At 40.4% G+C, this 144,179-nt stretch overlaps 3 protein-coding genes, 2 long non-coding RNA genes and 1 pseudogene across 6 annotated transcripts; 5 read left to right on the top strand and 1 right to left on the bottom strand.

Annotated features, from left to right (window-relative positions):
• The first annotated feature begins 39,172 nt into the window (after nt 1–39,172).
• Nucleotides 39,173–44,071, top strand: LOC105922484 (high choriolytic enzyme 1). The gene is made up of 10 exons (XM_021314086.2): nt 39,173–39,217; nt 39,342–39,436; nt 39,588–39,615; nt 39,701–39,751; nt 41,068–41,199; nt 41,794–41,911; nt 41,991–42,169; nt 42,656–42,737; nt 42,875–43,001; nt 43,084–44,071. Exons 2-9 carry the CDS (start codon nt 39,383–39,385, stop codon nt 42,999–43,001), a joined length of 771 nt encoding a protein of 256 aa, XP_021169761.2. The 5' UTR covers nt 39,173–39,217; nt 39,342–39,382; the 3' UTR covers nt 43,084–44,071.
• Nucleotides 44,072–46,017: 1,946 nt separating this feature from the next.
• On the top strand, nt 46,018–55,097 carry LOC118562871 (high choriolytic enzyme 1-like). Of its 2 annotated transcripts, none has more exons than XM_036135916.1 (9): nt 46,018–46,343; nt 46,442–46,511; nt 46,788–46,818; nt 46,904–46,954; nt 47,087–47,224; nt 47,313–47,439; nt 53,846–54,024; nt 54,144–54,221; nt 54,341–55,097. In XM_036135916.1, the coding sequence occupies exons 1-9, from the start codon at nt 46,339–46,341 to the stop codon at nt 54,421–54,423; spliced, it is 762 nt and encodes a 253-aa protein (XP_035991809.1). In that variant the 5' UTR covers nt 46,018–46,338; the 3' UTR covers nt 54,424–55,097. The 2 variants fall into 2 exon arrangements, with proteins under 2 accessions (XP_035991809.1, XP_035991808.1); XM_036135915.1 differs by having other exon boundaries at nt 46,022–46,343; nt 54,144–54,225; nt 54,341–55,095.
• Nucleotides 55,098–62,782: 7,685 nt separating this feature from the next.
• On the top strand, nt 62,783–68,022 carry LOC105923889 (high choriolytic enzyme 1). Its single transcript, XM_036135917.1, has 9 exons — nt 62,783–62,990; nt 63,327–63,357; nt 63,443–63,484; nt 64,246–64,383; nt 64,500–64,626; nt 65,162–65,340; nt 65,451–65,532; nt 67,193–67,317; nt 67,431–68,022. The coding sequence occupies exons 1-9, from the start codon at nt 62,934–62,936 to the stop codon at nt 67,478–67,480; spliced, it is 831 nt and encodes a 276-aa protein (XP_035991810.1). The 5' UTR covers nt 62,783–62,933; the 3' UTR covers nt 67,481–68,022.
• Nucleotides 68,023–73,544: 5,522 nt separating this feature from the next.
• On the top strand, nt 73,545–74,897 carry LOC118562872. The gene is made up of 2 exons (XR_004930850.1): nt 73,545–73,623; nt 74,404–74,897. It is a non-coding gene; the product is annotated as an uncharacterized LOC118562872 (long non-coding RNA).
• A 29,410-nt stretch (nt 74,898–104,307) lies between these two features.
• On the bottom strand, nt 104,308–105,217 carry LOC118562873. Its single transcript, XR_004930851.1, has 2 exons — nt 104,842–105,217; nt 104,308–104,698 (listed from the first exon to the last, which is right to left on the bottom strand). It is a non-coding gene; the product is annotated as an uncharacterized LOC118562873 (long non-coding RNA).
• A 5,522-nt stretch (nt 105,218–110,739) lies between these two features.
• On the top strand, nt 110,740–121,278 carry LOC105923654 (annotated as a pseudogene).
• Nucleotides 121,279–144,179: the final 22,901 nt, after the last annotated feature.

Below are 144,179 nucleotides of genomic sequence, written 5' to 3'. Positions count from 1 at the left end.
TTTGACTCAATGTACCACATAATAAACATTGACTGAAGTAGCCTAATAAGGTTTAGCAGAACCAGCTTAGGCACAAGATATTTACAAGGTTTTTGGAAATATGTAGACATGACTGAGCACTTTTGAGGATATGCATTCCATCATATTTTATGACACTTACCCATTTCTCATTTATACCTTAAGTATTATCAGATACCAATGAAAAACAAATATACCTAAACATTAAGGAAAGAAACCTTACCTCCTGCAGAAGCTTTGAGCTTCCTTCCAGCTGAGAACAAATTTAAAGTGTGTGTATCCTTTTTTTACCACAGATCCAAGGCCAAATGCAACACTGCTGCTGAGGAGGATGAGCAGCAGGGGTCCAACAACGCTGCTCTTCATCGTCAAAACCCTGTTATTAAAAATGTGCTTTTAATTATGCAGTGCATTAGTTCAGCTGTGAATCCCATAAAACAGAGACCACATGTATTTATTATTAGCAAAGGTGGATTCCAATACACATATAAAAAAATAGTAAAAAATAGTAAAACTGTTGACCACTCTAATTAATCTAACCCTGCTCCCCAAGGGTGATGGGTTAAAAGCAGAGAACAAATGTTGTTGTAATGTATGTTTCAATGTATGTTTCAATGACGATAAAGATGATATTACTATTACTATTACTAATTACGTGAAGAACTAGTGGATCTTAATTGTGCAGTTACCTGTCGATTCTTTTAGATGTCTCTTCTTGAGGAGCCACCAGCTTCTACTAAGCCTCCTGGCTAATGCGCTACATGTCAGAAGAATCACATGCTTATCACAGATGCTTAAAATTATCATTACGCCCATCTTAATCCAGCTTTGCTACCAATCATTTGACTTCTGGCAAATGAAGGAAAGATTTACATGCAAGCCTAACCTACAAAAACATTTCACAGAGGTTTAAACAAAAAAGTATAAAATTTTAATAACTTTGACAACAAGCTAGGACAAACCCAGTGTTCCTCCTCATAATAAATTACCTTTAATTTTGCAATAGCATGTATGAAAAATGGAAATTTTTCATATATGCTGCATATGCCATTTAACATTTTAGAATAGAATTGCCTTCATTGTTCCACAATGGGGAAGTAAGGTGTGGTTGATCTCGTTGTCAGGTGTGAGACAAGAAGAAAATAAAAAAAATCATGAAAACTAGCAAAACATTGTCACACAGCATCAAATGTTTTAAAGCACCTTATTTTGATCCTCATTATTTTGGTTTGTTTATTTTTACTCGCTATTTATTTATTTATATATTAATGCACACTTACTTGTCAGTATTTTACTGGGAAAGCTTGCTTGTTAAAGCGGTAAGATTTGGCAAAATAACAGACATGAAATGGAGGGAGAATATGGAAAACCCCGTCCAGTTATCTCAGAGAAGGAGAGTTGAAAGTTAAATAGGTCCCAGGATCAGGGCACAAACACAGAGTTTAAAGCAGGGGTGTAAAACATACGGCCAGCCGAACAATTTAGTCCGGCCCGGTGGCTAAATGCATTATCTTTATAAATAAATATATATATATATATATATATATATATATATATATATATATATATATATATATATATATATATATATATATTATTTTATTTTTTTTTTTTTTCTTCATTGTCCTGTCTGGAAATGTGGCAATAAGAATTGTTGTCTTAATGCCAAAAAAAAGCTCATCAGATTTGACTTCGACAAGTGGAGCAGAACTGCTTTTGCCATAGTGCTCCGCTTGATTTATGAATGTGAATAGTTTTATTATGACTCATGCGGGGAATATCTCAAATGATATGGACACTACAATGGGAAAGTAGGAAAGGAAAGGAAGAACAAGAAGAAAAAAGAAAAGGTGAAAGAAAGAGGAGATAAAATGAAGAGAATGATAAAACAATTATTGAAAAAAACATGTACTTTGTTTAATTGAAAATCTGCAGTTCCTATATTGTCCACGAGGGGCGCTGTGTTTTAATCAGCAGATGGTTGCACTGAGCTTCAGATGTGGAAAATTGATTTTAAATCATTTCTTAATTTTTATCTGTTTGATGTATTTTGTCATGCAAGACAGTGTTTTTAAGTTCCATAAAATGTGAATAAATGTTTTTCAACATTGTATAATCACTGTGATCAGTTCTTATGCATAATGCACAAGTAAATGTATTGTAAAATGTAAAAGTATTGTTGAAATTGCACATACTTTTCTTAAAAACGCTGAGGTTATTCATAATATATTGTGTAAAAGTGAAATTCATTTAATATAAAAATCAACAACAAGTCCACTTTTATTAGTTGTATTTAATCTTGCAATGAGTTTACTCGTGTGGCCCTCTTGAGATCAAGCTATATGCGGCCCCTAAACCAAAATGAGTTTGAGACCCCTGCTCTAGCCCACTAAGGTCGTCTGGCTCCAGCCTACTCCGCATACCTAGAACCAGAACCAAACATGGAGAAGCAGCATTTAGTTCCTATGCTCCACTTATCTGGAACAAACTTCCAGAAAACAGTGAAAGTGCGGAAAGCCTGAGTTCTTTTAAATCAAGATTAAAAACACATCCCATCATCTGATTTTACTCTTATACAAACATAAAATTTTTATCCATCCATCATGTATGCCAGCTTATCCATGTAGGGTCACAGGGGTGCTGGTATCCATTCTCAAGTGGTCACTGGGTGAGAAGCGGGGTACACCCTGGAAAGGTCTCCAGTCCATCATAGGGCAACGCAGACTCGGGTTAATATTTGGCGCCCTGTTGACCAGCCTTGGAGTTAGCCATCTCAAATTCTCCTGGATGTTATGCAAACAAGACACTTTACCCCCACCAGGACTCGCTCATGACACCTGTGAACTTGAACAGAGCCCTTCTTGAACTTCTGATAAAATACTATTTAAGACTATGGCTGGAGGGGGGTGGCTGGGGAGTCATGGGCCCATACTGACACACACACACACACACACACACACACACACACACACACACACACACACACACACACACACACACACACACACACACAAATACACCCCCTTGTGTATTTGGCAATAAATAAAGGCAGCAGTTCCTCCTGATGAGGACATATTGGTGGATCCTGTTTCTCAGGCAACTGGTGAGCAGGTTCAGGCTGCTGATCAGCATCATTCTGGATATATTCGATTGGACAGACGATGTTGGGATTCACCCAAAGCCACGGGTTTGGTTTAACAAACCTATCTAACAGAGAGGGAGATAAAAACAAAACATTGCACAATGAGTCAATGAGCTGCAAAGGTTTTTATTTTTGTGCTCATTCAAAATTATCTGCAGGTTTCAGAGGAACAAGAGTGACCAAAAAAGGGAGCAATGGCTGTACCATTTTTAATCAGTGGCTGAGTGACAATTGTTTATTTAATATTTTCAGTTCTTGTTATTTTTCACCAGTTTCAGCTCTTTATCCATGTCCCAGTCTGACATTTGCATTAACAACATTCTTACCAGTTATTGGTAAAACTCTAAGTTAAAGCTCATTACTTTAAACTGGACTTTCAAGGAAACATCAAAAGCTCTACAGGCTCTCTGAAGGTCTTCTGTAGATTTGCTTTGGACTTACAGTTTTCTCACCTCAATCCAATATCCAACCATTTCAATAACTTTATATACAGACAAAATAGAGGTGCTGCTTCTCTGCTCCCAAAAGGAGTCTGTTGAGGTTGTTCTGATCAGGATTCCCTCAGGGTGTTTCTCTTTGAAGGGTTTCTGGGCACGTCCCACACGTCTGTGTTTCCCGTCTGGCCTGGTAACGCATTAGAATCTCCCAGAACTCACTGGAGGAACCCCTGCGACTAAATCTTGATGATGCATAAAGAAAAACCAGAAACAGCTATTGATCAAGATCACTGCTCAGAAGTGTTATTTTTAACTTTTGCAGTGTTGTGCAAATCAAATGTTTATACAAGTGTTTTGCTGAAGTATACTTTACTTTTTGAATTGTTGATATAGCTTTGACCAGAGAGTTGTTTCAAATCCACTCAGCATAACGTATACAGGTAAACGTGTTCAGCATGTGAATCAGCACAAATGTAAAAGTTTTAATTATCAAGTTAAAGTTGAATTTGCAAAAGCTCTTGTCTCCAAGTGTTAAAGATAAAATGCAAGCAACTCTATACTGCTTTCAATGTAGCGCAATTAGCACCATCACAGTGTATCTAAAAACCTTGTATACTGACACTAAAAATATTTTGTTGTACAACACTAGAAGTTTCACTCTACAGCCAATAAAATCCAACATCTGACCCAACTAGCATGGTTTTAATTTGCTGGAAGGACGGAGAACGTGGAGAAAACCAACCCAGGTTTAACCTAAAATGCACATTCTAATCTGGGGGTCACCGCCCATTTAGAAATGTAATTTTAAATTAAGTCAAATTTAAACCGGATTGCAGTTTTTAATCTTTCCAGCAACATTGTCAAAATTAAAATGTTTGAAAAAGTCGGGTGTTAACCTGGTGATGAACATGATTGATTTGAATATATCATTAACTCTGGTTCAACTGCTTAAAACATTTTCAGTGAATATCCTGAGTCCTGACCGCATAAATCTGGCAGCTGAATAATGACTTCAAGCCGTTTCATTTCTTCAGACCACAGCTTTTCAGTCTGTTTATTGTCACATTTACAATGCACATTTCACAACAGATCCAAACATTAATAAATCAACTTTTATACAGCATTAGAACACAAAATCATTTCGTCAAATATCTATATATATCTTGTAAAGTTTAAACATTTTTTATACCCACAAGACGGTTTAATCCAGAAACACAGGAGGGAGGAGTGACAGCGACGACTTAAGCTACAGCTCAGCTCTTATTTTAATATTTTCAAAATCTATATCGTGACATTCGTAGGCAGTATTGCATGATATATGCTCAGGCTAATATTTTGATCAGAAAGTTTGGTATGTGTTCATCCTCTGTGAAGGTAGCTCTTTTTAAAGCTTTTTGCACTTCGTTTTACACAGCCCATCTATGGCAAAGATATAAAAAAAGTAGCCTGCACAAACTTTATGTGGCATACAATGATGGCCTGAGGCTCCTACTTAAAGTGCCTAGATGGAGCAGTGCTAGCCACATGTTTGTACATACCACTGTTCCCACATGTGCAGCTGCACTCAGGAATCTCATGTATAAATGTATGTGTAGATTATGTGTCATACAATAGTAATTTTAGTGAACCCTGTTTTTAGTACAGTGAGATTTTTCTCAAGATTGTGGAAACATTGGCGTCATTTATTTGTGGCTCAGTGACTGTCATATTATTCTCTGTTTGTCTTTTTATTTTTCTTTATCATTTGTTTTTACTATGGACCTCTTTTGTGTCTGAAATAAAGATTGATTGATATTTGAACAGTTAATCAGACTCATTCCTGTCACTCATTATTTCTGTTAGGGAAAGACAGTAATTACCAGACATGCGAACATACAGAAAATAAATAACAGAGTAAAGGAATGCTTCCATGTACATCTGCTTTGAGCTGAATAAGGATTCAGCTTTGTGTATAATATTTTCTTTTTCTGTCAAGGTTTTGTTTACCGATGAACTCAGGACAAACACACGGAACTAAAAGTTTGAGACTTTATTGAAAGAAGTGTGCTGGATGATGAGTGATGAAGACCGGAGGTTCAGGACTGCAGAAAGTCAGGGATGTAGATGATGGCAGGAGCTGACGGCCCGGAGACAGAGAGTCCACACTTGCTAGGTGCTGCTCGGCTAGCAGGCCGCAGCATAGCACTCAGGTTAGCAGTTCATTGGAGACACCAGGGCACAGAGCTGAGCTTCACCAGGGCGGCTAGTCAGGTTAGCAGAACTTGAGAGACACCAGGGCACAGAGCTGAGTTTCACCAGGGCGGCTAGTCAGGTTAGCAGAACTTGAGAGACACCAGGGCTCAGAGCAGAGCCTTTCCAGGATGGCTAGTCCAGTTAGCAGTTCTCTGGAGACACCAGGACACAGAGCAGAACCTCTCCAGGAACAAACAGTGAATGAACAGTCTTAGAGTGACTGACAGGACTAACCTTAACAGGAGCAAAACAAAGCTTCCAAGGCAAAACGGGGACTGGCATGGAGAGGTGTGGAATGATGACGGCCCAGTGCTGAACTGAAGGCAGAGGCAGGTTTAAATAGAACACTTCACAGGTGGAAACAGGGTCTGGCTAATTGACTGGTAAATGATAACAGGTGTGACTGACTGCTGAGGAGGTGAAGTGAAAAATGACAGAAAATAACTGATGACTGAAAACTAACAATAAATAAAGTCAAACCTAACCCAAAAGAGATGAAAAAATGAAAATAACAGAAAAACAAAGCCAAACCAAAACTCAACCATGACATTTTCTTTATAATGTTATGAGATGGAAGGTGAAAACTTTCAGTAGTCATTGGTTAACTTGAAGAAATCAAAAGCTTCCCCAAGCTCAAGTGTGCCAGTTTGATCCTGGTTTAAATAAATTGCAAATATCAGCTTGAGTTTATTTTACCAGATGAAGGATCAGGAGGACATGGCGTGCCGTCTGGAGCACCCAGAGCTCGGAAAAGTGTAAACAATCACACGAGTGTTTGAAAGTCAAATGGGTTCAAAACAAGGACTGAACGCCTCTGCCGAACAACTCAGGTGATTCTTTGAAGCACAGAATTCACCACATAGAAAACCGACTGAGAGCCAATTCTGGATCCAGGTTTTAGGTTCTTCAGGGTTTATACAGGAATGAGTAACCCTAATTTAATGCTTTTTAATGATCTTTTAATGCTCGTAGAAATAATTTAATGCCATCAACAAGTAACCATGACTTGTATATAAGTTCTCTCTCTCTCTCTCTCTCTCTCTCTCTCTCTCTCTCTCTCTCTATATATATATATATATATATATATATATATATATATATATATATATATATATATATATATATATATATATATATAGTACTCATTGATGGCTGTGTTCAGACAACAGAGCACCTCCACATGCAGTGTTGCATTGGATCCAAATGTTGCTCGTAGACCGTCCAATTTCCCGACGTTAGTGGCAGTAAAGCTTGCTCCAGCTGCTGCTGTGGTGTTTGCAGTAGCTAATGCGAACATGACTGCGTTGGTTACAGAAAAGTAACTTGACATTGTTAGCTGTTGTCTGCCTTGCAGCTGATCTGCGGCTGTCCCCAGCAGTGTAGTGGTCCCTGGAGAAGTGGGTATACTCTCAATGTTTGCCCTTTTAGACGCAGCTCAGAAAAATGCTGTTGTAGAAACAATGACATGTAATGCTGCTCTATTTAGTTTACCCAAAAATCCATCAGTAGGGTTTACTCATTTTAGCCTAAAATATTTAGCCTAAAACATGAGGTGTGAAAATACTGTTGTCTCTTTTTAAAGATTTTATCCAGCTTCTGGCAGGTAATGTAAAAATTTATTTGGTTTATATGGAAGGAATTCCTACACTACATCCAGAATCAACATTTCATTCATGCCGAATCAGTTATATCTGACGAAACTGTTTTTAATGAACATATTTTTTTTTTGAAAAAAATAAGGCATTTTTACTTCCACAGATAATCACATTTAATGACTTTTAATGCCAACTGAGGCCTTGGTTTTAAAAAAATTCATTAAATGACTTTAATTGATTTTTAATGCCCCGTGGAAACCCTGTTCTTTACCACCAGACAATGACTAGAGACAAGAGACTGCATGAAATGATAGAGGGAAGAAGGTGGGAAGAGCGCGTGGAACGACAAGCTTAGGATATTGGAATGTAGTTGTCGATTTTGGCGCGGTGCCGCTGGGCGATGCACTCTGCGATCCACACGATGTTCCTGCACTCCTGCTCCTTCAGCTTGACGTAGGCGTAGAAGACACTGAAGTGGAACTGGTTGAGCAAGACGACAAAAAGGAGGAAATGGTGATCACGTAGGAGACAGCAGAACAAACATTTTAAAACAGCGACTGTGTTCCAGATTGAACTTATTTTGCATATTCAAAACAAACACTGAAAAAGAAAAATCCACATAACCCATCAGAATCAGAGGCTCGAACTCAAGAGGTCATCACCATTTGACTAAACTAAATTGGCTCTCTCTGAGTTGAGTCTAAAGGGCCCAGATAGACAAAAAACAAAAGTTTTTTGTCTTTCTGGGATTTTGCTGACATACCTGATCCTTCTGACTTATTTAATCAGATTACTACTATGCTTGTATATGACGTAATTTTATTAGCAATTCCTAATTATTTAAATAATAACTTTTGTGACTTCTTTAGTAAATGTTTGCCATTGTGTTCACCATAAATAGGTTCACATGTTCTTTTAGTTAACTCTCAGGTCAAAGAGATCCCGGTCTTTGTTTTAAGGTAAAGTGTACCATCTGAATAGATTCTTTGGTAAAATCCACTGCACCACATTATAATGCCTGCACCATTAAAAATCAGAATGGTAAGTGCAACACTTGTATGTATGGGGCTTCTCTAGTACTTATGGGTACTCATTGAGTGTTTTCACTGTAAACCACATTCACTGTTTAACAGTAATAACATTGTGTCTAGTTGGTAAACAACATAGACATAGACATAGCGTATGCGCTTAGCCGCTGCTCGGAAGCGCAGCCGGAAGTCTTGTCAAACAAGGTTTCACTGGTAATCTTTAATAGTGTACATTTAAAGGAGCAATATGCACAATATTTACAGTAGAATTAACCTAAATCATTCTTATTTGTCACCTGGTATGGAAGTAACATTCCCTACAAACAGCTGTTTTTCTCCATTAACAATTTCTAAGTCAAGTTTTTCTCCTTTCAAAATTAGAGCTCCAATGAGCAACTACTTCGGTACAATGTGTAGCCCGTGTTTACCTTCTGGTTCCTGAGCCAATCATGAGACTTCTCATGATTCACGCTGCATTTCATATTTTATGTTAGAAAAAGAGCCTCAGCCTGCAAACATGGAATCCATTTAGAGAAGTGAACAAACTAAAACATCATATACCTATCACGTGTAAGTAAAAATTTACTGTGGTTTCACAGTAGCAATTGACCGTTTAAAAATGACAGACTGAGTGTATGTGTTGTTCTGATTCTAACCACTAGGTGTCATTATTAATTAATGTTCCTTTAACAACATGTTTTGAATTCAGCAACAAACCATTTAATGTGCAATGCACAGTGTTACCCACCAGAGAGCAGCGATTTCCACCTCATTATAGAAGCACCAGTTTAGATTGCAGTCAATCAAATTTTCCGCTTATTCCAAACAGCAAAGATTTAACACCGCTTCTATGTCAGAATAATTTTCTTTTGCAGTTTTTTTTTTTTAAATACCATAATCTATAAGTCACAGAACTATTTTAACGTTCAGACATTTATGTTTTATGTGGTGACCCAGTGGTTAGGAAGCTGGGCCTCAAAGATTTCTGTTTAAAAACTCAGTCTGTCAGTCTGGGAACCTGAACAAGACTCTTGACCATAAACTGCTTCCCATGCACCATTCAGTGAGTGTGGCAGCACACTGCTCCCTAAGGCATGGGTAAAACACAGAGACAAATTTCCACTCTCTGGGTGTATAAAGAAATTATTTTACTGTCCCACAAGTGGGATATTCGGGCATGACAGTGGCAAAGACACAGAGTTATAGTGTATAGTAGTGAAAAACAATCTAATCTAAAGTTAGTTCTGAAGCAGCAGAGGATGAGCTTTATCAGAAACGCCAAAATAAATAGTGAAAAATAGATGCCAGAGAAAATGTTGCACAATTACTGATTATATGGGGTACTCAGGTGAAAAAGATGAAATATTCAAGTTAACAGTGGAAAAACAGTAGAAAATAAAAGAATACCAACCTATTTTCAATTCAATTCAATTCAATTATATTTATATAGCGCCAAATCATGAAACATGTCATCTCAAGGCACTTTACAAAATCAAGTTCAATCATATAATACAGATTGGGTCAGATTATACAGATTGGTCAAAATGTCCTATATAAGGAAACCAGTTGATTGCATCAAAGTCCCGACAAGCAGCATTTACTGCTGGGGAACCGTAGAGCCACAGGGAGAGTCGTCTGCATTGTACATGGCTTTGCTGCAATCCCTCATACTGAGCAAGCATGAAGCGACAGTGGGAAGAAAAACTCCCAATTAACGGGAAGGAAAACCTCCGGCAGAACCGGGCTCAGTATGAACGGTCATCTGCCTCGACCCACTGGGGGTTAAAGAAGACAGAGCAGAGACAAAACAAGAGAGACAAAAAAGCACAGAAGCACACATTGATCTAGTAATCTGTTCTACATTAGATGGTAGTAGCGGGTGAGCCGTCTTCTCTGGATGATGTCACAGTTAAGAGAACGCCAGACCAGGTGTACCTACTATGAAGAAAAAGAGAGAGAGCAAAAAGTTAAAAGCTGAAATGACGACAGTCATTTCAATGTAATACAATGCAAAACTGGAGAACAGTAGAAATCAGTAGAGTGAGAAAATTAGACCCTGATGTCCTCCAGTAGCCTATGCCTATCACAGCACAACTATAGAGATAGCTCAGGGTAACATGAGCCACTCTAACTAGAAGCTTTGTCAAAAAGGAAAGTTTTAACATTAGTCTTAAAAATAGATAGGGTGTCTGCCTCACGGACCAAAACTGGGAGTTGGTTCCACAGGAGAGGAGCCTGATAGCTAAAGGATCTGCCTCCCATTCTACTTTTAGAGACTCTAGGAACCACCAGCAGACCTGCAGTCTGAGAGCGAAGTGCTCTGTTAGGAACATACGGGGTAATCAGAGCTCTGATATATGATGGAGCTTGATTATTAAGGGCTTTATACGTTAGAAGGAGAATTTTAAATTCTATTCTTGATTTAACAGGAAGCCAACGAAGGGAAGCTAAAATTGGAGAAATATGATCCCTCTTGTTGATTTTCATCAGAACTCTTGCCGCAGCATTTTGGATCAGCTGAAGACTTCGAACTGCATTTTGTGGACTTCCTGATAGTAAAGAATTACAATAGTCCAGCCTTGAAGTAACAAATGCATGGACTAGTTTTTCAGCATCACCCCTGGACAGAATGTTTCTAATTTTGGTGATATTCCGGAGGTGAAAAAAGGCAACTCTGGAAACCTGTTTAATATTTAATATTTAAATGACATGTCTTGGTCGAAAACAACACCAACATTTTTAACTTTATTACCAGAGGCCAAGTTAATGCCATCCAGATTAAGGGATTGATTAAGAACTTTATTTTTTGAAGACTCTGGCCCAAAGATTACAACTTCTGTCTTGTCAGAATTTAAATGCAGGAAATTTAAAGTCATCCAGCTTTCAATGTCATCAAGACATGACTGCAGTCGAAATAGTTGATTGGATTCATCAGGATTTATGGATAAATATAGCTGAGTGTCATCAGCATAACAGTGGAAATTAATCCCATGCTGTCTGATAATTTTGCCAATCGGAAGCATATATATAGTAAATAGAACTGGTCCAAGGACTGAACCCTGTGGTACTCCACAGGTGACCCTAGAGTTTGAAGAAGATTTATTATTAACATTTACAGAATAATGTGAAATAATGATAGTACAGCAGCATTTCGAAGTAGCTAGGCATGTGCAAGTGTACCTTAGCAGTGTAAACGATTTGTGATCAGATTAGAAGAAACTGCGCAACCATTTGCATGTTGTAAACAGTTACTGAGTAAAAGGGGCAAATGGAAATATTTATTTTCTTTTTAAAAAAATGTATCTAACACCAAGACCGGTATGGACTTTTGTTCACACTGTAAAATAACTTTAGATTAAACGTAATTGTGAAAACATGCATTCAAAAATAAAACAGAAAAATAAATAATTAGAATCAACAATCGATCAATTGTCTTTTGCTTATCCCAGATCGGGTTGCAAAGATAATGAATCCAGGAGATAAATCCAGCCCCTCCAGCTCATTCTGGTGGCATTCCCAGTCCAGACTGGATTTATAGTCCCATCAGATTTTGTGTTAGCAAAATCCCAGATAGACAAAAAACTCTATATGATTAAACTTGACCTTATGGACCGATTGTATGTGGTACAATGTGCTCAAAAATCAGTACAAATTTGTAAGTACAACTTTGTTTAGCAAAGAAGCCGCTCCGCTCAATGGATATTCGGAGCATTACGGTACTGTGCCACTACCTGATCAGACCCCTGAGCTGTCTACAAGACTGCGTGACTGTAATGTCGAAACTAGAAGTGCATTCATGGAAGGCATCCCGCGCCCAGAGTACTCATTAGCAACAAGAAACCTAGTAAGTTAATTAAATATAACAGCTTATCTTGGCCTTGTGTTAGAAACAGGGCATTACGAAGGAAGACACTCCATTAAAACCTTTTACACGCCTCAAAAAGTATTAATAATTATGTATTGAAGCACGGTAAACCTTAGGCAGCTGCAACAGGTGAGTAATTTCTCTGAGAAACAGTACAGTGTTGTTTAAACACATCTTCCCATAAACCTCAAGTCAAGACTTCATCCATCACACGACAAAGGACAAAGAATACAATGTCAAAAAGCAGTGAGAAATGTTATTTACAGTAATAATCCCCACAACTGATGGGAAACAGGTATTAAATATCCCTTGATGCTATATTATTTACAATGAATAGTTTTATTACAAGGCACATTTTTTAATATAGCACAATTAATTAATAGATAAGGAAAATTATTAAAATACCAACAAGCATTGCAGAAAATTAAACAAATGTTAAAACATTTATACAATTTTAAATCTCGTGCTGTAGTGGCTTATCAGTGATTGGACAACCAGTTTATTAGAGAGATTGTGCTGATGGAAAAAAAAACCCTGATGGCTGTTAAATAGGGAAGCAAATGAAACTGGTTGAACGTGAAATGTAGCCTGAAGATCAAAATAGACTCCAGGCTGTTTAAAACATTGGAGCCATTAGGGTATAAAATCCTTCACTGGTGTGACCCATGAACAGTCAAAGAGTAATTTTCCATAAGAGTATTTGTCTTGATCTTCAACTAGCTTTTAACAATAATAATAATAATAATAATAATAATAATAATAATAATAATAACTAGAATCGTTCAACTTCTGAAGAAGTTGAAGAAGGCGCCCGCCTGGTGGTGGGCGTGACCGTCAAAGGCAAAGCTTCCGAGTTCCTTGGTCGTAGGCTCTCATCGCTTGGGGATTTTAAATCAAACCTTCTGAGTGAAAAGGATTTGTCTTCATCAAAACCTGCCGACCAGGAAAACTTTGCGTCTGCAGAGCTGCAAACTGTGATATCGATCTGAGACGCAGCTAATGAGCTAATTGGCGACAGCCGGCGGTCAACGATTCCCATTCATTTGCTACGGTAGTCCTAAATCACTACTGACATAATACACTTTTTGGCCACAAGTGTCATTTTGGGGGCGTTGTTTCCACCTCTTCTCTTAGAGCCGTTTTTAATAGAAAGAAGAAAAGGCAAAAACGGTCCAAACAAAAGGTCGTAACGTTTACATTTGTTACCTCTGCCTTACATAAAAACTAGAATTAAATCTTAATAAATAAAAGTATAGACAATTATTTTAGTAACTCAATTCAGTAAGTGAAATACACTATATACAGGAGTTTGACAATGAAACTGAAACACCTCTCATTTTAGTGTGGGAGGTTTCATGGCTAAATTGGACCAGCCTGGTGGCTATTCTTCATTAATTGCACATTGAACCAATAAGAGCAGAGTGTGAAGGTCCAATTAGCAGGGTAAAAGCACAGTTTTGCTCAAAAGATTGCAATGCACACAACATTATGGGTGACATGGGTGAGTTCAAAGGAGGACAAATTGTTGGTGCACATCTTGCTGGATGTGTCAAAGCTTTCTTCAATTGAATAAAAACAAAACTGAAGTAATAATATTTGGACCAATAGAGGAGAGATCAAAAGTTAGCACACAGCTTCAGTCACTTCAGCTAAAAACCACCAATCAGGCCCGAAACCTTGGTGTAGTGATGGACTCAGACCTGAACCTCCAAAAGCATCTAAAGACAGTTACAAGGTCGGCTTTCTATCACCTGAGGAACTTTTCCAGGATTAAAGGACTAATGTCTCAAAAGGATCTGGAAAAACTAATCCATGCGTTTATATTTAGTAGAATTGATTACTGCAACGGTGTTTTCACAGGTCTGCCTAAAAAGTGGACCATACAGCTGCAGCTGATCCAGAACGCTGCTGCACGCGTCCTCACTAAGACTAAGAAAGTAGAGAACATCACCCCAGTTCTAAAGTCCTTACACTGGCTCCCTGTATCTCAGAGAATAGACTTTAAAATACTTCTGTTAGTTTATAAATCCCTAAATGGCTTAGCACCTAAATACATCACAGACTTGTTATCAGTGTATCAATCATCCAGACCACTAAGGTCTTCTGGCTTCAGCCTACTCTGCATACCTAGAACCAGAACTAAACAAGGAGAAGCAGCATTTAGTTCCTATGCTCCGCTTATCTGGAACAAACTTCCAGAAAACTGTAAAAGTGCTGAAATCCTGAGTTATTTTAAATCAAGATTACAAACACATTTGTTTAAAATTGCCTTTGACTGTTCTAGTTAAACGGTTTTACTGTTTTTAATGTTCTTCTTTGTTTCTACATTCTATCTCTACTTGCTTTTATTCTATTTTCTATCTACATTTTATTCCTACTTGCATTTATTTTGTCCGTCCGTCCGTCCGTTGTCTTCCGCTTATCCGGGGTCGGGTCGCGGGGGTAGCAGCTTCAGTAGGGAGGCCCAGACGTCCCTCTCCCCAGCCACTTGGGCCAGCTCCTCAGGAGGAACCCCAAGGTGTTCCCAGGCCAGCCGGGAGACATAGTCCCTCCAGCGTGTCCTGGGTCTTCCCCTGGGCCTCCTCCCGGTGGGACGTGCCCGGAACACCTCTCCAGGGAGGCGTCCAGGAGGCATCCTGACCAGATGCCCGAGCCACCTCAACTGGCTCCTCTTGACGTGGAGGAGCAGCGGCTCTACTCTGAGTCCTCCCCGGATGACTGAGCTTCTCACCCTATCTCTAAGGGAGAGCCCAGACAGACTACGGAGAAAACTCATTTCAGCCGCTTGTATCCGGGATCTCGTTCTTTCGGTCACGACCCAAAGCTCGTGACCATAGATGAGGGTAGGAACGTAGATCGACCGGTAAATCGAGAGCTTCGCCTTTTGGCTCAGCTCTCTCTTCACCACAACGGATCGGTACAGCGCCCGCTTCACAGCAGACGCTGCACCAATCCGCCTGTCCATCTCCCGCTCCATCTTCCCCTCATTCGTGAACAAGACCCCAAGATACTTGAACTCCTCCACTAGGGGCAGGACATCCTCCCCAACCCGGAGAAGGCACTCTACCCTTTTCCGGTTCAAGACCATGGTCTCGGATTTGGAGGCACTGATTTTCATCCCGGCCGCTTCGCACTTGGCTGCGAACCGCTCCAGTGAGAGCTGTAGATCACGTCCTGATGAAGCCAATAGGACCACGTCATCCGCGAATAGCAGAGACGCAATCCTAAGGCCACCAAAGTGGATCCCCTCAACACCTTGGCTGCGCCTAGAAATTCTGTCCATAAAAGTTATGAACAGAATCGGTGACAAAGGGCAGCCTTGGCGGAGTCCAACTCTCACCGGAAATGAGTCCGACTTACTGCCGGCAATGCGGACCAGACTCTGACACCGGTCGTACAGAGACCTGACAGCCCTTATTAAAGGGTCCGGTACTCCATACTCCCGGAGTACCCCCCACAGGATCCCCCGGGGGACACGGTCGAATGCCTTCTCCAGATCCACAAAGCACATGTAGACTGGTTGGGCAAACTCCCATGCCCCCTCAAGAATCCTGCTGAGGGTATAGAGCTGGTCCAGTGTTCCACGGCCAGGATGAAAACCACACTGCTCTTCCTGAATCCGAGATTCGACTATCCGACGGACCCTCCTTTCCAGAACCCCTGAATAGACCTTACCAGGGAGGCTTAAGAGTGTGATTCCTCTGTAGTTGGAACACACCCTCCGGTCCCCCTTTTTAAATAGGGGGACCACCACCCCAGTCTGCCAATCCAGGGGAACTGCCCCCGATGTCCACGCAATGTTGCAGAGCCGCGTTAACCAACACAGCCCCACAACATCCAGAGCCTTAAGGTACTCAGGGCGAATCTCATCCACCCCCGGAGCCTTGCCACCGAGGAGCTTTTTAACAACCTCGGCAACCTCAGCACCAGAGATGGGAGAACCCGACCCAGAGTCCTCAGGCTCTGCTTCCTCAATGGAAGACGTGTTGGTGGGATTAAGGAGGTCTTCGAAGTATTCCACCCACCGACGCACGACGTCCCGAGTCGAGGTCAGCAGCACACCACCCCCACTGTAAACAGTGTTGGTACTGCACTGCTTCCCCCTCCTGAGACGCCGGATGGTGGACCAGAATCGCTTCGAAGCCGTACCGAAGTCTTTCTCCATGGCCTCTCCGAACTCTTCCCATGCCCGAGTTTTTGCCTCGCCGACCAGCCGAGCCGCCTGCCGCTTCGACTGCCAGTACACATCAGCTGCTTCCGGAGTCCCACAGGCCAAAAAAGCCCGATAGGACTCCTTCTTCAGCTTGACGGCTTCCCTCACCGCTGGTGTCCACCAGCGGGTTCGAGGGTTGCCGCCGCGACATGCACCGACAACCTTGCGGCCACAGCTCCGACTAGCCGCCTCAGCAATAGAGGCGTGGAACATGGTCCATTCAGACTCAATGTCCCCCGCCTCCCTCGGGACGTGTTTAAAGTTCTCCCGGAGGTGGGAGTTAAAGCTCCGCCTCACAGGGGACTCCGCCAGACGTTCCCAGCAAACCCTCACAGTGCGTTTGGGCCTGCCCGGTCGGACCGGCTTCCTCCCCCACCATCGGAGCCAACTCACCACCAGGTAGTGGTCGGTGGAGAGCTCCGCCCCTCTCTTCACCCGAGTGTCCAAGACATGCGGCCGCAGGTCAGATGAAACGACAACAAAGTCGATCATTGAACTGCGACCTAGGGTGTCCTGGTGCCAAGAGCACATATGGACACCCTTATGCTTGAACATGGTGTTTGTGATGGACAATCCATGACGAGCACAGAAGTCCAACAACAAAACACCACTCGAGTTCAGATCAGGTGGGCCATTCCTCCCAACCACGCCCCTCCAGGTCCCACTGTCATTGCCCACGTGAGCGTTGAAGTCCCCCAGCAAAACGAGGGAGTCCCCAGGAGGGGCACTCTCCAGTACCCCTTCCAAGGACTCCAAAAAGGGTGGGTAATCTGAACTGCTGTTCGGCGCATAAGCGCAAACAACAGTCAGAACCCGTCCCCCCACACGAATGCAGAGGGAGGCCACCCTCTCGTTCACCCGGGAAAACCCCAACGTGCAGGCACCGAGATGGGGGGCAACAAGTATGCCAACCCCAGCTCGGCGCCTCTCACCATGGGCAACTCCAGAGTGGAAGAATGTCCAGCCCCTCTCAAGGAGACTGGTTCCGGAGCCAGAGCGGTGCGTCGAGGTGAGTCCGACTATCTCTAGTCTGAACCTCTCAACCTCGCGCACAAGCTCAGGCTCCTTCCCCACCAGAGAGGTGACATTCCACGTCCCAAGAGCCAGCTTCTGCAGCCGAGGATCGGAACGCCAAGGTCCCCAACGCATTTATTTTGCTATATTTTAATCATGTAAAGCACTTTGCATTGTATCTGTACTGAATTGTGCTGTATAAATAAATTTCCCTTGCCTTGCATCTGTGACCAAGACAGCAAGTGTTTGTGATGTATCAAGAGCCACGGTGTCCAGGGTAATGTCAGCATATCACCAAGAAGGATGAACCACATCCAACAGGATTAACTGTGGACGCACGAGGAAGCTGTCTGAAAGGGATGTTCGGGTGCTAACCCGGATTGTATCCAAAAAACATAAAACCACATAACTCTACTTATAACTAACTTTCTGAAATATAAACTAAAGGTCACCAATCAGTTCTAAAACATCTTTAGATGAACTCTTGTTGAGCCCTGGAGTATGGAGGACCAAGTCTTCCATATTTAAAAATAAATACAGAAATAAATAAATAATTTAATGTTTTCTTAAAACTTCTGAATACAAAATAAATTAAATAAATTAAACAAATTCATTTATCATCATTCATTTATATCAATTGTTCAAGTTATTTAATTGTTACTTGTATAAAAAAAAAAAAAAAAAAAAAAATTTGAGGCCCCCCATTACACCAGAGGGCCCAAGCGGCCCCTTAGTACGCCTATGGCTTTGACCGGCCCTGGCTGGCTCTCTGCTGCATGGAAAAATCCCAACAACTACAGCTCAATATGGGGAGGGTTTGGGGTTGTTGCCGGTCTGAGGTGATTTGCAAAAAATCTATAAATCGTACACCAATGAGGGCTACATTTCCTGAATCCAGACAAAAAGACCTACATTTTGATGTATAATTTGTCTACGTAGAGTGAAAATTGAGCGAGTAGGCTGAAGTTGTTCGGTCTTTTTTACATAACTTTGACTTTGGGGTTGTTGCCGGTCTGAGGTGATTTGCGAAAAATCTATAAATCGTACACCAGACAGAAATACCTACGTTTTGATGTATAATTTGTGCACGTAGATCGAAAATTGAGCGAGTATGCTAAAGTTGTTTGTTGTTTTTTAGACAATTTTGTCACCACGGTAGGTGAAAATGGCGTGATGAAAAAAATCTATAAGTCCTACACCAATGAGGTTTACATTTTCTGAATCCAGACAAAAAGACCTACGTTTTGATGTATAATTTGTCTACGTAGAGTGAAAATTGAGCGAGTAGGCTGAAGTTGTTCGGTCTTTTTCGCATAAGTTTCACTTTGGGGTTGTTGCCGGTCTGAGGTGATTTGCAAGAAATCTAAAAGACCTACACCAATGAGGGTTACATTTCCTGAATCCAGACAGAAATAGCTACGTGTTGATGTATAATTTGTGCACGTAGAGTGAAAATTGAGCGAGTAGTTTGGTGTTTTTTGGAGAATTTTGTCACCATGGTAACTGAAAATGGCGTGATGAGAAAACGATAAAAGATACGCACATTCCGTTTTCACTTCTGAATAGTTCAAAAATATATCTACAAACTGGAAGTTAAACGATGTTCGTAGGTGAAAGCATGACGACACAGTAGAGGGTTGAAAATGACCATTTTTCGGTGGTTTTTTGTGAATTTTGTTCCAACCGTAAGTCGAAATGGCGTCAAGTACAAAAAGCCCTGATCGCGGCATCGAGACGAACGTTTCGATATATAGTATGTGGGGGTAGACCCTACGGTTCGGGCTGTATTAACGGTGACGGAATATTAATAAACAATAATAATAAAGAAATCCTTATTAGGTGCATAACATAAGGCCTCCGCCATGCATTTTCAATGCATAGGCGGGCGCCTAATAATAATAATAATAATAATAATAATAATATATTTTATTTATAGGCGCCTATCTCAACACTCAAGGTCACCATACAGAATCAACACTCAATCCAATAAACATTTAATCAACAAAGAGCAGGAATAAAATAAATAATAGGAGAAAGGATGGGATCCTTACAATCAAATAAAATTTCAAAGTTATAGAGAGTACGCCTGTCTGAAAAGATAGGTTTTTAAGTGAGTTTTAAAAGTAGTTATGGACGTGGAGTGTTGAATGTAGTGGGGCAGAGAGTTCCAAAGATATGGGGCTGAATGACTGAAAGCTCTAAAGCCCATGGTAACCACACGAGCATGTGGAAGGATGAGCTGAATGGAAGAAAAGGACCTGAGAGAGCGAGTAGGTATCTTGATATGAAGGAGCTCAGTGAGATACTCGGGGGCAAGATTATTGATAGCTTTAAATGTAAGTAGAAGAATTTTATAAATTATGCAATATTTAAAGGGTATCCAATGAAGTTGCTGCAGGACAGGTGTTATGTGACTGATAAAGGGGGTTCTGGTAATGATACGGGCAGTAGAATTTTGGAGTAGTTGTATTTTATGAATGGATTTGTCAGGTAGCCCATAGAGGAGAGAATTGCAATAATCTAAGCGGGAGGTAACGAGTGTTTGTGAACCAGAATTTGAGCACTGTTAGCAGAGAGAGTTGGATGTAAGCGAGATATGTTACATAAATGAAAGTATGCTGACCAAGTGATATTATTAATGTGGGACTGAAATCACAGAGTGCTATCTAGGATGACATCCAGACTCTTAACTTCAGGGGAGGGAGACACAGATGAATTATCGATGGAGATGGAGAAGTCATTTATTTTGGAGAGGATGGATTTGGTGCCAATAAGAAGGAGTTCAGTTTTGTCACTATCAAGTTTGAGAAAGTTTAACGAGAACCAGGATCAATTTTATAGGGAGGTGGGAGGGAGGGATGTAGTGGGTTTGGTGGATATGTAGATCTGGGTGTCATCTGCACAGCAATGGAACTGGATGTTATGTTTACAAAAAATATGGCCAAGAGGCAAAAGGTAAATAATGAACAAAAGGGGCCCAAGGGCCAAGCTTCTGGGAACACCAGAGGAAAAGGGGACAAAGTGGGAATCTGAAATTTCTCAGATGTACAAACTGAGTACAGCCAGAGAGATATGATTTAAACTAGTGCAAGGGTGTATCCGATAATCCAAAGGAAGCTAATCAGTCGATGAGGATGGTGTGGGAGATGGTGTCACAAGCCGTACTCAGGTCCAGCAGGATGAGGATCGTTAGTAATCCAGAATCTGCAGCCATGAGGAGGTCACTGGTTATTTTAAAAAGAGCTGTTTCAGTGCTATGAAGGGGACGGAAACCAGTGTTTGCTGTAAAAGTTGTGAATTGATGATATGAGAATTTTAAAGCCCTTTAAATTAATGTTACCTTTCTTTAATTTACTTTAACTTCTATGTGATATCACTGCTGTAGTGCCAAAAAGAATGTAAGTAATTATTTTTTGAAATATTTAATTCCTATTAAAACAGTAAGTTCTGGCTTGTTCACAGGAGAGAAGATGGATAGAAAAACTTTGCTCAGACATTTAGGAGGCTTTAATTTAGTTGGTCAGTTTGTTCTTAATGTTGATGAAATGACACTTTGCAATATTTTATTCTTATTTGCCTTTTTAAATGGTCAGAGCTTTCCATTTTAGCATTCTTGGGAATTTTTCTAACCAGCATTGAATAGCTTGTTTAAAGTCATGCTACAGTAGCTTAGGTTGAATTAAGTTTGAACTTTGACTAGGCCACTTTGTGACCTTGATTTTTTGTTTTTTAGCCATTTGGATGTAGACTTGCTGATGTGCTTCAGCTAATTGCACTGCTCCATAATTATTGTGAGCGCAAACCCCACATCACCAATTGAAAGGTAACAGCATCTGTCTTAATTTGTAGCAAGACATAACAGGACACTTAACTAAAATCGGTCAAAATAATATATTGTCCCAAATCGAGTTTGGGACAATATATTATTTTGACGTTTTTTAGGAAAATGTAACAATGCCTTTTTTGTTCTTTTGGTTCACTAGGGGTTTTTGGCCATGGAAGTCTCACAAGGAGGTCTTTTGTTGCCAGGTCCTTTTTCTATAGTTGAATCATGAACTCTGAACTTAACAGGAGAAAGTAAGATCTGCAGTGCTAAACATTTTCTACGCCTTTTTTGTGGCCTGTTGGATAAGTTGTTGATGCTCTTTTGGAATAATTCAGGTAGGTAGGCGACTACAGGGAAGGTTCACCACCGTTTCTCCCTTTGTGGATGACGGCTGTCACTAAAGTCACTCTGGAGTCCAAAATCCTCAGAATTGCTACTGTGACTCCGTCCATACTGATATATATCAATATGTTTTGTTACCATGTTTTGTTACTAGTCAGTGTTACTATGTTCTACTATGTGAGAGAAAGAGAGAGAGAGAGAGAGAGAGAGAGAGAGAGAGAGAGAGAGAGAGACATGTTGGAACAGAACATACTGTACAAGAGCATCCAGAAAGACTTGTCCAACCAGCGAATGAAACACAATATGTCTCTGTTTAATATTCTTTTTTCCTTCCGTGAAAAAGACATACTAAGCCTTTTTATGTAAAGAAACTATGAAGCTTTCATACCTGCTGACAGCCAGTATCCTATGTCAATGAACATGTCCAAAGGGAGTACAAAATACTCACATAGCGGTATTACAGATTTTATTTATTTAAAAAGACCATTATTCCACTCATCTAAAGTAAATAATAATTGTTTCTTCATTATCTTTGGTCTTTCTCCACTTGGGTTTTTCTGCTTCAAGCCTACTCCAGACCACTCAGGTCTTCTGGCTCCAGCCTTCTCTGCATACCTAGAACACGAACCAAACATGGAGAAGCAGCATTTAGTTCCTATGCTACACTGATCTGGAACAAACTTCCAGAAAACTGTAAAAGTGCTGAAAGCCTGAGTTCCTTTAAATCGAGATTAAAAACACATTTGTTTAAAATTGCCTTTGACTGTTCAAGTTAAAATGTTTTACTGTTTTCAAATGTTCTTTTTTTGTTTCTACACTATCCCTACTTGCTTTGATTCTGCTTTATTTTCCTATATTTTAATCATGTAAAGCACTTTGCATTGTCTCTGTACTGAATTGTGCTATATAACACACCTAGAACCAGAACCAAACATAGAGAAGCAGGATTCAGTTTTTATGCTCCACTTATATGCAGTGCTGGGTAAGTGTTAAGGTAAGTTACTTACTAGTTACTTCTCCCAAAACCTGGTAAGAATAAGCAGGTGCAGACAGTGGATGGGTGAAGGTGTTCATTCAGACCAGTTCGTAAACAAGGGTCATCCCTTGCATTTTCACGACCTGACAATGAAAGACGAAAATGTAATCAAGAAATAAGAACAATGGCATTGTACATCAAATCAGACTTTCTGGTGCCAAATAATGTCAGAAGTGATCTGATGAGCTGTAAACTTGCTGTAATAAAACGGGGGTGCACCAGACTACTAGGAAGAGCAGGGGGGAAAAAACAAGCATGCTAATATTACTTAAAATATTACGACCAGGTGTTCAAAAGAAGACATGAACAAATACATACCTTTTGCTTTATACATACACATATACATGAATATATGTTATAGGAATTTTATGTGAAGGACCAACACAAAGTGGTATACAACTATGAAGTAGAAAAGTATACATTATTTATTTTGTGCCCCCCCCCCCCCATTCTTTAGTCAGATTGGATGGAGAGCGTTTGTAAACAGCAGTTTTCAGATCTTGCACAGATTCACAAATGCAGCTTAAGCGAAAATTCAGACTGAAGAAACTCTATTGCCTACCTCCATCAATCAGAGACTCATCCGTCTCCGACACAAGCTAATCAGCTTTGAACTGCTCCTCCTCGAAGCCAATCAGCATCCTGGGTTCATCTTAAAAGAATTCCACATCCTCGTCTCGGCCTTCTCCTCAGCAAGCAAGCGGTGGCTGCGCCGTGTCTGGTTTGGACTCTGATGACTGAATTTAAACCCACCTCCATCCCCTTCTCCACCATCGTACCAAGCTCCGCCTGGCTTTCCTACGGTCCTCCTTCAACCTCGTCCCTATCAGAGTGTAATTCCTCCTGGACTCTCATGGAATTCCCAGTCACTCCTTAAAACGGTCCGGCAGAAGACCGCCATGCTGAGCCTGGTTCTGCCAGAGGTTTCTTCCCAAGGGGGAGTTTTTTCTCTCCACAGTCGCTTCATGCTTGCTCATCATGGACAGTTCATGCAAACCTGTGTTTATCAAGTTGGACATCTAGCTCAAACAATTCAGCATATGGACTGAACAAACTTTATGTATCTCCACTCCACCACCAGTTTCAGACCTGGGGGGAAAAATCCCTATTCTCATACGCCTGCTTATGCATATTGAAGTATAATTCAGCGTGAATTTTTCCTGCCGAGGTCTGAGCGCCAAACTCTTAAAATATTGTATCAATAAAATTCTTCTAATTGCCTTTTCTTTCTGTGTGAGTTTTTCAGATTGAATTGGGTTTAGGTCTAGACATTGACCAGGCCATTCTAACACATTAATGTGCTTTTTTTAAATTGTTAAATTGTAGCCCTGGCTTTATGTTTAGGGTCGTTGTCTTGCTGGGAGATGAACCTCACCCCAGTCTCAATTCTTTTACAGACACCAACAGTTTTCCTCCACCAACAGATTGCCCTGTAGGCTCCAACCATTTTCCATCAACTCTGACCATCTTCCCTCTTCCTGCTGAAGAGAAGCACCCCAAGAGCATGATGCTGCCACCACAATATCTGATAGTGGGGATGGTGTTCAGAATGATGTGAATTGTTAGTTCTCCGCCACAAATAGCATTGTGCATGTTGGCCAGAATGTTCAATTTTGGTCTTGTCTGACCAAAGCAACTTCTTCAACATGTTTGCTGTGTCCCCAACATGGCTTCTCACAAACTACATACAGGACTTCTTAAGATTTTCTTTTATCAATGGCATTCTTCTTGCCACTCTTCCATAGAGTCCACATATATGCATGACTAATAGTTGTCCAGTGGACAGATTTCCCCACCTTGGCTATGGATGCAGTTAATCCAGAGTCACCATGGGCCTCTTGGCTGCATCTCTGATCAGGGCTCTCTTTTTCTGCCTGTAGGTGTAGGTGGACGGCCATGTTTTGGTAGATTTATAGTTGTGCCATACTTTTTCTGTTTCCAGATGATGGATTGAACAGTGCTTGGTGAAAAGTTTGGGAAATCTTTTTATAGTCTAACTAGTGGCGTATTTAGGCCATTTTTAGGGGTGCTCAAGCACCACGGTGTCATTTCAACGCTGCTGTGCGCAGCTCCACTGCCTGCTTTTTCTTTCCTGTCCGTTTAAATCTGCAGCCCAAGTGACTGTGCTGTGTGCTGTTTACCTCTACTCTCATTGGTTTTACTGCCTTCATTTCCGCCTTACCTCTTCCTGATTGACTGTTTTCTATTGCGTGTGTGTGTGTGCATGTACGTGCTTGCTTTGAGTGCGAAAGTTAGGTTTTGATTCATATTGGGATACTGCGGTTACCACAATTAATATCAGGCTACTAAACTAGTCCCAGTTAAGAAACTATATATTATCTGCACTAAAATAGGTGAAAGCTGCTGAGTGCAGTTCTGAACAGGAGCAGGGGAGAGTTTCGATTTGTTGAACTTGAGAAATGTAAATAACCCACGTTAGCATCTCAAAATAGCATTTATTTCTGAAGTATAATACATTTTATCAACAAAAACCTAATCACTTTTATAAAACTAAATATTCTGTGCCAGGCAGGAGTTCTGAAGACTGTTGGAAAGATGGAAAAGCAAAGACTGAAGGCTATTAAAAATTAAGATTCTTAGCTACAGCTGCCTGAAAAAGAAAAGGTGAGGGTTTCCCTTTTACCAATATTTTGTTGCTATTATTGCTTTAATTTTTTGTCGACCCTTCAAAGCAGTTCAGGTATGAATAACTGAACTTTTACATAATATACACTATAAGAACAGTAGATGCCGCCTAAACAACTATTTTTGTTTATACATTTGCTTAGTTAGAATAGCATGATTAGTATTCCACAAAATGATAGTGCTATTTATTTGACTATTTTTACTTCTACAATTAGGATAAAGACAAATGAAACAGAGATACATTGTTTACATTGGTTTTACTGTACATAGATTTCCACACTGTCCATTTGTAAATTAGTACAAACCAGGGGCAGAGCTAGACATTGATCATCATCAGGGGCTTAGCCCATAAAATATTACTTCATTATAAGGGTAATTTGGTACACCAAAAAGTAAGAAATTATTTAATCTGTTGATGGGGTCGCAAATTTTATTTAATATAGGCATTTACATATCTTAAAGTTTAATCTGCTGTCATACTCTTATATACCAATAGTATATTAATATGTTCTCATTTCAACGATGAAATGGAAAACCACTTATGTAACAGTTCAGTCTTGGGGTCACCCATATTACTCAAAGTACAGTAATGGGTCCTCCATGCTGCTTATGTATAAAGGTTTACTGGACATTTAAACATTATTGACAACTCACGATTGTTAGGGAAATAATTGGTTGTCTGAGAGGATGTAGGTAAGGAGAAGCTGTTATCTACACTTCAGATATATGATGTATGAAATGTGTTTGGCATGTTAAGATAAATTACATGAAATGGGCTAAAGAGAGTAACTACAGCCCAGTTGTACATTTGTTGTTTAAATTTAATATTTGAAATGCTGTTAGTATCAGTTACACTTCTACTTCCAGTGCAGAGTAAATTCACTTCACTTCAATCTTATTCATATAGCGCCAATTCATGAAACATGTCATCTCGAGGCACTTTACAAAGTCAAAATCAATCATATTATACAGATTGGTCAAAAATATCCTATATAAGGGAACCAGTTGATTGCTTCAAAGTCCCAACAAGCAGCTTTCACTCCTGGAGAAACGTAGAGCTACAGGGAGAGTCATCTGCATTGTCCATGGCTTTGCAGCAATCCCTCATACTGAGCAAGCATGAAGCGACAGTGGAAAGAAAAACTCCCCTCTGGGAAGGAAAAACCTCCAGCAGAACCGGGCTCAGTATGAACGGTCATCTGCCTCGACCGACTGGGGGTTACAGAAGACAGAGCAGAGACACAACATGAAATACATGACATTTATTTGCAGTGCCTTGAATGTATAATTGTGCTGTGTTTTATGATGCAGACAGAGTATCTTAGATAAAAACATAAGGTGGGGTTTATCTCTGCACATTTCTATATCTTCAAAAGAAAATACAGGATAGGCAATAGACATATTGTGACTATATTTGGTTTAATAGGCACATATTTACCGTCTGTCTCTGTTGCTGTTCGTTCAGATGGAAAAAACGTCCCAATTCGACAGTCACCAGATGTTGTGATGCTTTAAACATCAACAAACAGGATCTAGTGTGTGTCATGGTTATAACATTTTGCAAGAAATACTGCTTTTCTCTTTAGACAGACGAAACGCACCTTGACGCTCAAGTCAAGCATCAAAAAATAGGAGCATGCATATTGCGTAGGACCAATGACGTCAGACCAGGGAAGGTTTGTTTGTAGGTGTCCCTACCAAAGTTTAAATCAAACCTATGCCCTTGCATCTTTGGTTCATAATCAGACCATGATGGGACCACAGATATTTTTAGTTGCTAAAAAAAGCAGAGTGCATCTATTCTTGCTATTTGGATCAAATTTCTATTCAAACATTTTACATCTGCAACTATATTCTTTTCTGCAAATGTGGCATCTGTGTCTGAAGCTCTTCAGCTGTTCTAATGAATTGTTTCTAAACATGAGCTCAGTAGATGCAGTCGTGGATTCAGAATGCCTGTCTGAAAAGTTAAATCTGAACTGTATGTTTTTTTTTTTCCTAGTAAGGAAACTATTTCTCTTAATCTGAGCTTTAAAAAGACAAAGTTCAGTATGCAAAATCATAAAGTAAATGTGCAGGGATTTATTAACTTATTAGCAATTTGCTTGACAGAAGACATGGACTGATCATTAGACCGCCATAATATATGGCAGGCTTATGTCTTATATGAGACCACATATCTAATATATATATATATATATATATATATATATATATATATATATATATATATATATATATATATATATATATATATATATATATGCCTCTCCACAACTGGGTATATATCCAAACTGATAAATGTGTCTCTCTTGTAAGCAAAGCAATATGACAATAAGGAAAGTGTACTAATAGCAGCCCTTTTTTCAGCCAGCTGACAAACACTGTGCAGCAAAAGGTTTTTGTGGGCTACCATGTTTTGCTCTGTTGAGCTGAGAACATTAAATTTCAAGAAAGCCAAGTTAGTTTTTTGTCTTTAGGGAAATTATTCCTCACTTTTCAGTATAGCTAGTCTAACTATTGCCATCATGTAGGTTTTACAAATGCACAAGGTTTTATCGCGTGAAAACATTTCAATCTGTTTGTCACTGCCTTTGGATGGGCCTATATATTAGCTTGTTTACGAGCTGTAGCTCAAAATTTAGTCAACTCTGAGAATCTTACATCTGGACTCAAAATGGACAGCCTGTTGTTCATGCCAAGAATCACAGTCAACACTGGGGGCTGAGCACCCATTAAGTTCAGATCCTAGAATCGCCCCTGAGTCTAAGCCTGCTTTAAACTCCTCCACAATTTTATCCCTGACCTGTCTCGTCTGTTCTTTGGACTTCATGGTGCTGATTGCTCCCCAATATTTTCTTAACAAACCTCTGAGGCCGTCACAGAACAGCTGTATTTGTACTGAGAATAGATCACATACAAGTGGACTGTATTCAGACATTAGCAGTCATCAGGCAACTTCTGAACACAATTGGTTACACCCAGAGAGAAGGGGGCCGAATACTTTTGCACACCACATTTTTCAGTTTTCTGCAAAAAAAAAAAAAATTAATCATGTTTACTTTTATCTTTACAAGTGTATACCGCTTTATGTTGTTCTTTCACATAAATAAGATTGCAATAAAATATATTGATGTTTGTGGTTGTAATGTGAAAAAATGTGGAAAGGATCAAGGGGTATGAACGCTTTTGCAAGTCACTGTTTGTGTAGGTGTACAATGATGAGCTTCTTACCACACGTGTACCTGAGATCAAACATGTTTTAGTCATTCTGCAGGCACACTAAACCTTTTGTGTAAAGTTTTTCCTCATACCAACCACCTCATGCTAACAGGGTTTTGGTTCTCAACAAACACACCTGTCTCCATCTCACGCCACTCAGAAACCTTTTGTTCCTGAAATAACTCAAGTCAAAGAGAGTTTTATGTGCTTAATATAGTAAACACTTGATTGTGAAATACTTCAGTAGTTTGTTTCTTAAAGCCGGCTCCTGGGTTAAAGATTAACTGTGCTTCCTTGTGAACTTTACAAGAGCAATGTTTTTCAAGAGGATGTCTGAGTCATATTAAGTGATATAGTGTTAAAACCACATACACAATGAGCCTGACACAAAATTATAATAAATATATATATATCTATATATATCTATATATATATATATATATATATATATATATATATATATATATATATATATATATATATATATATAGATAGATAGATAGATAGATAGATAGATAGATAGATAGATAGATAGATAGATAGATAGATAGATAGATAGATAGATAGATAGAGTTGAGGTTTATCTGTTGTTTATTCATATGCTGTCCTTTTTTCACAGAATAGAAAATGTTAGATGGCAAAGGTTTTGCACCTGACCTGTTTAGATGAAATCTGTCTTGCTTAAAAATGGTTTCTCTTTTCCTGGAAAATGTTGAAATTGTCAATACAACTCTGAAGTTGTCTCACATGCAGTTTGCGGCCATTCGCTGAGCATCAGGACTCCATATTTAGATCTCCAGCTATTTAGATCTCCAGCATCAGGACTCCATATTTAGATCTCCAGCTATTTAGATCTCCAGCATCAGGACTCCATATTTAGATCTCCAGCTTTATTTAGCATATGAATCAGATCCTCCTTTAATATTTCTGACTTTCTCTTAGCATGAATATTCATTCCTCCAATGTGAATTATGAGGACCTTCATAGTTGGATATAATTCTGTGACCTGTGTTATACTACTTGATATCTCAGACACCATGTGACAGCTCATGTTCATTATTTCAGTATTTTTCTTGTTGCAGTTGTCTTTAATCTCTCTCTGCATCATCAGTTACATTGTCACATGTGATTGGTCGTAACTTTGGCTGGCATGAGACCATTTTACTTGTATCATAAATTTTTCCTTCACCTCAAGTAAAGTGGAACACAACTAGTTGTAAAGATGTTATTAAGAGTAATTATACTGAGAGATTGCTTTAATAACAGGGAGATTAATGTTCCTGCTTACCTCAAGTAAAGTTTAACAAGTAGGACTAATTGCAAATATGTTAAGTGTTATTATAGTGACACATGCTTTAATAACAGAGTCGTTGTTAGTGCAACATCTTCCTTGATCTTAGTTACAATAAAAAATTTTAGACTTATAATTAAGCAGTAATAAAACTGGTAATTGCTTTTAAATAGCCTAACAAATCGTAGTGAGCGGATGACTGAGGCAGAGTTGACTTTAATTAGTGGAGCAGGTGGATCTAATTAAGAGCAGCGTGTTGGCTGAAAGGAGACTGAGCTGGTTGGATGGTGGCTGAGAGGTGACAGGCTGCTACTAAAAAAAAGTCCAAAACAAGCAAACAAAAATCTAAATCAAGACATCCCTGGAGGGAGCTCATCCTGTGAGCCCACGTTACAAGACACAAATAATGTTGGTTACCTCAGTCTATATGGAAAGAAATATTTGACTACTTTGTTTAAACAAAATCTCTCATGGGAGTTTAAAATTTCTTTTGAAACATTTATACAATTTTAAATCTTGTGCTGTGGTTGCTCATCAGCGATTGGACAATAACTTTATTAGAGAGATCGTGCTGGTGGAAAAAAAACTTGATTGCTGTTAAATAGGGAAGCAAATGAAACTGGTTGAACGTGAAATGTTGGTGCCTGATGGTTTCCTCATTTGTGTGATAAACAAGATTTATTTGCCTGTAGAACAAAAAAGACTTCAGGCTGTTTAAAACATTGGAGCCATTAGGGTATAACATCCTTCATTGGTGTGAGCGGTAAGCAGTCTAAGAGTAATTTTGCACAAAAGATCAATTGTCTTGATCTTCAAATAGTTTTTTGCTGTAAAAGTTGAGAATTGATGATGTGAGAATTGTGAGCATTGAATAGCTTGTTTAAAGGCATGCCACAGCAGCTTAGATTGATTTAAGTTTGGACTTTGACTAGGCCACTTTAAGACCTCAATTTTCTGTTCTTTTTTAGCCATTCAGAGGTAAACTTGCTGATGTGCTTCACTTCATTGCACTGCTCCATAATCCTTGTGCACACAAACTTCTCATCACCAATTGTGAGCTAACATTATTTTTTCAGTTTTTCAGATAGGGTCAGCAGTGGTTTTGGCCACGTAACTCTCCCATGGAGGTTTATTGTTGCTGAGTTGCCCTTTATTGTTGAATCATGAACTCTGACCTTAACTGGAGGAAGTGAGAGCTGCTTTAGATCTTGTTCTATCTTCTTTTGGTAAATTGTAAATGGCTTGTACTTGTATAGCTCTTTAACTAGTCCGACAATCCCAAGCGCTTTACACTACAATCAGTCATTCACCCATTCACACACACATTCACAGCCTGACAGTGGTGAGCTTTGTTAGTAGCCACAGCTGCCCTAGGGCAGACTGACAGAGGTGAAGCTGCCAGACATCAGCACCACTGGACCCTCTGACCACCAGCAGGCAATGTGGGTGAAGTGTCTTGCCGAAGGACATGACTTCGATCCCCCACTCCAAACCAGCAACCGGCCAATTGCAGGACGAACTCCCTAACTCCTGCGCCACTGTCGCCCCTACTTTTGTGACCTGTTGGATAATTAGCTAATGCTCTTTTGTAATAATCTTGGTAGGTAGGTGCCTCTGTAAAAGTTCACCACCTTTTCTTGTGTATTCCCTGGAGTAAAAAATCCTGATAACTGCATCTGTAACTCCTGACATACAGATTTATATCAAGACATTTGTTACTAACATGCACAAATTTGTTTATTTTGAGATTATTTGAGCCTTCTTCATGTTTTCAGAGGGCCTGTTTAAGTAATGGTACTGGTATGACAGTACTCAGGCCTGAGTGTACGAAAGCTGCTGTCTGTTTCAATTCTTGATTTTGTATTGTATTTACTCAGATTTCCGCTAACATTAAAATATTGAAACATTCAAGCACACACACACCCACCCACACACACACACACACACAATTATATATATATATAATAGCTTGTTTTTTGGACTTTTTTTTAGTAGCAGCCTGTCACCTCTTAGCCACCATCCAACTAGCCTCGTGAGACCATCCTGATCTCGCGAGGTTTCAAGGTTTCACTCGCAGATCAGTCTGGATACTCTCCGTTAAAGAAAATTTGGAGCCGTTCACCAAACGAACGTCCAATCAGCGTTGGCTTTGAGGCAGGTTGCGGTGTGACGCAACGGGAAGCGCGACAGTTCAGTCTAAAGAACATGGCGGCTTCAGCCGATGAAACTAGCGTTAGCGTGGCTATCGAGCAAGTTTTATCGGAATTACAGAGTATTTCTTTGCTGAGCTAACGAGCCTTTACCTGCAGCAGCAAGAGTAGCTTGGCTTGTGGTTGTGTTTTCGTCGTCGCTCTGTTACGAGCGACGACGAATCTGATTGGTTTATTTGGCCCGTCTATCACCAACATAGGCCAATCAGCTGACCAGTATTTTCGCCCCTTCCCAAAATTACTTCAACGGAAGGTTTCCAGATGGATATGCGGAGCAAATCTATCTGGCGGAGTCAGGTAACCATCCAACCAGCTCAGTCTCCTTTCAGCCATCTCTATCTCTCTCTCTCTCTCTCTCTCTCTCTCTCTCTCTCTCTCTCTCTCTATATATATATATATATATATATATATATATATATATATATATATATATATATATATATATATATATATATATATATATTTATATATATATATAGAGAGAGAGAGAGAGAGAGAGAGGAATGTAACAGAACGTACAACAGCATCCAGGAAGACCTGTCCAACCAGCAAATGAAACACAATATGCCTGTTTAAGACACGGGTTTCCTTGTGTGACAAGACATACTGAACATTTGTATAAAAAGAAGCCGTCATACCTGCCGACGGCAGTCAATGTACCCTACATCAACATGTTAACATATTGTGGCAAAGAAAATGTCCAAATGGAGGACAAAATGATCGCCTAGAGCTATCACAGGTTCTATTTATTTTTTAAAAAGACCATTATTCCACTTAGCTAAAGTAAACAACAATGGTTTCTTCCTTACTTCTTGTCTTTGGAAAAGATCATTCCACGTGGGTCTTCTGTTTCAAGCCTACTCTGCCAGCCTAGAACCAGAACCAAACATGAGGAAGCAGCATTCGATTCTTATGTTCTACTTATCTGTAGTTTTGGGCAAGTTACCTAAAGTAACTAGTTATAGTTACCACTCACTTCTCCCAAAATGTAACTGAGTTAATAACTCAGTTACATTTTGGGTGAAGGTGATCGTTAAGACCAGTACAAGGGGTCATCCTCTGAATTTTCACGACCTGAGAATGAGAAAAAAAAATCTAAAATAACAACAACAATGTCATTGTACACCAAATCAGACTTTCTGGTGCCAGAGTTGCAACCAGCAGTGAATAATGGAATATTTTACCAGACATACCGGTGCCAGAAGCTGAGACCAACTCATATCAGAAGTGATCTGATGCTTCTGACATTTTCATTTATATAATGAAAAACATGTAATAGGACATACTATGTGAAGTTGTTTTTGTTTTATATTTTTGTTACCTTTTTTGGATCAAATTATCCAAACAGTTTGGTTAAGAAGTTTTTTTTTTTTTCTAAGGAAACCTTTTCTCACTCCTCGTGGATGAGCATGGAGCAACAGTCGGAAATCACTTGCATTGTGTCATTGACTTTGCTGCAGTCTCTCCTCCCAAAATGCATGTGGGAACAGTGGAGAGAAAAACTCCCCGTTATCAGGAGGAAACCTCCAGCAGAACCAGAACCAAGCTCAGTGTGAATCCATTCACCATGACCGACTGAGCTTTCTTTCTTTCTTTGTTTCTTTGTTTCTTTCTTTGTTTCTTTCTTTGTTTCTTTCTTTCTTTCTTTCTTTCTTTCTTTCTTTCTTTCTTTTGCTTTGGACAGAAAACTTGAGAACTTCTAACTTTGATCTTTTTTTCTTTAATGTGTCGTTCTGGGTATTTTCTTTTGATTGGATCACATTTGTGAAGAACGGATTTCACAAAACTTACAAGGCAACATGGTTTGAAGACCATTCCTAGTTGTCCTAGCACTACAGTGGAGGAGTTTGGTTGGCAGTAGAGGAAGTTGTGGGTTGTAGCAGCATCAAATCTGCTGCTCGGAAGACAGAAGGCAAACAAAGTGATTAAAAAAGGTATTGTTGTAAATTATGTTATGTTAACCATTGAGTGGTTCTCTGTTGCAGCACATATGGCCATTTGTAGCCAGTTTAAATGCTTGCTGCACGTTTGCCCCTGATGGCCACCATCATTTCTTTATGATCTAGCTTTCCTTCGAACTAAGAAGCAGAATATTAATTGTCCACTAATTGGAGATTAGAAATCATTTGAAGTCATGCAGCTTAAAGGTATACTATGCAACCGGGGTTGATTTTCCAGCGAGGCTCCCCCCAGAGGGCGAAAGTAAAAGTGCACTGTCGTAAAGATGCTCAGCTATTCTTGTTTCTCCGTCAAGCCAGGCGTGGTTGTTTTGAGCTTAGCAGACAGGCGAACGCAACGAAAAGTGGAAAAAACGGCAGTACAAACAATGACTAACACAGTGAAGGTATGAACATCAAGCTTCCCGCAGCGCTATCTTGGCCAGGCGGCGGCCGCCGCCGCCTTGCCAGTTTTATTATTATTAATATTATTATTTATTTAATTTTTTTTTATGTTGGCGAGACGCCACCGCCTCGCAAAGCCGCGGCCGCTGCCTTGCGGCGGCCGCCGCGGTAGCGTCTAGCCAACATAAAAAAAATAAAATAAATAATAATAATAATAATAATAATAATAAAACCTCTATATGCTTGCATGTTTATTTGACGTTAACACGCGGTTCTTTGTTGTTGCTTTCGCGCGTGCATATAGTGAATGGCAGAGCAAAAACACATGGAGTTCTCGCCGTAAAGCGAGACTTCTGTGTGTGTGAGCCGAGAGCTCCTGCAATTGCAAGTGCGGTATTTCCCCCACAGACCCCCAGGGCGGCCAAGAAAACCTTTGTTCGACCTGAAATGACTCATTTAATCATCCAAAACGGTATGGAACACATTAATTAACTGAAAAATGTTGCATAGTATGCCTTTAAGCGAAAATTCAAACTGAAGAAACTCTATTGCCTACCTCCATCAATCAGAGACTCATCCGCCTCCGACGCAAGCCAATCAGCTTTGAACTGCTCCTCCTCGAAGCCAATCAGCATCCTGGGTTCATCTTAAAAGAACTCCACATCCTCGTCTCGGCCTTCTGCTCAGCGAGCAAGCGGTGGCTGCGACGTGTGCCGGTTTGGACTCTGTTGACCGGTTTCAACCCACCTCCATCCCCTTCTCCACCATCGTAGCAAGCTCCGCCTGGCTTTCCTATGGTGCTGATTCAACCTCGTCCCTATCAGAGTGTAATTCCTCCTGGACTCTTATGGAATTCCCAGTCACTCCTTAAAACGGTCCGGCAGAAGACCGCCATGTTGAGCCTGGTTCTGCCAGAGGTTTCTTCCCAAAGGGGAGTTTTTCCTCTCCACAGTCGCTTCATGCTTGCTCATCATGGACAGTTCATGCAAACCTGTGTTTATCAAGTTGGACATCAAGCTCAAACAATTCAGCATATGGACTGAACAAACTTTATGTATCTCCACTCCACCACCAGTTTCAGACCTGGGGGGAAATATCCCTATTCTCATACGCCTGCTTATGCATATTGAAGTATAATTTAGCGTGAATTTTTCCTGCCGAGGTCTGAGCGCCAAACTCTTAAAATATTGTATCAATAAAATTCTTCTAATTGCCTTTTCTTTCTGTGTGAGTTTTTCAGATTGAAATGCATCTTCAGCCCAAATGCTAGATGCCCACTTTAACTGTGACAAAGAATGGTCAAATTTCCAGCCAGAATGTTGCTTGCTGGTAGGTACCAAGAGATTGGATCTGTTTATTTAAATATTTAAAGACAACAGAAGTGTGTTTATGAATTTAATGTTTTATTGATAATTGTGGCCATTTGGGGATTAGTGAACAATGAGTTAAAACAACCTTTGTTCACTTGTGCTTGTTTGAAAAATAATGAAACTGTTTGTTATTGATAATGTGTTCATGTAAGCCGCTTAGATTTATGAGTTGTACTAGTGATCTAAAGTCACACCAGGTTTTTTTTTTTTTTTTTGCAGACCCAGGGGTCCATAAGACATTGTAGCTGAAATCATTGTTGTTTGTATTCTGCGTGTCTTTTCCTCCTTCCTTCATGCAAATTAAACTGTTGAGTTAACCAGTTAAACAATCATTTGTGAATCCTCAGTTATACATCCAGAAAGTTTCTTCTTGGCTGCTAAACCACTTTATCAAGTAGTGGCTATTTGAAAGTAAAAGTAACTTTCCACTTTATGGCTTTCTTTCATATCAAAGTCTCTTCAAGAACACGTAATTTGACATAAACTCTTCATGTGTAAAACAGTAGTTTGAAAAACTCTATATTTACGTGTAGGTGTACAATGATGAGCTTCTTGTCACGTGTGTACCTGAGCATAAAAACATGTCTTAATCAGTCTTAGCAGACAAACTGAACCTTGTTGTGTAAAAGTTTTCCTCATACCAACTTCAAGGTTTTCTTTAATCTTATGCAAACACGCCTGTCTCCATCTCACGCCACTCAGAAACCTTTTGTTCCTAAAATAGCTCCAGAGATTTAATCCTTACTGTGGCAACTAAATTGACAGTAAAATACTTCACTATTTTTTTTTTTTTTAAGACAGGCTTTCTTGGTTGGAGTTCCTGGATTCGTAAAGATTAACTAAAAAATGTCCTTGTTAACTTTACAAGAGCACGTGTGTGCATATGAGACATGTTAAGTGTTAAAGAAATACATCCATTTTCTAACATGTCTATCCCTCATGGGGTCATGAGGGGTGCTGGTGCCTATCTCCAGCTGTCAATGGGTCAGAGGCGGGGTACACCCTAGACAGGTACCCGGAGAGAACCCACGCATGCACAGGGAGAACATGCAAACTCCATGTAGAAAGACCCAGGGTCAAACTCAAACCCACATAGCTAAGATGCAGAGGATTGTCAGAAACATATCACAGTGCATGAAAACTCATTACACATTGATCAAGGGACAAAGGGAGTCTACCTGATTGTAATAAAATTACATTATCATTTATCAATTTATGTGTGCACTTGAAATATTTCACATTTCCTGTTTCTCAGTCCAGCCTTTTCTTGAACAGGTGGATCAGTGACAGATCTGTTCATCTTCACTTGAATTCAACTCAGTCATTTTTGGGTGTATTAGTAGGATATGTTGATTTATTGACTAAGACTTGGCTTTAGTCAAGGAAGCCAAGGAAGCCAATGAAGGCGAGCTGGACGGGTATTGGGCTCCACACTTAGGTTTTTGTTTTTATTTGATGTGTTTTTAAGATTAAGATCTGCTGGTACTCACAGGTACATCTAAGGTGTTCGTTGATGGGATCTGAAGCATAGTTGTCTGGATAAGTGGTTCTGAGAGACTTTTTGCTGTGCCCCAATCCCAGGCCCCGGGAGTTTATTAATCCACAAAGATTCATAGGTGCTCTAAATCAACGCAGTTAAGCCATTGCACCAAGGACTACCCAGAATCTATAATGCCCCACACTCACCACACGAACACACACACCACCACCCATTATCTATAAGATAAGATAGTCTTTATTGATCTCACAATGGAGAAATTCACATCGGCTCATACAAGAAGGTGCAGAGTAGGGAAGGTGCATTCAGTTATATACAGTGAATTTTCATATATACAATGGATCAAAAAGAATACCAAAAAATACAAAAAAGGAAATAGGAATGGGCATATGATGTCTTATTTACATTCATAGTGGTCTATATATATATATATATATATATATATATATATATATATATATATATATATATATATATATACTTATATATATACATATATCTATGCGCCTACATACATACGTACCTACGCGTATGTATGTGCATATACAGTGTATAAATTTGTACATACATACATACATACATGTGTACTGACATATGTTCAGGTGCTGATAGCAGCAGAAGTCACTACATCAGGATTATTGCACGGGTTGTAGTACAGTGTATTAATTAGATTATTGCACATTAGTTATTGCACATTACTTATTACAGTTATGGTCACAGTTATAGTGCAGCATTGTAGAGTCTGATAGCAGCAGGAATGAATGACCTGCGGTAGCGCTCCTTTTTACAGACAGGATGTCTAAGTCTTGCACTGAAGGAGCTGCTCAGCTCCTCTACAGTCTGGTGCAGCGGGTGGAAGGTGTTGTCCATGATGGATGTGAACTTGGACAACACCCTCCTCTCAACTACTTCCTCCACAGAGTCCAGAGAGCAGCCCAGGACAGAAGTGGCCTTCCTCACCAGCTTGTTCAGCCTCTTTCTGTCCCTCTCTGTGCTGCCAGGGGCCCAGCAGACAACAGCGTAGAGGAGGGCTGAGGCCACCACAGAGTCATAGAAAGTTTTTAGCAAGTTTTAGTTTTTATGCCTTTACATGCTGCTCAGAATGAGTTGACTGGAATGACAGGCAACTTTCTGAGGTTCTTAAGCAGCAAAAAATGTTCTTTTCAGCATGGGTGTGAACCTTTGTGTTACCTAGGAAAGATTCCTGTGTTGTATGTCTTCCACTGGCAGCAAAACAAAGCATTAGATCAATTGACAGACTGGAATTTCTGCATCAACGAGGCTAGTGTTTCAGTTCATTGTCATCATTGATAGGATGCCATCTATAAACCAGCTTCTCCAGTATATAGGATGGATGTAAATTTTTTCAGTGGATTTACTGTTCTTAAAAGTCAAATTTGTTTTTTGTTTCCCTTCTTTCAGTAAAAAGCAACAATGATCCAAACCTGCCTTTAAGTTCCTCCCCAGTTGATCAAAATAATTCAATTAAATCATAATACTGAAATATATTTTCAACTATGCCTAAAATACTGTAGCAAGCTGGGTAAAGTCACAAGCTAATATATAACTGAGAACCAAAAGTTGAAGTGCCTTCCGGTATTAACCATTGTTAAAAAATATATTTCTGTTTTGTGTGCTACAAATTTTAACTTTTGAATTGTACACATAGAATGCAATTGTAAATAAACTATGCAATTTCCTGCATTATTTCCTGGAAAAACACCTGACATCACATCAGGCTGAAATTAACTGGAATATGTTAGTTAAAGAGAACTCGCTGCTGACTGGTGCACAGACATTAAAGCTTTGGCCACACCCACAATTTTCTGTGTTTAAAAGAAGAGAAGCTGAGCACCTGCCGCATCCACAGGTACACTCCTGGAGAAACAGGTAAACTCCTCTTATATTAATCTCCTCTTATGTCTTTTTGATTTAGCATTTTGAAATGTTTGAATACATTTTTTCTGCCAAAACTAAAAATGTTAACTCGACAGCAACACTGTGTTGGATTCAGATCTTTTCTGCTCAGAAGGTTCCCTGGAGACGAAGGGCAACATGATTCCTCTTTTCCTCTTCCTCATCTTCCTCTCGATGACGGCTGATCCTCTGGTACGTGTGACAAGACACAAATCAAATTCATTTGTTGCATTAAACAAAGGGCAGGGTAATGTGCATTAGTTTTGCTGAGCAGCATCAACTTAAATTGTCAAAATCCTCACGGAACAGCAGAAATGTGTTCATAAATTTGTTTGTGTTGCAGAAAGCTGCTGAGAATGATAACAAAATCGGTGAGTAGAGTAAAATAAAGAATCCTGAAGGGAAATTTAATCCTCTCTGTTTGACGCGTGGACTTCTTTTCTCCTCACCCCACAGATGAGAACGTAGATCCCTCTGAGGCCATCTCCAAAGCAAACGCTGACATAAGTAAGGCAACAGTTTCACACAATAATCTGATATTTCCATACCAAAAAAAAACAGAAGCAGCTGGTCAATCAAAAGTTACTGAACCTCATCATCTATAAATGAATCAGCTAATTTACCATAAATAATGATAAAAAATAGCTTAATGGTTTGTTTTTTTATCAAATCTGAGGATTTTCATCCATAAAGCAAGGTTACAAACTGAGTATCTCAGCATTTTCAGTCATTCATAAAGAATTAAACTTTTGAATTTTTGTTTTTTAATGAATGCATGTAATAAGATAGTACTTGGATTACTTTGACAAAGCATTTTTTTAATATTAATATTTTTGCTTCATTACTTTGGCTATTAGCCATACATAGACAATTTACAATGGATGTAAATATCCATTTCAAATCTAAATGTATGCTATGTATAAATGCATAATATAGTATAAATTAAGATAAGATAAGATAAGATAGGCTTTATTGATCTCACAATGAAGAAATTCACTTGCCACATCGGTTCATATAAGAAGGTGATGAGTAGGAAAGGTGCAATCAGTTATATACAGTGAATCTTGATATATACAATAGATCAAAAAGGATACAAAAAATACAAAAAGAAATAGGAATGGGCATATGATGTCTTATTTACATACATCGTGATCTATATATATATATATATATATATATATATATATATATATATATATATATATATATATATATATAACATATATACATACTTATATATAAACATATATATATATATATATATATATATATATATATATATATATATATATATATATATATACGCCTACATACATACGTACCTACACGTATATATGTGCATATACATACATACATACATGTGTACTGACATATGTTCAGGTCATGTTAAGGTCAATTAAGTACATTCATGTACTAATCTATGAAATATAAAAGTATCACAACTGATTAGCACATTTTCACCACTTATATAAAAACATTTTTTTTTTTATTTACTGTATGTACCAATTTATTTTCAAAGCAATATATTGTTTCACATTTTACTTTCTGTGACCATTGTAAAAATTACTTTGTACTCCATTAAAACTCCTTCTTAGAAGATCATTATCTTTAACATACAATTGGTATTTGACACCTGTAGTACTTAGATAACCCACCAGATATACATGTAGGATACATTAGTGTAGTTTTTTTTTCTTATAGGGAAGTGCTAACTTCCTAACTTAAGTATTAAAGGTAAAAATCTCAGAAATATGAGTTTCAAAAAAGTCGGACTTTAGTGTCATATGGTTGCTAATCTCTGTCATGTTTTTGTGGCTCTGCAGAGACTCCCCTGGTCTTTGGTGACATTGCACCAAACAGAAAGCGGAACGCTGTGCCGTGCACGGCTACAGGCTGCAAATGGCCCAAACATGGAAGTTATGTCTACATTCCCGTCTACATCTCCCATAAATACTGTAAGTACCACCAGATTCTAATATAAACGCTTTTCTTCTACAAATACGTATTTCAGCAGACATGATGTTTTATCAGGAATGAAGAACATTATTGTTAGTTTTATGGTTTATTCTTCTGCAGTTCGACTTTGAAGAAGAGATGTTTGATTAAAGCTAGTCATTTGTGTTAATCTAGAGTACCTTGCAAAAGTATTTACCCCCACCCCAACATAGGTAAAAAGCCGAGGGGTGAACACTTTTGGAAGGTAGTGTACAGATGTTTGTCCTGAACTATGATTATGAGGAAGAGTTGTGATTTTAATTAGCTGCAACGTCCCTTTAAATCTGAATCCTCCCCAGTGCTCAATCCTTTGGTTACACAACCTGACTCAACTGAAGGCAAAGCTGAACTGATCTCACCCGACAGAAGGAAAAAACTCTAAAACAGCAGAGAACTGTAGATGGTCTCTCTCTTAAAGTTAAAAGGCTGAACATGTTTTCATGTTTTCAATTTCTTTGTTCAGATTTAAAACAGTTAAGACCTTGAGTTGAAGGACAATGTTTCGTCGTTTTATGGAGAATACTCCTCATTGATGTTTTGCGTTGCCCTTGCAGCCACGGCGGAACGTAACCTTATCATTAGAAGCTTAGTGAGCTTCCACAAGCCCACCTGCATTCGCTTTGTTTGGTGGAATAATCATCGGGACTACCTTTACTTCTACGATGGATCTGGGTATGAGCACGACGTCACACAAACTCTCGGCCTGTTGTTACATTCACACATCCTAATTTTTTCCTGTTCACCCCGTCAGGTGTTGGTCTTACCTGGGCCGCCAGGGCGGACAGCAGCTGGTGTCCCTGAAGAAAAATGGCTGTATGTACCTCTCCACAGTACAACACGAGGTTAACCACGCTCTGGGATTCCACCACGAGCAGGTCCGCTCCGACAGAGACAAATACATCCAGATCCTAACCCAGAACATTATTGCAGGTTAGCTGACTCAACAACTGTGGTCTAATAGTTCTGTATTTATAACACTTTCAGGAATGAGAAGAACAATTTTGTTAGAGCTGTGCACACCTGGAAAAGTAAGGAATTTAAGTATTTTCCAGGTCTGCACAGGTATGGAAAAGAAATAGTATAATAAAATCCATCCATTCCTCAATGCTGGGTTTAACATTTAAAGCCTTACTATTGTAGAAATATCTGCCATAAATTCATAAGGAACTTCTTTTTATTTTCCTAAATTCAGATTTTTATATTATTTTTGTCTGGAAAAGTCTGGACTTTGACATGAAAACCGTAAAATCAATGTCTTCACTTTTTGTCATGTTCCACTGTTTATCACTTGTGGTCTCAAAAAACAGAATGAGAAAGTCACTTTTTCGTCAATAGGATGGCCTTTAATCCTCAAGAAACAAACCACAAGAATTATTTAAAAATTTTGCATTTATTTTTTATCTGTCCTCCAAACAGGAAAGGAACATAACTTTGTGAAGGTGGAGACTAACAACCTGGGGACTCCCTACGACTTCAACTCGGTTATGCATTACTCCAAGTGAGTTTTTGTCTGTGAACTCATTCATGGCTGCAGAAAATACGTACACCAAAGTGTTTATTACTCGTTTGCACAAAGCTTGTTGTTTTTGACTTGAGCGCTGAAGCATCTTGTTCAACATATTCTCCTCTTTTCAGGTATGCCTTTACCAGAAATGGCCAACCAACAATCATTTCCAAAGAAAATCCTTCCGCCGATCTTGGAATTGCCACAACGTTGAGCGAAAATGACATCGCCCGCATCAATAAACTTTATCAATGCTAGGTGAGTAGAAAATAAAGTTCATAAATTTGTAACATTTTTCATAGTTGTTTTTGTTTACAGTACTTTTTTTCTCAACTAAAAGAAAAGAAAAAGGAGTCTGCCTCCTGGGACGCCAGCTCACCAGCATTGCTCCTGATCTGCTTTAATATGATAACGAAGAACATCACAGACAACCCGGAGCATCCTCTTCGTCATACAACAAGAGAGCTTCTTCAGACCTACTGTAGGATAGACCTCTACAGAAGATCATTCCTCCCCACTGTCATCAGCACCTTCAACAACTTTTAGAAATTTCTTTCTTTTGGAATTTCATTTAATCTGCTCTTCACACTCATTCTCGGCTCAAAGCAACAGAAAGTCCTGTTCTATTCCTACACAATATATGTATTTGCTACATGATTTCCTCAGGATCATAACCTCTGAAGACAGTTATCTGTTTTAGAAAGAAGCTGATTTTTGGATCAAATTTAAAGAGACCAACTGCAGGTCTGCATGCTGGATTAGTGTTGTACTACATCTCATTCATGTTGTCCCAAAGAAGTTTGGTGAAGGGAGTTTCAACAAAACAACAGTTTTTCTTAAGGGTTTGGGTTGACTTCGTAATTGTTTTAACATATTCAGCTAATAAAAAAACAACAAACATTTTTTTTTCTCCTAAAACAAAAATGTAAACAAATCTAAAAGCAAGTTTTATTTTTGTCAGTAATACAGTCATAAAAAGCTGTTTTACTGTTTATGATATCTTGGACTGCTTCTAAAATGTAAACTCCATGTTAGCAACTCAGTTGCTCTAAATATGAGTTATCAAGAAACAATTCAGTTTTTCTTCTTCAAATAACAGTATGAACTAAATGCAATTGAATAGTAAGTACAACTAGATGCAGATAATCATGCTTTAAGAAAGATAAAAAGTTAATCAATCAGTTTTGATTCAAGACAATATGTGTATCAAGATAATGGTACAAAATCTCATCCCATACTTTTTAATACCAATATGTTTTTTTTTCCTTCTAGTTTTAATGTTGTAATCCTTACAATCAAGTACTAAATAAAACTTCATCATTCCAATATTAATGTTTCTGTTTTGTTCTTTTGCACATGAACTTTAGGGACAAAAATGCCATAAGATTTAACCCAACAAGCATTCTTGATTAAACAAAAGGATATTTTGCAGAAATCTTATTTTTTGTGAAGATATGCTACAGTCCAGTGGCTTCCATGCTTTTAGGGTCTATCTATAACTCTATAATATTTAACTATTTTTATGTGAAGAAAATGGAAAAGTGGATAAAATAGCTAAGATAATCCAAATAAAGGATAAAACATTAACTTAAATCTCCAGTTTTTGAGGATATTGAGACCACCTCGATAGCTGGCGAGAAATCATATTGACAATTCTTACTAGATCTTAAGTCTGGTTAATCTATTTCTAAAGTCTCAGTTCAGTTGAATTCTGTTTATTATTATAATGCCGACAAAATATTAAACATCCTGTTTACGGATAGAAACATATATAGTCCACTCAATCCAAGCATAAAGATTAAAAGTCAGTCATACATGTTTTACAATTCAATCCTCGTTATCAAACAAAGCATTTAAGTTCAGTTTAATTGTTTAATATTTTTTTATCTAAGTAAAACCAGTCTATTGCTTTTATTCACCAATTTAGCAATAATCCTTACATCTGAACGAGCATAACAACAGTGGACAATTGATTGTGTCGCCTACTTTGCAGAACTCCCCTTCAGGGGCGTGATAGTGGCAAAGGTGTAGACCCATTATGGAGGCCTCTGCCCACAAGTTGGCTGTCCTCGGTTCGAGTCCCAGCCAGAGGACCTTTGCACCTGTCTCGTCCTTCTCTCAATCTCATTTCCCTACTGTCAACTGGTACCAAAAAAAAAATAAAAAAAGAAAGAAACCTCCAGCAGAAACCTGGCTGATTGAGAGTGTCCATCAGACTGGGGGTTTTAGAAGATGAAAAAGACACAAACAAAAAAAAGAAAAGAAACAGACGCTCTTTTCTATGAGTCCTTTCTGTATTGAAATAAAAGTCAAGAGTTAATGTAAGTTTTTGCTCTTTTAGTGGTCTCAACATAAAGAGAAAACAGAGATAAAGATTTATAATTAGCTTGACGAATTTGACTTTGTAGAGTACCTTAAGTTTACATGTATTGCGAATTAGTGCTATATAGATTAAAATTGAATTGGATTAATTTGAACCAGTTGTGAAATGCTTAGGATGAAAAATGGCACAGACAGTAGGTCAGAGCAATAAGTCCTTCAATTGCTTTGTCTGGGAGGGAGACAGGGGTAAACACCAAAAGACGGATACAGGTTTATCATCTACAGAAGATAGGCCCCTCTAGGAAAGTTTTACAGCTAAACAGAAAAGCTTTGCCAGATGTTGCATTAAACAGGAAAAACAAAGACACATCATGAAGTTAATGGCTCCAGTAACTGCAGATAGTTCATAATTGGAGAGTAGTAGGAAATGTAGCATAGTGAGGGTAAGTGGTCTTTACTGTATGTCCTCCAGCAGCCTAAAACATCGCAGCATAATTACAGCAATAACACAGGGTAACCTGAGCCACCCTAACTATAAGCTTTGTGAAACAGAAAGTTTTAAGCCTGGTCTTAAAAGTAGACAGGGTGCCTGCCTCAGAGACTAAAACTGGGAGTTGGTCCCAGAGGAAAGGAGCCTGATAACTGATAGGTCTGTCAGAACCGGTTTCACTGAGAGTCTTCAGCTCTATGTTAAGAAAGCAGCAGCTAAAATCCTTTAAATGTGCCAGCAAAGCTGATTCACACACTGCCTATCAGCATTATCTCATGAGTCAAAAGTAGACTATAAACATACAGCAATCGGGTTGGTGTAAGTACAATATACCTATGTGATTGTATTGCTACTTCCATGCCAGCACAACACATGCCACATGTGGTGAAATTGCATGTCTTTTGTTGTTCTAACTATCAGGCCTCTGTTTTTGTTTTTAATCCATGTTTCATTCAATGTCTTCTCAAAAAGGTTCTACTCCTTCATATACAGCAGCTGAGCATGTAGACAGCAAGCTGCATCCTTGTTACAAACTATGTTACATTGTTTAAAACAAGGCATAACAATGTGATTAATTCAGGCTGACCTTTATCCATGATCCTCTTGAACTGTTACTTGTAGCGGCATTGGTTTGTTGTGGAACGGTCCGTGTATTTCTGGATTCATCAGAAAAAGTTTCTTGACTACTGCCCGATAGATAGTAAAAAAAAACTCAGAAATGTACTTCGCTACAGTCAGACGGGAGCTGAACATCAGCTGCTTTCAGCATTATACACCTGCTCTATGAGGTAAACTCATATTTAATTCACATTTATTTTCTTCGTCATGTTCACTTTGACAGTAAAACAAAAAGAAATCTTATTTTTATCTTTTTATCCTGTTGAAGTTTGATGACCTTCATCATGACTCCAGTTTTACTGTCACTTCTCTTCATCTCAGTGACATGTGTGCATCTGGTAAGGTTGGGATTGTATAGTTAAACTCTACGTTTTCTCATGTTAGTTTGACTGATCTTCCTCAAAGTGTCAGGCTGATTGTAACTCTCCAGGATAAAAAAAGATGCTTGGTGACATGTTGTGCTTCTTTTTGTAAATATTTATAACTGAGCTTAATTAAAAAAGTAAATGTATAATATTCAAAAGATTTTAAATGCAGTTTTTTTTCTTTTACTTGATCCGTTTACCAAAAGCGGTTGTACCTAAAATGTGGCGTATTTTGCATCTCTGTTGCAGAGATTGTTATCAAAAACTGCTGATAAAACAGGTGAGTTGGAAACAAATATGTTCTCATTTCTGACAAACATGAAATGCAAAAACTTAACCGAAATAACTGGAATGTTTTCACTCAGATGACTTTACAGATGTCTTTGAAGGATTTCCACGGCCCAAAACTAGCAAAGGCGAGACAAAATTTCAAAACCAAAAATACTAACAGATAGTTGTGGGGAGAAATAAATTGCCTTAACACTTAATCACATTAGCTATTGATTTACATTCCTATCTTTGTTTGCATGTCATCTGCTGTGTTGCAGAAATTCCTGTGCAACCTGACGACATCGCTGTGCCGAATACCTGGAGCAGGAATGCAGACCCCTGCATTGTCAGAGGCTGCAAGTGGCCCAAATCTGGACCCTATGTCAATGTGCCTTTCTACATCTCCTCTAATTACAGTAAGCATATCTGATGTTAAAAAATATTGTGTTATTAGTCATGTAAGTAGTATAGAAATTTTAATTTGTTATGAAACTGTTTTTGTAGCTCCAGAAGAGCAAAGCATAATCGTGAGAGGCCTTGAAAGCTTCCACAAGTCCACATGCATCCGTTTTGTACCGTGGACTTTGCTTGACTCAGATTACCTCCATTTCTTTTCTGAACCTGAATCAGGGTAGGAACACGAACACACACACACACAATATTCCCATCCCTGTTAGGATATTGCATTGACATGCATTCATTTGAGCCCAACCTCAACCTCACCCCATTGCATTCCAAAAGCCTGTTGGTGTTGAACAAGTTAATGACTATGACTAGAAAAGGTCCTAAAGGCATCAAAAATGCAAACAGGCAGAAAAAACTGTTCGGCCACTCCTCTCTTGTCTGAATTGGAAACGTTTTTGCTTGGTTTAACTGGTTGGTTTTCCTGCACTAGCCTGGGATTTTAAATATAGCCCCAACATAGTCATTGAGGTTGAGGTTGAGACCACCCAAAACAACAAGCCAAATGCTTCCTGGCTAAATAAAATGGTCATATAAGATGACAGCCTCTCTTTTATCATACTAAATACACATCCAAGAACCCTCCTTATGGATCACTTTGTTTTCAAATTATGCAAGGCTTTCAACTAATATTGCTGCTACTGCACAATTAAAGCCCGGGTTTTTACAAATCGTTGCCAGTACCTCTGAGGGATTTACTCAGGCCTGAACCCCTGTGTGATAAGATAAGATAAGATAAGATAAGATAAGATAAGATAAGATAAGATAAGATAAGATAAGATAAGATAAGATAGGCTTTATTGATCTCACAGTGGAGAAATTCACTTGTCACACATCGGCTTAATAAACAAAAGAAGGTGCCAAAAGGAGGAAAAGGTACATAAGGTATAAACAGTGTGTCCACATATATACATTGTTTAAAAAAATAAAAGAATAATAAATAATAATAATAATAATAATAAGAAGAAGAAGAAGAATAAAGTAAAAGTACAAGGGAAATAAAGAAGATATTTAGGATGACTTATGTACACTCAGGTGACTTATATACAAATGGAATGACGTTGTACATTAAGTGGTACCAGGTAAAGAACAACAGTGAGGTAGTGAGATAACTATACAGCTGAAGTTGCTCATCAAACAGGATTATTTAACAGTATTATTGCACAGGGTCTTGCACGGTGTATTAAATAGTATTGCACAGTAGTTATTGCAGAAGTTATTGTAGTTATAGTACAGCATTGTAAAGTCTGATGGCAGCAGGGATGAATGACCTGTGGTAGCGTTCCTTACTACAGACAGGATGTCTAAGTCTGGCACTGAAGGAGCTGCTCAGCTCCTCTACAGTCTGGTGCAGGGGGTGGAAGGTGTTGTCCATGATGGATGTGAACTTGGACAACACCCTCCTCTCAGCTACTTCCTCCACAGAGTCCAGAGTGCAGCCCAGGACAGAAGTGGCCTTCCTCACCAGCTTGTTCAGCCTCTTTCTGTCCCACTCTTCTTGTATAGAGTGTCGGTGTTATGAGTCCAGTCCAGTTTATTGTTGACGTGAACACCCAGGTATTTGAAACTCTCCACAGTTTCTATGTCCTGCCCCTGGATGTTCACGGGGGAGTGAGGTGGGGGTCTTCTCCTGAAGTCAATCATCATCTCCTTGGTCTTACTGGTGTTTAAACACAGATGGTTCTTCTCACACCAGTCCACAAAGTTCATGATGACCGACCGGTACTCCAGCTCGTTCCCCTCAGACACACAGCCCACAATGGCCGAGTCATCAGAGAACTTCTGAAGGTGGCAGCTGTCCGTGATGTAGGTGAAGTCTGAGGTGTCGAGGATGAAAAGAAACAGAGACAGAACGGTGCCCTGGGGGGCCTCGGTGTCATAATTACTGACAATGGGTAGTGAGAAACGCACAATTTGCTCTAATAACACCTGAAGCACTTACAAAAGGACCAGAGACATAGGTGAGATCTATTAGACTGTAAAGAAACATGTTGATCAGCAGAATCTGATGAAAATAATGCAAAAAATGCTGTAGATAATATGCAAAGATTTATAATTAGCTTGACGAATTTGACTTTGTAAAGTACCTTAAGATTACATGTATTGCGAATTAGCGCTATATAGATTAAAATTTAATTGGATTAATTTGAACCAGTTGTGAAATGCTTAGGATGAAAAATGGCACAGACAGTAGGTCAGAGCAATAAGTCCTTCAATTGCTTTGTCTGGGAGGGAGACAGGGGTAAGCACCGAAAGACGGATACAGGTTTATCATCTACAGAAGATAGGCCCCTCTAGGAAAGTTTTACAGCTAAACAGGCTTTGCCAGATGTTGCATTAAACAGGAAAAACAAAGACACATCATGAAGTTAATGGCTCCAGTAACTGCAGATAGTTCATAATTGGAGAGTAGTAGGAAATGTAGCATAGTGAGGGTAAGTGGTCTTTACTGTATGGCCTCCAGCAGCCTAAAACATCGCAGCATAATTACAGCAATAACACAGGGTAACCTGAGCCACCCTAACTATAAGCTTTGTGAAACAGAAAGTTTTAAGCCTGGTCTTAAAAGTAGACAGGGTGCTTGCCTCAGAGACTAAAACTGGGAGTTGGTCCCAGAGGAAAGGAGCCTGATAACTGATAGGTCTGTCAGAACCGGTTTCACTGAGAGTCTTCAGCTATATGTTAAGAAAGCAGCAACTAAAATCCTTTAAATGTGCCTGTTTTTGAACACTAAATGTTTACTGTTTTAAACTGTATTTTGAAACTGTAGCAGTAACTTCTGCAGGCAATTTTTAGATTGTCCACCATGGCGGGTGCTGCTGGATTGGTGAAGAGATCTTGTGGGTGTTTTAGTTGGCTAAATAAAGGTTCATTGTAACAATAAAAAGTAAAAAGGATCTGCCTCCCATTCTATTTTTAGAGACTCTAGGAACCACCAGCAGACCTGCAGTCTGAGAGTGAAGTTCTCTGTTAGGAACATACGGGGTAATCAGAGCTCTGATATATGATGGGAAAGGAGAATTTTTAATTCTAGTCTTCATTTAACTGGAAGCCAATGAAGGGAAACTAAAATAGGAGAAACATGATCTCTTTTGTTGATTTTCATCAGAACACTTGCTGCAGCATTTTGGACCATCTGAAGGCTTCAAACTGCGTTTTGTGGACTTTCTGATAGTAAAGAATTACAATAGTCCAGCCTTAAATGATTGATGTTTTTCACCTGGAAACAGAAGACATCTTGTCAGGGGGAGAAGAGGCTGGATCAAAAGCAAACTTCCTAGTGCCAATCTTTTCCCGAGGGTGGAAAGTTTTATTTCACGATGACAAGTATGGGCCTAAAAGCACGACATGACTGAAACATCATTAGTTCAATTTTGTAGTCCAACTGTTTTTAATAATATTCACTTTTGTTTCTATTTTCCCATGTTTTATTTTGTTTCTACATTTTATTACAACTTGCTTTTATTCTGTTTAATTTACTTTAATTTAATAGTTATCTCACTACCTCACTACCTGTAGATAATATGCAACAACTTTGCTCATATTTGAAGATATGGGTGAATTCAGATAGCATGCATGTTCTCCACTGCGTTGACGTTGACACATCTAACCAGTATGTGCACCTCTTTACTGACATATGGTGGTGGTAGCATCAGAATTTGGGACTCTTTCACTGCCAGTGGTGAACGACATAAATGGATGGAATAATGACTTCACCTCAAATCGTCAGCTGTTTTACATGGTCGGGTCTTCCTGTAGGATGCACATTCTGTTCTCTCTCTCTTCGGAGACGGTTTTTCCTCTGCCCCCCCCCCCTCCCCCTCCTGCTGCTGCTGCTGTGTTTTTGTCTTTCTGAGCACTTTCTTCATATCACCCAAATGCTGAGAACTATGGATCTGCTAAGCTGGTCTCTCAATGCTATTGATCGAATTTTTTCGACAGGTAGGCAGGGAAGAGGGGCCCCGTCCTGTTCTAATGGGACACACTTCGTGGTATACACCCTAGATTCTTGGACAAAATGGAAAATGGTGTGTTTTTCGATTTTGTCAGTTGAGGACATGGAAGACGTATACATGTTTGGATTCATGATACTTGGATTCCGGCTAATTTGATTTGGTGGATTTTTGATGTATCGGCAAATTCAGTGGATGTCGGTAGCAATTATGGCCTTGTTCAATCAATCAATCAATCAATCAATCAATCAATCAATCAATCAAATTTTATTGTCAATTACAATTTGCATTGCAATCGAAAAATCAGTTCCAGTACAACCGTCCATCACATAAACAAACAAACATTTTGGGGGGAACGATTGACTGAGGCCTTGCGTTGCCAAGGAACGCAGCCAATCAGCCGCTGCTAAATAGCGCAGCCGTCAAGGCCGCATTCCTCCAAACAGCCCCGAACCCCGCCTGCACGGAGTTCACGAGGCGCTGCCCTTTAACTCTCGAAGGAAGAGCAACAACATGGAGGGAAGGGGGGGGGGGAAGAGACAGATGTTTGCCTATTTATGCTCTCACCAATAAAGAGACAAACAACCAACACAAAAAAACCCTCATAGCACGAACAGCACAAATAACACAATACAGCATGTATGCAGAAGGTAAACATTTGAGACCTGTCGCGTGTGCGTAATTCATCAGTTTTATGAGTATCAGTTATGCGTCTGTGTACGGGCAAAAGTGTTTTATCTCCGTGAACACTCTCCAGAGGCCATTGTCCTTGATGTTATCAGCCGGCCCACAGTTCAGAGAAGCATCCTCAGGTGTCAGCAGGGGAGGGGGGTAGCCGGGGGCTTTTCTGAGCACTCTCCGCCATAACAATCCAGGAGTAGAGATAGGGAGGGAATCCAAATATGTTATTTGTTATGAGACAAGCTGCACTGCCTTTCCTGTTAGCTTTTAAGTCTTTTGCTGGCCCCACATAAATCCAATTTTCCAAATTATTGGGCTTTTCGTGCTTCACTTCCAGATTTTATCCCATCTCCCCTTGAGTTCAACCACCAAAGTCAGTCTGCGTTCCAACACAGCCAGCTTTCGGCTTCGCTCCATTCACCTGCCAGGTTTGTCCGTTCACAGCCAGAGTGAGCGCGTCATGCAGCCGGCAGCCTGATCAAGGCCAAATGGCTCCGACATCCGCTGTATTTGCCGATACTTCAAAAATCCACAAAAAACAATAAGTAGAGATCCCAGTATCCTTAATCCAATGGGAAAATTTCAAACGTCCAGGAATGACAAGGTCGAAAGACACACCGTTTTCCTCCAGGAATTTAGGGTGTATCCCACAAAATAAGTCAAATCAGGACCGGACGGGTCCCCCTTCCGTTGCCTACCCGTCGAAAAAAATGTATCAATAGTATTGAGAGACCAGCTTACCAGATCCATGTTTTTCAGAGTTCGGTTGATATGAAGAAAGTGCTCAGAAGACAAGACATAGCAAAGCGGGATGGGGGGGGGGGGGTTAAAAGCTGCAGAGAGAGAAAAGACACGACCGACCTCGGAGAGAGACAGAAAAGTATGATCAGGTTACCGGCTGTATATGACGCGATCACTAAGGCGGTGAACGAACAGAAACGCAAGCTGGATGTGCTGGATCGCATACTGGCTTCGGTGGTTGAACTCAAAGGGGAGATGGGATAAAATCTGGATGTGAAACGCAGAAAAAGCCCAACAAATTTGGAATATTGGATTCGCCACGTGGAGCCAGCAATGAATAGGACTTAAAGCTGATGGAAATGTTGGTGCAGCTTGTTCTCATAACAAATTGTGTATTTGGATTATGTCTCCCCTATCAAAAAAACTCCCCTGAATGTTATGGCGAGAGAGCTCAGAACTGTCCTCCTCCCCCACGGACATCTGTGGATGCTTTCTGAACTGTGGACCGGTTGATAATATCAAGGACTATGGCCCTCTTGAGTGCGTTCATGGAAATATAACAACTCTCACCCAAACACACACACATAACTGATGCCCACAACAACATACAAACTTCATGCGACTGGTCTCCAAGGTTAACCCCCTGCATAAATGTTGTCTCGTCATATGTACTTTTCTCATGCGAGGTTTTTTGATATCTCAAACTGTATCCTGGAATAGGATAAAGTGTGAAATAGGTCTTTTTTTCCTATGCCCCCTCAAATGTGGCTCCTATCTTTCCACAGAGTGAAAGGCAGCGCCCTATGGTAACCGTGTCAGGCGGGGTCCTCGGCAGCAAGGCCTCAGTCAATCGTTCCCCCAAAATGTTTGTGATGTATGTAATGGATGGTTGACCTGGAACTGTAATTTCCCTCTGGGATTATTAAAGTATTTCTGATTCTGATTCAAGCTGCTTTTGGAATGAATAATCAAGGTTGACACTGCTTCTGGAAAGGACTTCTTAAAGCTCCGACATAAACACCACCGTAAATATGTGGGCTCAGCATAACAGCCAAAAAACTAAAGTAACACTTCCCATTCTACCAAGAATAGTAGTCAAATGTCTTACCGGAACAATACCAGAAGTTTGCTGGCGACCACAAAACTGTGGTAATCAACAAGCAACCGGTTAACAATTAGCCGCTGGTGTTTCTATTTCAGGTGTTGGTCCTACCTCGGCCGTCAGAGGGGAGGACAGTACATCTCCCTGGAGAAAAGCAAGTGTCTGCAAAACTCCAAGGTGCAACATGAGGTTCTTCACGCTCTGGGCTTCAACCATGAACAGGTCCGCACTGATAGAGACAAATACGTCCAAATTCTCTTTAAGAACATTAAACCAGGTCAGTTCACACACAAATGTGAAGATTTGTGTTATTTTAAACATATAAAGATGATTTATTGATTCATGATTTAAAGTGTAATAACAGCATAACATTTTCCTTTGTGGTTGTCTGTGAAGAACGACAGTACAACTTTAGGAAGGTAGAAACTAACAACCTGGGAACTCCTTACGACTTCAACTCAGTCATGCATTATGGCAAGTAAGTCTTTGCTGTCATGGAAGGGTTTTTTATTTAAATGAGAGGCTGATAGTTGCCCTTGTTATAAAAATGCTGGTTCTTATATCTTTCATGAATTTTTTGTTTTGTTTTGCAGGTATGCCTTTTCCAAAAATGGGCGGCCAACCATCGCTGCCAAGTCCAGCCTTATCCGCAGCTTTGGAAACAGAGATCGAATGAGCAAGACTGATGTCGACCGTGTCAACAAACTTTATAACTGCAGGAGTGAATAAAGCTAAAGCTCTTCACTCTCTCACAAATTAGGCTCAGTTACATCATTAGAAGATTTTTCACATTAATTATTTTATTATCAGTGGAAAGCATAAATAATAAAATTCATCTCACATGGGCCTCTTGTTGGAACTGAAACCATGAGTCGTTTTAATTTACTTTGCCTTAAAGTTTTGCCTTATGCCATGCAGAATTGAGCATGTGCATGCTTATTGGTTAGCCTATCTATCTATCTATCTATCTATCTATCTATCTATCTATCTATCTATCTATCTATCTATCTATCTATCTATCTATCTATCTATCTATCTATCTATCTATCTATATATCTATTTATCTATCTATCTATCTATCTATCTGAAACACCATTTTCAGATGGTGTAAACATGACATGCTTGTCACTTGGTCCAAAAGTATATCAGTATTGCATCAAACTTCTGTTTTAGTTTCTCCATATGGTTTAGCTCTTCCTGTATACGTGCAAGTTGTTTCTGTTGCTCAAGTACTATGGTTTGGAGAGGTAGGGTTAGGGCTTCCCAAAAGTGACACATACGGCTGTTGTTTTATTGTTTCCCTCAATAAATTAAATTGTCATTTGAAAACTGCCTTTTTATCTGTACATGCTATCCTTATTTGTGAAATTAAAATTATCTATTGATCTAAAAGATTTGTGAGTCACAAAACAAAAACCAAAAATAAACAGCCATTGTCAAAAAAGCAAACACATTAGTGTCTCTTCTGGTGGTGACTCTCACCAAAGGGTGGTGACAGTCTGTGGTTTGTACTTCCTGATTTAGTTCAAGACCCTGAGGTCATTTCAAAATTCCCCCTGATCTTAACAGGATGTTTGTTAAAGCCCACAGACTCTGCTTAACCTTCTATAGTCTGATAATGGTAATTGTGAAGAAGCTTAACATTTTTAATAAAGAAAATCTTTTTGGTTTCTATAAAAAATAAAAAAAAATAATCAGAGTTTTCTGTGTTTATATATAGGGTGTCTAAAATGTATTCATTTCTATGTTGTAAATTGTAGGTTGAGAAAAACAGTGATGGAATGGAGAGCAATGGAGAGTTTGTATACAGAGGAGGTGGAGGAGGTGGTCCACTGGTGCAGTCAGAACCATCTGGAGCTCAAGAGAGTGGAGATTACAGTGGCCCTCTGGAGAACTCCCCTCACACTGTATTATGATTATTATCACCTGCAGATCAAATGCATCAGGGAAGACTGTGTTTTGACAAACAGGTACTGATCGGTGCACCGGTTCCAGAAGAATTGTAAGAGATTTCCCAAATTTGTAAGGACAAAGTCCCACTGTTTGACGTCACGGTGGCTGACCTCCCTTCCGTCTAGGACTTGTACATCTGCATCTCTGCAGACCCCACACATCCCATTCTGGACACAAACTGTTTTGACTTTTACCTTCAGGTTGGTGCAACTGTGCTATTTGCTAAAAGATAAATAGGCTTATCCTTATGCTCGTTTTATTTCCTCTAAGTTGATAACAGGGCCGGATCTAGGCATACAGATATGGGGAGGCCAGCAGAGATGTTAAGGCGGCATCATTATTTGATCACATCGTGCTCCATCACATTTATGTAGTTGGTGATTTGCGTTTTCTTCGTAAAAACAGAGTGGATTGAACTTTAGTTAGACCTCTACCCTAATAACTGACCAGCTTGGGTGTCCCTTCTGAAGTCAACACACCTACTCGTAGAGCTCTTAGGGTCACTGAGGAAAAAAATTGATGCAAAGAAACATGGAGCTCTTTAAAAGCAACAGATCAGAGTGGAAAGTTAAAAAAAGTTTTAAACAGTTATGTGTTTATCCTCGAAACAGCATTCAGAACTAGAGGCTGGGCGGGGTGTGTTAAAGGGGTCATTCACACATAAGTCACTAGTGTGAAAGTCTGTGTTAAGCACTGCGGGGACAGGGGACTTGTTGGTTCTTGTGTCACTTAGAAATGCTTCCACTGCAGGGCAGACCCTTGGAAAAATAATAAATAACAACAGGAAAGCATTACACAGATGACAGAACAAATAGACCCTGTACTTGCGTTTCTTTTTGTTGTTATAAAGTATCTCGCAACATGATTTGCTACTAAAAAACGTTGATTGGGACGCTGTTTACTCGGGGGAGGCTCTCCGCTGCTTACTGAGAACAGATCATTCTTTAGACGGAAAACACAAAGCAAGGAGGAGTGGAGAGGACAGAGATACAAGGGCGTAACCATCACCTCCAAAGTGAGGGGGGCATATTTTTCCAGCGGTTATTGAGTGATTTATCATTCTCTAGCTTTAAATTGCTCCTCTCCTTATTGGCTAAGGATCCACATAAACGCCAACAGCCTTGGTTCTTTAGATTGACAAAATCTAAAGTTTTAGCTTGAAAATTCTGGTTGAGTTGACACGATGAAAAAAAAAATTAAAAATGAAATGAAATTGAAAACACTGAACGTGAAACGTTTGGTAAAATAACATTCCCGTAAGCAAATTATTACTTATCACATGATATGAAATTGAAGTGACAAGCAGTAAGGTTATAAGCCACATAATTTAATTCATTGGCATGAACATAGAAAGTGACACAATACTAAAATCCACATTTTAGTCAAATGTGACAGATGTGCACAATTAATTAAGATAAATAAAAATTAAAAAAGGTATCCTTGCTTCCTTAAAAACCACAAATAATGCAAAAGTCAAATAAAATTGTGTCAATAAAGGTTTTATTTAAAGATGTGGAAAGCCACAATGAGCACAAGCTCTACACAGAAATGAAAGAGGTCTGTGTTTATTTTCGCCATAAACTAATTAAAAAGGGATGTAACACAGAGATGACGAAGAGATATTCTTGTTAACTAGCTTAACATAATTTGCTGGCATGTATTATCATGCATGCAAAACAATTACTCAACATACATGTTTTATTTGGGAAACATCTGTTTAAAGTTATCTGACGTTTGCAGGCTCTGGCTGATTTTCTGAACATCCTGATACACACACACACACACACACACACACACACACACACACAAACACACACACACAGCACATCTGTTGTCTGTGGTCGACAGTGTTAGCAAAATTAAGACTTCTTATGGTGCGCTTAAAGATGGCTCGGAAAACATGTTACCACATTTAAATAACGGATTACACGGCTGTAGCAACTCATGCAGAGATGACAAAGCTGATTTTTTTGGGGGCAGATCTGTTTGAGGGGGCAAGGACTTTGTTTGGGGGTGGGGGGCAATCCCCCCTCACCTCAGCGTAGGACCGACCCCAGCTCATTAACAATTCAACCTGGAGAGACAAAATAATAGAGAGATTTACTAACATAAATCAGAAAAGTTATTTGGTGCTCGGACCCCAGCAGAAGCTGCGAACATCTATGAGCTTGGATGTTGATTTTAGGATTAGGATTGGTGAGGTCTTTCTCCGGGTCCAGGCACTGGTGAGGAGGAGAGAAGGAGCCAGTGGAGCCCCTACAAGCACGAAGGAGGAAATGGGGTGGAGGCGGGTCGGAGCTCAGCTGAAGAGCAGGACAATCCATGAATGGAGGGCTTTAGGAGCAAAGTCTGGTGAGATGATTGGCTGGAATAGGACATGATGACACAATCAGTGGATACAGGCGCTGCTGGGGTGACTCTTCTAGTTTGAATTTACGTCTAAACTCCATTACAAATATTACCAACATACTATCTACGTTGTGAGCAACTGAAACCATAGTCACATTCCTCTTTTCTGCACACAAACTTGGCTAATAAGTATATTCTAATTCTGATTCTTGATCTCAAACATTCAATTGCACCTCGGGTGGTATGCTTTGTCCTGGCATAGGGTGAATTTCAATTCCCGGCTTGTCTTTTGTAGCATCCAACAGGTTTTCTTCCAGAGCTGGTGCTGGCTTCATCCATCCATCCTTCCATCAACTCTGAAGAGTTTTCTTAAAGGCCATAACTAAACTTTTTTTTTCTCTCCCAGTCTCCATAACCAAGGGCATCTGGGCTGCTTCTAAAATTCAAAACTCCTTATCCAACCTTTCGGTTTAGGTGGACTTCCATGTCCTGGCAGTTTACGGTCGGTCTGTCCTCTCGCCATGTCCAAATCTTTTTTTCAGGAAGGGGGGTGGGGTGGGGGGTTATTTCCATAGATGCACCGGCGGGTGAGAATTGAGACCTTATATTCAATCCTAGCAGAAATGGTAAGCCAGGGAAGTGAGTGGAGAATGGGTGTGATGTGGCCATACTTTAACCCTCAGTGTCAGTATCCTTGCAACACTGTTCTGAATATACTGTAGTTATGTAATCTTCTCTAAAAGAACCTCTGACAAATTCACTGTCCAGATGCATTTATACTAATATTAAATAACACATAGGTGAAGATGGTAAATAACCTGCACTTGTATAGCTCTTTTATCAAGTCTGAGGACTCCAAAGTGCTTTACACTGCAGTCATTCACCCATTCATATACACCTTCACATGCTGATGGTGGTGAGCTACGCTGCAGCCAGAGCTGCCCTGGGGCAGACTGACAGAAGCAGTGCTCCCATACAATTCCCGCCACCAGACCCTCTGACTGCTGACAGCAGGCGATACGGATGAAGTGTCTTTTCCAAGAACAAAACAACTGAAACGGTTGAACATGGCAACCTACTGGTTACGGGACAATCTCCCTAGCTCCAGAGTTGCCCACATGTGGGCTCCATTTATCAGTTAGGGGACTGTTGAAGGAATTCGGTTGAACAGCATTTTATTAGGTGTCTGAATAAGAATTCACAGATTGAAGATTTAAGATTTAATCTGATTTATTTAAGCACTACAGAGAAGTAGCAAGTATTACTGCAGATCATATACAACAAGGCTAAATACTTTTTATATTGTTTTAGTTTCACTTTTTGTTGTTGCTATGCCTATTTGTTTCATCCATTCATACTTTAACATGGGTGTTGTGCAGCATTCTTTTTTTATCATTTACAGATTTCAAACATATGCACGCTTTAAAAACATCTCTTTTTTTTTTTACACATTTTAATACCAAAGTGCACTGTATTCACCAAAGATAACACTTTATCTCATTATTATGAGATCAAGATCTAATTGTATAAAATAAGCCATCTATATTTTTTCCTTTGGTGAATGAAATGTGCTTCTGCAGTTTAAAGATCTGTGCTTTTTTTAATCCATTTAACACATTTTCACCTCACATCACCACAACTTCCTTTTCCCCTTAAGTTAGAGGGAGTAGTGAGTGTTTCTTTGAAATGCTCAGTCGCTTGATGTGGGGGTGGGGTGTGTGGGTGGAGGGTTTGACAGGAATAATGTATGTCATCTTGTACCTGCAGCCTTGACTGATACTTGTTATAAGACCAATATAACATGTAAAAGACACTTTCACACAGGTTTGTAGATGTGAACGGTATGACTACTTGCAGCCATAGGCCATAGTTCCTTTATCTGTTTTGTGAGAGCTCTGAAGCTTCTACATCATGACTGCCCATTTTTTCTCAATAACATTAACGGGCAACAGATTTAGTCTTTGTTGTAAGCAGGCAGAAAGTGTACGGTACCACCTTTCTCTTGGCTGGCTGAGGTGAGGGAGGAGCAGTGATGCTTTACTCTGTGTTTTCTGTTCACTTCAGCTCCTTTTCTGATAGCTCAGTGACTGACCCATTCCCACTTAGTAGTTTTGCATCATTCAAGAATTGAAAATGTTTGAATACATTTCCCAAATTCCTCCGCAGCCCAAGGAGAGATCAACACCATTCTTGGATGGCTGGAGAGCTTTGAGCTGAGCACCTGCATTCCCAGATACTTAAAATGGTCGGGACTTTATCTACTTCAAATTAATGAATGGGTAGGAACCCACCGTTCACACAAAGACATTGACTCAATGTTTTATTTTCATATATTTACTGCATCTTTCAGTAGGTGAAGTGCACATCATTTTATTGTAGCACTGAGGGATGTAAGCTAGTAATACTAAACTTACAATAAGTTATGTATACATTACATGCACTTTTCTAAGCAAAGTAAGAACCAGTTAGATTATTAGTCATCAACATTTACATGTAACTATATTTTATTAGATGTTCTAAATGTGCAAATGTGCTTAAACAACAAATTAAAGCCCAACCAAAAACATTTCTTCCTTAATGTAAAGCTTGTGTGGTGTGTTATCATAAGAACAAGGTCAGTTATCCGAAGAACGGGTTTAAAGAACAGAATAAAATAGAAAGACGTCTTTATTAAAGTTCATGGCCGTAGCCATGTTTCTTTTCCTCTCCCAGTCTCCATGTGCAACATGTCAGGTGCTCGTTCAGCCTTGGCCATCAGAATGGAGGACAGCAACTACACCTTGAGCAAAATGTCTGCTTGAACTACAGCACCGTGGAGCATGAGTTTCTGCACCATCTCAGTTTCAAACCATGAGCACATCCGCGCGGGCAGAGACCATTACCACTGCTGGTAGAAGTTCTGCAGACTTTGAGGGTTTTGGTTTTGATGAGGTACTCCTAAATAATCTTTCTCCGGAAAACAAAACTTGTCATGGTCATATGAGTCAGTTTCCATTGTAAAGTCAGACCTTTTTAATGTTTTAAGGGGTTTGAGTGGAACCAATACACGTGAAAACAGGACAGAATTAAGTCTTATTCTAACAGCACTTTATAGGATGAATCCTAGTTTTGCATTACACTCCACATTGTTGTATTTCACCGTCCTAGAGGAAATTCGCTGGTAGCACCGCCGGCTAACACCGCCACTAACCATTAAGTTTGGATTTAGCCACAAAACATTGGCCCAGGTCAGCTTTCCAGTTTGGGGGAGTTTTACCACAGTTTCTTAGTTACATAATAATTACGGCTAAATATTTGAAAATAGCTGCTCAATAGCTTGTCATTTTGTAATTGTTGCACAGAACATGTGAATAATTACAGAAAGCTAGAGACCAAAAAAAGTGGCCAGCTTCCTACTTCACCTAAGTCTTGCATTACAGCAAGTGAGTTCCAACAAACTACTCTCCTTAAAAAGGGATTTCACAAAATAAATACAGGGGGATTTAATCTTGCTCTACTTTTCTCTGATTGGGAAAAAAATTACCTGCAGAAAGGGCAAACACAACAGGAATCCCACAGTGAAACAAACAGCATTAACAATGAGTCACTAACAGCAAACCACAGTGTGACACATTTCTTTCAGAGCCAGCGTTCACTTCTTTAGTAATTCTAGCAGCAGCATTTGAACATGTTAATGTCAAATTTGACCTACATTAATGTTCATCGTGTATTGTTAAACAGCAGTGAGTTAATTAAAGGATACGTCTTTAAACTAATTGTTCAAATTAAGGACAAAATTGAAATATAAAAGTCTATTTTGGGGTTATATTTTCTCTCCAGTCATGTACCTCACCCTATGTCACTCTCTCTCTCTCTCTCTCTCTCTCTCTCTCTCATATACAGTATATATATATATATATATATATATATATATATATATATATATATATATATATATAGATAGATAGATAGATAGATAGATAGATAGATAGATAGATAGATAGATAGATAGATAGATAGATAGATAGATAGATATCCATCCATCCCTCCATTTTCTGACCAGCTTTATCCCTCATGGGGTCACGGGGGGCTTGCTATATATATATATATATATATATATATATATATATATATATATACATATATATATATATATTGCTCTGCATGCAGGTAAAGAATGCAGTATATATACAAAGATGGAGATAAAATGTGGGAAAGATAGTCGGCCTTTAAACTTGAACTGGTTTGCATAATTTCTAATGACAATGATCATCGACATATCTTGTGCTTTTGCTCTGTGACACCAAAACAAGTCATAATGCCCTGCACTTCTATTATCTCCATATCAATGTAAATGTACCAGACAAAAGGGAAACTGGAGACCATTTTTTGCCATATAGGGAAATGAGAAAAATCTGATCAGATAAAGTCCCCAAGAATTACCTAATGTGTGAGTAGGAGTTTATTTCCAAATTAAAGCTGTGCCCGGAGAACACTGTAAGGTTAACAGACGTGTGATCGAATGAGGTGACGAGCACTGTGATTTAATAATTTTAGCATCATCTGTCTCCTTTGTCTATGCTAGTAACAGTATTGCGTGGCTTACTTCCTCTTTAATGATTAACAACTTTTGTTGTGTTATTTTTTTCTCTTTTTTTTTTTTTTTACAAATCTGCCCACACAAAACAGGTCGGGCGTTAATGGTTGACCTTAAAAGGATCCCTAAGCCACATCCTGGACTGCATATAAACAGAGAGGAGATGAACATCTGCTGCATGCAGACTCTCGGTTCTTCAGGCAGACATCTATTTTATTTCTCTATTTAAACGCATTTATTGGCCATAACTTTGAAACAAGACTTATCAGATTTCAAGCCCTGAAGCGAAACCTCTGAGAGCCGTCATCATGACTCCAGCTGTTCTTTTCTTCTTCTTCTTCCTCTCAGTGATGGATGGTTGTCTGGTAAGATTTTGGGATTATTGGGTTAAATTCCTCACAATGTTTAGCTGACAGAAACCAAGTTGAACAAAAAAACTAATTTTGAAAAAAAAAACACTTTCTGGAAATAAATCTAATGCCCGAGATAGGCACCAGCAACCCCTGCGACGCCATGAGGGATTAAGTGGGTCAGAAAATGGATGCATGGATGGATGGATGGACTTTCTGGAAATAAATGTGTTGGTTTTTGTGGAATCAGAAAGAAAAAATAAAGCATTTAATTTGTTAGAAACAGATTTGTTAGGAAAAGCAAAATTATGTGGTTGTTAAATGTGTAAATGCTGTGTTTCTATGTTGCAGAGTGCACCAGCTGAAATAAAAAATCAAACGGGTGAGCGGAACATGAAGCTTTACTGAAGTCTGACATGTGAAACGTGAACATTTCAAACCTAAAGTTCTTCTGATTTTTCCTTCAGATGGGATCATAGATGCCATCCCAGGACCCAAGCTTAACCTAAGTAAGACACTGATTTTAAATAAAGTTTCAAAGTGTGCCCTCAAAAAGATAAATGAAGAGATAACTCACTGAAATATTTAAGCACTGATTGGAGGAAACGAGAATAAGATGTCCAGCTCTAATTGTAGATCGCATACTTCCAAATAGTTTCCACAGGATTTTTGTTTCCATAATCTGTACAGTTTTATCCTGCCATTTAAAATGCTGGGAACTGGAGTTATTTGTGGAAGGTCCCACCTGATTATCTAATGTTATACTTCTGCTTTCTGACAATAATAAAGGAGGAAAAAAAACTTCAGCTAAAGATGCTTAAAATGTTTACGTTAACTTTACCAAGTACAGTTATATGTTCTGTTTGGATTTATGTGTACTTGCAGCAGTACTTCTGAAACAAAAAGAAAATCACAGTTTTGGTATTTGGGACACTCCATTAAGTATAAGTTTTTATTTTAAAAATTAGCATGTATACAATGTTTTCTTTTATGGAAAAATAATCTATTAAAATTTTTTTGTGGAAAAGAAAGCTATTTTAAAGCCTCTAAGAAAATTAGACTTTGTTTGAATAATAAAACAAAACCTGGCCCTTAAGTTTCTCAGATAGGAAAGGTTTTCTTCTGGCATTAAGTTAAACATGTGCAGTCTCTTTATGTTTGGAAAAGCATACACTTTCACATCAAAAATACCAATAGCTTTATGTATGTGTCGTGGTGATGTTTTTGGTTATTGGTAGACTTCTTTTACAATTACAAGTTGTCGTTACAGAACCCCCTGTGCTGCATGGAGACATTGCCGTACCAACTACCTTCACCAGGAATGCAGACCCATGTGTTTTCAAAGGCTGCAGGTGGCCCAAATCGGGACGTTACGTCCAAGTTCCCTATTACATTTCATCAGACTTCTGTAAGCAGTTCTAACTTCAATATATAAATTATATGAGTTCATACTATTTTTTTTAAACAAATAATAACCAGAAGTTTAATAAATACAACTTAACTTTGTCTTAAAATTTCCCTTAGCTGAGGCAGAAAGGAGAATCATCAATCTGGGGATGCTGAGCTTCCACAAGCACACCTGCATTCGTTTTGTTCCCTGGAGTTCTGGTGTTCGAGATTTCATCTATTTCTTCTCTCGACCTAACTCTGGGTAGGAAAACACACCAAAGAACACACTTCTGCTACTGTTTAGGGGCTTAAGCTGTAGCCCTACATGTAGTACTAGCTTCATCTATTGTGCTTGCTGCATACTCCCTCTCAGTGTCTCATTCACAAAGCAAAAAGCACCAATGATATGCTGCTTAACATTAAAACTTTAGTTGGAGTAAGGCATTTGCTTTCTTATGTTAGTTTTCTGTTGCTCTCAGGTCACAATCTTGAAGCCCAGATCTAATAATTATCTGCATGTATCATTATGCAAAATTGTTTATACTCCTGGCAGATATACATATAAGATAGTTTCAATTCTAAGAATTGATTAATTTCTAACGGAAGTGAGACAGGCATCTCATGAACCATGAAAATCAGTCTTGAAGGAGAATCAAGTTTAAAATAAATTGAGATCTACCGGGGGTATGATTCATTTTGCACGGCTTAACAATATAATATGGTAACAGTGTCTTTATGCATCATTAAAGTCCATGCTGGCAGCAATCTTTCCATTTCTCTTCTGGTCTCCATGTCAGGTGCTGGTCCTATCTGGGTCGTCAAAGAGGAGAACAGCACATCAGCCTTGAGAAAAATGGATGTGTATACTTCTCAACTGTGCAGCATGAGCTTCTTCATGCTCTAGGCTTCAACCACGAGCAGGTCCGCTCGGATAGAGACAAATACGTCCAGATTCTCTTCGAAAACATTAAGAAAAGTTAGTGTCAAAAGTCTGAACAGTTTAAGTAAAAAAAATTTTACTTTGAAATAATCTAATTATGATTACTTGTTTCAAAATGTATTAAAACTATCTCCTGATTTTAATAGAACAACGTTACAATTTCGAAAAGAAGCCGACCAACAACTTGGGAACTCCCTACGACTATGGCTCTGTCATGCATTACCACAAGTGAGTCATTCTCATTTAAAATGCACCCTTGGGTTTGTAAAACACTGTTTAGAAACAAACAGCGCTCATACTGATTTATTTTTCAGTTTTTTCATTTGCAAGAGCAACAACATAATTTGAAGGTTTGTGACTAAACAAAAAACAGTTTTTAATACTATCAAACATAATTTTATGTTGGGGTTAGGTTTTAGTTAATTTTCCACCAGCTGCTTTTTGGGGCCCTAGTTTGTTTTTATTTTGCAGGGTTGGATTGGATTTTTTTTTTTTTTGCAGAAGTACAATAGTTATTTTCATTGTTACACCAGTGATTTCTAAGTTTATTTTCCTCTCTTCTCTGTCCCACTTGCAGCTTCTGGCTAATTGTATACGAGGTTTTAAATAATGCCCTCAGCCATGTTGCTACCATTGTTCTTTCAAAGTTAAAAATATGGCATTATTTTTGGATCCATTCACTCAGCCAAGATCCGGTCTCACAGGGCGAGGAAACCAAGGAACCGAGATAGCATGATGTGTAAACAGCCGTCAGAACGAGGCTAGGCTTGGTTAACTGATCCAACCCCGGACCAAGCTCGGCATGGATCGGTTTACCAAGGGTAGTGTAAATGGGGCTATAGTCCCTTCTGTAAAATCTGGGCCTACTGTTGGGTCTCCTCCCTTTCCTGGCATGCCAGGAAAACCTTCAAAGGTAGGCACCCAGGAGGCCTCCTATTCAGATGCGTGAAGCCTCCAGCTAACTAGCAGTGGCTCTACTCTGTCCCTCGCCCAGGTGATGGAGCTCCTCACCTTTTCTCTTAGGGTGAGCTGGGCAACCCCATGATGGATGCTTTCTTTGGTAGCTTGTATCTACAATTTAGTTCTCTCAGTATTGATCCATACCTCATGACCATACATCAGGTATGAAGCATAAACTGACCAGTTAATCAAAAAGCCTTTCTTTATGGGCTCAGTTATTCCTCCACTGCAACAGGCTAAGCTGTCACCACATCACTCAAGACAAAGACTCAGTTGGTCTATTGATCTTCGACTCCATCCCCCCACTTCTCGTGAAAAAAAACCCTAAGATGCTTGAACGCTTCCGCTGTTTTTTGTTTTTTCTTTCAACGTGAAAAAGCCCATGTGTACAACGTTCAGGTGTTTATTGTTTGATTAAAAGACCATCAAAAACAAATTCATGCCTTCATTAGTTCTGGATTTGATTCACCATGTTGGCTTGAAAAGACATCTTCTCATTACTTTTACACCACATCACTCCCATTACTAGCATATCCATTTTTGTTAGTTTTAGGATTTTGCTACCAACTTTTACAGCTTGACATGGTTTTACATGCAAAACCCTGAACCTATAAATTCCAGCTTCCATAACAACAGCATTTGTTGATGAGTCTATCAAATCCCATCTGAAAACATTCATAAATTGAACTTTATTTCAAGTTTCTAAATTTTAGATTTCTGGATGCAGCATTGTCACCCTGTTTTAGACAGTGTTAGGCTTATTTATTTCATACTTGTTAATTTTTCTGTTTTTATTTTCGTCTACTCTTTTCAATCACAGGTTTTTATCTTTATATTTGCTTAATCAAAATCTTGTCATTTTTAAATGTGCCACAGACATACAGCAAACCAGTGACATTATTTTGTTTCTGACTGTGTTTTCTTTAAGTTACGCCTTCTCCAGTAACGGGTTGCCAACCATCCTAGCGAAGTCCAATCCTAACCTCGCCTTTGGAAACGCCCATGGAATGAGCAAAAATGACATTGCTCGCGTCAACAAGCTTTACAGATGCGGTAAGCTAAAAAACAAATAAATAAAATACATTTTCTCATTGCTATACTTGCTTAGCTTATGCAAGTTAATGAACATTTTTCTTCATATCGATAATTTCATTCTTTTCCCCCAGATGGCTCATCTAGACGGCAGAGACGCATGCATCCAGATGTGCTGTACTGAAATACATCATTTTAAAGCAACAGATATCTCGCTAAGCCTGTGTTTCTGCAATCCTTCAAGTCAGAAAAATAGAAAAAGAAGTCAGTGCTTAATTGTTCACATTAAAAAATTTGATTAGTGTTTTAAACATTGTGACACTAATAAAGAAAGTCTGGTGTTGCTGTTTTGTATGAAACCATAAATATGCCCAAACAGGTCTCTTTAGTAAACGTGAGCTTATGTCTCAGTGAGACTACCTGCATAAAGAACAGTTTAATAATAACATTTCGTAAAGGAAACTGAACGAAGCTCTATTAAAAATGGTTTCAAAAGTCATTTAACTCAAAGGCCCCTATACTGTAATAAAACAAAATGAATTAGTGAAACAAAAAAACAAACAAAAAAAAAAGAGTTGAAATTTTATTTTTGAGCACACTGACCTTTTTATAACCAGAATTAATGTTTGTTTTACAAAGAATAAGTTTCTGTATTGTAACGTAACAGTTTATTATTGCTGCTCAATAAACATTCAGCATTAACATTAAAGTGAAATTTTCATGGTTTTAATTCTAACAAGGGAAACATTTGGATGAGAACCTTTCAGAAAAAAATAAATTAAATAATTGTATAGGATGCTCAATGAGTTAGATTAGCATTGAAAGTTATTATCAGGTATTGCACAGTCTGTGTACTATATATATATATATATGTATGTATGTGTGTGTGTGTGTGTGTGAGAGCCATTCAATAAACTTGCCTTTGTTGCCGAACTTTTGGTACAGATGTTGGTTAATGTCGGCCGTAACCACACCGACACAACAATCACACGCAAGTTGTGCTCCTCACAACGAGACGTTCGCACACCATGGGAAATCACAGAACTCTAACAGGAACGTTATAACATGGAACATTACTGTAGGATCGCTACACTGCTCCCCCCTTACCAAGACCCTTGCGAGGGGTCACATAAAAAGTCCCTGAGGTGACCCGGGGGCCTTCTCTGTCTCCGAGGATGCCTTGATGTGAACAAAGGCAAGGCAAGGCAAGGCAAGGCAAATTTATTTATATAGCACAATTCAGTACAGAGACAATGCAAAGTGCTTTACATGATTAAAATATAGGAAAATAAAACAGAATAAAAGCAAGTAGAGATAGTGTAGAAACAAAAAAGAACATTTGAAAACAGTAAAACATTTTAACTTGAACATTCAAAGGCAATTCTAAACAAATGTGTTTTTAATCTCGATTTAAAGGAACTCAGGCTTTCAGCACTTTTACAGTTTTCTGGAACTTTGTTCCAGATAAGTGGAGCATAGGAACTAAATGGTGCTTCTCCTTGTTTAGTTCTGGTTCTAGGTATGCAGAGCAGGCTGGAGCCAGAAGACCTGAGTGGTCTGGAGGGTTTATACGCTGATAACAAGTCTGTGATGTATTTAGGTGCTAATTCATTCAGGGATTTATAGACTAACAGAAGTATTTTAAAGTCTATTCTCTGAGATATAGGGAGCCAGTGTAAGGACTTTAGAACTGGGGTGATGTGCTCTACGTTCTTAGTCTTAGTGAGGACGCGGGCAGCAGCGTTCTGGATCAGCTGCAGCTGTCTGAACCTGCCGTCCTGGAGCATCCTGTGGAAGAACGGGGGTGGGTTAAGGGATAGGGAACAATGTGGGGAGTTAGTATGAGAGACAGTCATTGAGCCTAGGGGCGTGGCTGTCCTGTTCCTCCAGGAAGGTGTGGAGGGCCCCAGATGCATCACCCCTGTATGGGGCCAACCTGAGGACCACCCGTCTCCCCCTTGGTGGTAGATGGACCCTATAGACCACCTCACCTAGCTTCTCCAAAACCTCACAAGGCTCCACCCATGGTCTGTCTAACTTAGGACAGTGGCTCTTCTTCCTCTTTGGGTTATACATCCACACCAAGTCCCCAATCACAAAGTCTTTCCCTCCGTCCCTCATGTCGTAGTTTCTTTTCTGTCTCATACCTGCTTTCTGCAGCTGGTCACGTGAAAAGGCATGAGCCGACTCCATTCGGTCCCTCCGAATATACCTTGGCTATCAGCCTAAACCTTAGTGAATAGTAACCCTTTTATAATTGTCATTATTCTCTGCATAAAGAGCAACACAAAAGCATATTTCAATGAATTAGATTTCAGGATAAAAGAATTCTTTAAAACATTTGAAATACGAATTTCAGTTTATTGTTCAGGATTTTTTAGACTCACCAACGTTCAGTGGTGGACAGAATAAAAGAAACGTTGGGGTAGCAGTAGCAGGTTCTCATGACACCTAAATGAAGACATCGCTGTGGCTGAGAAATGAAAATGACATCAAGTGGTGAGTTATTGTCTGTGGTGGCAGAAATGATCAACTGTACATATTTTCGAGACAGAAACAGCTCCAGAATTGGCTTTGATGACCTGAGTACCTGATTGTCATTGAAGTCTCACACAATGACAGGATGATAGTTTAACACCTCCAGTGCATCCAAAAGGCTCACCAGATTTTCCAGGACGGTTCTCAGATTGTAGTCTGGAGATCTGTACACAGCTGCAATCACTGCCCAGAATGGAGCCTCAACCTTCAAAGCCTGTCTTTCACACACCTGAATGTGGATTTTCACTTAAACAGCTACTCCACCAGTGACGTGCGGTAGGGTTCATAGCTGGTGAGGCACTGACGTCATCAGAGTCAGATTTACAAATATATATACTCTACAGCAGGCATGTCCAAAGTGCGGCCCGGGGGCCGTTTGTGGCCCCTGGACTCATTCTGGGTGGCCCCCAACAGCATTTCAAGAAAGATTTGGTCCAGGTGGCTGATGCAGATGGAAGTTCTTAGTTTTTAATTAGGGGAAAATTATGACAGAAAAGTAAAAAGCCTACAATTGAAATAAATATGTTCAACACAAAGTATTTATCTGTCAATAAACACACTTTTGACATTCTCTTTAATTTCATAGTAACATCTATTCAGTGACATTTAATAAATGCAAACTTTGGTGCATTATATCTGCTTTGACTTGAATTATTAAAATTGGCTAATTAAAGCAAGTGTTTTCAAAGAACAACTGAGCCAAATATTGTTCTTATATGGCTCAACCAATAAAAGTCTAATTAAATTATTCAAAATAATTTGCAAGCTGGACGGAAATCTTTTAATATGACAAATGAGCAAAAACTCTTTTTTAAAATTATCATATTTTGTAGAGCAGGTAAAAACAATTATATAATTTCTTGGGGTTTTAAAAAAAATAACCATTATGGATTTTTTTTGGCCCTCCAGTTCCTTTTACTGGACAGTTTTGGCCCCTGTACCGAAAAGTTTGGACACCCCTGCTCTACAGAGTAGACTCATTGCAAAATGCTGAAGGAGACTGATTGAGTCAAATCAAATCACAAAGAGACATGCACTTTTTGCGGCACTAGTGGCTCGCTTTTTCTGAAAGTAGGGTGACAGGAAGGGGGGTGAGACATGCGGCAAAGGACCGGGGCCGGTTTCGAACCCGGGTTGACCACGTTGAAGACTAAGGCTTCCTTATATGGGTCACGCTACCTGCTACGCCGCAAGCACACCCATAAATCGCATTTATTTAGAAATCTATTTTTCTCAATCCAAAACAAAGAACTGACATTTAATCTGGTAAGGCAACTTCAATTCAAGTTGTCAATGACACAGCTGCATCCACAAACGGCTGAATAATATGGAGCATGCCTGGGAGGCTAAAAGGGATAAACTAGCATAACAAGCAAAAACCCAATAAAAGGGTTCTGTCTCAGTCTGGGCTCTCCTTTGGAGCTGGACCACGCAACTCTGCTGTGTGAATGCATACTGAAACAGTGAAACAACATACAGATATGTGTTCAGTCTTTGTTGTTTATAAGTAAAGGTTTCAATTAATTTTAAAGCAGTACAGGAGCAGCGTATAGCATAAGCCTAGTGCGCCCTCCCGTGGCTATAGATGGTATTGTTTACTATTTGGTTCACATAGTTTAGTATGATTTACCATTTAAAATCGATATATAAGAGGCACCTGACTATAAGTCACATGATCGGCCAAACTATGAAAAAAAGTGTGACTTATAGTCTGAAAAATACAAGATATATATATATATATATATATATATATATATATATATATATATATATATATATATATATATATATATATATAAATATATATATATAAAAATATATAATGATTTGTCTTTGTGAACCCGGACAGAGCACACACACACACAGAGCTTGTTTTGACAGTTTATTGACAGTAATGAGTTGTGGATGATGATGACCAGAGTTAGTTACCGGACTGTAGATGATGGGTGCAGGAGCAGGCTGTCAGAAGATACTGGAAAACACAGAGCAGGATGTTGTGATGAGTTCTTTGAGGTACTAAGACTGCTTTAGAAACAGAGGCGCAGAAATAGAGTTCCTTGGACGTGGTGCTGCAGGACGACCAGGAAGCCAGCAGGGAATGAGTCCATAGAACGCGGGGCTGCAGTAGATCCAGCAGAGCACAGAGTGAACAGCAGTTGCAGTAATCTACAAGGAAACAGCAAGAGTTCCTGGAGAAGCTGATGCTGCAGTAATCCCCAGGACCACAGAGAGAGTTCTTGGAGAAACAAAGGCTGCAGTAGAACCGAAGGTGCAGTTAGGGGGTCCTTAGGAAGTGCCGCTGAAGAACGACTAGGAGAGCAGCAGGGAATGAGTCCATAGAACGCAGGGGCTGCAGTAGATCCAACTGTGCAGCTGAGAGGATTCTTAGAGGTGCAGGGCTACTGTTGAACCTGAGGTGCAGCAGAGAAGGTTCTTTGGACGTGGGGCTGCAGAACGACCAGGAGAGCAGCAGAGAGAGTCTATCGAACGTAGTGGCTGCAGTAGATCCAACAGTGCAACGGAGAGAGTTCTTGAAGGTGCTGGGGTTTGAGCACTGGGGTAGCAGAGGATCCAGCAGTGCAGCAACAAGAGTACTGGACTTGACAGGCGTGGTGTAAGTGAGGACTGAAGCGTACAGTAGTGATGGGACATCTGAAGCCAGGCTTTGAGGTGTGTACCGAGTAAAAAGGGGGCGTGTCCGACAAATCCCCGCTTCGGAGCTTGTGTCATATTGAGGAAAATCACGTGATCAACAACAAGCGAGGCCTTGCATTACAACTATACGTCATTGCTTCATTTTGCGTATCATTTTTCAAGATAAAAGCGCAATGGACCCTGTTGCTTCGTGGGTGAGGTCATCTGCTGACAAAGAAACCGTTGAAAACCTGAAGCAGTGAAAAAAAGTCTTGTTCCTAAATAACAACAATTAAACCTAAAATACAGAAATTTCTGAATTTTCTTTTGTTTGATCAGGAGATGCATTAGAATCACACATCAAACGCAGACTAAAAGCCATTGGAACAGGCAAACTCTATGTGTAACTTAATATTAAGAACCAGAATTAGAACTCCCAGGAAGAGATGATTTTTAACAAATTCTGTTTTTCAGGAAGCAAATTTCAAGCTCAGAGCATACAGAGTCTGCCCCAACAATCACTCAATTCCCAATACACTAAAGTAACACATATCTTCATTGTCAAATAAGACACGACATAGAAGAAAACCAAAAACAACCACTGATGGTCAAGGATTAGATTGGCTACAAATCATTTTATTTACTAAAACATGACAGTTAGATGTGATTTAATTGATTCTCCTCTTACTAAACATGAGTTTGATGAAAACTTTGTGACAATATTGCATTTACTAATTAATCTAATCTAGCATCCTATGGAGATAATTTCTTGCCAAAACGTTGTAAGCAAAAAAATGTGTTGCACACAAATAAAACTTGTTTTGCACACAAAAAGATATGTTTCACACACAAAAAATTGTTTTGCAAACTGTTCGCCAACCTTGCACTCAAAATATCATTTATACGTTTTCCTCAGGTACAAAACGGTCTGTGCTCGCACAAAACAGCCTCTGCTCGAGTACGAAACAATCCCACCACCGCTGCGGTAAATTTGTGCCAAAAGTCACGTGATGCATTAAGAGTTGTTGTTGTTGTTGTTCAGACTTCCCGACAGCAGGGGGCGCACCCGAAAGAAACTGAAAAGCGCCGGTTTGGCTGAGGAAGAAAGACGTGACACCATAGCTCAGTGCAGCTAACAGCATTAGCACCCCACAGGTAAGTTTCAAAGCTTTCCCGGTGAAAAAGTAACAGCTCACTTTGCAGATAGAACATGTAAGATTTCAGTTAAAGGTACTGCTGTGTTACAGTAAGGGACCATGTTACGTTTTAGAGCAAATTACATGAAAGCTAGCCTTAGGTTGAACGCCATGCTAAAACAACTTTTGCTTTGTAATGTAACCCCACTGGTTGGCTTCTCCCTTTACTTTGTTGTCAAATAAATAGTACCTGAGTGGATACCCAGATAAATGCATTGTTAACAGATTATAATGTGTTTTTATGTTGTTTTCAACTGACTGTCTGTTGTTCTTATTGGTGTAAACCTAAATTGGTGTTTGGATTTGATAATTTATCCTAAAACTGTTAAACCAATGCATGTATGCTTATGTGCAAAACGGATTCTTAAGCAATTTAAAATAATTGCAACGAGTGGATATTGATTATTTGAAAATTGGTAAGGAAATTAATTAAAAATTGCGTTTTCTAACATAAATATGAATGTTACAAGTAAAGCATATAGCAGCAGATCTAGATTATATCTCACTACCTTTCTAACTCCTTAATTTCTTCAAAGTAAAAATGAGGTCATCTGTGCCCAATTGCAAATATGTGTTGTGCACTTAATAAAATTGGTTTGGCCATGGCAAAAACCACAGCTGGAATTGGCCACATGGGCAGATATTTTCTTAAAACGTTTGTTTTCCTCTTGGTAATTTTTTTTTTTCTTCAAGAGGAGTATTATCCTTTACATATCCATAACACATATCTGTTTTCCAGCATCCACTGATGAGGTGAAGGTCATCAAAGTTCTGGGCTGGATGGAAGGCTACCAGATCATCAACCTGCTTTGAGACACGCCGACTTCCATCACAAGACTACCAAGACTTGAACAATTCAAAATTTTATGTAATCTTTAAACATACGGCAGATGATTTGAGCTTGTTAAAAAATAACTTAATATGTAACCGTTTTAGTTCCCAGTATTAACTACTTTGATCACTAACTGTTGCAGCATGTCCTTCATAGCTCTTAGTGGAGCCGTTTAGGCTGGGAAAAAAAAGGCCAGGTTTGAGGTTATAAATTTCCTGATAGTCTTACATATAGAAATTGTTTTTCATAGTCCTGTTTTTGGCTTCATCCATTTCATCAGCCAGTTTGTTTTATACAGCCCGCTTTATGGTAATACATGGATTGTTTACTGGGAAAAACCTGGTAAATTAATGGAGTTCTTTTAGTCTTGATTTCAACAATAAAAGCAATCCTTGTGGAAAGGTGTATTCACTTTGATTGATATTGGTAAGAATTGGAAATGAAGACTTTATGAAAGGGTATGTTTATTATGCAATGTGGAAAATAAAGGACTGTTTAATTTCCCCACACTGTTTGCATCCTCAGGTTTATTAACAGCTCCATGTGCCCTTTTTTCCAATAACCTCAGCATTTTCAAAATTTTTATACAGTACCATACACATTTACCATCATAATCCCAGCAGTTCTACACTTTTATTCAGTGAATGCACTAACTTAGTTACATTTCCCTGGCTAGATTTTACTACTTAAAAACCTTTTGCAACAATGGTAACCACAATAAGATTAAACCCGTAAAGTGTTGGTCATACTGGAGAGTAGCAACATATATATATATATATATATATATATATATATATATATATATATATATATATATATATATATATATATATATATATATATATAAGCCGTGCGATTCAGAATGTCCCAGTGCATCCATGGCTGCCCTCAGTGCTACCAAGTTGTTCAGGGCTCAACACATTGCCAGTTTCAGGAACAGTGACCCCACAGTGTGGGTCATCCAGCAGTCCACTGTTGTCCCAGTCAATATGAGGCAGGCAGAGTCCCTGCAAGAAAGATATATAGAGAATAAAAAAGAGGCCATGATTCTGTTGCTACAACTTACTGAATATAATTAAATTTATGAAGCTAAGGATGGAAAAGCAAATGACTCCAAAATCCATTAATTATTTTGAAGGACCATAATAAACAGATTTCAAAGAAACCAGTTTCAGTGCCACCTCTCTGATGTACTCAATGTTTTGTTGCATTGGAGTGTTCAGAAAAATGATCAGATAAATTCATTTCTGGTTTGAAATATACGCATTAATGTGAGAAACTGTATAATAGCCAGCACAAAAAAATCCTTCTTACCTCTGTGATTTCGGGTTCTACCACAGCATGCTGGATGCTTCCCATCTTCCATAACTGACTGAGTGTCAGATTCCTCTCAGTTCTGAGTGAATGGTCATCTCAGCCACTGCTGATGGTGTGAAAACTTAGTTGTAGTCTTGGGACAAATAAATAGTGACAACAGAAGTTATCTAACATGTTTGACAGGTCAAGCGAATTGCTGTCCTCTCTTGAGTGCAGCACATTGTTGTGTATGTTAGTTCCTGCACACCACACTTCTCTCCAAAGACGCTGAATTCTGAAAGGAGAGTTAAAGATCAAATCATGGTTTAAATACATTATTTTTCAAAAGTCCGTTACACAGCATTTTTAGATCAGAGATAAAACTAAACAGGGCCTTTAACTGAAATCTTACATGATCTATCAGTGAGCTATTACTTTTTCACCGGGAAAGTTTTGAAAGTTACCTGTGGGGTGCTGATGCTGTTAGCTGTGTTATCACGTCTCTCTTCCTCAGCCAAACCGGTGCGTTTCAGTTTTTTGGATGCGCCCCCTGCTGTCGGGAAGTCTGAACAACAACTCAATGCATCACGTGACTTTTGGCACAAATTTACCGCAGCGGTGGTGGGATTGTTTCATACTCGAGCAGAGGCTGTTTTGTGCGAGCACAGACCGTTTTGTACTCGAGGAAAACTTATAAATGATATTTTGAGTGCAAGGTTGGCGAACAGTTTGCAAAACAATTTTTTGTGTGTGAGACATATCATTTTGTGTGCAAAACAGGTTTTATTTGTGTGCAACACATTTTTTTGCTTACAACGTTTTGGCAGGAAATTATCTCCATACATCCAACTAAGTGACAAGGCTGTTAGTTTCACCAGCAGATGTCACTAGTGAGTAATGAATGAAGCATTGTGTAAAGAACCTTTTTTCAAAGCAAAGTGTTGGAAAGCTTCATTGCTTCACGAGGCTTCATTTGCTCATCACTAGCGTACAGGACTTGGCAGGCGTGGGGTTGATACGAGCCGACGACGAGGAGCAAACTGAGGTGAGTTATATAGAGAAGCTGGCAGGTGGAGTGAGTACTGACTGATTGGTGCCTAACAGGTGTGACTGATTGAAGGTGCTGGAAAATAACAGGGGGGGGGGGGGGATAGCCAGGCCAAAATTGAACAATGACATATATATATATATATATATATATATATATATATATATATATACACTGGGGTTGGACAATGAAATTGAAACACCTCTCATTTTAGTGTGGGAGGTTTCATGGCTAAATTGGACCAGCCTGGTGGCCAATCTTCATTAATTGCACATTGAACCAATAAGAGCAGAGTGTGAAGGTCCAATTAGCAGGGTAAGAGCACAGTTTTGCTCAAAATATTGCAATGCACACAACATTATGGGTGACATACCAGAGTTCAAAAGAGGACAAATTGTTGGTGCACGTCTTGCTGGCGCATCTGTGACCAAGACAGCAAGTCTTTGTATCAAGAGCCACGGTATCCAGGGTAATGTCAGCATACCACCAACAAGGACGAACCACATCCAACAGGATTAACTGTGGACGCAAGAGGAAGCTGTCTGAAAGGGATGTTTGGGTGCTAACCCGGATTGTATCCAAAAAACAAAACCACGGCTGCCCAAATCACAGCGGAATTAAATGTGCACCTCAACTCTCCTGTTTCCACCAAAACTGTCCGTCGGGAGCTCCACAGGGTCAATATACACAGCCGGGCTGCTATAGCCAAACCTGTGGTCACTCGTGCCAATGCCAAACGTCGGTTTCAATGGTGCGAGGAGCGCAAATCTTGGGCTGTGGACAATGTGAAACATGTATTGTTCTCTGAAGAGTCCACCTTTTTAACCCATTGTATGCCGAAGGAGGTGCCGTGTATCAGGATGACAATGCACCAATACACACAGCAAGACTGGTGAAAGATTGGTTTGATGAACATGAAAGTGAAGTTGAACATCTCCCATGGCCTGCACAGTCACCAGATCTAAATATTATTGAGCCACTTTGGGGTGTTTTGGAGGAGCGAGTCAGGAAACATTTTCCTCCACCAGCATCACGTCGTGACCTGGCCACTATCCTGCAAGAAGAATGGCTTAAAATCCATTCCAGAGAGAGAGAGAGAGAGAGAGAGACAGACAGACAGACAGACAGACAGACAGACAGACAGACAGACAGACAGACAGACAGACATATTGCAATCCCCTGCTCCGTTAGCTACCTTTAAAAAGACCCAGAACCAAGACAATTAGGTGTTGCATTGTTCTTTCTGCTGTTTCTTTCCTAAAGGCACACATACAATGGCAAAAATATGATGTACAAGCAGTATTTTAGAAGCAAGTCTATTCAAATGCTCAATGCCAAGACCCACGTCTCCATTAAAATGTTTGTAACAGAGAAAAACCATAAACTGAAGACATTAGTTTTCAATGAATCATAGATGCAAGGTTTCTATGCGTGGCAGAGAGGAAAGTTTTAAGCCTAGTCTTAAAAGTAGACAGGGTGTCTGCCTCACTGACCAAAATGGGAGTTGGTTCCACAGGAGAGGAGCCTGATAGCTAAAGGATCTGCCTCCCAGTCTACTTTTAGACACTCTAGGAACTACCAGCAGACCTGCAGTCTGAGAGTGCTCTGTTAGGAACATACGGGATAATCAGAGCTCTGATATATGGTGGAGCTTGATTATTAACCCCACAAGGTCTAAGGCCTTTTTGGGACAAATTTCTGCCTGGACTTATTTAATTTAATTGTGGTGTTATAACACCATCTTACAAGTTTGAGTCAAGTGGTTTACATCTTTTCTTCATGGATAAGCTGAATCTTCATAATATAAAAACTGTGGAGTGCTCATAAGAATGTAATAAAAGATATGGAAATAAAATAAATGTTTTAGGCGGAATATATCCTTAAAAAGTTTTATTGATAAACACACACAAAACACCAATGAACAAGCTGAAAAAACAACTGAAATGTGATCTACATGGTCTACGTAATGTACAAATTGTTTTATTTGCAACATATCTACAAATATCTTTGCTCTTGTGGCTGCTGTGGGTAGCGCTGTTGCCTTGCAGCAAAAGGGTCCTGGGTTCAAGTCCAACCCTGGTTCTTTCTACATGGAGTTTGCATGTTCTCCCTGTGCATGCATGGGTTCTCTCCGGGTACTCCGGCTTCCTCCCACAGTCCAAAAACATGACTTCTATAGAAGTTTGCTTTATCAACAGATTCTTCCACCCGATATGTTGATTTCTGCAGCTCCTGCAGAGTTCATACTTGCTTATGCCTTTCATTTTATTGTTGCTGTTCTTCCAAACCTTTCACTTTAGGTGGTGTCCTAAAGTGGAACTGGAAAGTTTGCAGTCATCCTATACTCTCATTCCTTCTTCAGATGATAGATTGAACAGAGAAATGTGAAATGTTCAAAGTCTGGGACATTGTTTAATACTAGAATCCTGCTTCAAACTTATCCACAACTTTCTCACTGACCTTTCTGCTGTGTTTCTTGTTTTTTATGATGCTTCGTTTACGGGTCGTGTCCTGGATAATTTCCTTACTCACCTGTAGAATTAGACAGTTGGTAGAATGTCAAAATGGAAGGTTGTTTTACAAAAACAATGTAACAGGGAGATACGTTTCTTACTCTTAGGTTCTGTGGCTTCTGGAAGAGCAGAGGAGCAATTGGATGGGCTTAGCAAGGGATCAACCAATTCAACAGACTCCGTTGAACATAGGATGAGAACTGAGCTTCCTTAAGGTTCCAAGAGTTGAAGGTAGAAACTGGAGAGGTAACTGGAGACAACGGAACAAAATGTCACAGCAGATGTGACACTAGAGGTCCAAACATACCTGAATGAACCAAATATTGGAAGACTGCAGAATCCCCTAGAGTGTTGGGAACAGAAAACAAGTTTTTATTGTAACTGGATGTTACTTTTCTGGCTACCCCTGGTTCATATGTGTCCCGTGAAAGGGCAGAAATCTTTTTTTAAAAACAAAAAATGTCAATTTCAAAAGCTTCAAGATTTGAAAAATACCCTGTCAAGTAAAATATAACCCAAGATTCCCCCCCCCCCCCCCCGTGTTTAATGTGTTCACATGTTAATTTGTTTATTTCTATAACAAATTGAGCATATGTACAGGAATTTGTAAAACATGCATCCTACAGTATTCGATAATACAAAAGACAGTATGAAAATATTATCAGCATAAAAAATCTAAAGGGGTCTTTGGACATTTTTTACTTTTGTTAAGGGGGTCCATGGCCCCCAAAGGTTGGAGAATCCCTGATCTAGGGTGTCAGTGAAAACAGCTCTCCAGCTCTGCAGCAGCTCCATGCATGGCAAAGGAGACATTGTCCATCAGCTGCTGCTCCAACAGACCACACCATAAAACACAGGTTCCCAAACTTTTCAGTCTGGGACCCTAAAATAACAGTACCTCAGACTGGTGACCCTTCTTTGGCTGGTGGGATTAAATTTTTTATTTTTTATTTTTTTGCAGGGAAATTATCAGAATAAAGTCAAAACATTTTGACAACAAAGTGTAAAATTGGGATTAAAATACTACTTTATTCTCAATTTTAGAGATTTATTACAAAAATGCAGCCTTCCTCTGGCTTTCAAATTAGAAATGTTGAGTGTCTTATAAAGTTATACTTGGCACTGGATTCAGAAATACAAAATCTGTTAGGCTCGGAACAGGTGGACCCAGAATTCAGAGCAGACAAACAGAGGTGTTTAAACAGTTTATTGAACTCAGAAACAGATCAGGTGGCATTGGTGTCTACAGCGGAAACTTCTGCAGGAGGAAACAACAGGTTAGTGACCTCGTTTAGCCTGGGGTGCTTAAGCTCAAACATGTCGGTCACTAACCTGGTCCCAATGTTCAGTTCTGGTTCAGAAGTTGAGGTAGACGCCAGCTGGCGGGTCGCCAACCCAGTGCGGCGTTTGTCAGAGGGAGTTCCAGGACAAGGTTGGTACACGATCAGCAGACAGACTGAACGAGGGCAGGCAGGCTCGGTAGTCAGGAAACGGATTCGGTTGGTACACAACAGGCAGAGATCAGGCGGGTAGTAAGGTCAGGCAGAAGTCGAAAGACAGGTCAGGCAGTCAGAATCAGACGGGAACAGGCAGGCTCAGAAGTCGAGAGGAAGACAGGTCAGGATCAGGTAATCAGAACAAATAACGCTGGTATAAGTTTCACCAATTGCTCAAAATAATCTGGCACTGAAATCTGGTTTAGAAGTTGATTATATACTAGTTGGAGCAGGTGGAACAGATTTGAGGTGATGAGGAATGGACGGAGCTAAACAGGTGTGTGACATGAGAAATTAGACCAGGCAACAGTGCCCAGGTCATGACAAGATCTTTTTAGCACATCAGTATCGAATCATCTCACAACCAGGGCTCATGTTTTGCTCATGTTATGAACCAAATTCATAACATGAGGAAAAACACTTGGTGCGTTGGTATCTGTGGTTTTTCTTAATAGTTTCATCAAGAGGTGAAAATTTTGTTGTAAATTTGTTGCTGTGTTTGGAATCGTTGTACGGTAGACCCAGTTTGGCTCCAACTTCAGCTGCTGGACAGATGGTCTCACGTTTGTCCCTACAATCTGTTGGTAAACAGTGGTTGACTCAATAACTGCAAGGTGCCCAGGTACTGTCAATGCAAAACAGGCCAAGGTCGTTAACCCTCCACCACCGTGCCTTAAGGACAAAATGTGAAACATCTCTACTTTGGCTTAATCAGACTAAAGGACAGAGTTCCAGAAGATCAAACTTTGCAAATCTAAATCTGCCATGTTCTGTGAGGGTTTAACAGGACCAATAGGCATACTGGAACTTGAAAGCTGCATGAAGAAAAAATATTTAAATTAAATTAAAAAAATCTATTTTAAATTCAGGTAGAACAACCCAGCCACAGGGCGCAAGAAATCAAATGGAAGAAACCAGTGTTGAGAAATGGAAACAAAGGAGTTTAAACATCAAGGAGCATGTGGAGAAAATTGAGGCAGAAAAAGAAAAAGGCAATTAGGAGGAGATGAGCAACAACTAAGAACATAAAAAATAGATTACCTGAGTGAAGGAGCGCAATGAACTGGGACTTAAGAGAAATACATGGAAGGAATCTAACAAAATATAATAAAATATATAAAGAATTAATTAAAAACACAATACACAAAGGTATGAACAAAACTGGTAGCACATAGAAAATAACAATAGAAATCCAAAAGCTCAAACACCTAAGAATAATAAGCATAAGGAAATAACTAATTAAAACACAATCAAGAAAATATAACAGCAATGAAATAGTCAAAATACAAAACTACAGAAAAAATAAAAACTCAAACATCTAAGAATAATTCCAGCCTTGTTACCACAAGAGGGCAGTGTTGGACAAGTAAGAATATTAATTATACACTGGTATATACTGCTTAAAGCTGTAGTTGGTAATCCTGTTCACAAACACAATAATTGCTGACTCTACCTTTAACATGTGCTTCTCGATTACCAACACCAAGCCTTTTTCCATTGGAGCACAGCAAAGTATGGAGGGTGGGCTCCACACTTAGTAGCAGTGTGCGATTTGCAAAAAAAACAGAGGGGGGGGGATAATTTCAAAAGTTAGCTAGCAGGTCCTCTTTCAGGTAGGTAGCTAGGTCCAGTAGGTTAGACTATTGTTTTTAAACTTGTGCCATCTACTGTCGGGACTCGGGAGTGGGTATTAGTTTACTTTAACCGCTTTGAGCTGAAAAGGTAATAATAGTCTTTAAAAACAAACAAAAAAATTAATTTACAAATGTGAAGGACACAAGACATGTATTAATATAAATCCATAATATTCAGAGGTTAAAGCAAAAATAATCAATTTGACTGAAAATTTTTCTAGTCAGCCCATATATTCCTGGGCCGTGGACGTCATGCCACCTTAATAACCTCATTTGCTTATTGGTAGTCCCATTGACATATTCTGTATCTCTCCCACCTTCCAGCTTCAGAGCCTTGGCGCCATCCTGGACAGCCCTCTCCATAATCTTCTTCACTTTCCACATCCATAACATCACCTGGTTAACTACATATTTACAGCATCAAGCAAGTTCTTCTTCACACTTTTGCCAAACTGGTCCACAGTCCACTCACCTTTCCACTTTACAATTTCAAAACCCTTCCCTCCTTGTCCCTCGGAAAACCCTCCATAAACTGCAGCTAATTCAAAAGACAGCAGCTTGCATCACTACATCATCTTCTTCACACCTGTACATTAACTCCACTGTCACATTCAATATAAATCAATCCTATGATCATGCAAGGCCAACAACAGCCATGGACAAAGAGGGACCCATAACCAACACTATCATGAGATCATACATTTTAACTTGACACAGATCGCACATTACAATAATCAGTCTCTGCTTTGCCCGTTATTGCTCACCAATTAGTTATCACAACTCATTAGTTTATAAAAAGGCATTAACTTTTTTTAAGTTTATAAAAACAGTTATATTTTAGCCCAGTGACATGTCCAGGATGGACTCTGTGTCCCCACCTCTTGCTCATTGACTGCTGGAGATGGTCACCAGCCCCTCCATGACCCCGTGTTACGTCAAGCCGCGTTTCCAATCAGATATGGCATGACGTAACACCTGTACGGAAAAGCAGGTATAGAAAATCCATGGATGGGAGGTTCCATTTTTAAAAAGTTTAATAAAATTGCTTAAAGTTTATCAGAAAAAAACATAACTTGCTTTCAAAGAACATTAAACAAATGTTATTAAACTTTTGCTAAGTTAAATATTGTGTAAGGTAATCTTGGCTGGTTTAGCTTGTCTGTCTGGCAGGTGTTTTGGGTTGGAGTAAAATGAGTCCATAGATTCACAGGAGTCTATTTAACATGTTTCTGGTGCGACTCGCTTCACATCACGCTCCACTCCGTGTAAAAATAACAAATAACTACAAAAACTCTGAGAATCGCCTTTCTCTGGTCTCACACAGTTAGAACCCATTCTCCAGTCCATGTTGTAGCTGCAGTTTATTTGTTTATTTTTGATGTAGTTTCCTTAATAATCTGTATGCATCAAAATCCTTGTCATTTTATTTAACGAGTGTCCTGGTTCAGCTCCTCATGAGGTGGAGGCTGCTGCATACTGACTGACAGCCGCTCTGACTGCAGCTCTGCCTTCTTTGTTAAAGAAAAGCGCGTCATGCTAAATTAGCCAAGCTAGAGCGTTACTCTTTCAGTTTTAAATAAAACATAACAGTGAATCATGAGGAGATCCCTGGTTAGTCACTGGGTTTATCAGCCAAAGTACTGGAAGCGAGGGAATAAACACTGACAGGCGACATGGCCACAGGTGGAAATAATTCATTAATTAGCTGCAGGAGCAGCAACACTTACCGAGGGAAGTTGTTGTCAGCTGTTCTATCCGCTGTTCTTTCTGACCTACTGGTTCACATAAATCCAAAGAAAATCTTTGACCATCGCTACTTTCATCCATAGCATCTGTGGTCAGTTTGAGAAGTTTTTCCAAAAGTTAAAATGATTAAACACCGATAAAACTCAGATGGGAGACCTCCGCGTTGCAAAGACCCGCCCTACTCTCTTTCTGATTGGCTAATGTCCTGGCTCTGCCAGTTTTCATTGGTTGAGCAGAGCTTCTGTTTAAAATGTTGAATAAAAAGTCTACACAGAACATTTTGCCCTCATTTTCCAAATGACGGAAATCTGTCGCAGCGACGGAGAACTTTAATGATGATATTACTCATTCAGATCAGAGGGGGGAGGAATGTATCCCCCCCAGGGATAAAACATGAATGACCAGAGGGGGGGACGTCACAACCAGAGGGGGGGAAAATCCCCCCCATCCCCCCAGCAAATCGCACCCTGCTTAGGAAAATCTGAAGTATTAAAAGAGGATTACATTCGTTTGTTGAAACTTGTTGATGGCCTGAATGTCAAGGTTCTTCTTAGCGGGCCTCACCCACCCGCTAACTGCGGAGACGAGATTTTTTCCAGAATTCTGATGCTAAACAAATGGCTGGAAAAAACATGCAAAGAAACAACTGTAACCTTCATAGACAACTTTAACATATTTTGGGAAAGAAGACATCTGTTCAACAGAGATCGTTTCTCTCTAAATAGGTCAGGTGCAAAACGGCTGATTTCAAACATCTTCTATTCTGTGAACCATGCGTCATCAGCTTTGTCCCAAAACAAAGAACATCCAGTGCCAAAACAAATGATAAGCCCAGTGCAGCCCGAACAAGCCAAGATAAAGATGGCCAGAAAGATGACACAGAATGAGGCGTTGTCAGAGCTACAGGACGATTCATCCCAGATCTCAGCAGGACAACGAAAGGACCAAGAACCTCCATCTTCACAAACACCGATCCAGACTGGACCCGCCTCCCCTTCTTCTCCACAAAGCCCAGAAGTTCCTTTTCTGGAATTTTCTCATAACATGAACAAAGTATTTAAGATTGGCCTACAGATGACATCCTCTCCACATAGCCATTCTGCTGTGAATAAACCAGGATTCTCCAAAGGCCTCAGAGCCTCAGATCCTCCTCCTCCACGTATCACAGAACACTCTGGTACTGAGGAACTCCAAATTACTTCGCTGTGATACAGATTGGGCCCTGGCCACACGTTTATCAGACATGAGAGTTCCCAGCATCAGCCGGGGCCTTTCGCCGGAGATTATGGAATATCTGTGATAATACGTGGCAGAAATAAGAAAAACAAAAGGATAAACAGGAACAAATACTTAAAAATCATAAACTGTCAGATGCAACCTGTCACAGAGACATCATCAACCACTAAGTCATATAAACTGGGTTTATTAAATATTAGATCTCTGTCAGGAAAATCCCTTTTAATTAATGACTTCATTATTGACAATAACCTTGATGTAATGTTTTTAACAGAAACATGGCTGCATGAATTTAGTGAAGCAGCTATACTGATGGAGTCGACTCCTCTAAACTACAATTTCCTTTGTGAGAGCAGACAGCAAAGGAAAGGTGGAGGAGTAGCAACCTTGTTTAATGATTCACTAAAGTGTAAAAAGGTGTTTTTAGGAAAATTTGACTCTTTTGAACATTTGGCTCTCCAGGTAAAGGGCCCGGTATGAACTATGTTTCTGAATGTGTACAGGCCTCCTAAGTCCACACCAAACTTTTTTTTTTTTTTTTTTTTTTTCCCAGTGTCCTGTCTAGCAATGTGACAATAAAAATTGATATCTTAATGCCAAATAGAGCTCGACAGATTTTACTTTCACAAGTGGAGCAAACAGCTTTCGCCATAATGCTCCGCTTGATTTGTACGTGTAAATAGCTTTATTGTGATTCCTGCAGGGAGAATTTCAAATTATATGGACACTACAATGGGAAAGTAGGAGAGTAAAAGAAAAACAAGAAGAGAAAAAAAAAAAGAGAAAGAAGAGGTGAAAGAAAGAAGAGATAAAAGGAAGAGAATGATAAAACGTCCTCTGTCTGCTCCATCACCTGGAAAGAGACACAAAAAGAACAGCACAACCAACAGACATAAAGCAACAGATACAATCGTGTAACACCTTGATACCATTGCTAAATCATATGTATTATTATTTAAGCTGACATGTGTAATGTGATACCTAAAAAAAAAAGTAAAAGAAAGTAAATAAATTATAGCCTTTCTGTATATAAGTGAACATTTAATACCTGGGACCCAGCACCTGTGGGAGATTGTGAGAGTGCACTAGTTTAGGTGAAAATTATCCAGAAGGAAATGGCTTGATAGTGATTGTGGAGAACCGAAGACCCACCTTCCCCGAGCACAGAGGCAGGGGTCAGGGGACCCATAACCCCGGACTCCCAAAGGGGCCCCCAAAGCAGTGCGCCCGAGATTGGCCTTCACAGGAAATCTACAACCCCCCCCTGAGGAAAGAGGAGAGACGACCCCGAGGAAATCCCCCAGCCACCGCATCGCTGACGCCCCCAAGAGCCGCGGGGACGAGCCCGTGGGCTCCGCCGGCAGCCAGCCGCGCTGAAGTGGCCCTGGCCATGGGCCCTGGGGGCCAGAGGCCCCAGGGGCGCCCCGCCCCCGCGGCAGGGGCCCCGCGAAGCCGCCCCCCGGCGGGCCAGGCCCCACGAAGCCACCGCCAGGAATGGGCCGGCGCCCACCCGGGAACCCGCCCCAAACCCGAGGACCGTCAACGCGCCAGAGGGTCAAGGCGCCCGCCAACGCAGCGGAGGAGGGCAGGACGTGGGGGGATGGGCTCTGCACCTAGCGGAGACTTGAGATGATCTTGGGAGAGGGAGCGGACCGAACCAAAACCTGGAAAAAAAAAAAAAAAAAAAAAACTCATTCACACCATCCCTCCCTTGTACCCCACTCGCCACACACAGACACCAAAAAAAAAATAAATAAATAAATAAATAAATAAAATTAAAAATAAATTAAAAAAAGGACGCTGTACACACATTCCCACATAGCATTCACATCCAAAAATCCCAAGTGGGGGGGGTCACCACAATTCAACAATACGACTGCCTGTGCCCGACCCCCGGCCCCGCCCCCGGACCAGGCGCCCCCCGGACCAGGCCCCCCAAAGAGGGGGGGCCGACACGACCCGTACGGGCCATCCGACCAGAGCCCCCCATCACCCACTATATACCTAATAAACCCCCTCCCACCCCGACCTTACCCTAGCCACCCCTGCCCCCCATCCCTTCCTGGGGAGAGCAGAGGCGTCAGCCCCAGATCCGGTAAGTCGCTGGCCAGCCGCAACAGCCCCCCGCCAAGACCCCGTACCCAGTTGCCCACACCTCCTCCAGGCCCCAGACTCCGTGCCGCGAACGGAGATCGGGGGTGTGCAAAAGACCCCCGATCCTCCCTATGCCCGCTCAGATGTTGTGTTGTTGCATGTTGTCCTCAGGTGTGTTTAAAACTGGGAGCACCGAAGGGGGTGCACGGCACAGCCCACCCCCCCTCCGGAAGGGAGCTGGTGCCAGCGCCCCCCCTCCAAGCAACTACCCAGAACCCTCAATTTCTAAATGCGAGAGGGGGTGAAGGGAGCCGCCCGGGGCGAGGCTCACACAACATAAGCCCCCCCCCCCCCAGACGTCTTCCCCCCACCCCCCCCATATCGTGGCCTACATGGATGTGCGTTGTGAAAATGTTTGGAGTGAAAGTGTCTAAAATGCATGATAAAATTGGGGAGAGGGACGTCACCAAAAGGTGGCAACCTCCAGTAACGCCCTCTCCCCAAGGACCTACATGTGTGGCGTCATGATGGAGCAGGCAGAGGGAGGAGTCCGGGGATGGGGAGCAAAGGACTGGGGAGCCAACCCAGGGAGCCAGCTCCCCTACTGACTCCAATAGGCACCCCCGCTCCCCGAAAGCCCCACCCGGAGAAAGGGGCCCCTCCAGCGGCACCACCATAGCCCGGGGGCCGGGGAGAGGCCGCAGGGCCCGCCAGCCAACCACCCACCAGGACCAACACCTCTACCTCCCCCAGCCCACCCCCCATGCCTACTGTATTTAACCCCCCCCCCCCCCAAAAAAAAAAAAAATATTAATAATAATAATAATAATAATAATATATAATTAAATAAATAAATTAATAAGATGGGGGATCCTGGCCAGCCAGCCCGCACGAGCCATCCCAAACCCCACCCCCCAGGTGAGACCCGCACCGGGAGACTACACGGACCGGGACCGGGACAGGGGGCCGGACACAAGCCCACCAGAACGTCCACCAAACCCCCCACCACACCACCCGTAGATTTAAACCCTCCCCAACACTAACATTCAAACATCTCACCATACATTCGACACTAGACATCCAGGCTGGGTAAGTCACTACTCCCCCTCCCTCCCCTCCCCCCACGAGCAGAATGCCAACCCAAAGAAGGGGAAGAGCATCTGCCCTGAGATGTTAATGACCATGCCCCCCTACCAGCTCAACAGGCCCTGAGGACCCCCAGCGCACCAGAGGCCCCGTGCAGGGGCGGACACCCTGGCGCACGCCGGCCCAGACCCCAAGCGGCACACCCCCCGGAACCGGAACCCCCGAGGCCCCGCCGGGGCCCCCGCCCGAGGGCGGCGCGCCCCAGGGACCCCAGACCCACCCAGGACCCACCCAGCGACAGCACAGCTACCAGGTCAGTAACCCACGTCCGTCCACGCGTAGCTCCCCAAGAGCGCCGCAAACGGTGCTGTGGGCCACCCGTAGGCCTCCCAAGCTCCTCCCATATGGGGGCAACAGACCCTGGAGTCAGACCCACCAAGCGCCCCACTCCAAGTGCCCCACAGAGTCCCAGGAACCCCTCCATCCAGCCACTGCGCCCTGCAGGAAGCAACCCACCGCCCCCCATTCCACTAAGTGATAGTGCTAATCAAAGGAGCCCAAAGAGATCGAACAGATGTGCATGCAGATGCTGTCTCAAGATTAATATGATCCAACAAAAGATCTCTGTACTGATTGATACTGAGATTCTCCTTACTTTTCCAATTCATGAGGATAGTTTTCTTTGCGATACATAGTGCAGTGAAAACCATGTAAACTATTTTATTCCCCAGAGGGCTTTCCTCAAAATTACCAAGCAAGCAAACTGATGGGGAAGGTGTAATTTTACAGCTCAAGCACTTTGATAAGTCCTTACATATCTGTGTCCAGAACCTCTGGACTGGTGTGCATAACCATAACGCATGAATATAGTTATCAGGATGATTGCCTATGCAGTGTGGACAGATATTAGATTGTGCCAGACCCATCTTGAATAATCTTTGTCCTGTGTAGTGTACTCTGTGAAGGATTTTGTATTGTATTAGTTGTAAGTTGGTGTTACTAGTCAATTTGAAAGTTCTTAGACATATCTGAGCCCAGAAGTCTTGTTCAAAGTTGACTGATAGATCCTCTTCCCATTTCGTAATAGGAAGAGATATTGAATCATCTATTTTAGTCAGTGTCCAGTATGATTTAGACAGTAGTTTGGGGGGGTTTAAATCTAGGAACTCTAATATATTACTTGGAATTTGTAAACCACCTTTAATATGCTTAATTTTTTTCCTAATTATAGATTTAAGTTGTTCATATTCCAAAAATTTATTTTTACTAATGCCATATTGCATATTTAGTTTGGAAAAATTGATGAACTCGGTTCCATCAAGTAAATGTTCCAGATATTCAATACCTTTATTCTTCCAGTATGTAAAGTTTATCATATTATTATTTTGTAGGATGTCAGGGTTGTTCCAGATGGGTGTACGACTGCATGGGATAAGTGACGACTTTGTCATTTTAAGAAACTCCCACCATGCTGTCAGAGTAGAGCTGATATTGATATTTTTAAAGCATGTATGCCGTTTTATATTTGAGCTAATAAAGGGCAAATCTGAAATCATGATATTATTGCATATTTTCTGTTCTATATCTATCCAGGGCTCGTCTAACGGATTTTGCTTTATCCATTTAGTGATATATTGTAGGCAGATCTAGTCCACCTCTGTCTTTACTTTTCTGTAGCGTCTTTAAGCTGATACGGGGCGGTTTATCTTTCCAAAGAAATTTAGAGATTGAAGAGTCTAGAGATTTAAACCAGTCAGATGATGGTTTATTAGGGATCATTGAAAATAAGTAATTAATTCTAGGTAAGACCATCATTTTAATCGAAGCTACTCTACCCATGAGTGAAATTGGAAGCGATTTCCATCTATCCAGGTCATCTTCTATCTTTTTTAAAAGTGGGATGTGATTAGATTTTACTAAATCTGCAAGTTTAGACGACACAGTGATACCCAAATATGTGATGTTTCCTGAACGCAAATGTAAATCTAGGGGTTTTTGGAAAGAGCAATTAATTGGCAGTACCGTAGATTTAGACCAGTTTATAGAGTAATCAGAAATCAAACATCAAACTTTTTTAATGATTTTAGTGACCTGCTGTCTGTGATATGTGTTGATTATGACTGTTTAATTATTGTTGGAGACTTCAACTTTCACGTTGACAACCCTGAAGACAGAAGTGCAAAAGAACTGTGTGACACACTTAGAAACTTTGGTTTAAGTCAACACGTTAAACAGCCAACACACAAACAGGGACATATTTTAGACTTGATCATCACTAAAGGTCTAAAGATTTCACAGGTCAATGTAACTGATGTTGCCCTATCTGATCACTTTTCTGTTACCTTTGAAAGCATCATTTCCAGTGACTCATTTAGCCAAAGGGACATCGTAAGAAAACGCACCTTTAAGGACAATGCCGCGGAAACTTTTATTCAAGCTTACTCTGATACTTCAACCTTGGGCTGCAACTCAGTAGATGAGCTAGTAGATAACTTTCAGTCTAAAGTCTCAGACATCATTAACTGCATTGGTCCAGTCAAAGTGAAGTTTTTTTCCGGGAAGAAAAAAATCTCCTTGGAGAAATGCTCCATCAGTTAGAAGTGAAAAAAGGGAATGTCGAAAAGCTGAACGCAGGTGGAGAAAGAATAGGCTCCAGGTTCACTATGACATCTATAAAAGAGAGACTTTACAGATATAACTTACAACTGAAAAATGCAAGAGAATCTTTCTTCTCTGAGATCATCAAGAAAAACATTAATAATGCTCGTGTCTTATTTTCCACAGTTGACAGGCTAACAAATCCTCCTGTGTCCGTGACTTCCGAACTCCACTCCACCAGGGCCTGCAATGAATTTGCTAACTTCTTTACTGAAAAAATCCTAAAAATTAGAGGATCAGTTTGTACTACCATATCAACACCAGAACCAATGCTTTATTCAGCTGGAACTATTTCTGACAAAATGTCCCATTTCAGCGAAATAAACCACAAAAGCTTAGAGCAGATCATTCAGCAGCTAAGTTCCTCCTCCAGCTGCCTTGATGTTCTACCCACAGTTTTCCTTAAGAAAGTTTTACCTGTCATAGCGTCTGATTTGACCCAGATAATAAACACGTCCCTTCTGTCAGGTGTTTTCCCCCAGTCCCTAAAAACAGCAATTATCAAACCACTGCTGAAAAAGAACAATTTAGACAAACTTCTACTCCAGAACTACAGGCCCATCTCAAACCTCCCCTTTATCAGTAAGATTATTGAAAAAGCTGTATTTCAACAATTAAACACCTTCTTAACAACGACCAGCCGCTTTGACGTTTTCCAGTCAGGCTTCCGTGCTCACCACAGTACAGAGACCGCCCTTATCAAGGTTTTTAATGACATCCATATAAATACAGACTGTGGAAGAACCACCGTGCTGGTACTATTGGACCTTAGTGCAGCATTTGATACTGTCGATCACTCCTTTCTGTTAGAGCGCCTGGAGAACTGGGTCGGCCTCTCTGCTACAGCTCTCCACTGGTTTAAATCCTACTTAAAGTGTGCTTCCAGTGTCAGCGTGCAACCCTTGAGTTCCAGCTGCTTGCTCTGCCCGTTCTGATGTTTCCTCTGCCCGTGTCGTCTGTTTCGATCAGCTCCCTCCATCATCTCTGGTTCTGGTCTGCCACTGCCTGCAGGTTCCTGATCGGAGGAGCGAGCTTTGGAGATCGGAGATGAGCGGCTGAGATCTCGCGAGAGCTGTGCGTAAGTATAATGGAGGCGTTCATGTAATTCAAATCAAACAAGCTAAGGTAAGAACGAACCAATAACTGAAAATAATACAAAGTTAAAGCCCAAACATTTACAACTGTCTTATTTTCTACGAGGGAACAAACTGGACGAAGAGACCGTGACGAGCCTGGAGTGCTACCTGGACGAGTGTTTTGATAGCATCGTGATGGGGAAGGCCCAGAAGCCTACAGCTGCTAGCACACCGTCACTTAAGCGCACTCGTTCTAATTCCACCAGTGCTTCTTCTTCCACTTTGTCCCCAGACAGGAACTTCAGCGACATCTTGGAATCCATCGACAAGAAGCTTACCAGCCTTGACGCGCGTCTCGCCTTGGTAGAGGTTCTACACAGAGAGTTTCAGTCTCTAAGGGAGTCGGTGGAGTTTAGCCAAGCCCAGCTAACAGCTATGGCCGCGGAGAACGACGCGCTGAGGGGGAAGGTTACGGAGCTGACCGAAGGGATTATCCAGCTTTCCGGCGAAAATAAGAAAATGAAGGAATCCATTCTGGACATACAGTCGCGAAGTATGAGAGATAATCTCGTCTTTGCAGGCATTCAGGAGCAGCAGGGAGAGATAGCAGAAGAAACGGTCCGGAACTTTCTCCAGCAGAAGCTAAAAATCCCGGCGGATCAGGTAAAAAACATCACTTTTCATCGAGTCCACCGGCTCGGAGGTAAGAAACCCGACAAAACCCGTCCTCGCCCGATCATAGCTAAATTTGAGCATTATAAACAAAAAGAATTCGTTAGAAGTTGCGGCAGGGAACTGAGAGGGACAGACTTTAGTGTTAATGATCAGTTTCCTAAGGAAATCCTAGATCGCAGGCGAGTGCTGTTCCCAATCAGGAAGAAATACATGATGGATGGCGTTAAAGCCACCATATCGGTTGACAGACTTTATATTAATGGACAGTTGTTCAGGGATCAGAAGATCACCCCTTGGCTTTATTAGTTACACCACAGGTGGACTTAAAGCATGTTTCAATGATTTTAAATAAATAAATAAAATAAATAAATAAATAAATAAGACGCACAGATCGGTACACGGTGATAAATTAAATACACGCACAGCTAAAGAGCACGTTGGTATGGTTGGTGTTCACGGTTGGGTACAGAAGGCACGGGCTATGGTTTATCCCTTTACACACTCTCTTACTCTTTGCACTTTTTTATTTTTTTGTGTATTTCTATCTTATTTGTCTGCTTCTTTCCTGATCATCAGTCAATCACAAGCACATCATATGATGCTACCTGGGTCTATGTATGACTATTTTCTCAAGGGCATGCACCTTCTAACTTCTCACTCACATCTATGGCGAATGTAAAGTTTGTGACATGGAATGTGCATGGGGCTGGCACCAGAGAGAAAAAAATGAAGATCATTAACCAGCTTACTAGATTAAAGGCAGATGTTGTATTATTGCAAGAAACCCACAAATCAGCTACAAATGCAAGTGAGCTTAATTCACCTGAGTTCCCTAATGTGTTTGCGGCCTGCTATAACTCTAGACAGAGAGGTGTAGCAATCTTAATCCACAAAAGCGTTAGTTTTAAAATATTAGATAAAACTATAGATCCTGAAGGTAGATACATAATAATTAAAATAGCTATCCATAACCAGAAGCTATGTATTGTCAGTATATATGGTCCAAATGTTGATGACCCCTCTTTTTTCCACCAATTCTTCCTTGCACTTTCAAAACACGGGGATTGTTCACTAATTATAGGAGGTGACTTCAACTTTGGTTTAAATAACGATATAGACAGGTTGAATAAAACAGGGACTCAGCGTAGTTGGCAGTCAGTAAATGTAGTCAAACAATACATGAGTGATTTTGGTCTTTGCGATGCATGGCGTTCTCTTCATCCTATTAGTAAAGAATACACTTTTTTCTCAAATGTTCACCATTCGTACTCTCGTCTGGACTACTTTCTTATAAGTAGCTCACTGCTGTCGGTCGTTTCAGAGACGGTAATTCATCCTATTGCTATCAGTGATCACGCTCCTGTTACTCTCACCTTAATTAATAAAAAAATAACCACACAAAACAAAAGCTGGAGATTTAATACATCACTGCTTAAAGATGAAGAATTTATAAAATTCATTAAAGAACAGTGGGCTTCATACTTAGAATACAATGATCAACCAGGTACATCGGCATCGATATTGTGGGAAGCTGGAAAAGCTTCCCACAATATGAGAGGTAAAATAATTTCTTTCTCATCTCATAAAAAGAAAAAGAAAAAAGATTCAGGAATTAGAAGAAAAACTTAAGTTACTAGATTTATCTCAAGAAGATGGGAAGTTAGGTAAAATCCGTGAAGTAAAATTAGAACTAAACCACTATATTGAAAAGCAAAATAGATTTCTAATACAAAGACGAATAGAAAATTTTGAACATGGCAATAAGTCAGGAAGCTTTCTAGCTAATCAGCTTAAAATAAATAAGGAGAAAACTACTATATTTGCAGTTACAGATTCAACTGGTAATACAGTAAGTGAACCAGAGTGTATAAATAATACCTTCCGCGATTTCTACAAATCTTTATACACACCACAGATAAATCCATCAGAGAAGGATATTAAGCAATTTCTGGATAAAATTACACTTCCTAAATTATCAGATAACCAAAGAATGACACTGGATTCCCCGCTGACAACAGCTGAAACCCAGGAAGCTCTTAAAAGCATGCCTAATAAAAAGGCTCCAGGTCCAGATGGATTCCCCACTGAGTTTTATAAAGAGTTCTGGAATATTCTAGCCCCAACGTTCCACAGAATGTTGCAGGAAATACAGGAAAAAGGTAGATTTCCAGCTAATATGAACTCTGCCACCATCAGCCTTCTGCTCAAGCCAGACAAAGATCCTGTGTTGCCCACTAGTTATCGTCCCATATCCTTAATTAATGTGGATATTAAGATAATCTGTAAAGTTTTTGCAAAAAGATTAGACAAAGTAACTCCTCTCATAATACATCCAGATCAAACTGGTTTCATCAGAGGAAGGCAGTCATCCACAAATACACGCCGATTACTTAATTTAATTGATTATTCCTACAGTAAAAACATTAAAACCAATATATTGTCTTTAGACGCAGAAAAAGCATTTGATAGAGTAAATTGGAAATTTTTATTCGCTACTCTTCATAAATTCGGTTTTGGCGATTTATTCATAAACTGGTTAAAAATTCTATACAATTCTCCAACAGCCTGTGTCAGGACAAATAATCAAATATCTTCCAGTTTTTGTCTACAGAGGGGCACCAGGCAAGGATGCCCTCTTTCTCCATCACTTTTTGCCATCTTTATAGAACCTCTAGCAGCAACAATCAGACAAACAAAAGCTGTAAAAGGTATAAAATGCATGAAAATAGAGCACAAGATTAGTCTGTACGCGGATGATGTATTACTTTATCTCCAGCATTCAAATAATTCTCTTTTACAAGTAATTAGAATACTAGAATCTTTCTCCAAAGTATCAGATTACTCGTTAAACTGGTCTAAATCTACGGTACTGTCAATTAATTGCTCTCTCGAAAACTCCCTAAATTTACAAATGCAATCAGGAAATATTAAATATTTAGGTATTACTGTGTCGAATAAATTAACAGATTTACTTAAACTTAACCATGCCCCACTTTTAAACAGGATAGAAGAGGACCTTGAAAGATGGAAATCGCTTCCAATCACACTTATGGGTAGGGTAGCTTCAATTAAAATGATGGTCCTACCTAGAATTAATTATTTATTTTCAATGGTCCCCAATAAACCATCATCTGACTGGTTTAAATCTCTAGACTCTGCCATTTCTAGATTTCTTTGGAAAGATAAACCCCCACGTATTAGCTTAAAGACAGTACAGAAGACTAAAGACAGGGGAGGATTAGATCTGCCTAACTTCCATAACTATTACTTAGCAAATAGGCTACAATACATCTCTAAATGGATAAAAAATAGTCTTTTAGATGAGCCTTGGTTAGATATAGAACAGGAAATGTGCAATAATATCATGATTTCAGATCTGCCGTTTATAAGCTCAAATATAAAACGGCATACATGCTTCAAATATATCAACATTAGTTCTACTCTGACAGCATGGTGGGAGTTCCTCAAAATGACAAAGTCATCCCTTATCCCATGCAGTCGTACACCTATCTGGAATAACCCTGATATCCTACAAAATAATAAAATGATAAACTTTACATACTGGAAGAATAAAGGTATTAAATATCTGGAACATCTACTTGACGGAACCGAGTTCATCAATTTTGCTAAACTAAATATGCAATATGGCATTAGTAAAAATAAATTCTTGGAATATGAACAACTTAAATCTATAATTAAAAATAAATACAAGCATATTAATGGTGGTTTACAAGTCCCAACTAATATAATAGAGTTCTTAGATTTAACCCCCCCCCCAAACTACTGTCTAAATCATACAGGACACTGACTAAAATAGATGATTCCATATCTCTTCCTATAATGAAGTGGGAAAAAGATTTATCAGGCACCTTTGAACAAAATTTCTGGGCTCAGACATGTCTAAGAACTTTCAAATTGACTAGAAACACCAACTTACAACTAATACAATACAAAATCCTTCACAGAGTACACTACACAGGACAAAGATTATTCAAGATGGGTCTGGCACAATCTAATATCTGCCCACACTGCATAGGCAATCATCCTGATAATTATTTTCATGCGTTATGGTTATGCACACCAGTCCAGAGGTTCTGGACACAGATATGTAAGGACTTATCAAGGTGCTTGAGCTGTAAAATTACACCATCCCCATCAGTTTGCCTGCTCGGTAATTTTGAGGAAAGTCCTCTGAAAAAAGAAATAGTTTACATGGTTTTTACTGCTTTATGCATCGCAAAGAAAACTATCCTCATGAATTGGAAAAGTAAACAAAATCTCAGTATTAATCAGTATAGAGATCTTTTGTTGGATCATATTAATCTAGAGACAGCATCTGCTTCCACATCTGATTGGTCTCTTTGGGCTCCTCTGATCAACACCATCACTTAGTGGAATAGGGGGCGGTGGGTTGCTTCCTGCAGGGCGCAGTGGCTGGATGGAGGGGTTCCTGGGGCCCTGGGGGCACTTGGAGTAGGGCGCCTGGTGGATCCGGCTCCGGGGTCTGTTGCCCCCATTTGGGAGGAGTTTGGGAGGCCTACGGGTGGCCTACAGCAGCCGCTTGCGGCGCTCTTTGGGAGCTGCGTGTTGACGGACGTGGGTTACTGACCTGGTAGCTGTGCTGCCGCTGGGTGGGGCCGGGGTGGGTCTGGGGGTCTGGGGTCCCTGGGGCGCGCCGCCCTCGGGCGCGGGCCCCGGCGGGGCCTCGGGGGTTCCAGTTCCGGGGGGTGTGCCGCTTTTGGTGTGGGCCGGCGCGCGCCCGGGTGTCCGCCCCTGCACGGGGCCTCTGGTGCGCTGGGGGGCCTCGGGGCCCGTTGAGCTGGTAGGGGGGCATGGTCATTAACACCTCTGGGCAGATGCTCTTCTCCTTTATTGGAAAGGCACTCTGCCAGTGGGGGGAGGGGGAAAGGAGGGGGAGTAGGGATCTACCCAGCCTGGATGTCTACTGTCGAATGTATGGTGAGTTGTTTGAACGTTAGTGTTGGGGAGGGATTAAATCCACGGGTGGGGGGGGGGGGGTTGGGGGGGGTTGACGTTCTGGTGGGCTTGTGTCCGGCCCCCTGTCCCAGTCCTGGTCCGTGTCGTCTTCCGGTGCGGGTTTCACCTGGGGGGTGGGGTTGGGGTGGCTCGTGCGGGCCGGCTGGCCAGGGTCCCCCCCTCTTATTATTATTATTATTATTATTATTATTATTATTATTATTATTATTTATTTATTATTTATTTATTTAGTTTAAGTAGGCTTGGTGGGTGGGCTGGGGGGGGCTGAGGTGTTGGTCCTGGTGGGTGGTTGGCTGGCGGGCCCTGGGGCCTCTCCCTGGCCCCCGGGCTACGATGGTGCCGCTGGCGAGGCCCCCTTCTCTAGGTGGGGCTTTCGGGGAGCGGGGGTGCCTATTGGAGTCAGTAGGGGAGCTGGCTCCCTGGGTTGGCTTCCCAGTCATTTGCTCCCCATCCCCGGACTCCTCCCTCTGCCTGCTCCATCACGCCGCCACACATGCAGGTCATGAGGGAGGGGGCGTTACTGGAGGTTGCCACTTTCTGGTGACGCCCCTCTCCCCAATTTTATCATGCATCTTAGACACTTTCACTTCAAACATTTTTCACATCGCACACTCATATAGGCCATGGTAGGGGGGGGGGGTGGGGGGAAGACGTCTGGGGGGGGGCTTATGTTGTGTGGGCCTCACCTCGGACGGCTCCCTTCACCTCCTCTCCCACTTAGACATTGAGGGTTCTGGGCAGTCACACGGAAGGGGTGCGCTGGCAACAGCTACCTTCCGAAAGGGGGGTGGGCTGTGCCGTGCATCCCCTTCGGCGCTCCCAGTTTTTAAACGCACTTGAGAACAACATGCAACAACACAACATTTGAGCAGGCGTAGGGAGGGTCGGGGTCTTCTGCACACCCCCGTTCTCCGATGGAGGCAAGGAGTCTGGGGCCTGGAGGAGGTGCGGGCCACTGTGTCCGGGGTCTTGGCGGGGGGCTGCGGTGTGCAGTCAGCGGCCTGCCAGGTCTGGGGCTGATGCCTCCGCTCCCCCCAGGGGGCGGGGGGCAGGGATGGCAAGGGTAAGGTGGGGGGAGGGAGGGGGTTTATTAGGTATTTAGGGGGAGGGGGGGGCTCTGGCCGGGTGGCTCGTGCGGGTCGTGTTGGCCCGCCCTCTTGGGGGGGCGCGGTCCGGGGGGCGTCTGGTCGGGGGCCGGGGCCGGGGGTCGGGCACAAGCAGTCGTATAGTCGATTTGGGGTGACCCCCCCCCCCTTTGGTCAGTGTTGGATGTGAGTGTTATGTGGGAATGTGTGTACAGCGTCTTTTTTTTTTCTGTGTGTGGCGAGTGGGGCACAAGGGAGGGATGGGGTGAATGAGGTTTTTTTTTTCAGGTATGGGTGTGGTCCGCTCCCTCTCCCAAGAACATCTCAAGTCTCCGATAGGTGCGGAGCCCATCCCCCCACGTCCTGCCCTCCTCCACTTCGTTGGCGGGCGCCTTGGCCCCCTGGCGCATTGGTTGGCTTCGGGTTTGGGGCGGGTTCCCGGGCGTGCGCCGGCCCACTCCTGGCGGCCTGTTCGCGGGGCCTGGCCCCCCGGGGGGCGGCCGGGGCCCTCGTCGCGGGGGCGGGGCGCCCCTGGGGCCTCTGGCCCTCAGGGCCCATGGCCGGGACCACTTCAGCGGGGCTGGCTGCCGGCGGAGCCCACGGGCTCGTCTCCGCGGCTCTTGAGGGCGTCGGCATTGCGGTGGCTGGGGGATTTCCTCGGGGTCGTCTCTGCTCCTTCCTTGGGGGGGTTGCAGATATCCTGTGTCGGCCCCTCCTGGGCGACCTGCTTTAGGGACCCCTTTGGGAGTCCGGGGTTACGGGTCCCCTGACGCCTGCCTCTGTGCTCGGGGAAGGTGGGTCTTTGGTTCTCCACAATCACTATCAAGCTATTTCTGGATAATCTTCACCTAAACTAGTGCACTTTCACATCTCCCACAGGTGCTGGGTCCCAGGTATTAAGTGTTATATACAGTAATCTTATAATTTATTTATTTATTTATTTATGTTGTATCACATTCTTTTTCAAATATCACATTACACATGTCCACACTTTCAAAGTTTACTAAAATCTAAAAAAATGTTATTCAAACTGCATTTGCTTTGTTTTACTTTTTACTTATACTTTTTATTACATTACTTGAGTACATCTATTTTTACAGTAATTTTCATACTTAAGTACAAGACATTTCAGATACTTTAAGACTTTTACTCAAGTAACATTTCAGTCAGTGACTTGGACTTTTACCAAAGTCATATTTTGGAGAGGTACTTATACTTTTACTTGACTCCCAGATTTCAGTACTTTATACAACACTGCACATTACACATGTCAGCTTACATAATAACATATATGATTTAGCAATGGCATCTAGGTGTTATTCGAGTGTATCTGTTGCTTTATGTCTGTTGGTTGTGCTGTTCTTTTTGTGTCTCTTTCCAGGTGATGAAGCAGACAGAGGACGTTTTATCATTCTCTTCCTTTTATCTCCTCTTTCTTTCACCTCTACTCTTTTTTTTTCTTTTCTTTCACTTTTTGTTCTTCCTTTACTCTCCCATTGTCATGTCCATATAATTTGAAATTCTCCTTGCAGGAATCATAATAAAGCTATTTACAAGCATAAATCAAGTGGAGCACTATGGCGAAAGCTGTTTGCTCCACTTGTAAAAGCAAAATCTGTCGAGCTCCATCTGGCATTGAGATATCAATTCCTATTGCCATAGTGCTAGACAGGACACTGGGAAAAAAATAAATAAATAAATAAATATAAAAATAAAAAATAAATCCTACTTAAAGGACAGGGACTTTTTTGTATCAGTAGGTAACTTTACATCGAAGATTACAAAAATCCCATTTGGGGTTCCCCAAGGGTCCATCCTGGGTCCCCTCCTCTTCAATATCTACATGCTCCCTCTAGCCCAGATAATAAAAAATAACAACATCAGCTACCATAACTATGCAGACGACACACAGCTCTACATCACCATGTCACCAGGTGACTATAAACCAGTTCAAGCACTGAGTAAATGCCTAGAAGAAATCAATGCATGGATGTGTCAAAATTTTCTTCAGTTGAACAAAAACAAAACAGAAGTAATAATATTTGGACCAATAGAGGAGAGATCAAAAGTTAGCACACAGCTCCAGCTGCTTCAGCTAAAAACCACTGATCAGGCCCGAAATCTGGGAGTAGTGATGGACTCAGACCTGAACCTCCAAAAGCATCTAAAGACAATTACAAGGTCAGCTTTCTACCACCTGAAGAACATTTCTAGGATTAAAGGACTGATGTCTCAGCAGGATCTGGAAAAACTAATCCATGCGTTTATTTTTAGTAGAATTGATTACTGCAACGGTGTTTTCACAGGTCTGCCTAAAAAGTGAATCAGACAGCTGCAGCTGATCCAGAACGCTGCTGCCCGCGTCCTCACTAAGACTAAGAAAGTAGAGCACATAACCCCAGTTCTAAAGTCCTTACACTGGCTAGAACCAGAACTAAACAAGGAGAAGCAGCATTTAGTTATGCTCCGCTTATCTGGAACAAACTTCCAGAAAACTGTAAAAGTGCAGAAAGCCTGAGTTCCTTTAAATCGAGATTAAAAACACATTTGTTTAGAATTGCCTTTGAATGTTCAAGTTAAAATCTTTTACTGTTTTCAAATGTTCTTTTTTGTTTCTACACTATCCCTGCTTGCTTTTATTCTGTTTTATTTTCCTATATTTTAATCATGTAAAGCACTTTGCATTGTCTCTGTACTGAATTGTGCTATATAAATAAATTTGCCTTGCCTAGTAGTGACCTGAGATGTCCCAGGAGAGGGGGCAGTTCAAACCCAACCTGACAAATAGAAAGACAGAAAACCAAGTACACAGTCACATTCACACCCTAGTGCCACCACATGTGAACACTCCTACCACACACAAAAAAGGGGGACTTTGTACACACACTCATACTTACCACACAAGTCCTATTTTCTCAGTTCCAGGCACTGGCATCCCAGGGGGGCATCCAGCCCCCAGACCCAGCAAGGTTAATCCCCAAGATCAAAATGGGGGGGGGGGGTCCGCAACCAAACCTACACGGTCCATGCTCCAGTCCTAACCCCACACCAAGACGACCCAAGGGCCCATCCACCTGGGGATGGGGCCGACTTGAACCAAACAGGCCAACCAACAAACACTGAGGTTCGATCTCCTCCACGTCCTGCCCTCCCTACCTAAGCCCCCACCCCCATATTCCAGGGGAGAGCAAAAGTGCTAGCTGATCCCCGGGACACAACTTCCACCCCCAGCCAAGACACCGACCAGGTGGCACGCTACTCCTCAAGACTCAAGACTCCAGGTGGCAATCAGGGAACAGGGGTGTGAAAAAGACCCCGAGCCTGCCTCCACCTGCTCAAATACCTGTTGCTACATGTTGTCCCATGCATCCTGCCCAGAACCCTCAATGTCTAAATGTGAATGGGGGCAGAAGAAGCCACCAGGGTTGAAGCCTACACAATCACCCTCCCCCCATATTACTCACTCACCATTCCCAAATAATGCCCTACATATATGTGTGTTGTGACAATGTAATAAATTAAAGTGTCTAAGATCTATAATACAATTGGGGTCAGGGACATCACCAGAGAAGCTGAGGCTGGGAAATTCTCCCCTCTCCCCAGCGACACCCCCACCCCCAAAGATCTTACATGTGTGGCAGTATGATGGAGCAGGTAGAGGAAGGTGTGGAATGACTGGGGAGAAACATGCCCTCCTAGAAAGGTAGCTCTCCCACTGACTCCAATAGGCATCCCCGTTCTCCAAAAACCCACCCAGAGAGAGGCTCAGTTAGCCGCACTACCATAATCCAGGCCAGAGATAGGTGGTATTGGTCTGAGAGCCAAGCGCAAATTGAGACCAACACCACCACCCCCAAATCACCCGCCCACCATCTGGACCATCTGGGGGGAAAAAACTGTGGTCAGCCAGCCCGCCCGAACCAGCGCCATAGAGATGGAAAGAGTTGCGACACTCTTTGATGTCACCGCCAGGGCAGTCACGTGGTTCGTGTAGACCGCTATAGTTCCAAAACATACGCTGGCTGTCATGTTCTTCTATGGGACAGACAGCTGCGATTGCGTTATTTAACGGTAAATATATATATAAACATACACCCTACTACTTTTTCAGCTGTTATTGCATGATTACATATTTGTTAATGTCATTTTTTCCATTTTGAGAGGCAGGGTGACAACAAAAAGCTGTATATTACTTAGATACGTTTTACATTTTTTTTGGGGGGGGGGGGGAAAGCTTATGTTCATGTTCGTATGGACAGGAGAACAGGCTAGAACGGCTCTAACTTAACTTTTCTTTTCCATATCATTCATGTGATGACAAATCTCATGATTTTCATTTTTTGGCGACTGGGCTGTATTATTGATTACTGTGATTTTGCTTGTAAATTCTGATTCAGCCATTAGCTTACCTTCGTGGTAGCGTTAGGTCTGCTGTGGTCCATTCAGCATTCGCCTATCAGCTAGCTCACTTCTGATGAGTGGTCACCCCCAGACCACAACGTGAAACATGATCATGTTAAGACTAAGAATATAATTTTAATATCAAGCCATTCACATATTATCAAAAGCATTATCTGTTTGGGTCTATAGGCAAGTGCAGAGCTATTAAGATTTTTCTCTACGTCTCTGGATTAATGCACAGAGTAAGAGTAAGGTTAGCTGCAGAGAGAGTGATAGAGAACAGTGACAGGCAACACTCCCATTGGACTCCGTTGTTGCTTTTTGCTTTTTTGAGAAAGAACAGTCCATTCAGCATTTACACCCACTTTTTCTGATGAGGCAGGAGTTGGCCACACAACAATGATAATTTTAATACTAAGCCATGCACAAAGAATCAAATATATTAAATAATAACAACTCATTAAGCTTGGATGAATGATTCAAATATTGTTTAATAAAAAATACTGAGTGAGACAACAAGATGTGTGTGTATCTAACTGGAAAAACAAGAACAAAGTGAAGGAACAGGGAGGAATATTATAAATATATTTTAAAAAAAAATCCTCCACATACATCAGGCTTCAGAGTGCATCAGGGCTGAAAGTGTGGAACAAAAAAAATGGGAACAAGCATTAATAATATCAACAAACATACGTACAGTATGTGTGAACAAGTACAACAAATGTGTAAACAGGCGTTAAGAACAGGTATCGTAACCATTTTTTTTTTTGGGGGGGGGGGGGGCGCTCCACTGAAACCTGTGATGGCCACAACAACGATACTGCTGGTCCAGCAAGATCTGTTGAGACAGGGGCACAAATATGTTCATTCAAGCCAGTTCATTCTGGACTGCCTACAAAAATACTTTTTCTTGCATACGTCAGAGGAACTCAGTCCCGACACCTGTGGAGTTCCACTATGCACTATGGGCTGCCACTGTAGGGCAGTTCCTCTCGACAACGCATACTGGCAGTTACCTGGATGATGCATCAGACCACTTGGCGGACTTCTTGGACAACAAGAACAGCAACTGCAGTGCTTCTGAGGTTGTGAGAGTGGAGCAGCTGGTAGACCCATCACCACCTGACCTCACAAAGACCGAGTCTTGTGTCCTCTACCACCTGGCAGGATACATAGCGAAGAGGGTCATCAGTTCTCGCTCTGTGAGGAATGCCAATGTGCACTGGTTGAAAAAGTAACCAACACAACAAGTGAGAAAGCTGTTTTACTACAGTTGAAGGAATTTAAAAGGGGTGCATTATACCGGCCATGCGATGAGCTGTTCACTCTCCTGCAGCACGTGGAGCAGCTCTTCCGTTCCAAGACGAGTGATTCCCTTATGGAATCCTCCAACGTAGTGGAACAGCTGGAAAGAGAGGCCATGAGTTTGGACAGCAACCTTCCCTCATGCCATGAGCTGAAAAAAAAATCCTTTCAACATATCAGGCTGAGGTTAAGGATTCACTCAAAGTGCATCGGAGCTGAGAGGAAGGCAAACAGCCGTAATAAGGGGTACCTTGGCAGCAAGAGTCAGACCAAGAAGGCGATTTCCACACAGCAGACCTCCTCACCTAAGGTCATACCATCTAGGCCACTGACGAACACCTTACTGGTTGCCATGGACGTACTCGGCAACTCCATTCCCGGCACACCGTCCGCAGTCTCCACAGCCTCCTGTCTCCTCCAGCACCAGCCGCCACCAGCTGCCAGCGCCAGCAGAGGCCAACATTATCAGCAGCCGTCACAAGCAGCAGCCATCATCACCATCCTTCGCCAACATCAGCCAGCTCAAGCAGTCATCGCCTCCAGCAGCAGCCACCTGCAGCAGCAGTGTTTGGGGAACAAATTAGTCACACTACTGTCTGAATAATAAACATTTTAAACCTCATTATGGCTTATGATAATTTTTTGTGTGGAATAATTTGTATTCCTACATGCAATCCAACTAAACAGCCCTTTCAAGGGTGCAATTAAACAAACCTTATTTCTACTAGCATCAGATACACAGTACTCAGCTGACTGGCTAACACCGCCAGGTTCAGCAGATACAACCTAAAAAAACGTCCTAGTCTACCTTAATGATCCTAGTAATCTAACATCAATAACTTACTTAATAAAAGATGTCAGAGATTCAATAATGAACTTTGTAATTTCTGGAGTAGCGATACCTTCTTCACAGCTAGCAAAATAGAGATAAAAGTAGCAGGCAATGACTGAAAATCGGTTATCTACCAAGTTAGGAATATATATATATATATATATATATATATATATATATATATATATATATATATATATATATATATATATATATATATATATATAGCCTATATATATATATAAATTGCAAAGTGCACATCGAAATATATATAAGCATATGCACCATAAAGGGCCTATTTATATAATATACAGAGTTGACAATTCAAAAGAGGTAGCTATTTAATCAACTTACGCCTGGATATAACGTTAGTGCTACCTTTACAGAGGGCGAAGTCAAGCTAACAAACTAGCAGGCAATCGGTGGTTTACCAAGATAAAATATATATATAATTACGCTGTGTACATACAAATAAAGATCAGTATATGCATCATAAAGGACCTCTGATAAAAAATAGACAGTTGACAGTTCAAAATAGGTAGCTATTTAATCAATTTACCCCTGGATATAACATTACCTTCACAGAAGGCAAGTCAAGCTAACAAACTAGCAGGCAATCGGTCGTCTACCAAGATAAAAAATATATATATATAATTACACTGTGTACATACAACAAAAGATCAGTATAAGCATCATAAATGGCCTATGATACAATATAGACAGTTGACAATTCAAAACAGGTAGCTATTTAATCAACTTACCTCAGAAGTTACTCGACAGTCAGCAATGGAAGTGAATGATGTCCAACGCCATAGAATGGCTTTTTGGAACTATGCGAGACTGCATACCCCGGAAGTAGGCGGCAAACAGCGTACAACGCAGTCCAATGGGAGTGTCGCGACTCTTTTTATCTCTATGGCTCTGGCCCGAACCATGCAGACCCCTGTTCCCTGGATAGAACCAGCACTGAGAGCCATTGTGAACCATGACCAAGACAAAGAGCCAGACATGGATCCCTGCCCACCACCGAGGAAAGAAAAATTAAATTAAACCCACCCCAACACTAACATTCAAACAACTCCCACACCACATTCAACAACAGGCACCCAGGCTGGATTCCCCCCTCACCCCTCCCATCCCATCCCCACACAAGCAGAATTCATCCCCTTCAGGGGAGAGCATCTTGCATGAGATGTTAATGTCCATACCCCCCTCCCAACTCAACAGTTCCCAAGGCCCTCCATGCCACCAGGGGACCCGGGTAGGGCCAGACACCCAGTATACACTCGCCAAACCCCTAGCGACATACTCTACAGAGCCCAAGCCCCCGAAGCCCTGCCAGGACATCCGCCCAAGGACAACATACCCCAGGAACCTAGAGCTCACAAATCCACCCCAGATCCACCCAAGAGTATCACAGCTACCAGGTGTCGGCCAGCACAGAACCCCCATAGGCACCGCAAATGACACACCAGACATCCCACTCCGGGCAGCCCCCAGAGCCCCAAGACCCTGGCACCCCTGAATCAGCCACCACGAGCTACAGGACACATGTCATAGCCCCCCACTCCCACTAAGTGATGGAGCCGATCATTTGAGCCCAAGAAGATTGATCTGATGTGAAGGCAGAAGCTGTATTAAGACTTATATGATCCAACAAAAGATATCTATACTGATTGATACTGAGAATTATTTTGCTTTTCCAATTCATGAGGATGGTTTTCTTTGCAATACATAAGGCAGTGAAAGATATGCCAACTGATTTTTTCCCAAAGTGCTATCATCCAAGTTACCCAGCAAGCAAACTGAGGGGAAGGTGGAATTGTACATCTCAGACACTTGAACCTCTGAACCGATGTACATAACCATAGTGCATGGATATAATTTTCAGAATTATTGCCTGCGCTCTGTGAACAGATACAGTAGTTTAAGGGGGGGGGGGGTAGATCCAGGAACTCTACTATATTTATTAGAATTTGTAAACCATCTTTAATATGCTTAAATTTATTTTTAATTATAGATTTAATTTGTTGATATTATAAGAACAAACTCAGTTCCCTCAGCTACATATTCCAGCTATTCAATACCTTTACTCTTCCAGTAGGGAAAGTTTATCATTTAATTTTATTGTAGGATATAAGGATAATTCCAGATGGGTGTATGGCTGCATGGGATAAATGCTAACTCCATCATTTTAAGGAACTCCCACCCTCCTGTCAGAGAAGAGCTGATGTTGATATTTTTTAAAGTCTCTAGAGGTATTTTGCGTCACAACATGTAACTCAATCTAGAATTTCTCCTTCTCCTCTAACTCACATCCCACCCATGGGGGCATAACCACACATAACTTTGAACAGCACACAGTTACTTTCTAGGGTCAGACTCCTCAAACTATTTGACTCTCTTTTCACCGTCACAACATTCCTGAGAAACACCTCCTATAAGATAACACCTGCACCATTTCTCTTCCAAACTACAACCTAAGCTTCTGGTTTTGCTGCCTTTCCATTTATTCTCCTGCACACAGAGTTTATTCTTCCTCTATATCATGTCAGCCAACTCTCTAGTTTTTTCTGCCCTAGTCCCAACATTCAACGTCTCAAAGACCTGGACTTTTGCATTTACTCATCTCTCTCTGCCAATGGATAGATCTTCCTCTTCTTCTTTCCTTACCAACAGCATCCCAATATCCACCAGTAACTTCATGGACACCCACACCAGTAGCAGTCATTGAAACTGGGGCTTTGACTGATCCCGATCATGTTACTGACTCTTTGTAAAGGTTTTACACCGGATAATCTTCCTGACACATCCTGCTGCATTTGTCTGGGCTTGGGACTGGTCCAAAATAGGACACAGGGCACTGTGCGCCATTGTCCAACAATGTCCATATGAATCCCTCCAGAGGTGCACCTCCAATCACTTCTTCTTCTTGAACTTCAAGCGAACGCTGGGCTTCAACACAAGATACAGAAGGGAAAAAAGTTGGAGTCAAGATAAATTGTTAGACAATTATGCTAATTTACTTTGATAGGTGAGGTGTAACTTGCTGTTATTTATGGAAAGTGCATTGTTGGGACATCAAGTTATGACTGCTTTTAGGGAGTGTCATGATTTATACATTATTATTATACATTGTTTTTTTTCTTGTTATGTTACTGCTTGTATTTACCTCATGTTTTGTGTTTTTTAACCTGTTAAAAGGGTACATTTTCTTTACTAACAAATCGATCCATAATTTCTCAACACCAATATTGTCTTTGAAATATGCTTCTTTATTGGGCAGATTATTACATTCTTGCACAAATAATGTTCATTGCAGAGCAGAAATTCCTTATCTCATACTTTAGTGTTTTCTTCCCCTTTAAGACAAATATTTTTTGTAGTTATCTATAATCCCTAAATTCCAAAGCAAAAACAAAAAACAGCTAAATAGATGTGGTTAATATAGAAGCTTGCTATTTAATCCTCAGTGGTTTTCAGAACAAAAGCAGTTTAATGAAAACTTCGTAGTAGTTTAATAACCGAAAGAGGTGAAGACTTACTGTAACAAAATACTAATTTGCCAGACAAAAATCAACCTTATCAGCATGCAAAACCAAAAGGTAACATTGGTAAAGTAATCCTCAAGAAACAAACTACAAAAATTATTTAAAAGTTTACATTTATTTTATATCTCTGCTCCAAACAGGAAATGAACATAACTTTGTGAAGGTGGAAACTAACAATCTGGGGACATCCTACGACTTCAACTTGGTTATGCATTACAGGCCTTTGTTCAAATTAAAAAAACTGCAACATTCCAATATTAATGTTTCTGTTTTTTCTTTTACAGATGAACTTTAGGAACAACAGGGACACGAAATTTAGGAAAACCCAAAAAGTATTTTTGTTGAAACAAATGGCTGTTTTGCAGACTCCTTATTTTTTTGTGAAGATATGCTACAGTTCAGTGGCTTATATGTGTTGAAGGTCTATCTATGATTGACCAAGTTCAGGTTTGACAGTATGAAGGAATGTTTCTTGTGTCAAGAAAGAAAATTGTGTCAAGAAAATAGAAAGATGGCTTCTATGTTTTGAGGGTCCATCTATAACTGCATAACGTTTAACTATTTTTGTGTGAAGAAAATGGAAAAATGGACAAAGTAGCTAACATAATGCAAATAAAGGATAAAATATTAACTTAAATCTCCAGTTTTGGAGGATATTGAGACCAATTCGATAGCTGGTGAGAAATCGTACAGAAAATTCTCACTTGATCTTAAGCCTGGGTATTTTAAACTAAGGTTAATCTATTTCTGAACTCTCAGTTTGGTTCAATTCTGTTTATTAATATAATGCCAACAAAATATTATACATCCTGTTTACAGATAGAAACATATATAGTCCACTCAATTGAAATATATAGATTAAAAGTCAGTCATAAACGTTTTAAAATTCAAACAAACCATTCAAGTTCAGTTTATTTGTTTAATTTTTTTAATCTAGGTAAAACCAGTCTATTGAATTTATTCACCGATTTAGCAATAATCCTCACATCTGAACGAGCATAACGACAGTGGACAATTGATTGTGTTGCTTACTTTGCAGAACTCCCCTTCAGGGGCGTGATAGTGGCACAGGTGTAGACCCATTAAGCCTCTGCCCACAAGTTGGCTGTCCTCAGTTCGAGTCTCGGCCAGTGGACCTTTGCACCCGTCTCATCCCTCTCTTTCAACCCCATTTCCCTACCGTCAAGGAAAAAAGAAAGAAACCTCCAGCAGAACCTGGCTGATTGAGCATGTCCATCAGATTGGGGGTTTAAGAATATAAAAAAGACACAAACACACACACAAAAAAAACAGATGTTCTCTTCTGTACTGAAATAAAAGTCAAGAGTTAATCTAAGTTTTTTGCTCTTTTAGTGGCCTCAACATGAAGAGAAAACAGCTAAAGATTCATTATTAACTTGATGAATTTGACTTTGTAAAGTAGCTTAAGATTACATTTATTGTGAATTAGTGCTATATGAATCAAATTGAATTGGATTAATTTGAACCAGTTGTGAAACATTTAGGATGAAAAATGGCACACAGAGTAGGTGAGGGCAATAAGTCCTTTGATTGCTTTGTCTAGGAGGGAGACAGGGTTAAACACCGAAAGACGGATACAGGTTTATCATCTACAGAAGATGGTTTCCTCTTGGAAACAGCTAAACGGAAAAGCTTGGCCAGATTTTGCATTAAACAGCAGAAACAAAGACACAGCATCAAGGTAATGGCTCCAGTAACTGCAGATAGTTCATCATTGGAGAGTAGTAGGAGAATGTAGCATAGTGAAGGTAAGCGGTCTTAACTGTATGTCTTCCAACAGCCTAAACCATCACCACAATAACACAGGGTAGCCTGAGCCACTCTAACAATAAGCTTTGTGAAACGGAAGGTTTTAAGCCTGGTCTTAAAAGTAGACGGGGTGTCTGCCTCAGAGACTAAAACTGGGAGTTGGTTCCAGAGGAGAGGATCCTGAAAACCGATAGGTCTGTCAGAACCGGTTTCACTGAGAGTCTTCAGCTCTATGTTAAGAAAGCAGCAACTAAAATCCTTTAAATGTGCCTGTTTTTGAACACTAAATATTTACCGTTTTAAATTGTATTTTGAAACTGCAGCAGTAACTTCTGCATTTCATTTTCAGAATTACCTGGACTTTATATATTTTATGTCTCTTGTCCACCATGATGTGTGCTCCTGCATTGGCGAAGAGGTCTTGTGGGTGTTTTATTTGGCTAAATAAAGGTTTATTGTAACAAAAAAATTTAAAAGGATCTGCCTCCCATTCTACTTTTAGAGACTGTAGGAACCACCAGCAGACCTGCAGCCTGAGAGCAAAGTGCCCTGTTAGGAACATACGGGGTAATCAGAGCTCTGATATATGATGGAGCTTGATAATTAAGGGCTTTACACGCTAGAAGAAGAATTTTAAATTCTATTCTTGATTTAACATGAAGCCAATGAAGGGAAGCTTAAATAGGAGAAATATGATCCCTCTTGTTGATTTTCATCAGAACTCTGACTGCAGCATTTTGGATCAGCTGAAGACTTCAAACTGTATTTAAGGAAAAATAAATTGCCCTAATACTAATGACATTAGCTACTGATTTGCGTTCCTGTCTTTATTTGCATGTCATTTGCTGTGTTGCAGAGACTCCTGTGCGACCTGATGACATCGCTGTGCCGAATACGAGGAGCAGGAATGCAGACCCCTGCATTGTCAGAGGCTGCAAGTCACCCAAATCTGGACCCTATGTGCTCTAATTACAGTAAGCATATCTGATGTTAAAAAGTTATTAGTCATGTAAGTAGTATAAAAGTTTTCTGTTATGTACCATAGACTTTACTTGATTCAGATTACCTCCATTTCTTTTCTGAACCTGAATCAGGGTAGGAACACAACCACACTCACAACAATAATCCCATCCCTGTAAGGATATTGCATTGACATGCATTCATTTGAGCCCAACCTCACCGCACTGCTTTCAAAAAGCCTTGAAAAAGTTAATGACTATGACTAGAAAAGGTCCTAAAGGCATCAAAAATGCAAGTAGGCAGAAAAAACTGTTTGGCCACTCCTCTTGTCTGAATTGGAAATGTTTATTGCTTGATTTAACTGGTTGGTTTCCTTGCTCTGACCTGGGACTTCAAATATAGCCCCAACATAGTGATTGGGGTTTAGATTGAGACCATCCAAAAAAACAAGCCAAATGCTTCCTGGTGAAATAAAATAGTCATATAAGATGAAGATAAGCTTCTCTCTTATTATACTTACTCAATACATATACTTCCAAAAATGGATCACTTTGTTTTAAAATTGTGCAATGCTTTCAGCTAATATTGCTGCTACTGCAGAATCAAAGCTTGCAAATCGCAGCCTTTACTTGTGAGAGATTAACCCAGGGCCGAACCTCTGTCATAATTACATGCATGCTATCTGAATTCACCCATATCTTCAAATATGAGCAAAGTAGTGGTAAAGTTGTTGTTTCAATTTGTTTGTTTTTCCCATTTCTTTGTTTCTTTGTTTGTTTTCCTTAACAACCTTTCCCACCTTGGGTGTCCAATACTGTGGTCTGACGCGTGAAATTAAATCTGGGAGATGATTATTGTGTGTCCTTTAATGGTTTATTGTAACAAATTAAACTTGAGTATAACAAAAGTTTGCAGTGCCAATCACGGTCAATGACTGTCTCAGCTTGTATCAGACACAGCTGCTGTCCCGCTTCACAGCATTTTAAAGGCGCAGTTCCCGCATTCACCTATAGGTGGAAACATGGAAAAAACTGGCATAGAAATTAAGATATATAGAAATTAAGAAAGTATGTTGTCAAATAATTAAAATAAACAAATGGCTCCTACACACCGGCCCCTAATTGGGACCTGAAGTACCAATTACCATTAAAAAATAAAAAGAAAGGAGCCTAAAGCTATAACAAACATAATAAATAAAGAGAATAAACATTGTACTCATCTTAGAGTTCTTTCAGCTGGATCTGGGTCTTCTGAACCCTCAAGAAGCAAGCAGACCTTGGTGATTGGCCTCTCTAGGAAACCAGTCTTGGTTCTGATGGTCAAGCTTCTAGCCAGGCCTTTAGAATCAGCTCGAACTTCAGTGACTCTTCCAAGGGGCCAGGTACCTCGAGGTGCAGTGTTGTCCACTATAAGCACTAAATCTCCTCTTTGGAACCCCCTCTTCACTCTGAACCACTTCTGTCTCTCTTGCAGCATTGGGAGATATTCCTGGGTCCACCTTTTCCAAAACAAATCTGCTAGATATTGCACTTGTCTCCAGCGTCTTCTTGTGTATTGGTCGGATTTGCTGAAGAGTCCTGGTGGTAGCACAGGTTGGGTGTTCAACAAAAGAATGTGATTGGGCGTTAGTGCCTCAACATCCTGCCCATCCTCCTTCACAGTTTTTAATCGGACGTCTGTTTAGGATTGACTCAACTTCGCAGAAAAGTGTTTCAAGGCTTTCATCATAAAGTAGTTGTTTCTTCAAAATGGAATGAAGAACTTGTCGCACCATGCGAATGAGTCTCTCCCAAAAACCTCCGTGATGGGACGCTGCTGGTGGGTTGAAACTCCATTCCACTCCTTTCTGCAGCATCACACTCTGGATTTTGTGTACATTCAATTCAGTTATTGCTCTTTGAAGTTCATTTTTTGCTCCAACCAGATCAGTGCTGTTGTCCGACCTTATGTGGGCTACTTGGCCTCGTCTGCATACGAATCTCCGTAAGGCATTGATGCAGGAATCCGAGTCCATGGAGCGAGCCATTTCAAGATGGACGGCCCTGCTTGATATGCATGTAAATATCACACCATACCTTTTCAGGGAACTGCGTCCCTTCTTTATCTCAAAAGGTCCGAAGTAGTCAACTCCAGTATTTGTGAATGGTGGCAGGTCAGGTGTCAGTCTTTCTTTTGGCAGATCTGCCATCTTTTGCTCTCCCAATTAGCCTCTCCAGCGTCTGCACACAACACACTTGGTCAAGACCTTTCTAGTCGTGGAGTTGGCATTCACAATCCAATATTTTTGATGCAGTTTGGAGAGGACATGATTTCTTCCACTATGGCCAAGCTGCTGGTGGATGTGTCGAATTAGCAGTGTTGCCACATGATGGTTTTTGGGAAGAATCACGGGTCTCTTCTGTTCAATTGGCATTGCTGACCTGTTCAACCTGCCTCCAACACACAACATTCCATTTTCCAAAATGGGATCTAACTTGCAGATGCTGCTATGTGTGCTTACAGCCTTCCCTTCCTTCAACATTTTAATTTCCCTTGCAAAGCCTTGAATTTGACAAAACTGAACGATGCTTTTCTCTGCTTTGTCCAGATTAACCAAATTCAAAGTTGTGGGTTGGTCTATGTTAATAGTCATGTCCAAGCTAATTTTTTTGTTTTTCACCTTTTACAAAAGAGTTTATTTGAATTTCAAGTACCATGCTACTGCTCTTTTTAGTTTGTGCCAGTCTGAAAAGTGCTCTAGTAGCTGGTTTGTTGGATTGTCCCTTTGGTCCTCCTTCACAACAACACTGAACACAGTGGTGCTCCTTTTCACCTCTGGGTCATCTTGAGCAAGTGAGAGAGTCCCCATGGGGTTTTGAGGCCATTCCTCTTCCAATCTACACAGAAATTCTGGTCCCTGTAACCATTGCTTGCACTTCACCAATGTGCTTGCACTCACTCCTCTTGACGCCATGTCAGCCGGGTTCAGTTTGGTTGGTATGTACTTCCATTGTGTTGTTTCTGTGTGGTTTCTAATAAAGGAAATTCTGTTTGCAACAAAGGTGTGGAATCTTGTGGTGTCATTTGCAATGTATTTATATACAGATTGACTGTCTGTCCAGAATGTGGTTGCACTGAGTGGATATTCAATTTCTTTTTTCAGCATTTTGTCCACTTTTGCTGCTAGCACTGCAGCAGTGAGCTCCATGCGTGGAATGGTCATTTGCTTTAGTGGAGCAACTCGTGCTTTACCAAGCATAAACACGACATGGATCTTGTTGGTGGTGGTCATTCTTAGGAAGCTGTGCTGTGCCATAGCCATGGTCACAAGCATCTGAGAAGTGATGGATTTCAAAATGCAGAGGTGACTTAAGGTCAGGTGGTTTCAAACATCTGGACACATTGAAGTCCTTCAGAACCTCAAGACTGCTCAGCCATTTCTGCCAGCTATCAGAAGCTGATTGAGGTACTCTGTCATCCCACTCACATTTAGACTTGCATAACTCTTGCAAAAGTAGCTTTGCTGGAAGGATGAGAGGGCTCAAAAAACCTAATGGGTCGTAAATTGAGCTTACTGTGGAGAGGATGTTTATGCGTTTGTGTGGTCTATCCTTCACAATGATGTTGAATTTGAAGACGTCCTCCTCAACACTCCACAGCAGTCCAAGCGCTCTTTCAAGAGGCAGTTTGTCTCTGTCCAACTCAAGCTCTCCAATGTCACGTGCTCTATCTTGCTTTCGGATGCTTGCGATTACTGCTTTGCTGTTGCTCTGCCACTTGGTCAGGTGGAATCCTCCTTTCTCACACAGTGAAGAGACCTGCTTGACCAATTCAATGGCTTGTTGTTCTGTTGAGAAAGATTTCAAGAGATCATCCACATAGAAATTGCATTGCACAGTTTTTACAATGTCTGGATGGTATAAATCACTGTTGTCTTTGGCTGCTTGCTTGAGTGCAAAGTTTGCACAGCTTGGAGAAGAGGCAGCTCCAAAAAGATGCACCAACATCCAATATTGAAGAGCTGGCTTACTGATGTCCCCATTTGGCCACCATAAGAACTGCAAAAAGTCTATGTCTGATTTAGTGACTCGGACTTGGTGAAACATCTTCTGAATGTCTGCCATCACTGCGACGTGCTCTTGTTTGATTCTCAAGAGAACTCCTAGGAGAGAGCTTGTCAGATCTGGACCTGGCAAGAGTTCTGAGTTCAAAGAGGTTCCACAGTAAGTTGCACCGCAGTCAAAAACAACTCTAAGTGTTCCCTTCTTAGGGTGGTACACCCCATGATGTGGAATGTACCAAAGTCTTCCATCAGTTCTTTCAATTTAATTTTCAGGCACCATTTCATCATGTTCATTACTAATAACTTCAGAGAGAAAGTCAGTGTATTCAGCTCTGAATTGACTGTTCTTTAAAAATTTCTTTTTCAAGGAAGCAAGCCGCTGTTCTGCCACTTGGTAGTTGTGTGGCATAACAACGCCTTTGTTTCGAAAAGGTAAGTCTAAAACATAATGTCCATTGAGTAATTTAACAGATTGTTGGCTGTTAATAACTTCCCATGGTTCAAGCGCTTTTGGAGCATTGCTGCCAATCAACAACTCCACATTCGCTTTGATTCTGGGAATCTTTACCTCTTTCAAGTAGGTGAAAGCTCTGAGTTCAACTTCACTGGGTATGCTGTTGGTGCTCACTGGCATGTTGCTCTGGGTGTACACCTCAGGTAAGTTGATGAACTCCTTGGAATCAATGGCGCTCACCTCCAGGCCTGTAATGATGTTTGCAGATGTGGCCTTCTCTTGCGACATGGTACGGAGCAGTATGTTGGTTTTCCTTACTGAAAGATTTAATTTGTTCATAAGGTTAGTTGTGCAAAATGTAGCCAAACTTCCTGGATCAAGAAAGGCGTATGTTTGTATAATTTTGCTTCCTTTTGAGTGTTTCACTTTCACAGGAACAATAGGCAGCAAGCAGTCTGCACCATTGTCCCAGTCACCGGCCCCGGCATGCTCTCCAGCTCTGAGTGACACCTGTGCGCTGTTAACAGGAGCTGGAACAGATCGGTCTGCATTAATGTGTAGCATACTGGGATGATTATTTTTACAAATTGAACAGTTAAGCCGCTTTGGGCAATCTTTACTCAAATGTCCAACCTTTTTCAAGCATCCAAAACATACTCCATTTTGTTTAAAGAATACAATTTTTTCTTTATGCAGCTTTGATTTGAAATGCAAGCATGATTCCAATTCATGAGCTCCATTACAAAACATACACGAAAGATGTGCATTTCTGTGTTCTTGTGGATTCACATTTACATTTGTGGCAAATGTTCCTTTAGATTTTGGTTTCGGTGTTACCTTGGGTTTTCCACGGACAGAGCTTGCATCCTGGATGTTGCCATAGATTGGGTCTGACAATATGCTGGATTGTCTCTCAATGAAAGTGACTAAATCAAGCATTTTAATCCTACCCACGCTCTGCAGCTCGTGTGCTTCTGCACGCCATTTTGCTCTCAACCTGAATGGGAGTTTCAGCATAACATTTCTTAGGTTAGTCACAGTGTTCAATTCATCCATGTAGTGTAGATCTTCCATAGCATTACAGCATGTTCTAAGAAACAAAGCGTGTTCTTTCAATGACTTGGGATCTTCCGATTTGATCACAGGCCAATTTAGAGCCTTTTCCACATATGCACAAGAAAGTCTATATTCATTGCCAAAGGTCTCTTTCAGCAGTTGCTTTGCTTTGAGGTAGCCTCTACTTGCAGCCATGTGCTGACAACTCTTCACAAGATCATGTGCTTGACCCTTTGTGTACTGCATTAAAAAGTGAAATCTGTCTTGGTCATCTTTGCTTTTCCTTTCAATAACATGTTCAAACGTTTGCATGAATGACTGATACTGAAGAATGTCTCTATCAAAAACAATCAGATTGATTTTTGGCAGTGTAGAGAGCCTTTGTTGTTTAACCATTATGTCTGTTAATTGATTCTGCTTTTCAAGAACAGTTGTTAAAATTGCAGACTGTTGACTTGTGTTCGTTGAGAAATTATTGGGACTTATATGTGTGGGAATCTGAGTCGGCAACGTAAACATTCTCTGAGTATTTTCTTGTTGTAAGCTCTCAATAGTTAGCAATTGTGAGAGTGGTCTCCCAACAGGTTCTTTGGGTCTCACTACAGGCTGATTTTCCTCTGCCTGAACAGGTGAATTATGCGCTGCATTAAGGTATGCGTTCATGGCATCTTGTGATGTGCTCAGTGGGTCCATAACTTGTACATTCTCAGCGTTTTTCAGATAATTGATTTTTGCAGTTGTTGCTGCTATATCAGTAAGGATGTCTAGCGTTTCTCTTCTCTTTCTAAGTTCAGCACGTTTCTTTTCAAGTTGTTCTTGTTCGTGTTCTAATGCGTGCTTATCTTTTAAAGCCGCTGCTTTTGCAATCAGTGCGGCGCGCTCGGCCTCCGCCCTTATGCGTAAAGATGCGCTTGAGGAATTGCTCCTAACAGAGGAGCAAACAGAGCGCTTGTCGTCTTCTTCAATATTTGTTTGCGTATCTGGTGATGCCTCAGACAAAGGCGGTTCGACTGAGACACTGTCTTGCTTCAAATGTCCGAAATTTGCGAACCATGTTTCGACATTTGCAAGGAACGCGTTGATTTGCTCCATATGAGGCTCCAACCACGTTTTTGTATCAATGATTTTGTCTTCTTCATCTAACATTTCTTGATACGATACATTTATGGCTTTGAATTCTTTCAACATATCATTATACTTAAGCATATTGCCTTTAATCTCTTCCACATGTTCATTATTTTCCATAAGCCTGTTCACAATATTCATCCGTCGCGTTAGATGCGACATTTTACCAGACCTTAAGGCACGGAGATTTGCTGCAACCTGTCTTGGCTCTGCAGACGGGCCTGGAGCTTCCTCTCTGTCGGAGTCATCCATTTCTCAACACAAAACAGTTTGTTAGAAACTTTCCAAACGAAGTAAATACTTTCCTCCTTTAGTATTTAAAATGAAATCAATTATTCGTCCTGCAGCGTTTCTTTCAACACTCTTGTTCTTTCAAGCAAAACTTAAGCTCCACGCTCATCCAAAATTAAACTTTCGTTTCTTAAATAATTTCTGAAATAATGTCTTTCCAACTTAAATCCATTTCAATCCAGGTTCACTTGTATAGTCCAAAGAACTTAATGTGGCACGTACCTCCTTCAAGGTGTATTCCTTTGTTTCGAGTTGGCGTGGCGGCCTCATTCAAACAATTCCATCTTTCGGCATCCACGCAATCCAATCTTCATAGTCGTTTCCATACATCAAGCAGAGTAATTGACTAATTGTAGTGGTAAAGTTGTTGTTTCAATTTGTTTGTTTTTACCATTTCTTTGTTTCTTTGTTTGTTTTCCTTAACAACCTTTCCCACCTTGGGTGTCCAATACTGTGGTCTGACGCGTGAAATTAAATCCGGGAGATGATTATTGTGTGTCCTTTGATGGTTTATTGTAACAAATTAAAGTTGAGTATAACAAAAGATCAGTCCAAGTTTGCAGTGCCAATCACGGTCAATGACTGTCTCAGCTTGTATCAGACACAGCTGCTGTCCCGCATCACAGCCTTTTAAAGGCGCAGTTCCCGCCTTCACCTATAGGTGGAAACATGGAAACAAACTGGCATAGAAATTAAGATATATAGAAATTAAGAAAGTATGTTGTCAAATAATTAAAATAAACAAATGGCTCCTACACAGTTGCATATTATATTCAGCATTTTCTATTATTTTCATCAGATTCTGCTGACCAACAACATGTTTCTTTACATAGTCCAAGAGATCTCACTTATGTCTCCGGTCCTTTTGTAAGTGCTTCAGGTGTTAGAGCAAATGTGTGTTTCTCACTATGCATTGTCAGTTCTCCACCACGTTGAGGTTTAGTCAGCATGCTAGACGGACACATCTAACAAGCATGTGCACCTCTTTACTGATATATGGTGGTGGTAGCATCATGATTTGGGACTCTTTCATTGCCAGTAGTGAAGTACATAAATGGATGGAATAATAAGTTCACTTCAAATTATCAGCTGTCTGTTTTACATGGTTGGGTCTTCCTGTAGGATGCACATTCAAGATGCTTTAGGAATGAATAATCGAGGCTGACACCAATACTGTGGTCTGACGCGTGAAATTAAATCCGGGAGATGATTATTGTGTGTCCTTTGATGGTTTATTGTAACAAATTAAAGTTGAGTATAACAAAAGATTTATAATAATAAGTTCACCTCAAATTATCAGCTGTCTGTTTTACATGGTTGGGTCTTCCTGTAGAATGCACATTCAAGATGCTTTAGGAATGAATAATCAAGGCTGACACTCTGCTTCTGGAAAGGACTTCTTAAAGCTCCGATATAAACACCATCTTAAATGTGTGGGCTTAGCATAACAGCCCGAAAACTAAAGTAACACTTCCCATTCTACCAAGAATAGTAGTCAAATGTCCCACCAGAACAATAGGAGAAGCTTGCTGGCAACCACAAAACTGTGGTAATCAACAAGCAACCGGTTAACAATTAGCTGCGGCCTGCGGGTGTTGGGGGGCTTGTATTTCAGGTGTTGGTCCTACCTCGGCCGTCAGAGGGGAGGACAGTACATCTCCCTAGAGAAAAGCAAGTGTCTGCACCACTCCAAGGTGCAACATAAGGTTCTTCACGCTCTGGGCTTCAACCATGAACAGGTCCGCACTGACAGAGACAAATATGTCCAAATTCTCTTCAAGAACATTAAACCAGGTCAGTTCACACACAAACGTGAAGATTTATGTTATTTTAAACAAATGTAAATTATTTATTGATTCATGGTTTAAAGTGTAATAACAGCATAACATTTTCCTTTGTGGTTGTCTGTGAAGAACAACAGTACAACTTCATGAAAGTAGAAACTAATAACCTGGGAACTCCTTACGACTTCAACTCAGTCATGCATTATGGCAAGTAAGTCTTTGCTGTCATGGAAGGTTTTTTTATTTAAATGAGAGGCTGATAGTTGCCCTTGTTATAAAAATGCTGTTTTTTATATCTTTCATGACTTTTTTGTTTTGTATTGCAGGCATGCCTTTTCCAAAAATGGGCGGCCAACCATCGCTGCCAAGTCCAGCCTTATCTGCAGCTTTGGAAACAGAGATCGAATGAGCAAGACTGATGTCGACCGTGTCAACAAACTTTATAACTGCAGGAATAATTAAAACTAAAGCTCTCCACTTTCTCAGAAATTAGGCACAGTTACATTATTATAAGATTTTTCACATTAGTTATTTTAATATCAGTGGAAAGCATAATTATAAAATTCATCTCACATGGGCCTCATTTTTTAAGTGAAACCATGAATCGTTTTACATTAATTTGCCTTGTGCATGCTTTATGGTTGGCTTGGAAAGTGTTTAACAGATTTTGACAGTACATGAAATAATCTTTATTCTTTATGCTGTCTTATGCATATGCATATTAAAAGTTGCAAATTGAAAAGCCGGCGTGATGATTTGTGTGAAGAAACTCCTGCAGTTAATGTTGTAAGCTTTATCATCTAAAAAAATACCATATCCAACCTCCCTAACCTGCAGGACATTTAAACCCAGCGAGGTCAAGGGCTGTGAAGATCCTGAGGCAACCTAACCATCCTGAAATAAGGTAAAAAACACATATCACTAAGCATTTTATTGCTGTATGTGTGATAAATAAAAATTATCTTTTCATTCAAATTTAATCATATTTTTAAGAAACACCATTTTCAGATGGTGTAAACATGACGTTCTTGTCACTTGGTCCAAAAGTATATCAGTATTGCATCAAATTCCTATTTTAGTTTCTCCATTTGGTTTAGCTCTTCCTGTATACGTGCAGGTTGTTGCTGTTGCTCAAGTACTATGGTTTGGAGAGGTAGGGTTAAGGCTTCCCAAAAGTGGCACATATGGCTGTTGTTTCAGTTCTTTCCCTCAATAAATTAAATCATCATTTGAAAACTGCATTTTTATTACTTCATGTTATCTTTATTTGTAAAATTAAATTAATCTAATGATCTAAAATATTTGCGAGTTAAAAAACAAAACCAAAAAAACAGCCATTGTCAAAAAAGCAAACACATTAGTGTCTCCTTCGGTGGTGACACTCACCAAAGGGTGGTGACAGTCTGTGGTTTGTATTTCCTGATTTAGTTCAAGACCATGAGATCATTTTCAAAACTCCCCAAAGTAACAAAAGTCCAGACAATATTTACAGGGCCCTTAAAATAGATCAAATGAAGAAACTGACACGAGGCAAAAAATATCAAGAACCAACAAAACAAAACTTCAAACTAACTGCTCAAAAAAAAAAAACTGACCTTTCACATAACAAACAAAGGGGGCTTAAATAGTGGCTGATCAGACCAGACTGACACATTGAGGTAGAGGGAAAGGAAACATCTACACAACTTTAACAAAAATAACTAAACGCAGTTATTTGAAGGATTAAATTAAAAAAACTAAAAACTAAACACAACAAAATAAGCAAATCTCAAAAGCAAAATAAAGATTATGCAAAAAGGTTAGAATGAGGACTCCATGGTCTTCCTCCCTAGTGGAACTCCAGATGGTACCACCCAATCAGTCAGTCAATCTGGGATTGGAGGGTGCTAGCCAGAGTCCTCTGCTTCAACTCGGTTGAAGGTACTCCCCAACTGTGTGGCTGCAGGTGTGGCCATCAGTTATTTTGACAGAACATTACAAGGAGGAGCAAGGTAATAGGTGTTATGCCATTTCATGATGTGACAGACCACATTTCCCATGACACGGTCAAAATGGCCACCGACTCCCATCATGAAATACGATCAAAATGGCCACCGGCCATTACAACGAGATAACGTTGCTATGGCAGGGTATGAAAGAGCCTGCAAGCTCCAAATCTTCCTTTTTCACTGGCGTCTCGCCAACTGGGAAGACACATACAGCTGTTTCATCCCATTGGGACCCCCCACCCCACCCCATGTGGCATGTGCTATATTTCTCGCCTGACCGAGAACTTCCGAAGCAAACTCATCCCTGCATTGCCGATGCAGGAGGTCGACTTTAAAAAGAACTTTGAATTCACTTCGATCAGAGACTGAGAGCCGCTCATCTCCCAGTGATCGTCACGGAACGACACTTTCGTTTTGGCCAGACAAAGCGTCTGAAACGCCCAGAGACCGAAGGGATTTTCCTCCCGTTCCTCGCTGCTCGTCGGACCGGCACCGCCGAAGCTGCTGACACCACAGATTTGCAGACCCGAAACCAGGACACTCGCTGAGGCAACGTCAGAGTAAAGAAAAGATTTTCCTTTTGTCTTTTCACCTGTTATGCCCCCTATGTCTAGGGGTTCATACGGAGGTAACATAAAACTGTGTCCAGAGAAGCGGAGTGGCATGTGAAAGGGTTTATTTACAAAGGAAGGGTTTTACAATAACCAAAACACAATATTCTAAACTCAATTAATAGAACCAAAGAAAAGGGCTAATGATTTTAGGGATGTTGAATACAAAAGAAAATACATAAGGTTCACCGGGTCAGGTTAAAGATAACTCAAACCACCCAAGAGGACTAAGACAATAAAAGTACACACAAAGGGAGCCTCAAAACCTCCCACACATGAGCTACAAGCTAATACAAGGTCAAACTACCACCAAAGCAAAGCGGCTTAAACAAAACAAGCACCACTGGTTCAAACAACCCAATGCAGACCACTGCACAAGCACCTTCCTACTAGCTGTCTTCCCCCTGAAGGAATGAGTCCAAGAGTCTTTTATAGTACAGGTGGGCCTCATCAGCGGTCTGATTGGCATGGCAGTCCTCCGCTGGTCCAATGAGGTCGCAGCTCCTCTGCAGCCTCCCGGCAGCCAATCAGGTACTTGTTCTGTCACAGCTAAATTTGCATAGCACACAAGCCGGCACAGCCTCAAGAGACAGGGGCCGTAACATCACCCATAAGGTGATATACCTGCTGCATCTCTCACATTAAATCAAGTGAGTTGCTGAGGTGGCGCCGGTGTTTGAGGCTTGCCGTCTGACTCTCCTCCTGTTTTGTCTTTGTCTGCTGTCCGCTTTTAATCTTATTACAAGTGTAAACTCTCTGATTATGTATGATAGCCAAACATTGCTGGACATTGGTGCCTCAATTGGAAATATGTTACCGAGGACCTATCCTACAGACATGCCCCCTGCTGTTGGGCATTCCAGCTCACCTGTGTCGTTTCTGGACGCTACCTTTCCGATGGAAGCGAGCGCGCCCAATTATTATTATTATATTATACTATATCAGTGTTGTAGTCAAGTCACTATGCCTCGAGTCCGAGTCCAGGTTCGATAGGCCGCATATGAAGGATGTTAAAGCCGCAAACGGCGTCGATCGGCCCTCGCAGCCAAGCGCACTCCGGCCTATTGGCTACCGCCGCGGCTCTGGCCGGCGGACGGGGTTCGCGTGGGTGGGCATTGGTCTTGATGCCCATAGGTCCCCCTCTGCTCCACTGTCATGTGGTGTCCCACAGGGCTCAGTTCTAGGCCCACTTCTTTTCTTATTGTACCTTCTTCCTCTGGGCTCTATTTTTAGAAAATATGGGATTGCTTTTCATTGCTATGCAGATGACACAGATAAATTTACCGCTAAAGAATGTAGACTCCACCTCTCTTCAGTCTCTGTTTTTATGTCTGGAAGATGTAAAGGCCTGGGTGGCCCTACATTTTTTGAAACTTAATGAAGACAAGACAGAGGTAGTGATCTTTGGCAGATCCACTGCTGATTCCTTGACTAATCTTGGCTCTTTGGCCCAGTATGTTAAGCCGGTTATTACTAATTTAGGGGTTAAGATGGATGCTGGTCTTGAGATGGAAGCACACATCAGAGCCGTTATAAAATCCTGGTTTTTCCACTTAAGGCAGCTAGCCAAAGTAAAACCTGTTCTTTCCAGACAGCACTTCGAAACAGCATTTGTGTCCACACGGCTGGATTACTGTAACTCACTTTATATAGGAGTCAGTGATTTATATATTTCCCAGCTTCAGAGGGTACAAAATGCTGCTGCACGTCTTTTAACAGGTACATGAAAATTTGACCACATTTACCTTGTTTTAGCTTCCTTACATTGGTTGCCAGTGCATTTTAGGATTGATTTTAAAATCCTATTATTTGTTTTTAAAGCTCTTAATGGCCTTTCCCCTCTGTCTGAGCTGTTACATTCTTACACCCCCTCCCGTTCCCTCAGGTCAGCTGATCCGTTGCTTCTGAGGGTCCCAAAGACAAAGTGCAAGCTCAGAGGGGATCGTGCTTTTTCTGTGGCACGTCCTAAGCTATGGAATTATCTGCCTTTGAGCATAAAACAGGCCTCTTCACTTGCTATATTTAAGTCCCTTCTTAAGACTCATCTTTTTTCTTTGGCTTTTGGCACAATCTGAGAGATTTCACTTTGTTTTATTGTGTCTGTTTCTAATATGTATTTTATATTTGATCCTTTCTATTTCACAATTGCATTGTATTTTATGATTGTGTACAGCACTTTGGTCCTGTCGGTGTATAAAGTGCTTCATAAATAAAGTTGGTATGGTATGGTATGGTATGGTATGGTATGGTATGGTATGGTATGGTATGGTAAGAGGGGGAGCGCCAGAGCAACATCTGAGCCTAGGATTCTTCTGGTGCAGGTTCATCGAGCAAGAAGTCAAAAACGGGTGAGTAATCCAAAAACACAAAGCTGCAAAAAGGCAGGAGATCCAGAGTTAGACAAATTCCAAAGTACAAAAAGACTCACAGGTTCGGGTTTTCATGTTCGGGTCGAAGGCCACGTCGTACAACGACTGGGTAAGGCTCTGGTGTCTTCCATCTGCCTGCACCTTCCTTAAGAAGCCAGTGCTGAGCGCTCCTGATGAGCCACAGGTGTGGGTCACGCCCCCCAGCCAACTCTAACCACCTGTGGAGCAGAATTAGAGCACCGACCAACAGAGAACCCTGAAAACTACATGTGGCATTCATATGTATTGTGCTGGCATGAAAACACTACAGTCACATAGGTATATTGTACTTACATCAACAGAAATACTGTATGTTCATAATTTACTTTTGACTCATGAGACAGTGCACATAAGCAGTGCGTAAATCAGCTTTGATTGTTAAGGGCCAAATTAAAAACTACATCCTCTCTAATACGAATCTCTGTCAGTACAGCTGCTTTCGTAATTGTCAACCCCAACTGCAAAGGAATCAGTTAACCAAATGTATTACCTATGTTATGCCTGTAGTGCAAAATTAAGTTGTATTTACCGGAGATGAAGTGTAGACTGCAAATTCTGTCATGGTATGATGGTTCCCACAGTCGATTTGGATTGTCTGCCCGCATCCTTTTAATTGAAATTATCCATTTCTTTGTTTTTTCTTTGTCCTTCAAGTAAACGAAAGAAACGTACATCCGATGATTTGGAATGCCTCTGTGTGCAACCGGGAGCACTACAAGTCGTAGGCATTGTTTAGATTCCAAAAATAAACTAACTAAAAGCACGCTCTAATTCACCGGTTTTGTAATGGCAGTAGACGAGAAAGGTACTGTTTTTGCCTACCAGCGGGACCCGGATGTAGCGCGGATGTAGCTTGTGACGTCACGCGTGAACTGGTCTATATAAAGTGTGTTACAGTAATCCAGCTGCGTGGTCACAAATGCATGGATCACTGTTTCGAAGTGCTGTCTGGAAAGAACAGGTTTTACTTTGGCTAGCTGCCTTAAGTGGAAAAAGCTGGATTTTATAACTCTGATGTGTGCTTCCATCTTAAAACCAGCATCCATCTTAACCCCTAAATTAGTAATAACCGGCTTAACATATTGGGCCAAAGAGCCAAGATTGGACAGGGAATCAACAGTGAATCTGCCAAAAATCACTACCTCTGTCTTGTCTTCATTAAGTTTCAAAAAATGTAGGGCCACCCAGGCCTTCACATCTTTCAGACATTAAAACAGAGACCGAAGAGAGGTCAAGTCTACGTTCTTTAGCGGCAAATATATCTGTGTCATCTGCATAGCAATAAAAAGCAATCCCATATTTTCTAAAAATAGAGCCAAGAGGAAGAAAATACAACAAGAAAAGAAGTGGGCCTAGAACTTTCCCAAACGGGAAAGTAAAATGTTATGATCAACTGTATCAAAAGCAGCTGATAAATCCAACAACACCAAAACAACAGTCACCAGAATCAGTTGTTAAAAGTATATCATTAAAAACGTCTATAAGAGCTGACTCTTTGCTATGAAAAGGTTTAAAACCAGACTGAAACACCTCTGATATATTATGTTCATTAAGATAAGCCATTAGCTGATTATAGACTACCTTCTCAAGAATTTTTGAAAAGGGCCACCGTAGTTTAGAGATATGTCGATAATTTGCAAGAACAGTAGGATTCAGAACTATGGGGTGCCGAATGTAAAATTTCAGATAAAATTCTATAGCTGATATATTTTGATTATTTAGCTCACTTTTCTCACATTTAACTCCCTTTTCTCACATTTAAGACAGAAATTCACAATAAACAAGATCTTATATGCAATTGTCAACAATATGTTTATAAAGTCAAATAAATAGTTAAATGTTAAATCTAAATGTTAAATCTATATCTAAATGTTAAATGTTAAATCTAAATGCTAAATCTATATCTAAATGTTAAATCTATATTTAAATGTTAAATCTATATCTAAATGTTAAATTTAAATCTAAATGTTAAATTTAAATCTAAATGCTAAATCTATATCTAAATGTTAAATTTAAATCTAAATGTTAAATCTATATCTAAATGTTAAATGTAAATGTTAAATCTATATCTAAATGTTAAATCTATATCTAAATGTTAAATCTATATCTAAATGTTAAATTTAAATCTAAATGTTAAATGTTAAATGTAAATGTAAATCTATATCTAAATGCTAAATCTATATCTAAATGTTAAATCTATATCTAAATGTTAAATCTATATCTAAATGTTAAATTTAAATCTAAATGTTAAATGTTAAATCTATATCTTAATGTTAAATTTAAATCTAAATGTTAAATGTTAAATGTAAATGTTAAATCTATATCTAAATGTTAAATTTAAATCTAAATGTTAAATCTATATCTAAATGTTAAATTTAAATCTAAATGCTAAATCTATATCTAAATGTTAAATTTAAATCTAAATGTTAAATCTATATCTAAATGTTAAATGTAAATGTTAAATCTATATCTAAATGTTAAATCTATATCTAAATGTTAAATTTAAATCTAAATGTTAAATATATATATAAATGTTAAATGTAAATGTTAAATCTATATCTGAATGTTAAATCTATATCTAAATGTTAAATGTTATATCTAAATGTTTCGAAAATATGCAAATTGAACACGCCCCCTATCGGGTTCACGCCCACACCACCGACCTTGGATCAGCCATGAGATCCATCTGTGGAGGACACTGTAAACATGCCGCACAGACGGCTGACAAGGCAACTTCCTATAACTATATAACTTTCTCCCTTTAACGGCAAAGTTTCTTGTTTTAATGAGAGACTTATCTTGCTTAAACGACATCATTTTCGTCTCATAACAACGCAACATAACCCGGCATCAGCTCGCGGGATATTTGAGTGTCATGGAGAAGAGGAGAGACGGAGGGGCGCCTTTTATTACTTTTTAAGAAGTCGTCATTTGTCGGAGGAATGTATTTATGCACTGAGAAGTGACAAGGTAAGTCATAAATATACAGCAAGTCCTCTACTTGAAATTTGACCAATTCGGCAGTTATTTATAGTTAACAACTCTGCTTTAGATAGTCTCTGGCTCTGTTTACACGGTGAAAACAGGTTTGCGTTGCCTTTGTACTCTCCATTTACACACTACAAGGTTTAACTGTTGCTTGGGGGCGGGGGGGGGGGGTTCAGCTATAGCTGTGGGTTTATTTACAACATTTTGCAGCCGAAACAGTCCTCCGCCAGCCGCTGTTTTCTTCTTCTGGGCAATTTGACGCGGAGCTTCAAAAATCACAGCGCTACTAGTGGTGCGGCATGGGAATTACACCATTTAAGTACTCTGTAAACAGGGCCTGTGACTGCAAATGTACCTATCTATGCCCTTATGTATTTTAATCAAATATGATTAAATTAAATTTTAATCCGACACTTGTAAGGCTAATTAAAAGTATGTGTATTCTACACAATGAAAGTGAGGCTAGATAAAGCTACATTTATCCATATTTTATTGTGTCAAAACAAAGATATGAATACAGAGCTTTCTAATGGGACAATTCACAAGCCAGTGAAGGACAAATATTTATATGAACTTCATTAATAAACCCAGTCAACTACTGACATGCTTTAACATGTCAGTAGTTTTTTTTAGCAAAAACTGATAATCGATTATCATTGCTGCAAATTCAAAAGTTAATATCAGAATTTATCAATGAAAGCTCCTGGCAGCAAGGCACCATTGTTCTCAGTTTATTTGTTGTTCCATTTGTTTTTTCTGATGTCTTTAAACTTACTCAGAAAAGAAAAACAAATCATTATCAACAACATTGTTCCATTGCAGTCTAGGTTTAAGCAATTTTAACATTGATCCAGTTTAACTTTAAATCACAATTTTAAACAGCAGCTATTCTCCTTCTGATGGGAATTCTGTAAAAGTACTTTTTAAAATTCCCATAAACAAAAACATTAAGGTAGGAGGACCAGGATTAAGATAGCTACATTAAAAATACAGCCAGAAAATTAATGTTCCCTTTTACATCTTAGAATGCCTGTGCATTTGATCTGACACTCAAAATTTAAATATTTAAAAACTTTGAATTTGGAATATTTAGCTTCTCACATTTAGCATAAGTAACGTGCTCAATTTTTAGAAAGAATAAATTGTTATTTTTACATTTTGTTTAAAATAAAAAACTTGAAAAGACAATAACAAAATCTCTGCTGTGTTTACAGGTTGGCATCTCTAAAGCTGAATACATGGATGGTGCTGTCCAAAAGTTACTGCTGGATATTTTCTTCCAGCAGTAACAGAGGGGGTACCACAGCCAGAATTCATATAGACATGGAGACAGAGAATGGTACAATGAAAGACATTCAAAGATTTTTGCGTCTTGATGACAGCTATCCTGAAAACTGTGTGGGATTGTGGGATCCAGCACCCACAGCCAGCACATCAACAGCTGGTGGGATTTCTTAAGGAAATGTCGTGCACAGTACTGGATGAACCTTTTTCAAAAACTGAAGAATACATATTACTTTACTGGTGACTTCTTGGATAAGCAGCCAATTCTGCTCACCTGTTTAAATATCACTGAGGTATGTTTGAATGTAAAAGATAAATACTATATGATACATGCTTTTAAATATGGAGTATGTACTTTAAGAACTTGTTTATTTTCTTGTCTTTCAGGAACAACTCTAAAAAGTGGTTCACTTATGGAACATCATTTGTAAGATTAGAGATGCAATTGCTCCAAGTGGCCGGCCCTACATTATGTACACTCCTGATCAAAATCTTAAGACCAGTCAAAAAATTGCAAGAATATGCATTTTGCACTATTGGATCTTAAGAAGGTTCTAAGTAGAGCTTCACAATGTTAAAAGGAAAAATCAGTGCAAGAGACAAGAACATTTGAGCAGGGAAATGTCTGAAAACTGCATTTATACTCAAACAGATTTTTTCAGCTGATCAAAAGTTTAAGACCATAGCTCAAAAAACCCCGAAAACCCCCCAAAATAGAAATCAAAATGTCAAAAAAAAGGACTCAGTAATGAGTAGCTCCACCATTCTTGTTGATGACTTCAAACAATCGTTTAGGCATGCTCAATGCCAGTGTTTCCAGGAGGCTAGTGGGAACGTTGCTCCAAGTGTTGAAGATGGCTTCACGAAGGGCATCCATTGTCTGGAACTGATGTCCATTTTTGTAAACTTCCCTTGCCATCCATCCCCAAATGTTCTCAATTGGGTTTAGATCCGGGTAAGCAGGCCGGCTGGGTGACAGTTCGTAGGAAGCATAGCTCTAGATTTCAGCCCCCAGTTCACCACCAACCCGTCTGCGTTTCAAATAAATTTTCCCCACTCAGCGACACACCCGCTGAGAAGCCGATCCTGGTTATTGGGAGCTCAATAGTCAGAAACGTGGCACTAGAGACACCAGGGACCATAGTTAAATGCCTGCCAGGGGCCAGAACAAGCAACATAGAATCTTACCTAAAACTGCTGGCTAAGGATTAGCGTAAATACAGTAAGATTGTTATTCACGCTGGCGGTAATGACACCCGATCACGCCGATCGGAGGTCACTAAAGTTGGTGTTGCTTCGGTGTGTGAGTTTGCTAAAGCAATGTCGGACTCCGTAATTTTCTCTGGTCCCGTGCCTGATTTGACCAGTGATGACATGTTTAGCCGCATGTCATCATTCAACCGCTGGTTGTCTAGGTGGTGTCCTGAAAACGACGTGGGCTACATTGATAACTGGAGAACTTTCTGGGGAAAACCTGGTCTGATCCGGAGAGACGGCATCCATCCTACTTTGGATGGTGCAGCTCTTCTTTCTAGAAATCTGGCCGGATTTATTAGTCCTCCTAAATGCTGACAATCCAGGGTCCAGACCAGGAAGCAGAGCCGTAGTTTAACACACCTCTCTGCAGCTTCTGTACTGTTACCCATCCATTATCCTATTGAGACGGTGTCTTTCCCACGGCCAAAACTTAACAGATCAAAAACTTATCTAAAAGGAACAAATCATAAAAACCTAATAAAAATCAATACGGTTCACCTTGAACCTAAAAATAAAACAATTAAATGTGGTCTATTAAATATAAGGTCTCTCCCTCCAAAGACTTTGTTAGTTAACGAATTGATTTCTGATAAACAGATTGATTTGTTTTGTCTCACAGAAACCTGGCTACAAGAGGACTACATTAGTATAAATGAGTCAACCCCCTCCAATTATTCAAATTTCCACATTCCCAGATCTGTGGGAAGAGGAGGAGGAGTGGCAACTATCTTTCAGTCTGATTTATTAATTAGTCCCAGGCCAATTAATAACTACAGTTCTTTTGAACATTTAACCCTCAGTTTCCCTCATCCAAGCTGCAAAGCAATAAAACCTCTTCTGTTTGTTGTTTTGTATCATCCACCAGGCCCTTACACTCAGTTTTTGGATGAGTTGTCAGATTTCTTATCTGATTTGGTGTTAAATACTGATAAGGCTATTATAGTGGGTGATTTTAACATCCATGTTGACACAGAATGTGATAACCTTAGTGTAGCCTTTAAAACTATCCTAGATTCAATTGGTTTTGCTCAAAATGTGCATGAACCGACGCACTCTCGGCTCCATACTTTAGACCTTGTTCTGACATATGGCATTGATTGTGAAGAATTAACAGTATTTCCTCACAACCCTGTCCTATCTGATCATTTTTTAATAACATTTGAGTTTAATCTAACTGAGTTCTCCACCCCCAAAAGAGGGTTCCATTATAGTAGATCTTTATCGGATAATGCTGTATCAAAACTTAGAGTCTGTCCCCTTTTTAATATCCTCCGTATTGCAGAAATGCCCTGCAGATAGCAGCAATGTTGTTTCTTCCAATTCACAAATAGATGTCTTTGTAAACGGTATGACTTCGTCATTGCGTTCTGCATTAGACAATGTAGCTCCCTTGAAAAAGAAGGTGATTATTCACAGGAAGCTGGCTCCTTGGTTTAATTCAGAGCTGCGTTCCTTGAAGCACAATGTTAGGAAATTGGAGAGAAAATGGCGCTCTACACACCAAGAGGAATCCTACCTAATCTGGAAGAACAGTCTATTGTTGTATAACAAGACCCTTCGCAGAGCTAGAGCAGCATATTTTTCATCATTAATTGAGGAGAATAAGAATAATCCTAGATTTCTCTTCAGTACAGTTGCCAAACTTACTCAGAGCCACAGCTCTGTTGATCCATCCATTCCCTTAGCTCTTAGCAGTAATGATTTTATGGGATTCTTCATAAATAAAATTGATTCCATTAAAAATAAAATAATTGGCATCCTCCCAAACATGATTACCTCATCCTCAGTAAGTGAGGCAGCATTGGAGGAATCCTTAGAACCTGCGCAGTGTCTGAACTGTTTAAAAGCAGTAGAGCTTTCTGAGCTATCTAAAATTTTAGCTTCATCTAAACCTTCTACCTGTATGTTAGACCCAATCCCAACCAAGTTGTTTAAGGAGGTATTCCCTCTGATCAGTGGTCCTATTTTAGACATGATTAATGTATCCTTGGTAAATGGATATGTACCACAGGCTTTTAAAGTAGCTGTTATTAAACCTTTACTTAAGAAACCATCTCTTGATCAAGATGAGTTAGTAAATTACAGACCTATATCTAATCTTCTTTTCTTATCTAAAATTCTTGAGAAAGTAGTTGCTAATCAACTATGTGAACATTTACAAAGTAATGACCTACTTGAGGAGTTTCAGTCAGGCTTCAGAGCTCATCATAGCACTGAAACAGCTCTGGTGAAGGTCACTAATGATATTCTCATGGCCTCAGATAATGGACTTGTGTCTATACTTGTCCTGTTAGATCTCAGTGCTGCATTTGATACAGTTGATCACAATATTCTCCTACAAAGACTTGAGCATACTGTAGGGATTAAGGGAAAAGCATTAGGCTGGTTTAAATCTTATCTGTCGGACAGATTCCAGTTTGTTCATGTTAATAATAAATCTTCCTCAAACTCTAGGGTCACTTGTGGAGTACCACAGGGTTCAGTCCTTGGACCAATTCTATTTACTATATATATGCTTCCGATTGGCAAAATTATCAGACAGCATGGGATTAATTTCCACTGTTATGCTGATGACACTCAGCTATATTTATCCATAAATCCTGATGAATCCAATCAGTTACTTCGACTGCAGTCATGTCTTGATGACATCAAAAGCTGGATGACTTTAAATTTCCTGCATTTAAATTCTGACAAGACAGAAGTTGTAATCTTTGGGCCAGAGTCTTCAAAAAATAAAGTTCTTAATCAATCCCTTAATCTGGATGGCATTAACTTGGCCTCTGGTAATAAAGTTAAAAATCTTGGTGTTGTTTTCGACCAAGACATGTCATTTAAATCCCATATTAAACAGGTTTCCAGAGTTTCCTTTTTTCACCTCCGGAATATCGCCAAAATTAGAAACATTCTGTCCAGGAGTGATGCTGAAAAACTAGTCCATGCATTTGTTACTTCAAGGCTGGACTATTGTAATTCTTTACTATCAGGAAGTCCACAAAATGCAGTTCGAAGTCTTCAGCTGATTCAAAATGCTGCGGCAAGAGTTCTGATGAAAATCAACAAGAGGGATCATATTTCTCCAATTTTAGCTTCCCTTCATTGGCTTCCTGTTAAATCAAGAATAGAATTTAAAATTCTCCTTCTAACGTATAAAGCCCTTAATAATCAAGCTCCACCATATATCAGAGCTCTGATTACCCCGTATGTTCCTAACAGAGCACTTCGCTCTCAGACTGCAGGTCTGCTGCTGGTTCCTAGAGTCTCTAAAAGTAGAATGGGAGGCAGATCCTTTAGCTATCAGGCTCCTCTCCTGTGGAACCAACTCCCAGTTTTGGTCCGTGAGGCAGACACCCTATCTATTTTTAAGACTAATGTTAAAACTTTCCTTTTTGACAAAGCTTATAGTTAGAGTGGCTCATACCCTGAGCTATCTCTATAGTTGTGCTGTGATAGGCCTAGGCTGCTGGAGGACATCAGGGTCTAATTTTCTCACTCTACTGATTTCTACTGTTCTTCAGTCTACTGTTCTCCAGTTTTGCATTGTATTACATTGAAATGACTGTCGTCATTTCAGCTTTTAACTTTTTGCTCTCTCTCTTTTTCTTCATAGTAGGTACACCTGGTCTGGCGTTCTGTTAACTGTGACATCATCCAGAGAAGACGGCTCACCCGCTACTACCATCTAATGTAGAACAGATTACTAGATCAATGTGTGCTTCTGTGCTTGTTTGTCTGTCTTGTTGTGTCTCTGTTCTGTCTTCTGTAACCCCAGTCGGTCGAGGCAGATGACCGTTCATACTGAGCCCGGTTCTGCCGGAGGTTTTTCCTTCCCGTTAATGGGTGGTTTTTCTTCCCACTGTCGCTTCATGCTTGCTCAGTATGAGGGATTGCAGCAAAGCCATGTACAATGCAGACGACTCTCCCTGTGGCTCTACGGTTCCCCAGGAGTGACTGCTGCTTGTCGGGACTTTGATGCAATCAACTGGTTTCCTTATATAGGACATTTTTGACCAATCTGTATAATCTGACCCAATCTGTATAATATGATTGAACTTGACTTTGTAAAGTGCCTTGAGATGACATGTTTCATGATTTGGCGCTATATAAATAAAATTGAATTGAATTGAATTGAATCCGGGGAACATGCAGGATGGTCCAAAAGAGTGATGTTATTCTCTTGGAAGAACTCCTTTGTCAGGCGGGCATTGTGAACTGCAGCATTGTCCTGTTGAAAAACCCAATCATTACCACACAGACGAGGGCCCTCAGTCATGAGGGATGCCCGCTGCAACATCTCCACATAGCCAGCTGCTGTTTGACGCCCCTGCACAACCTGAAGCTCCATTGTTCCATTGAAGGAAAACGCACCCCAAATCATGATGGCGCCCCCACCACTGTGCCGTGTAGAAAACATCTCAGGTGGGATCTCCCTGTCATGCCAGTAACGTTGGAAGCCATCAGGACCATCAAGGTTAAATTTTTTCTCATCAGAGAAGACAACTTTCTTCCACCATTCAATGACCCTTGCAAAGTCCAAACGGGCAATTCTGTGGCGTTGTAGAAGACGTGGCCTTTGAAGACGTTTTTTGTTTCTGAAGCCCTTCTCTCGCAGATGCCGTCTGATGGTTATTGGGCTGCAGTCAGCACCAGTAATGGCCTTAATTTGGGTAGAGGATCGTCCCGTGTCTTGACGGACAGCCAATCGGATCCTGCGGCTCAGAGCTGGTGAAATTTTTTGGGGTCTACCACTTGACTTTTTTGTTCCATAACCCTCAGGATCTTTTAAAAAATGCAAATTGACTGTCTTACTGTGTCCAACCTCAGCAGCGATGACACGTTGTCAGAGGCCTTGCATATGCAGCTCAACAATCCTACCACGTTCAAAGTCAGTGAGCTTTTTTGCTTTTGCCATCAGGAGGTCTTGACAGTGTAAAGACTTCACAGAAAATGACATGGAATCCAGATGTTTGCACAGCTTTTGGCTTTTAAAGACTATGGTCTTAAACTTTTGATCAGCTGAAAAAATCATGTTTGAGTGTATATGCAGTTTTCAGACAATTCCCTGCTCAAATGTTCTTGTCTCTTGCACTGATTTGTCCTTTTAACATTGTGAAGCTCTACTTAGAACCTTCTTAAGATTCAGTGTTGCAAAATGCTAATTCTTGCAAATTTTTGACTGGTCTTAAGATTTTGATCAGGAGTGTATACCTGGGGTGTCAAGCTCCAATCCTTGAGGGCATGTCCTGAAACTTTTAGAGGTTTCCTTGGTCCCACACACCTGAATCAAATGGCACAATTAGCTCCTCAGTATGCAGTCAGGTTCTTCAGGGTCCTGGTAATTACCTGATTATTTGACTCAGGCATGTTGGACCAGGGACATATCTAAAAGTTGCAGGACACCGGCTCTTGAGGACTGGACTTTGACACCTGTGAACCCTTCCACGGCGTTTTGGTGAACAAGATCATCTCAAACAGGTTCCTAAGCAAGCGGCAGAAACTTGCACAGTCCAACGTCTTCAGAGGACCATTCACATGTTATGAGACAGTTTGAACTATCATACCTTCTGATGACGGAAAACTTTCTTCATGCACCGTCCACACATGATGAAAAAATTGAGTTATGCTTATTTTTAAGAGCTTGTATGCACACAAACCTGTGACACGTGTGACATTTTCTTGTAAAAAAGAGTTTGTGGAGCAAATGACCTTGTGAGCCTGTCCAGAATGAACCTGTCACTTTCCGACAGTCAGAATTAGGCAGCTGCAGACCCCACAACCAATAAAGGAAAAGCAGTCAAAGAAATACAGATGGAGGAATAAAAAACAGACCTCTGTTTTCACTGACTCCCATGTACTTAAATGTTTCATCATGATGTACATAATTTTTTGAATTTTGGTAACAGGTTTTATATTTTGTGTGATTCTTGTTGTGTGTGACAGCAAATATATGCTACTAAATATATTAGGACAATAACAAGAAATTTAACTTCACATTTGCCTTGTAATCTGTCATGTAGGAAAAAATGTTTAAATGACATGTTCTGTAAACCCCACCACTGCTCCTCATATTCAAGACATCATTTTTATATTGATAACAGCAAGACTCTTATAGTTCTCTGTTACTGAACACTGAGACCCAAGTTATGTACTATTTGACAATGATGATATGGTCAAATGAGATGAAAAATAAAGTGCCTATGCTTATGTGTAACATGAAAACTTTTAATGAATCTTTGGTAAAAACCCATTACAAAATAAAGTGCAATGGTTTGTGATCAAACCAACTCGTTCTTTCCTTAGAAACATAACATTATATTGCAATGTTACATCAACTCACAGAAGAACATTCTTTAAAAGTACCTTTAACAAGTGCTCTGAAAGATCCTTTTGAAAGGAATTTCTCTACCCCCAGAAGATGACCAAACTAGAACATGATCTATGAGTATTAAAAAGATGAATACATGGATCTCAAAATTGAACATGAGAAAATCCTTTTACATATGACAAAAGTCGTTGTTAGAAATCTGGGCACTATTGCGCTCAAAGCATTTATCTATTTTACAATCAACTTTAAAGAATATAAAAGAAAAATAATGCCCTATGGAAAGAAAAGTAAGTACAGTTTAAACACATGCTTTAATTTTTTTTACCTTAAAAAAGCTTAATAGCAACAGCAATAATTTCACTTCAAAAAATTGTATTTCACAATGTTGTTGGAGTAATCTTTTTAATGAGTATTTTTGCTCTATATCTTTGTCAACAAAAACAAAAGCTAACTGACTCTATTGTGGCTCACTTCCATATGTTATTGAAAACATATTGAAAACACATTTTGAGTCAAATGGTAAGCTTTTTTTAAAAATATATTACATAGTGATATTACCTGAAAGCAAAAACATTTTAGATCAAATTGGACTTTTTCCATGAAGATTTGCATGTAAAGAGTTTTTCAAGCCACATCTGTTGAAGGACGTTTCACCTTTTCCTTGGAACTCGAAGCAAAATCTCTGGGTGGCAATTCTGTCAGCATAGGTGGGAATATAGATGGCCAAGCTCTCATCCATGCTTGCTATAGCTGTTATGTCAGTCTACAAGCACAATGAAATTATCGTTAATATAAAAACCGTAAAAAACTAAAAAGACTCTTTTAAGCACATGATTATTAATCTTTACAGCAGAATTTATGATTAAATGCATGACATGTTTTTAAAAATATTAAGCTGGTTATTCTTATCTCTATCTCATTAACATCCATGTAGAACATTTGCAGTCACAGGCCCTGTTTACAGAGTACTTAAATGGTGTAATTCCCATGCCGCACCACTAGTAGCGCTGTGATTTTTGAAGCTCTGCGTCAAATTGCCCAGAAGAAGAAAACAGCGGCTGGCGGAGGACTGTTTCGGCTGCAAAATGTTGTAAATAAACCCACAGCTATAGCTGAACCCCCCCCCCCCCAAGCAACAGTTAAACCTTGTAGTGTGTAAATGGAGAGTACAAAGGCAATGCAAACCTGTTTTCACCGTGTAAACAGAGCCAGAGACTATCTAAAGCAGAGTTGTTAACTATAAATAACTGCCGAATTGGTCAAATTTCAAGTAGAGGACTTGCTGTATATTTATGACTTACCTTGTCACTTCTCAGTGCATAAATACATTCCTCCGACAAATGACGACTTCTTAAAAAGTAATAAAAGGCGCCCCTCCGTCTCTCCTCTTCTCCATGACACTCAAATATCCCGCGAGCTGATGCCGGGTTATGTTGCGTTGTTATGAGACGAAAATGATGTCGTTTAAGCAAGATAAGTCTCTCATTAAAACAAGAAACTTTGCCGTTAAAGGGAGAAAGTTATATAGTTATAGGAAGTTGCCTTGTCAGCCGTCTGTGCGGCATGTTTACAGTGTCCTCCACAGATGGATCTCATGGCTGATCCAAGGTCGATGGTGTGGGCGTGAACCCGATAGGGGGCGTGTTCAATTTGCATATTTTCGAAACATTTAGATATAACATTTAACATTTAGATATAGATTTAACATTTAGATATAGATTTAACATTTACATTTAACATTTAACATTTATATATATATTTAACATTTAGATTTAAATTTAACATTTAGATATAGATTTAGCATTTAGATTTAACATTTAACATTTAGATATAGATTTAACATTTAGATTTAAATTTAACATTTAGATATAGATTTAACATTTAGATATAGATTTAACATTTACATTTAACATTTAACATTTAGATATAGATTTAACATTTAGATTTAAATTTAACATTTAGATATAGATTTAACATTTAGATATAGATTTAACATTTAGATTTAACATTTAACATTTAGATATAGATTTAACATTTAGATTTAAATTTAACATTTAGATATAGATTTAACATTTAGATTTAAATTTAACATTTAGATATAGATTTAGCATTTAGATTTAAATTTAACATTTAGATATAGATTTAACATTTAGATATAGATTTAGCATTTAGATTTAAATTTAACATTTAGATATAGATTTAAAATTTAGATATAGATTTAATATTTAGATATAGATTTAGCATTTAGATTTAACATTTAACATTTAGATATAGATTTAACATTTAGATTTAACATTTAACTATTAATTTTACTTTATAAACATATTGTTGACAATTGCATATAAGATCTTGTTTATTTTGAATTTCTGTCTTAAATGTGAGAAAAGGGAGTTAAATGTGAGAAAAGTGAGCTAAATAATCAAAATATATCAGCTATAGAATTTTATCTGAAATTTTACATTCGGCACCCCATACAGAACTGCATGTTTCAGAGTTTTAGGAACAACACCTGAGGACAAGCTACTATTCACTAGAGCAAGGACAGAAGGACCTATATTAGAAAAAACGTCTTTAAGTAATTTGGGTGGAATAACATCATCTGGAGAACCAGTTGGCCTTAAGTGACTAACCACCTCCTGTAGTGATTGCAAGTTCACACATTCAAAGCTGTGGAAAACACCAGAACAGGGCCCCACAACTGAGGGGTCATAAGCAGAGGGGATGATCTGGGCCCTAATAGAAGCGACCTTCTCATCAAAAAAGTGTAAAAAGTTTTCACATACAGCAGGTGAGGTCTTCATAAAGCCACTATGTGAATCATTCAGAACAGAGTTAATAATTTTAAATAGGTAGCAGGATTATGACTATTTGATACAATCAAACCCGACAGGTACTTTCTTTGGCTGCCTTTTACAATGCGGTACCGCGCGCGAGCTATTTTTAGAAACACAACGTCACGATGACGTCACATCACGTGGTACGCAGTGGGGCAAACTCCGGAAAAGCCGCCGCTGTTTCGCTGTAAAAGAGACGTGCGTTAGCCTAGGTTTTACTCGGTAAACGACTGCTTTTTCCAAATCTAAGACCATGGTTTTTAAACATTGTTGCTATGGAACGTGCAACAGCGACTCGAGGTACGCTGATCGGCCGCATATGAAGGATGTTTTCTTCAAGACTGCCAAGGAGAAATGTGTACGCTTGGAACACCGGGGCGGTCGGCCTACACAACAGTTCAACCCGGAAAAAGTTACCAAATTCAAGTACATATGTAGCAAGCATTTTGTCGGAGGAAAGGGCCCAACCGAAGAACATCCTGACCCAATTCCAGCGACATCAAGTCAAGGTAAGAGTATTTTGGTGGCCGACATGTTAATAAAGTAGCGCCTGCTACCATGACAGCATATAGGCTATCATGGTAGCAGGCGCTAACATGATAGCCTGCTACCAGGATAGCTTACTCAAAAACATTTCAAATGAGACAAACATTAAACATATACCCATTCCTGGACGGTGATTGCAAACAACAACAAAAAAAAACGGCCGACGCTGCCATGATCGCCGCGCAGGAAAAAAAAAACAAAGCTTACCGTTCATCAAGTTTTTCAGTCTTTTTAAGCCCTCGAACCTCAAGCCATCGTTTGAGCTGAAGGTTGGTGTGTTCTTCGACAGTGCGACCAGTAATCCGTGTGCCTGGGACATCATCTTGGGAAAGTTTAACGGCTGTAAAGTCGGTCATATCTGTTATCCGTGCGTTCTCTCCTGTATGCGTTCTCTCCTGTATGCCCTACCTAAGCGGCAAAAGGGGCGTTGCTCTTGAGACGGTGACGTCACGTGCGCGGTACCGCATTCTTTGATAACAGCACCAACATTCCTTTAATATTTGGAGGGACACCTGTTATTTGTCCTTTCTGCATTCGCATTCTGCTCTGCGACAGTCTCTCTGGGCAGCCCGAGTAACCTCATTTAACCATGGTTCACGCTTGGATTTTGGAAGTCTAATTTTTAGTGGTGCCACCAAATCCAGGACTGCTTTACTGATAGAATAAAACCAGTTGCTGAGTTCCTCAGTGTTATTTCCCACAGCCTCTGAGATGGTACAGTTCTGATTAAAAACAAAAGAAAACTGACCAGCAGTAGTAGGGTCAGTTTTGCCGAGCTGCAGCGCGAGTTTTAGCTTTTGCACAGGATAGCATTATCTCAAATAAAACAGGCATATGGTCTGAAAAGAATGAGTCACCAATTTCTAAATTAAAAACTGGTAGACCATAAGATAAAACCAAATCAAGAGTGTGACCATGCTCATGAGTAGCACCAGTCACAGACTGTTCAAAATTAAAAGAATCAATAATATTAAGAAATGACTGAGCCATAGGTGAAGTCGGACAACAGACATGAATATTAAAATCACCAACAATGAGAACTCGGTCATATTTTGGCATGATATCAGCCAAGTAATTTATAAAATTTTTGTTATACTTTGGTGGCCGATAGACTGCGGCACACAACACAGTGTGAGAGCTGCCAAGTTCAAATAGGCTGAGCTCAAAGCTACCATACGAAGGTAGAGGCAACTGCTTGCAAGTAAAACAACTTTTAAAAATAGTCACTATTCCTCCACCAGAGCCCGACATCCTTGGAGAATTAAAATAACCGCAGTTCTGCGGGACAAGTTCATTGAAAATGCTGGAGTCACCCAAACCACTTGTCCACAATTCTGTTATAAATAAAATATCTATTCCTTGAGAGGAAAAGAAATCCCTAATTATGAAAGTTTTATTTGCCAACAACCTGGCATTTAACAAACCGATCCTGGCAGAAATCGGTGAAGCTACGTCATCAGCTGGCGTCCGGGACTCCCGGCAGAGAGGGCGTAGATTGCTAGGATTCACCCTGCGTCTACAGGGCCGAAAGGCGCAGGGACCACGGGACTGGAATACTCCATCCTGGCTTCCACCAACAAGAATCAGACAGGAATCCACAGGATCCAATACACGAAATGGGCAGAACAGGCGAGGCACCAGCCCGCACAACCTGGAGGCAGAGAAACTGGGCCGTAGAGCAGCCTTTGATCGCACTAGCCGACCACCGCGGTTTCCACCGCGGCTTCCACGGCAGCGTGCTCGCCTCCATCGGAAAGGCAGAGTCCAGAAATGACACAGGTCAGCTGGAATGCCCAACAGCAGGGTCAAAGTTGTGTCTATAGTATATGTCCTCTGTGACGTATTTCCAGTCGAGGCACCAATGTCCAGCAATGTTTGGCAGTCATACACAATCAGAGAGTTTACACTTGTAATAAAATTAAAAGCGGACAGCAGACAAAGGCAAAACAGGAGGAGAGTCAACACCGACGCCATCTCTTGCTCCCTTGATATTACCAAGCCGGGCTCGAGGCTCCCCTTCCCGGATTCTACTGGTTCCTTCGAATCCTCTGGTCAAACCATCTGCCTCACCGTCATTCGTGGCTCGTCTCGGATCCCTCGCCGACAAACCATCAGTCCGCCCTCCAGCTGCTAACCACCGCCCGTCCTCGAGAGCACTCGGCCGCAGAGTTTCCCTCACTGTCCCTCCCCAGTTAGGTCCACTCGAACTAAATGGTAAGCAGCTTGGCTTCTGGAGATTTTCCCCCTGGTTCTTCATGCTTAACATCTCCCGTCTTTCTCTCCGCAGTTTCCTCCTGCACTGAACTTTAATAAATCATCTTTAAATTACGTTCTGTCGTCCGTAACACGTCTGCATGTGGGCTAAACATATTAAAACCATGACAGAAGCAGGCTCCGGCCAGTCCAGCCCAGTAGAGACGTTCGGGCGGCAGTTAGCCGCACAACAGGAACAGATGAATGGTTTAGGCTTAGCATTAAATTCCACGCAAGAGCAACTCAAACAAGTCACCACGCAGCTCACTCAGTTGATGGCTGCGTTTACTTCCGCGTCCACTCAGCCTGCTCCACTCGTGCCAGAGGTACCTCCTCCTGCAGACCACACTGCAGAAGTCTCAGATCCGACCCCGCACGCTGAAAGCTCTTCCCCGGCTCCTGAGAAGTTTTCAGGAGAGAGCAGAGATTGTGGGGTGTTTCTTTTTTAATGCAACCTAGTATTTAACTGTTCCCCTCGTACTTTTGGCACCGATCAGTCTAAGATTTCCTTCGTTCTTCGGCTTTTAACGGGCAGAGCTCTGCGATGGGCTGAAGCCAGGTTCTCAGATTGTCAGGCGGTCGGGTGCACCTTCCACTGCATGAAAAGTGAGATTTTCGTCCCCGTAAACTACCGCAGATCTCCCTCATTTTCGGCAGTTACCGACAATTTGCAACCCGCGCTTGTTGCCGTTTTCAGTGCCACAAATTGTCGGAACCGGACTCTGACGTATGTGGAGAGCGATCAGCTGTACTAATGGCCCTAATTAGCATATGAATGCAGCGAACCCGCGCGGCTGGCCAGGTCTGGCTTGAATAACCTACTCAGTATTGGCTGAAACCACTATTTTTAAATAAGTAAAATCGCTCCTGATTGGCAGCAAAACCACACGTGGCCAGGCCAGGCTTGAACGTTCTTACTGAGTATTGGATGGAACCACTTCTTTCAAACAAGTAAAATCACTCCTGATTGGTTGGCAGAT

Source organism: Fundulus heteroclitus, chromosome 4, assembly GCF_011125445.2.
Source record: "Fundulus heteroclitus isolate FHET01 chromosome 4, MU-UCD_Fhet_4.1, whole genome shotgun sequence".
In the NCBI taxonomy this organism is placed as follows: domain Eukaryota; kingdom Metazoa; phylum Chordata; class Actinopteri; order Cyprinodontiformes; family Fundulidae; genus Fundulus; species Fundulus heteroclitus.
Note: the sequence above shows the minus strand (reverse complement) of the source record. Positions and strands in the feature narration are given on the sequence as shown.

Bases quoted from the DNA above. Each gene is read 5' to 3' on its own strand.
- LOC118562871 (XM_036135915.1), top strand. The intron at 46,819-46,903 runs GTGAGTTGGAAA...GTTTTCACTCAG, and splicing joins AAAAACTGCTGATAAAACAG to ATGACTTTACAGATGTCTTT. The intron at 47,225-47,312 runs GTAAGCATATCT...CTGTTTTTGTAG, and splicing joins CTACATCTCCTCTAATTACA to CTCCAGAAGAGCAAAGCATA.
- LOC105922484 (XM_021314086.2), top strand. From the start codon at position 39,383: ATGATTCCTCTTTTCCTCTTCCTCATCTTCCTCTCGATGACGGCTGAT. The intron at 39,437-39,587 runs GTACGTGTGACA...TTTGTGTTGCAG, and splicing joins CGATGACGGCTGATCCTCTG to AAAGCTGCTGAGAATGATAA. The intron at 41,200-41,793 runs GTAAGTACCACC...TTGCCCTTGCAG, and splicing joins CTACATCTCCCATAAATACT to CCACGGCGGAACGTAACCTT.
- LOC105923889 (XM_036135917.1), top strand. From the start codon at position 62,934: ATGACTCCAGCTGTTCTTTTCTTCTTCTTCTTCCTCTCAGTGATGGAT. The intron at 63,358-63,442 runs GTGAGCGGAACA...TTTTTCCTTCAG, and splicing joins TGAAATAAAAAATCAAACGG to ATGGGATCATAGATGCCATC. The intron at 65,341-65,450 runs GTTAGTGTCAAA...TGATTTTAATAG, and splicing joins CTTCGAAAACATTAAGAAAA to AACAACGTTACAATTTCGAA.